The sequence below is a fragment of the Crotalus tigris genome, unplaced genomic scaffold (assembly GCF_016545835.1).
Source record: "Crotalus tigris isolate CLP2741 ecotype Arizona unplaced genomic scaffold, ASM1654583v1 scf7180000019633.284382, whole genome shotgun sequence".
Taxonomy (NCBI): Eukaryota; Metazoa; Chordata; class Lepidosauria; order Squamata; family Viperidae; genus Crotalus; species Crotalus tigris.
In genome coordinates this window covers 9,074-153,252 of record NW_024097630.1, presented here as the reverse complement: position 1 = coordinate 153,252, position 144,179 = coordinate 9,074, and the positions used below count along the sequence as shown (strand labels likewise).

Genomic DNA, 144,179 nt, shown 5'->3' with positions numbered 1-144,179 from the left:
TTAGTGATTTTTCATTAATTGTTCATTAATCCACATTACCACGGCTTATGGCCTTCCTTATAACAAACACACCAGCATCACACTGCTCGCTCTCTCGCTCTCTCTCTCTCTCTCTCTCTCTCTCTCTCCCTCTCTCCAAACTGGCTGGAGACACACCAAAGATGCTGATCTCTAACATGCATAAATTGTAATAGGTCTGCCAGCTGTTCTGCGCATCCAGAAGACGTGGGAGAAAAATGGCTCAGCAATCCTGGAAGCCTCGTAACCTTGCAAGAGCTGACATTTTCAAGACGTTTGTGAATCTGACCTTCTAGCTTTTCCTTCCTGCCGATAAGGACTTCCGTGTGACCAGCGTATCACAGAGGAAAGAATTCCGGGCTGGGAGGGTGAGGGTGATGGGAGTGAGAAACATTAGGAAGGGGGGAAAAAATTAGATGGCTGGTTGCTAATCTATGGGAAACTGAAGACAGAGAGAAAGGCCAGTCACGTACGGGAAGGGACCAGGGAGATTAGACATGGAATGTCCTCTCCACAGTGTAAATATTTACCCGGATTCTCTGGTTGCTGCAGATACATCTGGAATGCCACATCAAGGTTGTCCAAATGCTCCAGTTTGGCTAGGACAACAGAAGGCCCACAGTAAGGCTTCCAGAGGCCCAGGACAAGGAGAAAAGCAGACTTCTGCAGGCAGGATTGGTGAGACCCCACCTCAAATAATATATCTGATTCTGGTCACCGCCCTGTAAGGATTTAGACCAGGTAAAAGTAAAGGTTTCCCCTGTCCATCTTGTCTGATAAGGAAGGGAGGGAGGGAGGGAGGGAGAGAGGGAGGGAGGGAGGGAGGGAGGGAAGGAAAGGTGTATTGAAGGGAGGGAGGGGAAAGAAGGTGTGGATGAGGGAGGGGAAGGAAGGAAGGAAGGAAGGAAGGAAGGAAGGAGTGTGGATGAGAGGGAGAAAGGGAAGAAGGAAGGAAGATAGGTATATGGATGAGAGGGAGGGGAAGGAAGAAGTATGGATGAGAGGAAGAAAGGAAGGAATGTGTATGCATGAGAGGGAGGAGAAGGAAGGGAGGGAGGGAGGAGTATGGATGAGAGGGACAGGGGAAGGAAGGAAGGTGTATGGATGAGAGGGAGAGGAAGGAAGGAAGGGAGGAAAGAAAGAAAGAGGGAGAGAGAGAGAGAGAGAGAGAATGGGGAAAGAGGCAGGGAAAGAAAGAGAGTGAGAGAGAGAGAGAAAATGGGGGAAAGAGGCAGGGAAAGAGAGAGAGAGAATGGGGAAAGAGGCAGGGAAAGAGAGAGAGAGAGAAAATGGGGGAAAGAGGCAGGGAAAGAGGGAGAAGGAGAGAGAGAGAGAGAGAGAAAGAGAGAGAGAAAATGGGGGAAAGAGGCAGGGAAAGAGGGAGAGAGAGAGAGAGAGAGAAAATGGGGGAAAGAGGCAGGGAGAAGAGCAATAGAATGACTAAGAACCATGACCTACTGTATGAGGAGACTCTGAAAGAGTTGGGTAGTTTCACCTGGAGAATAGAAGATTGAGGAGGAACACAACCACACTTTTCGTACGTCTGAAGGGACATCCCAAAGAAGGCAGTGAAGACCTGCTTTCCATCATTTCAGCGCCTAAGGTTCAAGGTAATAGAACCAAGCTGCAGGAAAGCTGATTCTAATTCTTATTATAGCCTCTTAAGGAGGCTGAGGTAATATGGTACCAATTACAGGTAGTCCTTGAGTTATGACCGTAATTGAGCAATTACTCACGAAGGTCGTAAAGTGGATCACCAGGTGACCAGACCCGTTTTTATGATCTTGCTTGTGGCAGTTGGGTTAACCAAACGCAGCAGTTCATCCAGCTGCAGCAGTTGTTAAGCAAACCCGTTAACTATGGGTTGTTAACTATGGGCTGGTTTCTGCCAGCAATCAAATATTTTCTGGCAAAAATTTCATCAATTGCAGGCACATGATCAGGGTGTGCCAGTTGCCCGGTGCCCAAAATGCAATCACATGGTAGCAGAAGTGTGTGTGTGTGTGTGTGTGTGTGTGAGAGAGAGAGAGAGAGAGAGAGAGAGAGAGAGAGAGAGAGAGAGAGAGAGAGAGAGAGAGAATGTCAGAACTCTTGAGACCAAGTTATAAGTCCCTTTTAGGGGGTTCCATCGTAGCTTCAAACCGTTTGTGAATGACCAGTTCAGTATACACAGAATTGTGTTTCTCAACCTTGACAACAACAACAATAATAATAAAGTTGGAAGGGATCTTGGAGGTCATCTAATCCAATCCCTTGCTCAGGCAGGAAACCCTATACCATTTCGGACAAATGGCTGTCCAGTCTCTTCTTAAAAACTTCCAGTGTTGGAGCATTCACCGCTTCTGGAGGCAGGTTGTTCCACTGGTTAATTGTTCTCACTGTCAGGGAGTTTCCCCTTAGTTCTAGGTTGCTTCTCTCCTTGATTAGTTTCCATCCGTTGCTTCTTGTCCTGCCTTCAGGCGCTTTGGAGAATAGCTTGACTCCCTCTTCTTTGGGGCAACCCTTGAGATATTGGAAGACTGCTATCATGTCACCCCTAGCCCTTCTCTTCATTAAACTAGATATACCCAATTCCAGCAACCATTCCTTGTATGTTTTAGCCTCCAGTCCTCTAATCATCTTTGTTGCTCTTCTCTGGACTCTTTCTAGACCAGTGGTGGCAAACCTATGGCACAGGTGCCAAAGGCGGCACTCGGAGCCCTCTCTGTGGGCACACGCACCATCTCCCCAGCCCTGCCTCCTCCCACGGCCCCCTCCTCACCACCAGCCACCCCTGAGGAGAGTCACCCCTGGGCGCAGCCCACGCGAAGCAGTGCAGCCAAGGACATGGTAGCCAGGCAGCAGGGACAAGACTCTGCCCTTGCGCCCTGTTGTGTGCAGATGATGCTGCGGGGCATGGGCGGAGGGCGTGGCTGCCATGGCGCTGCTGGGCTGCCTGGGTGATCTGTGGCGGGCTGTGGAGGTGGTGGGTGGCCCAGTGGGCAGGCCGGAGCGGGGACGGGGGTGGGTGGCGGTTTTGGGGCACTTGGTCTCTAAAAGGTTCACCATCACTGTTCTAGAGTCTCAACATCTTTTTTACATCATGGTGACCCAAACTGGATACAGTATTAATATGTGGGAACTTTAACTCCCAGAATTCCCCCAGCCAGCATGCTGGCTGGGGGAATTCTGGGAGTTGAAGTCCACACGGCTTAAAGTTGAGGCGGTTGAAGAAGCAGACCTAGAGAAAGGTGGGTTATCCGTCGTTTTCTATGTTCAAGCAACGGGGATTGGTAATGGGTCCTCTCCAATTACTTATTCCCAATAATATCTAGATATTTTCTATATAGAAGAGATTTCGGTGCTCTCGGCAACTTAAAACCCAGATTTCTATCCTTTCCTAAGTTAAAAGCATGGAAAAGTACACTAATAATTAGATTTGGTGAAGCTGGAATTTCCCCCTCAACAATAATGAAACGGAACCCAGATGAAAACAAGCTTCCATTACGACTTTGGCTACAGAGAGAGGCAAATGTTTTACGATCCCAAAAAGCCAAATAATGAATGACTGCTGTTTCCATAATGTATTATATTCTCACTAATCGGTAATATCTCAGGGGTTGCCACAAAGAAGAGGGAGTCAAGCTATTCTCCAAAGTGCCTGAAGGCAGGACAAGAAGCAACGGATGGAAACTAATCAAGGAGAGAAGCAACCTAGAACTTTCCTGACAGTTAGAACAATTAACCAGTGGAACAACCTGCCTCCAGAAGCAGTGAATGCTCCAACACTGGAAGTTTTTAAGAAGAGACTGGACAGCCATTTGTCTGAAATGGTATAGGGTTTCCTGCTTGAGCAGGGGGTTGAACTAGATGACCTCCAAGGTCCCGTCCAACATCATCATCATCATTATTATTGGTTCTAAGTCACTTTTTTCAGTGCCGTTGCAACTTTGAATGGTCACTAAACAAACTGTCGTAAGTCGAAGACTACCTGTACATGACCCCGGGACGCTGCAACCATCATAAATATGAGTCCGTTGCCAAGCATCCGAATTTTGGTTGCATGACCATGGGGATGCCGCAACCATTGTTAAGTGTGAAAAATGGTCACTTTTTTCGTTGCCGTTGTAAGTTTGAACGGTCACTATACGAACTGTTGTAAGTCGAGGACTTCTAGAAACACACGCACACATTCGTTTGGCTTACTATTTATCTACATTCTGCATTAGAAGCATGCCACTGAGCCGCAGAACACTTTGCTGTGAGTAAGGCATTCCTTTTAGCGTTTATCTCAAAGTGCTTGTCAGGCGAATCGCCTCATCAGCTGACAGACTTGCAGTGTTTCTCAACCTTGACAATTTTAAGGCATGTGGACTTCAACTCCCAGAATTCCACAGCCAGCAATGCTGGCTGTGGAATTCTGGGAGTTGAAGTCCACATGCCTTAAAATTGTCAAGGTTGAGAAACACTGTGATAGAGGGACGCAAACAGGGCCTCGGCCTTCAAGCGTCTCAGTCCTCGCCCAGAGAATTCAGTCCAGAATCCAGTCTCAGCAGGATTCATCCACAGCCGACCTCAAAACCGTTTCTTTACTAGTTAGGGAGGAGTCCTCAGGAAATTGCCTAGGCCGGTGTTTTCCTCAGCTTTCGCAGCTTGAAAATATGGGGGCTTCTTCAGCCCCCAGAATGACCACTGTGGGCTGTATTGCTTTCTGGCTGCAAACTGAGGAGATGGATTCTATCTTTTTTTCTTTTTTAGGGAGAGGTTGCCTCAGCCAGCCGATGCTGGCATTTTACCTTCACAAGAATCCTGGGAAGCAAATGAAACAGAAGGCCTGTTTGCAATGGGGCATGATGCCATGCTTAGGGTAAACCACAGTTCTGGGATGTTTGGCACAGGGAGCAGCGGTTTGCCGATCCCTCTGTTGCAACTGATCAGCCCACATTTATTTCTCTCTCTCTCTCTTTCTTTCTTTCTTTCTTTCTTTCTTTCTTTCTTTCTTTCTTTCTTTCTTTTTCTTTCTTTCTTTCTTTCTTTCCTTCCTTCTTCCCTCCCTCCCATACATTTTCCTCTCCTTTCCTTTCCTCGTTTCCTTGCCTCTCATTTCCTCTCATTTCCTTTCCTCTCCTTTACTTTCTTTCCCTTATCTCATTATCCTTCTTGCCTTCCTGCCTTCCTCATTTCATTATCCTTCCCGCCTTCCCTCTCTCCTCGGCCCGTCTTTTCAAACCAAAGGCACCATTTCAACACATTTCCCCCCCAGGAATGTTCTCTTTTTCCTTCGCTTCTGTTCCATCACTGAATTGTCTGTCACACCTGCCGCAAACTTAAACCTCTAGGTAGAAAACATCCCTTGGCTCCATTCGCTGAGAAAAGTATATGTTTATTAGAGGTCAAGTGTCTTGCAGTAATGCGTAGCCAGAACTGAGACTTGCCCACCAAAATGCATAGGTTATACACTTTACCCTCCTTTCCCGTCTTTCATTTCCCACCCTAAGGTGACCAATTAAAACCCTGCAAGCTGTTTTTCTAACGGCCAGCCAGGTGTGCTCTGGTATGCTTCTCCCTCCTTCTTCCAGCTAGGCAACCTTGAAGCAGCTTCTCAAGAAGACACAGCAACTACTTTCGCTTTCCCAAGCATATCTCCCTTCATCCCACTTCTCCCTAGTACAGGGGTGTCAAATTCAATTTCACTGAGGGCCACATCAGCATTGCGGTTCCCTTGGGGGGGCCGGTTGAGTGTGGCCAGAGTGGGCACAGCCTACTGGGTGTGCGTGGAAGGAGTGGGTGTGGCCTACTGGGTGGGCGTGGCCAGTTCTACATCATTCGTGTCAAGGGGGCCTGTGGGGGCAGGAGTGGGACAGATCTGAGGGTCTCTGGCAGAAGGGGGTGGGACCGGGGCAAGTGCCAAGATGGCCACCACAAAATTGTACACTGGCTACAAGCCGGCCTGGACCAGGGCAAGGCAGCAGGGGCCGTTCCCTGTTTCCAGGATGGCTTCGCGGGCCACATGAAACCACTTCACAGGCCGCATCCAGCCCCTGGGCCTTGTGTTTGACATGTCTGCCCTAGTAGTTCATGGCAGACTCTCACCGCATATCAGCGAAGCACAAGCAAGCATGAGATGGCAGCTGACATTGTCCTTCTGAAATCGTATATGTAAGACTGGGGTGGGGCAGTGGTGGGATTCAGCTGGTTCGCACCACTTTGGCAGAACCAGTAGCTATTTTTTTTGTTGCTCAGGCCCAGAATGGACTTCCGGAAGCGGCATCCACACAGAGAACCGGTTGTTCACATATTTGAATCCCATCCTGCCAACAAAAGTGCATATAGTATAGTCACGGCCATGGTTTTCCCAGTTGCAATGTATGACTGTGAAAGTTGGACCATAAGAAAGGCTGAGCACCAAAGAATGGAGGCCTTTGAACTCTGGTGCTGGAGAAGACTCCTGAGAGTCCCCTGGACTGCAAGGCGATCAAACCAGTCAGTCCTAGAGGAGATCAACCCTGACTGCTCTTTAGAAGGCCAGATCCTGAAGTTGAAACTCAAATACTTTGGCCACCTAATGAGAAGGAAGGACTCACTGGAGAAGAGCCTGATGCTGGGAAAGATGGAGGGCAAGAGAAGAATGGGACGACAGAGAATGAAGTGGCTGGATGGAGTCACTGAAGCAGTAGGAGTGAACTTCAAGGGACTCCAGAAGATGGTAGAGGACAGGAAGGCCTGGAGGAACGTTGTCCATGGGGTCACAATGGGTCTTCAACCTTCACAACTAACAACAACAACACTGGGGTGGAGGGATATCTGTATATTATTTATAGCAGTGTTTCTCAACCTTGATCACTTTGAGCTGTGTGGACTTCAACTCCCAGCACAGCTAGCTGGGGAATTCTGGGAATTGAAGTCCACACAGCTTAAAGTGACCAAGGTTGAGAAACACTGATCTTTAGTAATGTTGGTTTGCTCTGCTATGTCTAATTGGGCTTCAAACCAGTTGTTTGCTCATGTGTACAGAGCACAAAGTCATATGATAGAAATCCTGTAAGAGAAATGAAATTTAAAAAAATCACTCTTTGATTATCCATTTTTTAATCTAAATTTATATCTATTTCCTTTTTTTCCTTTGAAAGCTTATTTTACTTCTATGGAGGGCTCCAAAATGTTTGCAATATTTATCTGGGTAATTTCTGGAGCTGTTGCCTATTTAAAGATATATTGCCTGATTAACCACTGCTTTTGAGTTATTGTTTTAATAAAATCTGCTTATGTTTGCAAAGAAAGCAGAAGGGTGAAGAAGCTCCAAGGAAGAAAAACGTATTTGGTTCCTTGTTTCATTTTACTCTGTCGTCTTTCCTCTTTTGAGTTTTAAAATGGCCTGAAAAGCGAAGCCTTTTTCGGCAACCAGTTAATTAGAGGGCACTTTTAAAAAATTGATTTTAAAATGGAAACTTAATGAGAAAAAGATTAAGGCTGGCCACAGAGACCTTTTTTGGGTTTTTCTAAGGCGAAATGGAGAGGTTGGTGGGAAAGATCTTCCTTCTTAATGCAGGTGGAAGAGCTGGGCAGGCGTGTGATGGGGAGCTGTGAGATTTGCAAATTCGTAATAGTTGTTATATTGACTGACAGACGGGCTAAGAATAAACCATTCAAATATTTCCTTGTGATACGGCTTATCTGCAGGCGAGGGACTCAAAAAAGATGGCAATTGCAACTGTATGATCAAAACCCCTTCCCTGTTTTTAGGTGTTTCTCAACCTCAGCAACTTTTAAGTTGTAGATGGGAGGGAGGGAGGGAGGGAGGGAGGGAGGGAGGAAGGAAGGAAGGAAGGAAGGAAAACAAAGGGAAAGGGGGAAGGAAGGAAGGAAGGAAGGAAGGAAGGAAGGAAGGAAGGAAGGAAGGAAGGAAGGAAAAAGGAGAGGGAGAGGGAGGAAGGAAGGAAGAAAAACAAAGGGAGAGAGGAAGGAAGGAAAACAAAGAGAGGGGAAGGAAGGAAGGAAAAAAGAGAGGGAGAGAGGGAGGAAGGAAGGAAGAAAAACAAAAAGGAAGAGGGGAAGGAAGGAAAACAAAGAGGGGAAGGAAGGAAGACAAAGAGGGAGAGGAAGGAAGGAAGGAAGGAAGGAAGGCAAAGCGGGAGGGAGGGAGGAAGGAAGACAAAAAGGGAGAGGGAGGGAGGAAGGAAGAAGGAAGGAAGGAAGGCAAAGAGGGAGGAAGGAAGGAAGGAAAACAAAGAGGGAGAGGGGAAGGAAGGAAGGAAGGAAGGAAGGAAGGAAGGAAGGAAGGGAGGGAGGGAGGAAGGAAGGCAAAGCGGGAGGGAGGAAGGAAGGAAGACAAAAAGGGAGAGGGAGGGAGGAAGAAGGAAGGAAGGAAGGAAGGAAGGAAAACAAAGAGGGAGAGGGAAAGGAAGGAAGGAAGGAAGGAAGGAAGGAAGGAAGGAAGGAAGGAAGGAAGGAAGGAAGGAAGGAAGGAAGGAAGGCAAAGCCCAACTTCTTTCCTTCCCTGTTATCCATTTCTTGGGCTCTTCAGTTTAACTCTTCAGTGTTCTGTTCTGGGAAATGGGTATTTTGTTATGTTCCAGAGATTCAAAGGCACGGCTTTGGTATTTATGGTAGAGCACAGAACCTAGTCTTGTTTCCCAGTTTTCTTGAAAAAGAGGTTTGTACAACACCCTACCCCCCCCCCTTGGCCTCTTTCCTAAAGATCAGAAGTTCTTCAACTCTTAGAAAGGGTCCATGGCTCTGATGTTTTGAGGCTTCCCAGTTTATCTACAAGGTCAGCCTGGACATCAAAAAGACAGATTTCTCTATCAAGGCTCCAATATTTGGCCTCGGGTTTAAAGGAATTTTGTCTAGCACCCTTCCTGTCTCTATTCTACATTGCACACTGCTACGCTCAAATATTGCATTAAGCCACAGTTAAAACAAGCCAAACTGTGGCTTGAAAACTCGGGGGGGGGGGAAATCCTGTTATATGTGAACCTAGGGCCATGTCCCATTTGGAATATTTTAATTCTAATTTAGTTTTAACTCGTTTCAGTGAGTTGGACAGGTGTTTTTTTTTTAAAACTGGGCTTATTCTATTTTATGTGCAGCATGTTTTATTAATGCGACATGTTTAAAGTCGCATGAATTATTACTTTTAGCTCATCCTACAGTCAGACTGGATCTGGCATTTTTGTCCGCCTATCAAGTCCTTCCCAAGAACCTGGGACAGGCAGATTTTCCTTGCTTGATTGGGTTAAAGATATTGTCCCGGGATGGATTAGTATGCTGGCTAATGAAACCACCTCTTCCTTTTGCAAATCCTGGCCCAATCTTTCATCCTGGGTGAAACTTTTGGATAATTAATATTTTCCTTATAATCTTTCTGGGGAACTTCGCCCCCTTGTGGAAGATATAGACATTTGATTACCTGACATTTACAGGTAAGTCCGTCCCTTACAACTATTCATTTAATGACCAAAGTTGCAACAGTGCTGAAAAAAGTGATTTATGACCGTTTTTCACACTTAACGACTGTTGCAGCCTCCCCGTGGTCACCTGGTCAAAATTCAGACATTTGGCGACTGACTCATATTTATGACGGTTGCAGGGTCCCGGGGTTATGTCATCACATTTCGCAACCCTCTCCCAGTGGAGAAGCCAGATTCACTTAACAACCATGTGTGGGAAGTTAGCCCCCCAGAGAAGGAAATATTAAAAGGGCAGAAAATTATATTTCCTCCAAGAATCTTAAAGAGACAGAAAAGCATGCCCAGTTTTCCTTGATAGCCCCAGGTCTCCCTCCCCCAAGTAGAAGCCAGTTCTGTACAAATGCAGATGTAAATTATCAGGAAAGTTGGAGCTAGAAGCTTAGGAAGACAAAGACACCTAAAATCTGCATACCCCACCCAAACTCTAAGAAGCATTAGTCCCAGCGCCAGGGAAGCAGGATATGACCTTTGGTCATAATAGAACTAACCCATCACCATCAGAATACCAGGAAAGCACACTCAGACTCAGGTCAAAGTTCATGCCACAGGAACAGGAAGCAACTCCAAACAAAAGGCTCCAGAGGGTATAAAAACCCAAATCCCACATGTGCTCAGCCCTTTTTTCTCTCCTCTTTCCTGCCAGAACCATCTTTCTATCTGGCTCTTCAATAAACTGCAACCTTCTTTCTAAAGCAGTCGCCATGTTGTTTATCCCCGGCTTGGACTGGACCATGATGAAGACTTTTCTTTCAACACATGCAACTAACTTAACAACTGTGGCAATTTGCTTAACAACTGTGGAAAGAAAGGTCGTAAAATGGGGCAAAATTCACAACAACTTTCGCTTTGCCACAGAAATTTTGGGCTCAATTGTCATAAGTTGAGGACTGCCTGTATTACACTCATGGACCAGCATAAAAAGTTGTGTGGGTATCCATTGTTTATAAATCTTTGCAAATTAAAAAGGCAGCGCCTAGGTCAGAGGTAGGCAACCTTGGCTCTTTTATGACTCGTGGACTTCAACTCTCAGAATTTCTGAGCCAGCCATGCTGAGGGAAAAGGGAAAGGTTTCCAAGTTGAGCCATGCTGGCTCAGGAATTCTGGGAGTCATGGAAGTCCATGAGTCATAAAAGAGCCAAGGTTGCCTACCCCTGGCCTAGGTGAATCTGAAAGATTTTGCCATGGAAAGGAGACCACCAGGAAACCGTGTGGATGAAACCTCTGGAAGAGGGTCACAGCAAACTCTGTTGCCCTCTGCCACCAAAACTAAAGGATATATCTGTATTGCCAACAAATGCCACCCAATACCTCTATTTTATGACGTGTCAGAAGCTTACTCTGCTCTCTCCTCGCAGTTCCAATGTTGGCAAAGCAAGGGGAAAGAAAGCATATTTTTTGCTCAAGGTTGCATAAGGACGAAGGAGATAAAGGCTCTATTTACTCTCCAACAGCTGATAGCATGATAAATCTTTTAATAAGTAATTATCGCTGCCTATACTTCCCATATATTGTACCCCTTGGACCAGCCCCATCAGCAGTCTGCACACGCATGCAAAGAAATCATTGTGTGTCCAGGAGGGGCTTAGTCAAATAAAGTTGCAAATCAAGCTGGATTAAAAAAAAAAATCTCCTGTGATATTGTTGGGATGGCTTGTATGAGGAAAAAAACTTAAATACTTCACTGTAATTAACTCTTAAGAAAATCTTAACAGGTAAAAAGTGTTTTTGAACATTGTGGGGAAAATAGATTTAAATAACAACTTTAAAAACAGGACGATAAGGGGATTAAGATGATTAATTAGAAAAAAAGCTTCACATTGATGTGGTGGTTATTTGTAGAAATACTAGAAAAATGTTTATATTCAATGGTTTATCTATTAAAATACTAAGAAATGTGCTAATTTAAAGTTGCTAAATGAGAATATTATCAGAAGAAGAGAAAATCAAGGAAAGCGACTATGTGGATTACGGAATTATAGAAACTAATTATATATATATATGTTTTCTGAGGTTTTTGCGGGTGTTTGTATGTAGGTCTTTGGTTATTCGGGTTTTCTCCCACGTAAAATTGGAAGTGTCTTGGTGACGTTTAGACGAAGTCCCATTCGTCATCTTCAGGCTGGTGTTTTCGGCTTCGTGCTTCACGAAGCCGAAAACACCAGCCTGAAGATGACGAATGGGACTTCGTCTAAACGTCACCAAGACACTTCCAATTTTACGTGGGAGAAAACCCGAATAACCAAAGACCTACATACATACATATTTAAAAAAATATATCTGCTGGTTCATTCCAACGGTTCTGTTTTGAAATAAAAAGCGCGAAAAAGGCAAGACAGAGATCAGATCGTGGAACTCCAGCTTTTCAATACAGGTAATCCTTGACTTACAGCCATTTGTTTAGTGACTGTTAGAAGTTACAACAGGACTGAAAAAAACGACTTATGACCGTTTTTCAGACTTACGACTGCTGCGCCGGCCTCACGATCACGTGATCAAAATTCTGACGCTTGGCAACCAGTTCTATTTATGATGGTTGCAGTGTCCCAAAGTCATCTGATCCCCTTTTGCGACAAGCAAAGTCAACGGAGGAAGCAGATTCGCTTAACGACGATGTTACTAGCTTAACAAAGGCAGTGATTCACTTAACAACTGTGGCAAGAAAGGTTGCAAAATGGCGCAAAAACTCAAATAACAACAGTTCAACGTAGAAACAAAAACATTGGACTCAAAATTGTGGCGGTAATTCAAGGATTACCTGTACATATAATTGGGGCAAAACTCACTTAGCAAGAGAAATTTGGGCTATTAAGGTCGTATGTCAAGAACTACCTTTCAGCTCTACTCCTTGTTTGATTCAATCCAAGCTCTTCCATCAAAGAGTCCATATTTTCCAAAATGTCTGAAAGCAGGACAAGAAGCAATGGATGGAAATGAATCAAGGAGAGAAGCAACCTAGAACTAAGGAGAAACTTCCTGACAGTGAGAACAATTAACCAGTGGAACAACCTGCCTCCAGAAGCGGTGAATGCTCCAACACTGGAAGTTTTTAAGAAGAGACTGGGTAGCCATTTGTCCGAAATGGTATATAGGGTTTCCTGCCTGAGCAGGGGGTTGGACTAGATGACCTCCAAGGTCCCTTCCAACTTTACTACTACTACTACTACTACTATTATTATTATTATTATTATTATTATTATTATTATTATTATTATACTCATTAAGAACCCTAAAAAGCTGGGTTAGGCTCAGAAGCAGAAACTGGGCCACAATAGGTGGGAGACTGGCAGCCCTGCTTGCTGAAAGTCTCTGGTCCAATTATGTCCTTGGCATCAAAAAAAGAGGTGAATCAGGCCGTTTCATCAAAATGCAAGGCAGGATTTGCTTGCCTCTGCAACCAGGCAACAGGCAAACACACCTCCTTAAGCACAAAAAGTCTTTTTGGGTCAACTTTCCTCCTTCTCGCCTCCACAGAACTCCATTAAATACACCGTACTAAAAGCACACGGGATATTCAGCATTTTGACGCTCACTCTAGAAGTTCTTGCAAAGAGAAAACCGGCACCAGGGGGGGTAGCGCCGGCTCCCCTGAGCTTGTCTAAGGATGCACGTCATCCTCGACTTGTAACAATTCATTTAGTGATTGTTCAAAGTCGTTATTCGAGAGGCTCCCTTAGATCACTCCAATAGAATAGAATAGAATAGAATAGAATAGAATAGAATAGAATAGAATAGAATAGAATAGAATAGAATAGAATAGAAAATATGGAATGGAATGGAATAGAATAGAATAGAACAGGAATAGAACAAGAATAGAACAGAACAGAATAGAAAATATGGAATGGAATGAAATGGAATGGAATGGAATAGGGAATGGAATGGAATGGAATAGAACAGAATCAGAACAGAATAGAATCAGAACAGGAATAGAACAAGAATAGAACAGAACAAGAATAGAACAGAACAGAACAGAAGAGAACAGAACAGAACAGAACAGAATAGAATAGAATAGAACAGAATAGAAAATATGGAATGGAATGGAATGGAATGGAATGGAATAGAATAGAATAGAATAGAATAGGGAATGGAATGGAACAGAACAGGAATAGAACAGAACAGAAAATATGGAATGGAATGGAATGGAATGGAATGGAATAGAATAGAATAGAATAGAATAGAATAGAATAGAATAGAATAGAATAGAATAGAATAGAATAGGGAATGGAATGGAATAGAATAGAATAGAATCAGAACAGGAATAGAACAAGAATAGAACAGAACAAGAATAGAATAGAACAGAACAGAATAGAAAATATGGAATGGAATGGAATGGAATGGAATAGGGAATGGAATGGAATGGAATGGAACAGAACAGGAATAGAACAGAACAGAATAGAAAATATGAAATGGAATGGAATGGAACGGAACGGAATAGAATAAAATAGAATAGAATAGGGAATGGAATGGAATGGAACAGAACAGGAATAGAACAGAACAGAACAGAATAGAAAATATGGAATGGAATGGAATAAAATAGAATAGAATAGATAACCTTTATTATCATTTTTTCCTGTGGGCACAATGGCACACATTAAAAATGAAATTTAGCTGCTTGCTCTCAAAGTGTACACATACATAACACACATTTAAACATACTATATACAACATATGTGTAGACCTACATTCTTACATATAAGTAACATATAAATATTAATCACTGTCCATCTTGAATACGTAAGGGAAGGAGGAAGTTTTAGAGTTCACAAGGTTAATACTGTATACATACGTTTTCTCCTACCCTTTCTCTGCTTAATAACATAGCTCTGTGTGTATGTACGTGTGTGTGTGTATGTTGGTTGCAAACTTGGCTGTTCTGCTCTCTTAACCCTGCACCCAGCTCGAGGGGGGCAGCAGACCAGCGCCCCCGTATGCATTCCGCAAAGTTGTGCCACGTGAAGCTTTCTGCAGCAGCTAAATTGCAATGCCAGAGCCTAAAAAAAAAATTAAAGATTTGTCTAGAGAACAGCGCTTGACTCTCCTGAGCCAATTGGGCATTTTCCAGGGTCAAAATGGAACAGATTGCATCATGAAAGGAGGGGCAGAGAAGGCGGAGACCCTAGGGGGGGGGGGAGTTTGCATCTGGAATCCGAACAATTTGCCTATCGTACCCCCTTCTTTAAATGGCTCCAATCCTGTTGAGCTATTCTAAGAACTGAATGGTGCAGCAATTTCCAACCGGAGATTTCCATGCGCTGCAAAAACCTGCAAAGCTGCATAAATTAGTCCGCATCCTTGGGACTGGGGATGAAAACAGGGAAGCTAGATCTCCGTGAAAAGGGGAAAAAAGCTGAAAAAGAGACTTTTCTTTCCTGGCTGCTTCAAGCAGCAAGCAATGGGGAGAGACTGTAGGGAGATTGAGAAGGGAGGAAAAAAAGGAAGTTGACATAAATCAGGGCAACCTTGGCTCTTTTATGACTCGTGGACTTCAACTCCCAGAATTCCTGAGCCAGCCATGCTGAGGGGAAAGGGAGAGGTTTCCAAGCTGAGCCATGCTGGCTCAGGAATTCTGGGAGTTGAAGTCCATCAGTCATGAAGAGGCTATAGTTCCCCCATTCTGGCTCAGGAATTATGGGAGTTGAAGTCCACCAGTCATGAAGGGGCTATAGTTCCCCCATGCTGGCTCAGGAATTCTGGGAGTTGAAGTCCACAAGTCATGAAGGGGCCAAAGTTTCCTCATGCTGGCTCAGGAATTCTGGGAGTTGAAGTCCATGAGTCATGAAGGGGCCATAGTTCCCCCATGCTGGCTGAGGAATTCTGGGAACTAAAGACCATAAGTCATGAAGGGGCCAAAGTTTCCCTCGTGCTGGCTCAGGAATTCTGGGAGTTGAAGTCCGCGAGTCATAAAAGAGCCAAGGTTGCCTACCCCTGACATAAACAGTCAAGAGATAGAAATCAAATCAGCTAATACTTTATCGCATAATTGGAAACCCAGAGAAGGCGATGAGAACCTTGGGAAGCAATGTTTCGTATCATTTCTAAAGTCTCAACCTTGATAAACTCATTATAACAGCCAGTTTGGTGGATTAGTCAAGATGCTGGCCTAGAAACTAGGTGGCTGGCAGTTCTAGTTCCTCCTTAGACATCAAAGCGGTCCGCGTGACTTTAGGCCAATCACCAGGTGACAATGAGTTCTAGTCCTGCTTTAGGGATAAAAGTCATCTGAGTGACTCACCGGGAGATGGTGAGTTCTAATCCCACTTTAGGCATAAAACCAGCCAGGTGACCTTGGGCCAAATACTAGGAGACCAAACACCAGGAGACTGAGAGTTCTAGTCGCACCTTTGTCAATAAAACCAGCCAGGTGACCTTGGGCCAAGCACCAGGAGACTGAGTTCTAATCCTGCCTTAGCCATGAAAGCCAGCTGGGTGACTTTGGGCCAGTCACTCACTCTCAGCCCAAGTCAGCTCACAGAGTTGTTACTGTAGGGAAAATAGAAGGAAAAAGGTAGCAAAAGGAGATAACATGACCCCGGGACACCACAACCATCATAAATAGGAACTAGTTGCCAAGCATCCAAATTTTGATCAGATGACTATGGGGATGCCACAACTATTCTTAGCATGAAAAACATTTATAACTCACTTTTTTTTCAGTGTTGTTGTAACTTCCAACAGTCACTAAGTGAACATTTGTAAGTCAAAGACTACCTATAGGGACTATCCTCCTTTCCCCGACTAATACAAGATAGATAGATAGTTGATAGATAGATAGATAGATAGATATAAAGAGATAACCTTTATTGCCATTTTTACTGTGGACACAATGGCGCATTAAAAATGAAATTTAGTTGCTTCCTCTCAAAGTGTACGCATACATAACACACATTTAAACATACTATATACAACATATGTGTAGACCTACATTCTTACATATAAGTAACATACAAATATTAATCACTGTCCATCTTGAATACATAATGGAAGGAGGAAGTTTTAGAGTTCACAATACTGTATACATACGTTTTCTCCTACCCTTTCTCTGCTTAATAACGTAGCTCTGTGTGTATATACGTGTGTGTGTATGTTGGTTGCAAACTTGGCTGTTCTGCTCTCTTAACCCTGCACCCAGCTCGAGGGGGGCAGCACATTAAAAATGAAATTTAGTTGCTTCCTCTCAAAGTGTACGCATACATAACACACATTTAAACACACTATATACAATATATGTATAGACCTACACCCTTACATATAAGTAACATATAAACATTAATCACTGTCCATCTTGAATATATAATGGAAGGAGGAAGCTTTAGAGTTCACAAGGTTAATGCTGTATGGAATGAAACTATGGCTTCATCCCAAACGTTCTGCTTCGGATACTACAAAGCCCCCTCCTCCCAGAAGATAACAAGGAAAACAGGTCGTGAAGAGGATGTATAGCATCCCAGACAATCTTACAGACCCTGCTCAAGGAACGCCGTGTACTGGATGGGAGGGAGGGAACTGCCAATAATCTTTTCTACCGTCCTCACCACTCTCTGCACCGCCTTCCTGTCCGAAGCAGTGAAGCTTCCAAACCAGACTGTGAGAGTTAGGAATAGGTGAGTCAGTTAACAGTTAATTTCATAAATGGCAACTCGACCCACACATTAGAAATTTGAGAAGAAACATTTCACATCATTCAAGGTGCCTTAATGAACTCGCTATAAATTCAGGCTGGACCATTCTTTTTACTGTCCTCACCCTTCTGTATTTACCCCCAGATTAGGCATTCAAGATAGCTGCCTAAAATCTCTGGGGTTCTTGCTTCCTTGATTTTGCCTAGCTGAGCGGAGCTTCTACAGCCAGTTCTCTAGTTAGGACCATTATGGAATTAGCCCACCAGGTCCTAACTTGGATTCCCTTATGTGGCTGACAAAATTTTACAGGCTTTTTGGCAGCGGTCACCAAGCAAAAAGCGACCACTGCAGCCATTAAGCAAATGCTGTGGTTGTTAACTGAATCAATAGCTTGCTATGGGTGCACGTTTTACTGAAAACTGGGAGTAAATGCTGGTTTTCCAGCAAAGCCAGGATTATATTAGCCTTTTTGGCTGCCACCGCACACTGATCTCAAAACCCCAGCAAAGGAAAAGGCAGAGAGAAAAAAAAAATCAAGAGTGTAATTCAAGGTTTCCCACTGGGTTACACTGCCTGAAGACCCATTGATGTACAGGTGGACCTTAACTTACCAACATTTGTTTAGCAACCGTTTGAAGTTAAAATGGTACTGAAAAAAGTGACTGACAGCCAGCCTTTGCAGTTAATGATCATCGTAGTATCCCTAGGGTCATCGGATCAAAATTTGGGTGCTTTGCACCCAGCAGGTTTCTCCAAAAATAAGACTCAACCTGAAAATAAGCCCCAGTTAAGATCGTCAGCCAGACACACGCGTATAGTACCGTATTTTCCCGAATATAAGATCTAACTGGAAAATAAGCCCTAATGCGTCTTTTGGAGCAAAAAATAATATAAGACCCGGTCTATTTTTGGAGAAATGAGGTATTTACAACAGTTGCAGGGTCCCAGCCAGTTTCTCACAACCAAAGTCAAGGGGGGGGGGGAGAAGCTAAATTCACATTTCTGTTTAGCCGATGTCTTGCAGCAGCTGCTAAGTTTTCAGTCTGTGTAAACTATCATCACCACCATCATGGAATGCTCTACACACAGTTTCTTAAACCACAAGTCCAGCTTCTGAAGCTAAACCAACCACGTAATTGCAGGAATTCCTGCTGATTTCTGCTGGAACAGACATGACCTATAGCTTAATTTTTCCGCAATGCCACTGACATAAACAAACTTCAAACCCAGCTATACATTCTGTAGAATAACAGAATAATAGACTTGGAAGAGACCTTGGAGATCTTCTAGTCCACCCTCCTACACAAGCAGGAGACTACTGTACCAGGGGTCTTCAAACCTGGCCCTTTTATGACTTGTGGACTTCAACTCCCAGAATTCCTCAGCCAGGCACGCTGGCTGAGGAATTCTGGGAGTTGAAGTCCACAAGTCATAAAAGGGCCATAGTTCCCCCATGCTGGCTGAGGAATTCTGGGAGATGAAGTCCACAAGTCATGAAGGGGCCATAGTTCCCCCATGCTGGCTGAGGAATTCTAGGAGTTGAAGTCCACAAGTCATAAAAGGGCCATAGTTCCCCCATGCTGGCTGAGGAATTCTGGGAGTTGAAGTCCACAAGTCATAAAAGGGCCATAGTTCCCCCATGCTGGCTGAGGAATTCTGGGAGTTGAAGTCCACAAGTCATGAAGGGGCCATAGTTCCCCCATGCTGGCTGAGGAATTCTGGGAGTTGAAGTCCGCAAGTCATGAAGGGGCAATAGTTCCCCTATCCTGGCTCAGGAATTCTGGGAATTGAAGTTCGCAAGTCATGAAGGGGCCAAAGTTCCCCCATGCTGGCTCAGGAATTCTGGGAGTTGAAGTCCACAAGTCATAAAAGGGCCATAGTTCCCCCATGCTGGCTGAGGAATTCTAGGAGTTGAAGTCCACAAGTCATGAAGGGGCCAAGTTTAAGACCCCTGACCTAAATAAATAAATGAAGCCCTCGACTTTAGGAGCCAAGATTGGAACCAGAATTTTCTGTCACTAAGCAAAGGGGGTTGCTGAGTGAGTTGTGCCCAATTTTACAACCTTTCATGCCACCGTTTGTTAAGCGAATCACTGCAGTTATTAAGTGAATCCTGTGGTCATTAAGCAAATCCAGCTTCCCGCTCCCCTCCCCCTCCGGTTGACTTTGCTTGTTGGAAGCTGACTAAGAAGTTTGCACATGAGTCTAGGATGCTACACTTGTCGTAATTACATCCTGGTTGCTAAGTTATTGTTGTTGTTGTTGTTGTTGATGATGATGATGATGATAATAATAATAATAATAATAGCAGCAGCAGCTGGAAGGGACCTTGAGGTCTTCTAGTCCAGCCCCTGCTCAAACAGGAGAACCTATACCATCTCAGACAAGTGATTGTCTAGTCTCTTCTTTAAAGCTTCTAGTGATTGAGCGCCCATGATTTCTGGAGCTGTAACTCGAGGACAATCTGTAAAGCAGTTATCTGACAGTTCAATCTCATCTTATCTACTTGAAATAAAACCCACTGGATTTAGTGGGATATAATCAAAATAAGTTAAAGAAAATGGGTAACTTGCTTTGTCAATAATATAATACAATATTATCCTGAAGGTCTAAGAAAGAGGGTGAAGTTACTAAAGGAAACCAGCCCACAAGACTGCAGAAACAGAAATAACATTACACAAGTATACGAACAACATCTGTTCCATTTGGATTTGACAATTGGACCCACCCTTTTTCCTAAAGTCTTCGCATAGTTTTCTCCTATTCACATTTTCAAAACTTGTCAAGGAAGTCTCATATTATCCACTTTGGAAGCAACATTGGCCAGTTTTTCTCCTTTTTAGCCAAGAGGGAGAATTTAAAAAAATAAAATAAAATCAGAGCACAAAGAGGAAAAAAAAAAATCTAGGGAAGACTAAGGACGGAGTCTTTAATTGTTCTTCTTTAAAGAAAATAAGAGGAAGGAAAGGAAAAGAGATCAGATCTCATATCAACAAAAGGCACTTTTTAATACATAAGAACGGCACGTAGAAGATCAAAAGTGATATCAAACTGTATGTAACACCAAATTAGCCTGGGGGGGTGGGTGGGCTGCTGTGGCAGTGTTTACAAATTTTCAGGACCTCAAAGAAAAGGGGATGTCATTGTTCACTCAGCTCTTGTGTCACGCAATCTCTCTTTCTCTCTCACACACACACACACACAAGAGAAGTTTGCCAAGGGACAAAACAATGTCAGTTACACAAGGGAAGAATGCAAATAAATCTCTGCGGTCATAACAAGAAACAGCAGCTGGAAGGGATCTGGCTTTGAGCACATGGATTCAATTCCAGCTATCCCCACACAGCAAAGGAACACGGCTCAGGAACCGATGCCAAACAATTCCACAAACTGCAGATTACACAACACCCTGATGTCCAGTGCATTTCTGCTCCCGAGGTAAAGCTGCTAAATCTAACCTAAACTCTGAATAAACATGATTTAACAGAATAACAGATTTGGAAGGGACCTTGGAGGTCATCTATTCCAACCCCCTGCTCAGGCAGGAAACCCTATACCATTTCAGAGAAATGGCTGTCCAGTCTCTTCTTGAAAACTTCCATTGTTGGAGCATTCACCGCTTCTGGAGGCAGGTTGTTCCACTGGTTAACTGTTCTGACAGGAAGTTTCTCCTTAGTTCTAGGTGGCTTCTCTCCTTGAATAGTTTCCATCCGTCGCTTCTTGTCCATTTGTTTATTCAAATGCAGGTAGTCGTCATTTATGACAATTGATCCCATAATTTCGGTTGCTAAGTGAGACAGTTGTTAAGTGAGTTTTGCCTCGTGTTATGACTTTTCTTGCCTCAGTTGCGAAGTGAATCACTGCAGTGGTTAAATTAGGAAATTGTTAAGTGAATCAGGCTTCCCCGCTGACTTTTGATTGTCAGGTCACAAGAGGAGAATCACATGATACGGGACACTGCAACTGTCATAAATATGAAACCAGTTGCCAAGCATCCAAATTTTGATCACGTGACCATGGGGATGCTGCAACGGCCATCATTGTGAAAAATGGTCGTAAGTCACTTTTTTCGGTGAGGTTGCAACTTTGAATGCTCACTAAATGAATTGTTGTAAGTCGAGGACTACTTGCAACAAGAAGTAAGGGATGGAAACTGATCAAGGAGAGGAGCAACCTGGAACTAAGGAGAAACTTCCTGACAGTGAGAACAATTAACCAGTGGAACAACCTGCCTCCAGAAGTTGTGAATGCTCCAACACAGGCAGTTTTTAAGAAGAGACTGGACAGCTGTTTGTCCGAAATGGTATAGGGTTTCCTGCCTGAGCAGGAGGCTGGACTAGATGACCTCCAAGGTACCTTCCAACTTTATTATCATCATCATCATCATTATTATTATTATTATTATTATTATTATTATTATTATTATTATTTATTAGGCCCACCCCTAAAAATCAAGCTAGAGCTTATTTTTGGGATAGGTCTTATTTTTAGGAAAACATGGTAATCAAGGAGAGAAGCAACCTAGAACTAAGGAGAAACTTCCTGACAGTGAGAACAATTAACCAGTGGAACAACCTGCCTCCAGAAGAGGTGAATGCTCCAACACTGGAAGTTTTTAAGAAGAGACTGGACAGCCATTTGTCTGAAATGGTACAGGGTTTCCTGCCTGACAGGGGGTTGGACTAGAAGACCTCCAAAGTCCCTTCCAACCTTGTTGTGGTGGTGTTTTTTTCCAGTTCATACCCCTTGATACAAGGAGTTCACATCAAGTATGTTTAATTTACCAAAGGGTGTGAGGTGGAACCATCAAAGACAGCTCCAGAGAATGAGAAGACTCTTTTCACAAAACCTTTGAACGGACAAAACTGTATTTCAAACTCTGCAGATCTGTCGCGAATCAGATTTTGAGACAGATGAATTCAGGCATTTTTTTAAATAAAACATGAATTTGTTTATCAACATTAGGACCAGGGGTGACATGATAGCAGTGTTCCAATATCTCAGGGGCTGCCCCAAAGAAGAGGGAGTCAAGCTATTCTACAAAGCGCCTGAAGGCAGGACAAGAAGCAATGGATGGAAACTCATCAAGAAGCAACCTAGAACTAAGGAGAAACTTCTTGACAGTTAGAACAATCAACCAGTGGAACAACCTGCCTCCAGAAGCGGTGAATGCTCCAACACTGGAGGTTTCTAAGAAAAGATTGGACAACCATTTGTCTGAAATGGTATAATAGGGTCTCCTGCTTGAACAGGGGGTTGGACTAGTCATTAGAAGACCTCCAAGGTTGACAGCATTTTTAGCACCCCATGAATACAGGTAGAGAGAGAAAAGAGAGTCAACCGATTCTCCAAAGCTCTTGATGGCAGGACAAGAAGCAATGGATGGGAACTAATCAAGGAGAGAAGCAACCTAGAACTAAGGAGAAATTTCATGACAGGGAGAACAACTGATCAGTGGAACAACCTGCCTCCAGAAGTTGTGGGTGCTTCAACACTGGAGGTTTTAAAGAAGAAATTAAGACAGCCATTTGTCCAGAATGGTATAGGGCAGGGGTCCCTAACCCCCAGGCCGTGGACTGGTACCATGCCAATAACCGGTCTGCAGAAACAAACAAAGCCCCATCCATGGGATGCAGACAGCACACAAAACCATGCACTCTCTGGTCCTCAGAAAAACCTTGCTCCACAAAACCGGTCCCTGGTACCCAAAAGGTTGGGGACTTCTGTTATAGCAGCGGTTCTCAACCTGTGGGTCGCGACCTCATTTGGGGTCGAACGACCATTTCACGGGGGTTGCCAAACAACGCCATCCGCCATTTTCTTTTCCCCTTTTCCTTAGCTGTGCTACTCCCTTTTATTCTATTGGCTTTTGAAAGCCAATAGAATAGACTCTCTTGAATAGAGTCTAATTCTAGTGGCTTTCAAAAGCCAATAGGAATTGTCCAGGCTGTCTCTGCCCTGCTGAGCCCGCCAAAAGTCCCATTCTGCAAACGGTGCTGCACCCGTTGAGTAGTCCTCGACTTACGACCGGTTGAGTAGTCCTCGACTTAGGACCGGTTGGGGGTCGCGGCATTAAAAAGATGTGTTACAGAGTCTCCTGACTGTTGGACTAGATGACCTCTCCAAGGGTCCCTTCCAACTCTGTTGTTAATAACTCTGTTATTCTGTATTCTTGCAGAAAGAGCTTTCATTTGAGCCAGGAATTGACTTGACGTTGGGTCGAATTGATATGGGGCAGAAGGCAGATGAATAAAAGCTCGCCTCCTCATTCTTGCTGAGTCATTGCCCCCACCCTTCGAAGGAGCTATGGGGAGAAAGACCTCACAGCCTCCTGGGCGTTGATCCTAAAGAGACAAGTGTGAAAAGCTTCACTGATTCCCAATGAAAGCGATTCCAACTTTGGCTTCTCACCAGGACGGACTTAACTGGAGGATGAAAAGCAGCAGTGTTAGCCCAAAGAATGAAAGGAACTTCGTCCGCCCAACAAACTTTATATTTCCCCCCTCGCCTTCTCTCTCTCTCTGTTAGAGTATAAAAACAACATGGGATTTTGTTTCAAGAGGCAAAAGTTTGGCAAAAGTTTCTTCCCCGAGGATCAGACATTTTCAAAGTCAGCAGGAGGAGAACAAATCAGAACTACAGAGGCCCATCTAACTTGGAATGCCGGTCTATGCCGGGGCTCCTCAACCTCAGAGACTTTAAGATGTTGGACTTCAAGTCCCAGAATTCCTCAGCCAACCAGGGAATTCTGGGAGTTGAAGTCCACATATCTTAAAAGTTGCCAGGGTTGGGAAATACTGGCCTATCTCCCTCCCCCCCCCCCCGGTCATCTTGCTCGGTATGATCTTCCATCTTGCTTGGTCATGGTCTATAGAAGTGGTCCTTGACTTATGACCACAATAGGAACCAGAATTTCCATTGCTAAGCAAGGCGGCTGTTAAGTGAGCGTCGCCTGACTTTACTCTCTTCTTTGCCACCGTTCTTAACTGAATCGGTGCGGTTCAGTGAATTGTGTGGGTTGTTAAGTGAAACTATCTTCACACACACATACACACACACACACACACACACACACACACACAGAGAGAGAGAGAGAGAGAGAGAGAGAGGAGGGGGAGAGGATGCTGCAACTATCTTAAATACATACTGGCTGCCAAGCCCCAAATTTTGATCACATGACCATGGGGATGATGTGAGAGTCGTAAATATAAGGACCAGTTGTTGTTGTTGTTAGTTGCGAAGTCGTGTCCGACCCATTGTGACCCCATGGACAAGGTTCCTCCAGGCCTTCCTGTCCTCTACCATCTTCTGGAGTCCATTTAAGCTCACGCCTGCTGCTTCAGTGACTCCATCCAGCCACCTCATTCTCTGTCGTCCCCTTGTTCTATTGCCCTCCATCTTTCCCAGCATCAGGCTCTTCTCCAGTGAGTCCTTCCTTCTCATTAGGTGGCCCAAGTATTTGAGTTTCAACTTCAGGATCTGGCCTTCTAAAGAGCAGTCGGGGTTGATCTCCTCTAGGACTGACCAGTTTGAACGCCTTGCAGTCCAAGGGACTCGCAGGAGTCTTCTCCAGCACCGGAGTTCAAAGGCCTCCATTCTTTGGCGCTCAGCCTTTCTTAACTTTCACAGCCATACATGTCACTTTTTTCAGTGCCTTTGTAACGATGAATGGCCACTAAACAAATTGTTGTAAGGTGAGGACTACCTGCACTGCCAGGAGTTCAGCCTTTTCAGCCTTACCTGAAGAAGTCTAAGATCTGCTAGTGTTATCATCAAGTAGCTCAGTCTATGGGCTATTATATTACTAACTAGATGTTTGAATATGGTGGAGAATAGATAATTGCTAGAAATAGAAGTATTATCATAATTAGAAAGGTAAGATTTGTAATTGGAATATCAGATTTTGGTATGAGAAGGAAAACAGGAAAATGCTAAGAAGTTTGAATAAGGGAAGCTTTTGGTTACCGAAATATAACTTACTTTGATATTATAAACAATAAAGAACATTTGCATACTGGATCCAGTTTTGGTCACGACGATGTAAAGAAGATGTTGAGAGTCTACAAAGAGTGCAGAGAAGAGCAACAAAGATGATCAGGGGACTGGAGGCTAAAACATATAAGGAACGGTTGCTGCAATTGGGTATGTCTAGTTTAATGAAGAGAAGGAGGGGGGGGGACATGATAGCAGCCTTCTAATATCTCAGGGGCTGCCTCAAAGAAGAGGAAGTCAAGCTATTCTCCAAAGCACCTGAAGGCTGGACAAGAAGCAACGGATGGAAATTAATCAGAGAGAGAAGCAACCTAGAACTAAGGAGAAACTTCCTTATAGTGAGAACAATTAATCAGTGGAACAGCCTGCCTCCAGAAGCAGTAAATGCTCCAACACTGGAAGTTTTTAAGAAGAGACTGGACAGCCATTTGTCTGAAATGGTATAGGGCAGGGGTAGGCAACCTTGGCTCTTTTATGACTCGTGGACTTCAACTCCAAGAATTCCTCAGCCAGCATAGGAATTCTGGGAGTTGAAGTCCACGAGTCATAAAAGAGCCAAGGTTGCCTACCCCTGGTATAGGGTTTCCTGCCTAAGCAGGGGGTTGGACTAAATGACCTCCAAGGTCCCTTCCAACTTTATTATTATCTTTTATTCATTAGATATGAACCTAAGTCAACTGAACATTCAAATTGGTGGTGCTAATGGTTGACACAGGTTGCTACCAGCATTCTATTATTATTATTGTTGTTGTTGTTACTGTTATTATTAACACTGATGGGAAATTAACATTTTTTAACAAAGCAAAAACCGAATACTGATTGAACATAGGGCTATTAAGTGCAAATGCAATTAAGAGATGTTTTGGTTAGAAAAGTTATCTAAAAGTGACATTATTGATATTATAAGAAAAATGTAACAAAGATGTTTATTCAATTGTATATTTATTAATAACAATAAGAATTGTATTTGCCTAGTGTGGGAAAATAGGTATTACCGGAAGAAGAGAAGAAACATGTGATGGTGCAATATTGGATCTAGACTGAAGAAGTTAATACAGACCACTGAATTACTAATGGACCCAGACAACACATTGTCTATCAAGTATTTGACTGTAAAACTAGAAAATTAATAAAATATTTATTTTTAAAAAAGGAGCTCAGCCTATAGAGATCAATGGGGTCAATTTGGAATAGAACAGGGGGGTCAAATCAGCACCCTAAAACTAATTCAGTTTTAATCAGAATAGAGCTGGAAGGGATCTTGGAGGTCATCTAGTCCAACCCCCTGCTCAAGCAGGTGACCCCATACCATTTCAGACAAGTGGCTGTCCAATCTCTTCTTGAAAGCCTCCAGTGATGAAGCACCCACAACTTCTGAAGGCAAAGCTGTTCCACTGGTTAATTTGTCCTCACTGTTAGGAAGTTCCAGGTTGCTTCTCTCCTTGATTAGTTTCCATCTCTTGTTTCTTGTCTTGCCTTCTGGCGCTTTGGGTTCATTTAGTGACAAAAGTTACAAATCCACTGAAAAAAGTGACTTATGACTGTTTTTCACACAGCATCCTCAGGGTCACATGATCAAAATTCAGACCCTTGGTAACTGACTCCTGTTTATGACGGTACTTAGCACTTAGACTTATAGACCGCTTCACAGTGCTCTACAGCAGTGGTTCTTAACCTTTTTGAACGAATCGCCCCCTTGAGCAAATGAGCAAGTTGTCATCGCCCCCTCCCCTAACATAACCTCTCAATCATAGGAAATAATTCAATTTATGCAAACACTTTTTTTGTTTTCTTTAAAATTGTCATCAGGACATATCAATGCAAATAATTTATTTCCAGTCTTTTCCCCATATCTCCCATATTCTGGCCAATGGCGTGCCACTGTATGGATAGAGCAGTGGTTCTCAACCTGTGGGTCGGGACCCCATTTGGGGTCGAACGACCATTTCATGGGGGGTCGCCAAACCACGCTGTCCACCATTTTGTTCCCTTTTCCCTAGCTGTCCTACTCCCTCTTATTGGTGGCCACACCCACTTGGGGATCACCACAACATGGGGAACTGTATTATGGGGTCACGGCATTAGAAAGGTTGAGAACCACTGGGATAGAGGCTGCTGCTGAAGATAAGCAATGCATATTCACATATGTACGGTGTTATTGAAGCTAGCTGGAGGAACATTTGAAAACACAATTCAATCCACTAATAGCGAGCGATCTGATGTTTTTGTTCGACAGATATACAGCGATTCACTGTACGAAAAAGTCTTAAAAGTGTCCCCAAAACATCTTGCTCCATCGCCCCCATATCGCCCCCTTTTCGTTCCTTCGCCCCCGCGTCGCCCCTTTTCATTCCATTGCCCCCCTGAAAAATGAAATCGCCCCCTGGGGGGCAATATCGCCCAGGTTAAGAACCACTGCTCTACAGCCCTCCCTAAGCGGTTTACAGAGTCAGCATATTTATCTCCCAACAATCTGGGTCCTCGTTTTACCGACCACGGAAATATAGAAGGCTGAGTCAACCTTGAGCCAGTCAGGATTGAACTGCTGGCTGTGGGCAGAGTCAGCCTGCAATATTAACCATCTCCTATTTATGATTGGATGCTGATTTTACTCGAGTATCAGCTAATAGGGCCAGGTTGGATGTTACTCACCCCTTGGACTGGCAGAAGAGAAACATTTTTCAGACTGTCTTTGCTCAAACCAGCTGTTTCCCAGATGCATGGACCAACTCCCATTATTCTCCAGGCACCACAGCAAGAGCTGAGAATTCTGGGAACTGAACTGGAACTGCATATTTGGAGGCCCCCTTGGGACAGAAAGCTGTCTCAGACCAATACGGCTTGCAGGATGAGTAACATTTTAAGTTCTTCATTACATTCACAGCCTTTGACAGAGCATTGTCAATAGGCTTGGAAAGAAGCCACTTAGCACCCACCAGCACTGGATAAAGATAAGATAACCTTTATTGTCATTTTTTTTTTACTGTGGGCACAACGGCACACATCAAAAATGAAATTTAGTTTCCCACTCTCAAAGTGAAACACATACATGACGCACTGCTGTGCCAATGCTGAACACTCAGTCCGAGATTTGGGATGAGCCAAAAATGCAAAGCAAATTTCCTAACCCCTGTAAAATGCAGAGTTCCAAGTGGTAAGATAATTTCTCTCTTGTGAGATTTAACTGCCATCTCATTCCTCAGGAGAGAAACAGGAAAACAGAAAAAGAGAATTCTACTAAACCAGGGGTCTTCAAACTTGGCCCCTTCATGACTTGTGGACTTCAACTCCCAGAATTCCTCAGCCAGCATGGGGGAAACTATGGCCCCTTCATGACTTGTGGACTTCAACTCCCAGAATTCCTCAGCTAGCATGGGGGAACTATGGCCCCTTCATGACTTGAGGACTTCAATTCCCAGAATTCCTCAGCCAGCATGGGGGAACTATGGCCCCTTCATGACTTAAGGACTTCAACTCCCAGAATTCCTCAGCCAGCATGGGGGAAACTATGGCCCCTTCATGACTAGAGGACTTCAACTCCCAGAATTCCTGAGCCAGCATGGGGGAAACTATGGCCCCTTCATGACTTGTAGATTTTAACTTCCAGAATCCTGGGAGTTGAAGTCCACAAGTCATAAAAGGGCCAAGTTTGAAGACCCCTGTACTAAACCAATGTTTCTCAACTTGGGCAACTTTTAAGATGTGTGGACTTCAACTCCCAGATTCCCCCAGCCAGCTGCAGTCCATACAGCCTGAGGTTGCCAAGGTTGAGAAACACCGGTCTAAACCAGACCCATTTTATAACCTGGAAAACCTGCCCCTTAAACTATCCCTTCCTTAAAATTCAACCCTATCCTAAAGGGCAGTTTTATGCTGTCTGATGTCAGGATTTCTGAGCACCCCAAACACATCAAGCTCTCACTGTGGAGACACACGGCAATGGTTCGAAGTTGCAGGGAATTCAAAGCAATTCCTTGCAACTAAACAAAGAGTGGTCACAGCTGCCAGCTTTGGAAAAAAAACCTCCAGACTTTTTCTAAAAGAGTGAAAAGATCCACTGAGAATTTTCTCTTTTGAGCAGCCAAGATTATTCTGTTCTTTGCTCCGTTAAATGTTTGCTCTTCTCTCCTCAGCAAAGCCTGACTTTCAAAGTCACCCTTTCAGAACTAGTGGCCAATTCCTTGTTGAACTGCATTGGGTGTCCTTTCAGCAAAAGATGGGACCCACCCACTGTTACCAGCATATATCTCCTTCAATTCCCATTTATTACTCGACTAGGATGAATTGGAAACCCACCAAAGTTTGGAGGGTCAAAGAAAAATATTTGCAGGAATGAAGAAAGGAGAAAAAAAAAAAGCAATTTTCTCCCCGTTCTTCAGACATCTGCAAAGCTCCCGCAGAAGCAGGAATCTTTTAACTCCCTGCAATTTTTCCCTTAGGTTGCAACCTTTTGGAAATGCTCAAATAGAAAGAAAGGTACGTTCCAAGTCGATCTTACATTCAGCAAAGCCAAATCCCATGTTATTTACAGGGGTCTCTTTACGGCTAAGTCTTCCTACAATTGTAGCCTCCTTGACACCCAACTGCGAGGTCGGGTTGAGCAAAGATCAAAGGCAAAGGCACACTTCAAGCAAGCAAGCAAGCAAGCTAAAGGCTGACGTTTAACAGCCACTGAACTCATTGGGGTTTACTCCAGAATAAACAAACTCAACAACATGGAACTGCTAGGGAAGCTGGCTTTTTTTAAAAAAAATAAAATAAAATCTTACACACCTGTCACCTTTGGAAAAAAAGCTAGCAGGGGAAACCACAATCTTCTCATTTAGGAAGCCTTTTTCAACATCAAAGCAGCAAACAATGAAAGGATGGATGAGAAGGACCAGGAGCCGGTTTTATAAGGTGTCATAAATTCACACCCATTTCCCACAAACAAGTCATCCAACGTGTCCTTTTCTCCCACCCTCCCTCCCCTACCCGGCAACCCGCAATGGATGCAGCCACCCGTTCCTCCAGCAGCCCCAGAGGCTCCCACGCCACCCCAACATCTGGAAGGGAAAAGAAAGCGGGAAGGAGCTGGAGGCTCCCACGCCACCCCAACATCTGGAAGGGAAAAGAAAGCGGGAAGGAGCTGTGAAGGAAACGACATCCGACCGCCCGATGCGCTTTCTGCAGCCAAATACACCTCGGTAGGGATTTTCTTCCCATGCATTTCCTTCCCAAGGAGAAAATGGGGGGAAGGAAGGAAAGAAGGGAGGGAGGGAAGGAAGAAAGGATAGTAGGAAGACGGAGGGAGAGAGGGAGGCAGGATAGTAGGAAGACGGAGGGAGGGAGATAGTAGGAAGACGGAAGGAAGGAAGGATAGTAGAAGGAAGGAAGGATAATAGGAAGAAGGAAGGAAGGAAGGAAGGAAGGAAGGATAATAGGAAGAAGGAAGGAAGGATAGTAGGAAGACGGAAGGAAGGATAGTAGAAAGAAGGAAGGAAAGTAGGAAGAAGGAAGGATAGAAGGAAGAAAGGAAGGATAGTAGGAAGACGAAAGGAAGGATAGTAGAAGGAAGGAAGGAAGGATAATAGGAAGAAGGAAGGAAGGAAGGATAGTAGGAAGAAGGAAGGAAGGATAGTAGGAAGACGGAACAAGGAAGGATAGTAGAAGGAAGGAAGGATAGTAGGAAGAAGGAAGAAAGGAAGGATAGTAGGAAGACGGAAGGAAGGGTAGTAGAAGGAAGGAAGGAAGGAAGGATAGTAGAAGGAAGATCGAGCCTTGGATCAACTCTAGGACCGAGCAGCTGAGAAAGGAGCACTGCTCTCAAATCCAAAAAAAGGCGAAGGCCAAGCCTGAATATCCTTTACCAATTTTCCGGCTTTGGGGTGATGCTGCGTCTCCTTCCTCACCCCCCCCATCCCCAACCCCCCCAAAAAAACCAGAGGAGAAAAAGCGTCCCCAGTTTTGCCACTCCAGCCAAAGGGAGGCTTCGCAGCTCAAGACAGTCCAAGTTGATTTAAGAAAAGAAACAAACAAACAAAAAAAAAAAACAGAAAGTAGATCCAGGAAAGACCGAGCGGCCCCAATAAATATATCTATATATCTATCTATATAAAAAAAGCAAGCGAGGCGACTCACCTGGTTGGGGACTGCCGCTCCCTGCCCCCCCCTTTTTTTGCAAAAGAATAGAAACGGAGAAGCCAGGTTTGAAAGCGAGTCACTCGGACATAGGGGCCAAAAGCTTGCAAGCAGCTTCCTTAAGGATGCAAACTCTGGATTGGGGGTGGGGGGGGTTGGGTTTTATTTTTTTTCCTCTGCGCCCCCCCTCCTCTCTTTTTTTCCCCTCCCCACCAACCCACCCACTCCCGCCCCCTTTTTGCTTTTGGGAGTTACAGCCGGCTCTCCCTGCCCTGCGTGCTGCAAGCAGCAGGAGCCGGGAAGAAGGCGGCCCCGGGCCGGGGGACACGGCACAATGAATTGCAGGGCAGGGAAGGAACGCTCCGCCCTCTCGCCCGCGTTGCCATTACATCATCCTTCTGAAGATTCGAGGGGGGGGGAGAGAAACTGGCCCGCGGAGGGGGAGGGGAGGGAAAGCGGGGCTTCTCATTGGCTGCCTTGGAGAAGGGCGTTCTTCTGCCGCGTGGGTTTGTGGGAAGGCGAGTTCCCAGGCGGGATCCGCCAGCTAAGCCTCCTTAGCGTTCCCGAGCACGCCGAGAACTACAGCTCCTATCAAGCGCCGCGCCGCGCCGCGGAGCCTCAAAGAGGGAGAACCGACCACAGAGACGGCGACGGAAGGAGAGGCTTCTGCTCTGAAAAGCGAGCGGCCATATTAAGCCCGAGTCGTGGCGGCGGGCGGCGGTACGGTTAGTAAGCTTGGCGGTGGAAAGTCCCTGAAGAGCGGAGAAGAGGCCGTGGGGAGCCGCGCTTCGTAGGTCGGTGTAAGAAGGCAAAGGGGTGGGTGTGCTAACTGGCTCCCTCCGGGAGAATAAAGCGCGCCTGGCCTTCGGCGGCGGCGGGTCCGAGGGCCAAAACTCCTCAGTCGCGTTTCGTAATAGCGCCTCTCCGCCCCCCTCCCTTTTGCAAAAAGAGGCCCGCGCGGGTTGGGAAGGTCTGGCGAGTTGCCATGGCAGCCTGTGGCGGGACCCGGATGCGGCGCTTCCCTCCCCCTCCTTCTGAGGAGTTCGAGGCGCGGCGTCGGTCGCGAGATTTGCCGAAGCCTTCGCAGATCGAAAGGTTGCGCGTTCGATTCCCCGGCGCGCCCTCCTTCCTCCCTCGCGAGGCTTTCTCTCGAAGGAGGGAGCTGTGGATGATGGGCTCTGCAGCAGCGCTTCTCCGACGGTAAAGGGGGAGGGAGGTCTAGTGGAGTAAATATCCCCCTTTCGATTTCTGTGCCTACCTTGCGGGTGGCTTGTGATCAGAACTTGCTAAGAAAAACCTGAGGGAATCAAATAACAAGTTTTAAAAATACCTATTTATTATGGCCATTGATTATATAGCAGCCCGTCTTGCAGTTGCAATTCTGGGTGGGTAAGCCTAGGAGGCAGGTAGTCCTCGACTTACAACCGTTCGTTTAGTGACCATTCAGAGTTACAACTGCGTGCAAAAAAAGGGACTTATCCCTTTGTTCACACTTATGACCGTTGCAGCATTTCCCCCCCCCCCCCATGGTCACGTGTTCAAAATTTGGATGCTTGGCAACTGGCATGTACTTATGACAGTTGCAGTATCTCGGGATCATGTGATCCCCTTTTGTGACCTTCTGACAAGCCACGTTAAGGGGGAACTGGATTCACTTAGCGACCGGGTTTACCAACTTAACTGCAGTGATTCACTTCACAAATGGGGCAAGAAAAGTCGTAAAATGCGGCAAAACCTACTTAACCACTGTCTTACTTGACAGAAATGTTGGGCTCCGTTGTGGTCGTATGTTGAGGACCACCAGTAAAAAAAAAACAATAATAGCTATATTAATAGCACTTAGGAGCAATCTAAGCCAGGCCTATCATGGTCATAAGAGAAAAAAAAAATCATTCATGGGCTCCTATGGAAACATCCAGGTACTTTGTTTTGTATTTATTTTATGTATAATCCATTTATAAATAAATTGATCAATTTAGACCGCCACTTATCTCAACCAGACTTAAGAAATGCCAGCAAGGCCAAGACCCAAATTGTCCTCAATAACTGTTTAAATTAACTGTTATGAGAATGTCCCCCCCCAAAAAAAGCATTGCACTTAATAATAAAGTTGGAAGGGACCGTGGAGGTCAACTAATCCAACCCCCTGCTCAGGCCAAGCATGGAATAAATAAGAAAAGCCAGCAAGAGTAGTGAAAAAAGACTGCCAAGACAGCTCGGGATTTGGCAAGGATTAAAAGAAATAAAAATGGATTTTTAATTGTCTCTCCAAGACAACAGCGAGTGGGGAAATATCCAGAACTCATCGATGTTTCCTGGATTAAATTCTTATCAAACTTTGTAAAGTTTTTACCTGCATACAAGATTATAGTTTTATTATGGCACTTGGTGAGATATACAGGTAGTCCTCGACTTACGACTTGTTGCTTACTGACTGTTCAAAGTTACAATGGATCTCCTCAGAGGTACTTACAACCCGGTTCTGACAGTCAGACCTCTACCTGCGGTCCTGTGAACAGATGTTGGGCCTTTGGCGATCGGCCTGCATTTATGGCCATTTAAAAGTGGGATTTTTTGTGACCATATGATTGTGTATCAACCATCCCAGTTGGCCCATTCTGAACAGGAACTCATGGTCTGAAAGAGTTCACTAAGAGTAAGACTTTTCTGAAAGATCCCATCTAGGAGTCAGTTCTGAGGTTTTCCCGCAAAAACCGGCAAAGGCAAAATTCCCTTTTCTTCCCAGGGCCACCCCATCGCTCATCGTTCGCCAATTACAGCTAGTCCTCGACTTACGACCACAATGGAGCCCAAAATTTCTGTTGCCAAGTGAGACATTTGTTAAGTTGAGTTTTGCCCCATTTTACAGCCTTGCCACAGTAGTTAAGTGAATCACTGCAGTTAGTAAGCTAGTAACCCGGCTGCTACATGAATCTGCCTTCCCCCTGTTGACTTTGCTCGTCAGAAGTTCGCAAAAGGGGATCACATGACACATACACACGGGACACAGCAACGGTCATAAAAATGAACCAGTTGCCAAGCTTCTGAATTTTGATCGCTGATCACGGGGATGCTGCAAAGATCGTAACGTGTGAAAAACGGTCGTAAGTCACAAGTTTCAGGGCCGTTGTAACTTTGAACGGTCACTAAATGGACTGTACACACAGTGCATTCCTTAGCCCTCCCCCCTCCTTAAGAATTTACCCCCTCCCTTTTATGTTTGGCAAACTGCCAGCTGAAATCCGGGTGCAAGTAACGAACGACGCCTAGTCAGTTTGTGACACCGTGTTTCACACCATGATAGTTTTGCCAAAAACCAACATTTATTTCCAGCTGTCAACAAAATCAGCCCACCGTGGACCATTGGTTCACTCAGTGACCACAGTGTTTGCTTTATGACCGTCACACACACACAAAAAGATGGTAAAATGGGATTGGTGGGTGGGTTGACCCCTTTCGTGAGCCTCATGATTTATGAATGTGATGGGGCGGGATCCATTATGGTCATAAGTTGAGGACTAAGTGTACTTCGGCCCCAATTGCAGCTTTTGGTGATAGTTGTGCCACTCGATCGGGAGAGGGATCTAAGCAGGAGATCAAGCAGGAGAGGGATCCTGGAAGCTTGGGGCTTGACTGGGCGTTTGAAAAAAATATATGAAAAGGCTGTTAACAATCTTTTCCCTTATCCTGCACAAATGTCTTCGTAAAGCCTGGAAAGGAACTTATTCCAAGAAAGTTTACCAAATATTGAGAAACTGTTTAATACATTTAACAAATATCTAAAGCTTTACCTGGAAGTCCCAAATGACAAGGATTTATACGCAGACGGGGAAGTGGAAACTTCTCAAAACATCATAGCAGCATTCATTGCATTTTTATTCAGACTGTAAATCTTTTTGATTACCTGGAATATTTTTAACATATTTTTTTTAAAAAAATTGATGAAGTAAAAATTACATAATTTTAATCTTTTTTTTTTTTTTTTTTACATTTTTTCCCCTGTAGGTTGTTCACCATTCTGGAGATTATCAAAGGCTTTTTTTTTTTTTTTTTTTTTTTGGAGTAGTTAAGCTGGTCTGAAATCCTTCTACTAAACAAGATAGGTAACTCTCCGGCTTCTATGGAAAATTGCTCTTCTGCTTGATTGGTAAAAGAAAAAAGTTTTACTTGCCTAAAATTGTTAAGCATAAGCTTCAATTTTAATCACCTTGAACAGGGGTAGGCAACCTTGGCTCTTTTATGACTCGTGGACTTCAACTCCCAGAATTCCTGATCCAGCGTGGCTCAGCTTGCAAACTCTCCCTTTCCCCTCAACATGGCTGGCTCAGGCATTCTGGGAGTTGAAGTCCACGAGTCATAAAAGAGCCAAGGTTGCCTACCCTTGGTCTAGAATATGGTGACTGATTCTATCCCCTGTGGCTTTTCCTGATGTTTTGACTGAATCACAGGCAGTAACAATGCAGCTGTAGCTCACCAGTCATCTTCCTGTTTTGGGGCCAAGCTTTCTGAATACATTCACTCTGCCTCTTTGCGACACTGAATAATAATAATTATAATAAAGTTGGAAGAGATCTTGGAGGCCTTCTAGTCCAACCCCCTGCTCAGGCAGGAAACCCTATATACCATTTCAGACAAATGGCTGTCCAGTGTCTTCTTAAAAACTTCCAATGTTGGAGCATTCACCGCTTCTTGAGGCAGGTTGTTCCACTGGTTAATTGTTCTGTCAGGAAGTTTCTCCTTAGTTCTAGGTTGCTTCTCTCCTTTGTTAGTTTCCATCTGTTGCTTCTTGTCCTGCCTTCAGGTGCTTTGGAGAATAGCTTGACTCCCTCTTCTTTGTGACAGCCCCTGAGATATTAGAAGACTGCTATCATGTCCCCCCTCATCCTTCTCTTCATTAAACTAGACATACCCAATTCCAGCATGTCGAATTTAATGGGGCAAGATTCCTTTTACAGGGCGTCCTCAACTTACAAGCAGTCACTTGGCACCCATTCAAAGTTATGACCTTTTTGAAAAAGGGGAGTTACAACCCAGTTGCAAAGTTGCAATGGTTCCTCCCCTAGCCTGTGTAGCCACGTGATTTGATGCTTTGCAGCTCAGCCATGTTTAGGACATTTTATGACAGTTTTTGAAACTGAAAATGGACCTTTCTGGTTTTTAACAAAACCACTGCCATTGCAAACAATTGGTCCTCTCAATTGCCACAAGAGAGGTGTTAAAAATCAGGTTGGCTGTGCAACTGATCCGTTTTGCAATTGTAACGGGCAGGCTCCATTTCAGTCGTAACTTGACTGCCTGAATCTTCTCATTTTAAGGGCTGAGCCAATGAATGGATAAACACTTTTGCAATCTCATGCCTCTTTATCCTAAAACAATCTATTCCAAACAGAATCCTACCCAGGGCGATAAAATAAAACCCCAAATAATCTCAGAATTAAAGAACTGCTATATCTCAGAAAGCTCCTTTCTGGATAAAATAGCCTCCCCCCTCCCCCTGGAAAATTGACTGAATATTGGCACCTTTCCAAAACCTTTCTTAATCCGTTTTTTCAACGCTGTAACCCAATGCTGCACTGGCTTCAAATTCGGGAGTGGCAATTCTAGTGTATCCAGAAGAATGCCAGATTAGAAAAAGGCGCTTCACACCTTATGCAAGTATTTTAAAAATGGGATTGTTTTGTTTTTATTTTTTGTTTTTTGCTTCAAGCAAGGCCAAGATTGGAGAACTTGCTCTGGCTTGCTGGGTGAGGCAGAGTGATCCTTATATTATCTGTGAAATTCTTCCATAGGCACTTGAGATCTTTTTGTGTGTTCCGGTCAATTCGAGAAGGTAAAAGGTAGATTTATACTGAGAGACACAAGATGGGATGTGCTCCGTGTTTTATACCAGTGTTTTTCAACCTGAGCAAATTTTAAGATGCGTGGACTTCAACCCCCAGGATTCCCCAGCCACCATGGCTGGTTGGGGAATTCTGGAACTTGAAGTCCGCACATCTTAAAAAGATTTATCCCGTGCATATTTTTTTGATTAGCAGTAACACCTAGACTTACATACCACTTCATAGTGTTTTACAGCCCTCTCTAAGCAGTTTACAGAGACAGCATATTGGCCCCCAACAATCTGGGGGAAGGCTGAGTCAGCCTTGAGCCGGTCAGAATTGAACTGCTGGCAGTCGGCAGAATTATCCTGCAATGCTGCATTCTAACCACTGCGCCACCACGATTGCTTCCATTAGCCTTTTTACCCCAAAAGCAAGCTTGCAAAAGTAACCAGAATTGCTAGTCACAAACTATGTGGCTGATTTGAAGTATTGGGGCAGGAAAACGATGAATGGAATTTGGAACGTTTTAGAAGGGAAACTTTCACACATTTCTGCAGGAATAAGATGCGAGTATAAACACACCCTACTAAATGTTTAGATTTGCATTCTCTTTCAGGTGCTACGGGAGCAGCGGATATGAAATGTGATTTCCATAGCACCTTGTCTCCAGGACAGTGATGCTCCATAGTTTGTATGAGCCGGAATTAATCTGCCATTCCTGAATGATCAACCCAGAAGGGATGAAATTACACTACTCAACCTTGGATCCAGTAGATTTGAGACCACAATGTAAATTAGCATGATCAGAGGGAGTAAATCATATTTTGGGACCTCTTCTTTCTACAGATGCACGTGGGATATGTTTATTCCACATGCTCTTGTAAATAGTGTCGGGCTTTGTTGGCTCTTGACCAAAACAATTGATTTATTTAGGGCTTATTTATGACTGGACTATCATGTTCCTTTCTAGGTGAAAAGAACATTGTGTTTCTCTGCTAATTAAATCTTACTTTGGGCCTCTGCCATTCCCTTGCTAGGTGAGCATGGTAAGTATTTGAAAAAGCAAAGCGATAGTTGGATTTGCTTCTGTGAAGAAGGAGCTCAATCAGTTTGTTGTCTGCAGTGGTGGATAAAGCTGTGATTCCCTCACATAGCAGTAGCACTTAGACTTCATAGTGCTCTTATAACCCTCTCTAAGCAGTTTGCAGAGTCAGCTTATTGCCCCCAACAATCTGGGTCCTCATTTTACTGACCTTGGAAGGATGGAAGGCTGAGTTGACCTTGAGCCAGTGAGAATCAAACTGCTGGCAGTCGGCAGAATTAGCTTGCAATGCTGCATTCTAACCACTGTGTCACCAGGGGGCATTGTGTACATTACATCTTGAGCTTTATTTAGTGTTCCCCCGCATTTGCATAGCCACCATTTCATATCTACACTGCAAAGGGATTGATGGATGGACAAGATTGCATATGGGCCGATGTGCATACCCACCTGCCGATTCCCAACTGGGTGTTGTGTGGAGATGCAGGTCCTATGTGCTGATTGGTTGCTCTGACTTCCTGTCCTGTGTATTGCTGTTTGAGCGCTCCCCCTAGTGAGAATGTTACACATTTGCAGATGTATAAATGCAATACCTATACAGCCATCTCCAAACAACATGTACATACGTTCCCTGATGTGCAACGATGGAGAAATCTAAACCAGGCTTTAATGGGACACCAAACATCCACTGAGATAAGATAACCTTTGTTGTCACTTTTTTCTCTGAATACACAGGTCCACATTACAAATGAAATTCTGATGCCTGCTCTCAAAAGAAAATAACACCTACGTGCACACGTACATACATACATATATGCTGTATATATACACACAAACGTAAATCGCAGTCCAATTTGAACATTGTGTGTGTGTATGAAAGTGCCTTAGGGTGTGAATGCTGCTTGAGGCAAACCAGTACAAGGCACATCTGTAATGTGAGGTCGTTCCAAAATCCTCTTACCTGCCGATTTTTAAGATTGAAAATTGACTAAGAACTGGTCGTTATCGGGCATGTTCTATGTCACCAAACTGTATGCCAAGACACTGGATTTTTAGGGAGCTTCCTAAAAATTGCAGCATGTCTTGATCCGTGCAGCGTTGTCAGCTGCAACGTTTAATTTATTTGCATCCTGCCTTTATTGTTTTTACAAATAAGTCTGCGAGCATATCTAATACTCCTTCCTTCTATTTTGTCCACCACCACCCGGTGAGGTCAGTTGGGCTGAGAAAGAGGGACTGGCCAAAGGTTGGTAGATTTTGCTTCTCTGAAGTCTTGAGAAGTTCACAAGTGCCGATAATGTGGCCCCAGGATGCCAGTTACCAACTGCCCAAATTGCGGACATGTGGCCATGGGGATGGTGTCATAAATGCGAGGACCAGTCCTAGAACACTTTTTCTCCCACCACTGTCATATGAACTGGCCGCTAAACTAATGGTGATAAGTTGAAGACTGCACTCTTTATAAAAGTGTGTTTATGATGCAATATGGGACCGTTAGGTAAAAGCACATTTGCACTACACCATAGTGTGAATGGAAAGCTAATGTCAGGCTTGTAGGATCTGGTTCATCTCACTAGATGGGTGTGAGTCAGGTTCGAAGACCGTATGAACTTTGTCCAACGTCCCTGTGATTAAGGAGCTTGAACTGGAAGTTGCCTGCCCCCCATTTGTCAGATCATTTTCCTATCACTCAATCTGTTACCTGTGCCACAAATAATTAAGCACATCCTTCACCAAAGGCCATATCCTTTTAATGAGAGTATCTTTGGACCGCAACTACTAATAACAAACGGCAAAGGTGGCTAATGCCAGGAAAACACATTTAACCTTTGGATGGGAGACCACGAAGAAATCTGAGCTAGCTTGGGAAAACTAGGAATATCCATGAAGCCATTCAGTGTTAGACTTGAAGGCTTAACATGATCTTTTCTTTTGGAGTAATAATGCTGCTGAACCAATTAAAGTGTCAGCTTGGGAGATATATATGGTAAATAGCGTTCTGGGTGTGTTATAAAGAAACTGCAGATGTAAAAAGCTGAGACCAACATTTATTGGTGTTCCATGCCAATTGCTGGCTGACTTAAATTTCTGCACAGACCAGATTTCTCTGCTGGCCAGTGTTCTTTGCTATTTCTCCAAATGCAAGTGGAGGTAAGTCACGCTTTCATGTGAGTTTTATGATTTTTAAGATTATTCTGGAGGGCGAAAAAGGGCTGATGAAGGAACTAGTCCCTTCTGAATGGAAAGGGAAGAACTAACACTATATAATGCTAAGCCTCTTCTGCATTAAATCAGAATGTCATATTTTCATGTCTTATTCATGAATTCAGAATCTCTTATTCATACTTTTGAATAAGGGGCATTTATTTGTGCGGGAAGCTGCTGGAAAGAAAAAGAGAAAAACGCTCTCATTTTCATTTCTCCCAACAGGTTTGGAGGCAGCGGAAGTGCAAATCTCGGGTTTTTCAATCAAAATCACACCAGTAAAACACACCCATCCACCCACCCAAATAACTTTCAGTATGGTACACATGTGCCATACAAGACAAGCGGCAAGATAATGAGTATCTTTCAAAGCTTTCCCTGGTGCAAAAATGTGGAGCGTGGGACAATTGCTTTTCCCAATTGGAAAAGGGCAAGTCTGCTTTCTCTGTCCAGCGGGGGGGGGGGGGAGAAATGTCCTAAACATGATATCTGAAAGGCAACTGCACCAGGACAGTTGTGAAATCACAGGCCCGGTGAAGCAAACATAAGCCACCAACAATCCAGAGAACGTCAACCGAGCAGAGGCGGGGTAAACAGGGCTGGTGCGTTTCACCATTGACAGGGTTCATGTGGACAACGGCCCTAGATTATAGATTTCCATCTTGAGTTCCTGCACCTGGCAAGGTGAGCAAAGGAGCTGCAGATGTGGCCGTAAACATTACAGGCCTGGAGGGGTTTGCATGCTGTAACAATTCCTGTCCCCTTTCTTAAACATGCCCAAAAAGCCAAGGAAAGGCCTTCATCCAATGTTTTCAACTGAACTGAGGTTTTTGCAGGTTTCCAAATGCACAAGTACTGTGTACGAGTACAGTAGCTCTACCTGGTCATCCAGGAAGGCAAGAGGTGGGGAGAGTCAAACTGAGGGGACAGGGTCGTCCTTGGGTTGCTGCTAGCAACCCTGGTCTTGCAAATGGTGGCCTGCGTGCAGAGCAACTCCACGTTCAGTAAATATATAACCGTGTGAGACTAGATAACCAGGATTTATTTATTTTTTAGTTCACAGGTACTCTCCATCCTATTCAGCATTGGCAATTCATAACTCTAGGATTACCTTCTGTTAGCAGAGCCTAGGCATCACAGAGGCACATCGCATTAGCCAAACCTGAAAAACACAAGAGTTGGAAGGGACCTTGAAGGTGGTCTAGTCCAGCGGGCCCAGGGACCACTTCCATGGAAAGAGGCTTTTCAATGGACTGTAGTGGGTGTGGTTTCACGTGCTGCCTGTATCCCACAGATGGGGCTTTGCTTATTTGCACGGCCTGGTTGCTGGCATGTTGCGGACCCTGTTACTAGTCCCAACCCCCTGCTCAGGCAGGAAACCCTGTACCATTTCAGACAAATGGTTGTCCAATCTCTTGAAAACTTCCAGTGTTGGAACTCTCACAACTTCTGGAATCGCCTGCTGTGACTCAGCTCAATAATGGGCATTCAGGGGCTTTGATGGGGCAGCTAAACTGTCCCAGCAACTTACTTCAATGCTATTTTTTAAAAAATTAAAATTGTAGGCAATGTGGGTTGCATGCAACTATCCAAATCCTGCCTTTTGCTCCACACAAACCTGATGCTTTCAATTGTAGAAAAAAAAAATCAAGAGGAGCTCTTGAAACAGGCTTGTTCAAAAGGTGTTTTGTGAAGTCTTACAGTGTAGATGCTTTCCCGGCATTGGAAGGGAGTTGGCTTTGCTCTCTATACTACTGATTTGCCCTATCAGTGTTAGCGGGAGTGGTGGTGTTTGTAATTTTCTCTAAAAAGGGCAGGAGTGTAAGCTAAGCTGGGGGTTTACAGATAAGTCCATCTTGGTCGCCCCTGGAACAGAATTCAGCTTAAAGTGAACTTTACTTTTGAACCGTTTTGCTCAAAAGTATCAGCGTTGCATAGCTGACGTTTACTTAAACAGGGTTTTATATCCCTGCAATTCACAGTCCCAAGGACAAGCACAATTAGTGCTGTGCTGTTCAATCTCATATTGAAGCAAAGGAAAATGGCCAGGCTGAAACGTGGAGTGGTTTCTGATTAGGTGTGAATTCAGCCCTTGTCATTTTGCGTGATGATTGTGTTGTGCGGTTTCAGGCATGTGGTTTGAGTAACCCTATAAAAAAACTCAAGATGTTTTCAACAGAACTTTGTTAAGGTGCGAAGTTACCAGAGTCGCCTTGGGAACAGAAGCAGGAAGTGTAAGTGTACTAACATGGTTGCTTCATTTCCAGGATTTGAACCATTTAAAAAAGTGCTGTCCACTTATATTGGCATCCATATATGTGTGTGTGTGTGTGTGTGTATGTATATATGTATGTATGTAAACACCAGGATATAATAAACCAGCCTGTTTAATATAAACAAGCCTGTGGTTAAGAAGAGTCACTAAGCTTTTGTCCAGCCAAAAAACTGCCAGCGTCATCAGAGTTAGAATAGCAGGAGATTGGGAAGGCAGCTCATATAGTCGCCTGCCTCGGCGGCCGGCGCCTTGAGTGCGTCATCGGCCCGTTGATTGTGTTAATCCTTATCTCACCGAGTTGTTCCGCATCAGGCAAACTGTCTTTGACTCCACTGGTTGTTTTACGATCCTAAAGTGCTCTTTTTGAGCGTGTGCAAGCACTTGGAGGGCGGCTGTCAATCCGTCCCATTAAACAGGCTGGTTTATTATATCCTGGTCGTTTTTCTTTTATTTGTTAGCATAATGTCCAGGATTTGGCATTTTTAGTATTTTAAAAGACATATATATGTATGTGTTTGTGTGTGTGTGTGTGTGTGTGTGTATACATACATACATACATATATATATATATTTATTCTGAGGTTTTCGTGGGTGTTTGTATGTAGGTCTTTGGTTATTTGGGTTTTCTGTGTAAAATTGGAAGTGTCTTGGCGACGTTTCAACGAAGTCCCATTCGTCATCTTCAGGCTGGTGTTTTCAGCTTCATGCTGACACTTCCAATTTTACGCGGGAGAAAACCCGAATAACCAAAGACAGATATATATATATATATATATACATACACACACACACACACACATATACATATATATATACACACACACACATACATACATGCATACATACATTTTTGCATTTTGTATTAATAGAGCTTTTTGCCTCCTTCCTTGCAGCTACTTCCAAGATATTTTCCAAATGGAAAGCAATCATTTGTTCTGCCAAATATTCAAAGGCACGCTTGCCTTCCCCCTTGCTCTTGTTTTACAACAATCTTAACAACTAAGGGACTTTCCCCCTTGTGTCTTTCTCATTAGGTCTGTCCTAAAGGGCAGGTTACAGATCAGAGCTGATCATGGTTCAGATTGAATTCCTATCTGACTCATTCGCTGGTGGCTTGACTCATAAATAGAAGTAAACACATCAAGAGTTATTAGCCAACGTGACTCACTTTTCATTCCGTAAACAATCAGTTTAAAATCCAGACCTGCACAGCTCAGGAGACTTTTCTATCTCTGAGAAAGAGGTCCCTCCCTCTTGAAATGAAGCTTCTTAGCAAAACTTCCATATAATCCCTGTTGGCAAGACTAAAATAATTCTTAAAATTGGACTGCAGAAGAAAAAAAAGGTATTGTCTGTTTATACAAGCTTGGGTGATTTGCATGAGATCTGATAAAGCTAGTAGCATGCTACAACAGTAGCAGAAGTCGATTAACTGGTTCACCTTTGTGGTGTCACACAGTTCTCCTTTTTTGCAACAAACTCAACAACCTCTGGAAGTTGGACTAATGCAGACCTGGAAGGTTGCAAAATTTAAATTAATCAAACAGCCTCAAAATTACATGGGGGAGGGGCGGTAAAGACGAGGGTTTTTTTGTAAGAGAAACAGCTTTGGCGTTCAAAATCCTGGTTGCAATTTTCCAACAAGAGATTGGAAATGCTTAGGCAGGGCTTTAAAATGATTTAGAAAACGCGTAGTTGGTGTTCTTTCTTGGAGCAAAAACCCAAAGTGCACTCAAAGGAGTCCTTTGTGCCTTTTTGTCTCTCCCAATAGTTTAAATCCTAGGATTGTCAATTTGACTGGGAAGCGTACATGGGCAAAACAGTTTCTGCCCCGTTGCTGGAAAACCCCACATGGATGCATCCATCAAATCTCTCTTGAGAGTCAAACTAGACCTGAAGTGAGACTTTTTAACCTTTGACACCCTGGTGACAAATTAAAAAATGAGAATGTTGCTTTTTTTTGGCTGAATCCAGAAAGGTTTAACTTCACACTTGTGGAAGAAACCACAAGAAAAGAATTGGCTCATTGTTTAGAAGTGGTTGTTGTTGTTAGTTGAGAAGTCGTGTCTGACCCATCATGACCCCATGGACAACGTTCTTCCAGGTCTTCCTGTCCTCTACCATCTTCTGGAGTCCATTTAAGCTCACACCTACTGCTTCAGTGACTCCATCCAGCCACCTCCTTCTCTGTCGTCCCCTTCTTCTCTTGCCCTCCATCTTTTCCAGCATTAGGCTCTTCTCCAGGGAGTCCTTCCAACAAAAACATAAGGCTCTCCTTTGCAGGTTGTTCCTGGTGGCCTCAAAAGATGGTTTCTTTTAAAGCAGTGGTTCTCAACCTGTGGGTCGGGAGGTTGCAGCTTCCGAGGGAAGGTGCTGTTTGTCTCGTGAAGCTCATTATATGGTTGTCTGCAACTTCCAGGGTGGGGCTGGCTGTTTAGGATTAATTTGGGCACATGTTGCTTTCCTGCCTCAGTGAGTCACACCGACTGTCTAACTCACTCAAGCACAGTTTGTGGAGTACAGTTTCCTGAGTTGCTGTGACACCTTGAAAAAAGATAACTAGAAATAGTCCTTAACAACAGTTCATTTGATGACCATTTGAAGTTGGAAAAAAAAGTGACCTAGATTGCTTTTCACACAAACATTGCAGCATCCCCTTGGTTACATGATCAAAATTCAGACTCTTGGGCAAACCGACTCAGATTGGTGAAAGTTCAGTGTCCCGGGGTCACGTGACTTTCTGCGACCTTCTGATAAGCAAAGTTGATGGGGAAGCCTAATAATAATAATAAACTTGGAAGGGACCTTGGAGGTCATCAAGTCCAATCCTCTGCTCAGGCAGGTAACCCTATACCATTTCGGGCAAATTAAGATTCACTTAACCATGTTACATAACTACGGCAGGAAAGGTAAAATGGGGCAAAACTCACTTAACTGCCTTGTTTGGCATCAGAAATTTAGGGCTTGATTGTGGTCGTACATTGAGGACTGCCTGTATGCATGTTTTCCCAATACCCTGAACTTAAACGTGGGTGGCTAGTTTGTGGCTTCAAATCCATCCATGACTTTCGGCATCCATCAGTGGTTACAACAGTAGACGGGTAGTCCTCAACTTATAATCTTAACGGAGCCTCACACTTAACAACCATCGCTGCATCCTTGCAATCACATGATCAAAATATGGGCACTTGAAAATTGGCATGAATTTAAGAGGCTTGCAGTGCCCCAAGATCATGTGATCACTGTTTGCAATCTTCCTAGCCAGTTTCTGATAAGCAAAGTCATGATTCACTTAAGAGCTGCAGTCATTCAATTAACAAGTGTTGCAAAAAAAAAAAAAAGTGGCAAAATTACATGTGACTCATTTAATAACTCTCTCCCAAGAGCTTATTGTGGTGTGCGGGGTTCTTCCACCTCCTGCACAACAACTTTGTGGAGTAGGCTGTGCTAGCTTACATTATTAAACAGTACAGTTAGGTGGCACCTCTCATTCTTAGCTCAATACATGGAATGGATAGGATTGTGTGCAAGCTGCAATGTTACATCTCTTCTATTAATGTCAGTCCATTTCATGGATTACACAGAGAATAATCCAAGTTTGTCTGTGTTGGGCTTCAAATACTGGGTTAATCCATAGCGAAACTTGTTTGGTTGCAGTAAGCTAGGTCAATCCCAGGTACCGTGATTTGTAGATCATAGTTTATGGCTTAATGGCAAACTAAGCCAGCTGTGGTTGATTCAGCAACTTGAGTTTAAGTAAATTATAAGCTATATGTCATGGTTCAGACAGACAGAGACAAAGCAGAACTCGGAGGCTTGCAAGTTCGTCAAAGAACATGTTTATTGATACAAAATATTGGCATGTCAAAAGTGAAACCAACTCTGAATAGACACGTGACAATCCCCAATACAAAGTTAAGAAATCCCCCCCCCCCAAAGCTATGGAAGCTACTACGTTCCCAAATACATCTTCTTGGGGGGCTTTCCACAAAACGCCCAGCCTGCAGTCCCGGGAGCAGCCGATGACCTTGGTTCCCATGGGAGAAAGTCTGTTTTGTTTGGTGAAGCACCTCCCCCCCCCCTGCTCCATGCTATGTGTCAACCAAAAATGAGTGGGGGAAATGGCTGCAGCCGTGCTCATTTTCAAAACTGACAGTATGAAGCAAGTCTAGCTGGTTGGGTTTTCACACATTGCCCTAAAACCATAATGAATTCACTTTATTTTGGCCTCGTATATGAACACCAATTTGCAGATTGGCTGTCCAATGTGTTTATTTTATTGATTTTTAACATACACCTTAATACTTGGTAAACATCATGTTGTCTGGGTTAGTATTTAAAAAATAATAACAATTAATTTCTATAATTCTATAGTCCATATAATAACTTTACTTGATTTCCTCTTCTTCCAATAATATCTCTTTAGCCAACCTTAAATTAATACAGTTCTTATTTAAATAAATGACAATTAAATATAAACATTTTTCTCATGTTCTGCAAATAACCACATCAGTATAAAGCTTTTTTTCATTGATCATCTTGATTGCCTCATCATAAATCCTGTTTACATTCTTATTTAAATTTGTTTTCCCCATAGTATTCAAAGCATTCTTATTGGTTAAGATTTTCTCAAAATTAGTTACACTTAAATATTTAAATCTTTTTTCTCATATAAGCCATCACATTTTTACATTTCTCATATCTTAAAAGAAAATAAGAGCAAAAAAGGGGGGAGACAAAACAGAGAAAACATATTTCTCATGTTAAATCTCTGGTTTTCCATGATAGCCAAAAATCAGGGTTTTCCTTTCTCGGAAGACGGTTTTAGAGTCACAGTTGAGTTAGCATTTGTAATTCAGAAATATCAATTTTTTTAGAGTTTATAATTCTCACTTTATAGAAAGCCCAAAATGTTTCCTCCTCTCTTTTTTTTGTCATAGCTGTTCCTTGTTATTAAGACAAGATCAAATTTATCTTTTCCTGGGCCTTGCCAGCCTCTGTAGTAAGCAGCTGTTGTAATATTTTCATCCACCACTAGATGTCAGCACCAGTTCTTTCAGTAATAAACACTTATTTACTTCTGTTTTGATGATATAAAAGGAAAATCTTAACAGATTCCACCGATTTCAAATTTATCCAAATTCAGTCTTATATTCTTTTTATTTCAATATATTTCTATTCCCCCTGAAAAGTTTAATTCATCGCTTCCGTCTGCAGAAGGGTGGGGCAAAAGTCTGCCTCCTTCTCACTTTTGGAGGCTTTTTGCTTCTTGGCGTTTCCCCCCCACCACCACCTCAGGAAATCAGTGTCCAAATAGAAGAGAGAAAATTGCTGTTCTTACCCAGTTCCAAATACGTTGTTTACAGTCAGCTTGAAGTAATACTTTTGGACTTTGGTTGCTTGTAGCTTGGGCTAGATTCGGAAGTTGAGCTAGTCCAGGGGTAGGCAACCTTGGCTCTTTTATGACTCGTGCACTTCAACTCCCAGAATTCCTGAGCTAGCCATGCTGGCTCAAGAATTCTGGGAGTTGAAGTCCACGAGTCATAAAAGAGCCAAGGCTGCCTACCCCTGAGCTAGCCTCTTCTGCTGGTTTCTGGAGGGCTTTTCCCAAACCGATCGGATTGACCGGCATCTCTCTGTAATTGGCAAGACTTCCCCCCTTCGGTGTTGCTTTTACGGGGCAACTTCAGGCCCATTTAGGGTCCTCTGATAGGCAGAATTCAGCTGTAGGGAGAGGAGCCCCACAATCCCTCGGCTGCTGCACTAGTGCGCAAAACCGGAAGTCCTGTCCAATGTATTTAATCCATGTCTGAAACCTGCAACTGTGTCTAAGATAGGAAGAAATCTATTGTATCCAAAAGGAAAAGTAGTAAATGTGAATGGAAAAACTAGAGGGGGGGGGATTCGTTTGTTCATTTTGGGGAAGGTGTTCCTTTTTGCTCCTCTGCAGATCACTGAAAAATGTATGAATATGAGAAGCAAACTTTTATTATACGTTTCTTGGCTTAAAGAAAGCACCAAACTAAAGGGAAGAAGCTTAAATGATGGAGTGTTTTGCATGGACATAGGTTAGTTGAAGGTTAGTTGTTCAATGTGATTTCAAGTAAACCATTTGAGAGGATAAACTGAACATTGAATAAATGGTTTAACATCAAGCCTGGGGTAAGATAAGATGGGGTGATGCTCCCTTAGTGGTTGAATATATTTATAGATAAATGCATAAGAACTCTTATGCTAATTGGCGATGTGAAAGTAGCAGATATATGCTTGCTGCAAACATGAATGTTTTACTTTTAAGTTTGCGGAGAGGGCTGTGCTGAAAATCTGAACGGCTTTTCACCAAGGTTACATCATATGACATTGTGAGAAGGACAAGACTAACCTTCTGATTTTTAAAAATATTTATAGGTTTATTACTCTACTACTAAGATGTGCATCTCCTGCAAAAAAAAAAAAAAAAAAAGCTCACAGGTGAGTGTGCATTTTGTTGTAAAAATGAACATTTGTCAAAAGAAGCAAAAATGGTGGTATATGAAACTCTGCCTGCCCTTAAGACAGTGGTTCTCAACCTTCCTAATGCCACGACCCTTTAATACAGTTCTTCATGTTGTAGTGACCCCCAACCCTAAGGGCTCTCCAAGCACACCGACGTCGCCCATCACCCGCCGCGCCGGGGGCTCAGCGCGCCTTGCCTGTCCTCGCCTCACCTCCGAAGGTCGCCAGCCTGCCCTGCTCTAGCTGGCCAGGGGGGGGGGCAGGAAGGCTGCTCTGCCCAGCCTGGTTGGAGAAGCGTCCAGGTGGGGAGAGGGAGAGAGAGAGCCAAGAGGGCTTCAGTGCTGGCAGAGCTTAGTTCAGCCTCCTCTGTGGAAGGGCCACAAAACAGCGCCACCTCCCTTAGGAGATGCTCGACAGAAACGAATCCGGCGCTGCAACGGCCCGCAGCTCAAAGCCGTGCGGAGACGGATAGAGGAGCGGTGTCTCGGCTCTTAAGACCATCGGAAATATGTGTTTTCTGATGGTCTTAGGCGACCCCTGTGAAAGGGTCATTCAGCCCCTGAAGGGGTCGCGACCCACAGGTTGAAAACCACTGCCTTAAGAGAACAGCTTGATAGAAATGTTTTGCAGCAGTGTATGTAAAGGTAATAATCACCTGCAACTTTTTTTTTCCTGGGGGAGATAACAGGTGCACCCAAAACTTCACAAGCAATATGCTTTTGGCATACAGGTAGTCCTCGACTTAACAACAGTTCGCTTAGTGACTGTTCAAAGTTACACCGGTGCTGAGAAGTGAGTTATGGCCGTTTTTCACACTTATGACTATTGCAACATCCCCAGGGTCATATGATCGAAATTCGGATGCTTGGCAACCGATTCATATCTATGACAGTTGCTGTGTCCCGAGGGTCACGTGATCCCTTTTTGAGACCTTGGTCCATGGGGGAACCAGATTCACGTAACCCACCATGTTGCTAACTAAACAACTGCAGTGATTTGTGGCAAGAAAAGTTGTTCAAATGGGACAAAACTCACTGAGCAACTTTCTCACTTAGCAACAAAAATTTTGGGCTCCATTGTGGTCATACACCAAGAACTACCTGTAACTAATAGCGTTATTTTTTCCAGCGTTCCTCCAGGTCTTTCTCAAAGAAACAAATCCTGAGCTTTGAGGTGAGAACACTCAAATGCCCCTGTGCCTGCTTTAATGAGCTCCACAGGGAATTGGAGAAATAAAGCAGGGTTCCCAGCAGTTGATGATGGCATAGAAATAAAGTGCAATTAAGAGTAATATTTGGCTGGTGGCTTCAGTTAGGGAATATTGGAGATATGAAACAAACGGCTTTGCGGTGTTTCTAAAGAGGGAGAGAATCAAGATCACGTGAAGTGTTAACACTTGGAATATTGCATCCAGTTTTGGTCGCCACGATGTAAAAAAGATGTTGAGATTCTGGAAAGAGTGCAGAGAAGAGCAACAAAGATGATTAGGAGACTGGAGGCTAACACATACGAAGAAATGTTGCAGGAATTGGGTATCTCTAGTTCAGTGGTTCTCAACCTGTGGGTTGGGACCCCATTTGGGGTCGAATGACCATTTCACGGGGGTCGCCAAACCACGCTGTCCGCCATTTTTTCCCCTTTTCCTTAGCTGTGCTACTCCCTTTTATTCTATTGGCTTTTGAAAGCCAATAGAATAGACTCTCTTGAATAGAGTCTAATTCTATTGGCTTTCAAAGCCAATAGGAATTGTCCAGGCTGTCTCTGCCCTGCTGAGCCCGCCAAAAGTCCCATTCTGCAAACGGTGCTGCAAGTTGTCTGCAGCAAAGGCAAGCTGTCTGGAAGCTTCCACCCCTTCCTGCTGAGCAACTACTAAAAATGTAAGTAAAAGAGGGCCAGGGGTGGGAGGCATGCACGACGCTCCCGGGCAGGGAAAGTCATTGATTTACAACCGGTTGGGTAGTCCTCGACTTACAACCGGTTGGGGGTCGTGGCATTAAAAAGGTTGAGAACCACTGCTCTTGTTTAATGAAGACAAGGACGAGGGGGGAGATGATAGTAGTGTTCCAATATCTCAGGGGTTGCCACAAAGAAGAGGGAGTCAAGCTATTGTCCAAGGCGCCTGAAGGATGGAAACTAAGCAAGGAGAGAAGCAACCTAGAACTAAGGAGAAATTTCCTGACTGTTAGAACAGTTAATTAGTGGAACAACTTGCTTCCAGAAGCAGTGAATGCTCCAACACTGGAAGTTTTCAAGAACAGATTGGACAATCATTTGTCTGAAATGGTATAGGGTTTCCTGCCTGAGCAGGGGGTTGGACTAGAAGACCTCCATGGTCCCTTCCAACTCTGTTATTCTATTCTGTTAAATGCAAGATTATATCAAGCCAGCTTGCTGTCCTGCTCTTCTCACCCCGAGCATCCTGAAAAATGCATGGTTGCCTGAGGCATTCTGGAAGTTGAAGTCCACAAGTCTTAAAGTTGCCAAGTTTGGAGACCCCCTAATATAAATAATTGTAATAGGCCCAGTGTTCATTTATTAACAGATTTCCTATTAGCATAAGGACAGTGGGACCCAAAAATCCAACATGGACTTGGGAAAGAACTTGGAGGCAGGATTAAATGGGTGTGGAGTGCTTAGATTTTTCTCATGCCATTCTGTTTTTTTCTCCTGCAAATGTTCCACTTGGTACTTTTATATGAAAAGTTTGTTTTTTCTTCCAGGTTTTAGAAGCTTCGGGCAATGTACTTTCCCAAGTATTAGGAGACCGCCCACCACACACACACACATACAGTCGCTCATAAATTTTATCTATTTTTATTTATTAAATTTATACGCCACTCACCTTGCTTTCCAACGACTTCGGGGCGCCTTACAACGGTACAGAAACGCAACGTAAAATGATGAGAACGTTAAAAACCTTCAGCGTCAAAACACGAAAATGAACGAAGAACTCGATAAAAGGGACCAATGTGAAAACAAGGGAGATGGGATCTTCTCCTAATCCAAAGCTCTTGAAACTTTGGCAACTTTAAAACTTGGGGACTTCAACTCCCAGAATTCCAAGCATGGCTGGCTGAGGAATTCTGGGAGCTGAAGTCCACAAATCTGAAAAGTTACCAGGTTTGGAGAGCCCTTTCCCAATCTACTAACCACTTCCATGATGGGACGCCTCCATCGGGGCCAGTTGGTAAAGCCAGGTTTTCAGGCCTTTCCTGAAAGCCGAGAAGGTGGGGACAGATCTCACCTTGAGGGACACAAAGTTCCAGAGACCAGGAGCCATGGCAGAAGTCTCATGGAGCCCACCAGCCAAAATTCCATAACTGACATCATCCACGGCATGCCCTTTCTGCCAGAGCGAGTTTAAAGCAGGAAACCACCACTGGACTTTATTCTGCCCCAAAAGATAGGAGGCAGTGAATGACAAAAGCAGAAAGGTGAACCTTTTAAAGCAGTGGTTCTCAACCTGTGGGTCGGGACCCCACTTGGGGTCGAACGACCATTTCACGGAGGTCGCCAAACAACGCAGTCCGCCATTTTTTTCCCCCTTTTCCTTAGCTGTGCTACTCCCTTTTATTCTATTGGCTTTTGAAAGCCAACAGAATAGACTCTCTTGAATAGAGTCTAATTCTATTGGCTTTCAAAAGCCCATAGGAATTGTCCAGGCTGTCTCTGCCCTGCTGAGCCTGCCAAAAGGCCCATTCTGCAAACGGTGCTGCACCAGTTGAGTAGTCCTCGGCTTACGACCGGGTGGGGGGGGTCGTGGCATTAAAAAGATTGAGAACCACTGTTTTAAAGCGAAACGTTCCTACTTCTGCCTTCTTGCTGTGGCAATGCAGATCAAAGGCTTGCCAGAATGCCCTTGACTGCACATCAAAACAGCTGGGATGTGTGTGTGTGTGTGTGTGTGTGTGTGTGTGTAGGAAAAGAGTCTCCGGAAGCTTGGAAACTTCAGCACTTTTAATATTTTGCTGGCTATTAGATGAAAAGGGAGGAATTATGTCAGCAGAAGAGATTGCCTCTCAGCCGTGAGTAAAGTGGATGAGACAGAATTTGCAAAGAATGTCTAAATCCTGGCTGACAGGCAAAACCTGTTTGGAAAAATTATAGGTTGAGCCAAGGGAGGTGATGTGCTTGCTGTCAGCAGGAGGATATGAGCCATTAGAAGGCAGGTGGTTGGACAAGTCAACCAGAGATCCAGATGTTCACCTTGGAAAGGATGCTCTCGATAGGTAGTTTCTTATCCCTGTTCCCTATTTGCTTATTCTTCTTGTTCCCGAGGTTCAAATCTACAGCAGGGGTCTTCAAACTTGACGCTTTTATGACTTGTGGACTTCAACTCCCAGAATTCCTCAGCCAGGCAGGTGTGCCTGGCTGAGGAATTCTGGGAGTCGAAATCCACAAGTCATGAAAGGGCCAAGTTTGAAGACCCCTGATCTACAGGATTCTCAGAATGAGCTGTCTACAGAATTTGAGAACCAGAACCCAGTTTTATTTATTTATATTCCGCCCTTATTGTTTTTATAAGTAATTCAAGGGGGCCAAACACCTAATATTCCTTCCTCCTCCTATTTTCCTCACAACAAGAACCCTGTGAGATGGGCTGGCTGAGAGTGAGTGACTGGCCCAAAGTCAACAGCCAGCTTTCATGGTTAAGGCGGGGCTAGAACTCACTATCTCCTGGTGACTGGTTCAAAGTCACTTACGCAGCTTTTATACCTAAGGCACAACTAGAACTCACCATCTCTAGATCATTGGCCCAAGTCACCCAGCCAGTTTTTATGCCCACGGTGGAACTAGAATTCACAGTCTCCTAGAGATGGGTCCAAAATCACCTACCTGGCTTTTATGCTAAGACACAACTAGAACTCATCATCTTTAGATCATTGTCCCAAAGTCATCCAGCCAGCTTTCATGCCCAAGATGGAACTGGAACTCACAGTCTCCTAGAGATTGGCCCAAAATCACTTACCTGGCTTTTATGCTTAAGACACCACTAAAACTGACCATCTCTAGGTCAATGGCACAAAGTCACCCAGCCAGTTTTCATGGCCAAGGTGGAACTGGAACTCACAGCCTCCCAGATATTGGCCCAAAATCATCCAGCCAGTTTTCAAACCTAAGGCAGCAATAGAACTCGCAGTCTCCTGGTGTCCAGCCTGCTGCCTTAAAACAGTAGATCAAAACAGATTTCAGCAGCTACGCAGACTCTGTCCCAGAATGAGTCGCAGCAAAGTGACTCCGGGGAGAAGCAATCTTGATTCTCACCTCTTTGACATCGCAGACTGGATCAAGGGTGAGTAACCTTTTTCTTCCTGAGGGCTGCAATCAACCTGTCAATAGCTACAGGTATTTCTTGCCTTATCTGTCGATCACTGACGCTTCCGTAAGTCACAGCTTTCCGCCTACTTCAGCAAATGGGGCAGACGGGCATCAAGCCTCAGTTCCGAGCCCTTCTGGCCATCAATTTTGGAACGTGGCACCAAAAAATGTGTACTGGAAGAATACCGGTAGTCCTTGACTTTCAACCGTTCGTTTAGTGAAGTTGAAACACGACTGAAAACAAATAACTTTTTAAATTTGCATCTCACCTTTAGTATTTTTTCAGATAACCCAACACACCGTATTCCTCCTATTTTTCCCCAGAGCAATAACCCCATGAGATGGTTGGGCTGAGAGAAAGGGACTGGCCCAAAGCCACCCAGGTCGACAGTCTGCTTCCCCCCCCCCCCACTGTCATGTGATCGTACTTCAGGCCAGTGGTGGGATTCAGCTGGTTCGCACCACTTTGGCAGAACCGGTAACCAATTTTTTGTTGCCCAGGCTCAGAATGGACTTCTGGAAGTGGCATCCACATAGAGAACTGGTGGTTCACATATTTGAATCCCACCACTGCTTCAGGTGCTCAGCAATATGGGTTGCATTTACAGCTGTCCAGTGGGTATGTGCACGATCATGTGACTGGGTTTTATGACACTTTTGCCAAAAATCAGAAGTTGTTTCCCGTTTTCAGCAAAACTGTGCAATAGGAAACAGTGGATTTGCTTAAGACTGGCAGATAACTATCTTAATATTGAGTCAGTCATATGACTGAGCTGAATTAGAACTGTCACCACATACGACCATAATGGGCAGACTCCATCATATATTCAGGACTACTAGTAGTGGTTAGGATGCTGGCCTAAAAATGAGGACAGTCGTCATGGTTCCGACAGATGAAACTCTTCAAAGAACTTCGAGGCATTGTTTACCTTAAAGAATCTTTTATTCGAGTACCATAATATCAGCACTGCATAATTGAAGCCAAAAACTGAATTCCCCTCCCCTGGGCACATAGTATCAAAGCACAATTCCCCCCTTTAATTAACTGTCATAAATAACATTCCCTAATTAGCTTGAAGCCTGGGCTTCCTCTCCAGTTCTCCAGCCCAATTCTTTATCGGCTCTTGGCTCAATAACCTTGATTCTCACGCTAGGTTTAGTGTTGTTATGTCTAGCTAGAGCCAGTGGTTCTCAACTTGTGGGTCGGAACCCCATTTGGGGTCGAATGACCATTTCACGGGGGTCGCCAAACAAGGCTGTCCGCCATTTTTCCCCCTTTTCTTTGGCCACGCCCCTGGCACCCGGTGATGTATAAGTGGTTGGGGGTCACCACAACATGGGGAACTGTATTATGGGGTCGTGGCATTAGAAAGGTTGAGAACCACTGAGCTAGACTCTCATTCACATTCCCCCCCCAGCATCATCTAACTCTAAAAGCGAAAGGGAAAAAGATGGCTGCATTTCCATCTGTTGTCAATGCAGAACGTCTGTGAGTTCTAGTCCCGCCCTATGAAATGAAAGCCGGTTGGGTGACTTTGAGCCAATCACCAGGAGACTGTCAGTTCTAGTCCTGCCTTAGGCATGAAACTTTGGGCCAATCACCTTCGCAGTCAACCTCACCTCACAGGGTTGTTGTGGCAAAATAGGAGGAAGGATAAGGTGACCAACCGTCCTCCTTTAGGGAGGACAGTCCTTTTGTAAGTTCTGTCCTCTCTCAAAAAGTGTTCTCCTACATTTCCTCCTTTTCGATATTTGAAGACTAATCTGCAGGCCTTTTTTTCCCTCATAGAACGCTCAGAACGGCATTCTGGCATCTTTTTCTGATGTTTTTGAAGTTTTTTTTTTCAACTTTTGCATGAGCTGTGCTACTCTCGCTATTGGCTTTCGAAAGCGAATAGGAATTGCTGCTGAGCGTGCCAAAACACCCGGCCAGCAAACTTTACACATGTAAGTTGTCTGCAGCGAAGGTGAATTGGCAGGAACTTTGCACCCCTCCCTGCTGCCCAACTACACCATCTCCTAGTTAGTCCCGAAGATACCTGGAGGAGATTAACTTCTATTTAGAGATGGAAAAATCAAAAAAGAGGAAATGCCATTTCAACAATAAATTGAATAAGGAATTTCCATTCATCACATCAAAGAAGGATAACATTGTTTTCTGCAATATTTGCAGCGGATAATTTTGTATTGCAGTTGGGGGCAGAGCAGCTATTACAAAACACTTGACCACCAAGAAACATAAGCAATCATCAGATGCATCTGCTTCCAGTTGTAAAGTAATAGGTTTACAGTATTCTGAAGATGAAAAACAATTAGCTGCAATGGAGGGAACATCTGCATTCCATACCATACCATAATTCACAATCAAAGTTTTTGTAGTATGGATTGTACAACTAAATTATTGAAAAAGTTTCACGATGCTAAATTTTCATGCGCCAGGACAAAATGCAAGGCTATTATTAAATCAGTATTTAAAAATTACTGTGACAAAATACTTACAGAAGACTTGGAAACTGCAGCATTTGTAACGGTTTTATCTGATGCATCCAATCATAATGAAACTAAATTGTATCCAATACTAGTAAGATATTTTAATGTTACCAAGGGCATTTAAGTAAAAAATTTAAATTTAGAATCCATTGAGGGCGAAATTGCTGAAATTTTGTCAAACCATCTATACAGAGTAATAAATGAAAACAATTTGAAATCCAAAGTTGTTGCACTAACAGCTGATAATACAAACACAAATTTTGGTGGGCAAAGATGCAAAGGGGTGAATAATGTGTATGTAAAATTACAAGATTTACTCCAAAAGAAAATACTAGGAATAGGTTGTAACGCACATATTTTGTCAAATGCAATCAACACAGCGTCATGTGCCATGCCAATTGATGTAGAAGTAATAATTACAATTTATTTGTATTTTAGTCATTTTACCATTCGTGTGGCTACTTTAAAACAATTTTGTGAAGAAGCGAATGTTCAATACAAAAAACTTTTAGGATATTCAAAAGTTATATCGCTTGCTCTAATACCTGCTATAGAGCGTGTTCTGCAATTATTTGAGCCTCTCCGTTCATATTTTTTATGAATATAACAAATGTCCCAAAATCCTGGAATCGTTTTTCAATAATGAAATATTAATGTATTTTGTACATAATCAAGCATCTATTTTTCACAAAACGATTCAAAAGATTGAAGGTGAACACATTTCAGCTACAGAAGTTAGTCTTATTTTGAATGACTTTATCCTTCAATATAAAACTTGATTTGAAGAAAAATTGCAGCAGTTTCAGGCTTGGCTACTGTGGTGGTTAAGCTGGATGCAAGGCTTGAGGAAGTGGAAAACAAAGTTGATTCCTTTGATGATAAAATTCAAGATGTGGAAAGGAAGGTGGAGTCCTCACAAGAAGATATTTTGATGTTTCAGTACAGACAGATGGAGTATGCCCTGAGGATTAGAGGCCTCAAGGAAGATATGAATCAAGATTTGGTGGAGGTGGTCCTTACTGATCTGGCAGTGGCCTTGGATATGGATAAAGGAGAATTACATAGAGAAGTGGAAAAAATTTATAGACTTAACTCCTGGATTGCTAAGCAGAAGAATTTGCCTAGAGATGTGGTGATTTATTTTACAAAGAAGTCCCTGCGGAATGAGATTATACAAGCCTTTTACAACAAAAGATTTCAGATTGCTGCCCAAGATGTTATCATTCTAAAGGAAATCCCATCCAAAATTTTAAGAAGCAGGAAAGACTTCGCTTTTTTAACCAATGAGCTCAAAGCTAGATTGATGCCATTTAGATGGGAAATTCCGATGGGTATTGTTTTGAGCCATGCGGGGACACGCTACAGATTGAATACAGTTGACAAAGCTAGAGAGTTTTATACTTCGGTCCTGGGTGCAGGCTCAACTCCATCTGGTCAGAAATCTCCGAGTGGCAAGGAAGTCGAGCAGCAATCTGAGGCATTAGGTTTGGTTTCCGCTGGGATGATACAAGCTGAAAGGCAACGCCAGATGGAGGTTAAAGAGCAGAGGATGACTCGTGCAGCTTATAAGCGTAAAGAGAAGGAGCAACGTAAAAAAGAGCCTAAAGAGAATTCTTCTGGAAGTGCATCATCGCCGGTGGGAGGAGCAAGACCCAAGAGTTATGCAACACATGCAGCTCTTTCAGATCTTGATGGTGTCTTCTCCAGGCTGCGTGCCAAGGGAGATGGCAAAGTTTTTGACCTGGAATGTTAATGGATTGAATTCCCCTCAGAAACGGAAAAAAATCTTTTATTATTTGAAGCAACATACCAATGATGTTATTTGCTTACAGGAAACTCATATTTTACTTAAAGATCAGAAATATTTAGTCAATGCTCGTTTGGGATCTCATTTTATATCTTCTGCTCCTGGGAAGAAAGGGGGAGTTGTTATATATGTTAAACAAAACCTACCAGCTTGTCTGGTAGAATCAGATCCCCAGGGGAGATATGTGATGATTGAACTTGGTATATATGGTAAGAAAGTACTTATAGTGGGACTTTATGCTCCAAATCAACAACAGGAACAATTTTATAAGCAGTTACATCAAAAAATAACATTGCTTGATTATAGATCAGTGGTATTAATGGGTGATTGGAATGGTGTCTTAGATATACAAAGGGACAAGAAAGGTTCCTCTCCTTTTCTTAAACAAGCAAGGTTACCTAAAGCTTTTTTTGATATGAAGGAAGACTGGGAATTAAGGGATTATTGGCGGGAATGTAATCAAGAGGAGAGAGATTTCACTTTTTTTTCTGATAGACACCAATCTTTTTCAAGAATTGACTTTTTTTTGATTACTACGGATTTGTATAATAAAGTAAAGAATGTAAAGATTTTTCCTAGATCACTGACGGATCATAGCCCAGTTTGGATGGAGCTGATTCAAGAGAAAGAGGAAAGGAGATCCTGGAGAGTTAATGAAAATTTGTTCAGACAAGAGAAGAATGTTCAAAAGTTAAAGGAGTGTTTAAAGGACTATTTTGCTTTGAACATGTATAAGGGGACTTCAATGTCAATGGTATGGGATGCAGGTAAAGCATTTATGCGTGGTGTTTTGATAAAAATGAATAATTGTCATAAGCGGAAGCAGATTCAGAAACGTAGAGAACTTGAAGATGAAATTAAATCAAAAGAAAGGGCCTTGATTCTAAATCCTTCTGATGAAAGTATTAAAGAATCTGTAAAGTTACTAAGGTCACAATTTAATATGTTGATAGCAGATCAAGCGGCAACCAATTTATTGTTTATGAAACAAAATACATTTTGTAATGCTAATAAGCCTGGGAGATGGTTGGCTTATCAATTAAGAAAGAAACAGAGACAGAGAATAATAGAGAAAATAAATTACAAGGGTAAATTAGTTTCTCAGAAGGAATTGATTAAAAAATCTTTTTTGGATTATTATCAAAAGTTATACAAATCTACTAATGTGCAACTGCTAGATATAAATAAATATCTAGCTGAGGCAAGTTTTCCTAAACTGACTGAGGATCAGAAACATGAAATTAATGGCTTAATTACTAAGGAGGAAATTGCCTCAGCAATTCAACAATTGAAACTAGGGAAAGCACCGGGTACGGATGGGTTAACAGCTGTTTATTATAAAGCTTTAATGGAGGAGATGATCCAACCATTAAATGATCTTTTTAATGATATCTTACAGGGTTTAGAGATTCCTCCTTCATGGCGTAGTGCTTTTATATCATTGATTCCAAAGGAGGATCAAGATCTTACTTTACCAAAAAATTATAGGCCTATATCTCTTTTAAATGTGGATTATAAGATATTTGTAAAAATCTTGGTAAATAGGCTTATGAGGGTGGCGCATCATCTTGTGCATAAAGATCAATCAGGGTTTATAACAGGAAGGTATATGAAAAATAATGTTAGACAAATTATTAATCTATTAGAATATTTAGACAAGAACAACCAAGTTCCTGCAGGGCTCATATTTTTAGATGCTGAAAAAGCATTTGATCAATTGAATTGGCATTTTATGCTAAGAGTAATGGAAGAAATGAATTTTGGCGAAAAGATATTACAAGCTCTTACGGTAATATATCAAAAACAAATGGCACAACTTATTGTTAATGGAGGTTTGTCGGAGGTTTTTACAATAGAGAAAGGTACTAGACAGGGGTGTCCTTTATCGCCATTGTTGTTTGTTTTAACACTGGAAATATTATTGATCAAAATTCGAGAGTCTCAGGAAATTAAAGGAATAGAAGTTAACAAAAAAGAATATAAGTTGAGAGCTTTTGCGGATGACTTGGTTGTTACTTTGTCGCAACCTGATTATTCTGCAGTAAACTTATTACAGTTGATTCATCATTATGGTTTGGTTTCGGGTTTCAAGATTAATGTAAATAAGACTAAAATCTTACCTAAAAATATGTCTAGTCAGGAGAAGCAGATTCTGGCTAACTTGACGGGTTTTGAGATTGTTAATAAGGTAAAATATTTGGGGGTGATGTTGTCTGTTTCTAATGTAAAATTATTTAAAAATAATTATGAAAGGTTGTGGGTCAGGGTACAGAAGGACTTGAAGAATTGGGAGAAGTTGCAATTATCCCTCATGGGAAGAATTGCAGTGATAAAAATGAATATTCTACCCAAGTTTCTTTTTTTGTTTCAAATGTTACCGATTTTGAAAAATGAGATTAATTTAAGTGAGTGGCAGAAGGGTCTTAATAAATTTATTTGGGCAGGGAAAAAGCCAAGGGTTAAGTTTAAAATTATGCAAGACTTCCGTGAGAGGGGTGGACTTAAGGTACCAAATTTGAAATTATATTACGATGCGGTGGTCTTAACATTAATCAGTGATTGGGTAAATTTGACAAATCCTGAGATACTTCATTTAGAGGGATGGGATTTACTTTATGGGTGGCATGCCTATTTAATATTTAATAAAAAAATGGACTGGGTCTTTAAATCTCATATTTTAAGAATTTCTTTACTTAGGATTTGGAGAAAATATTATAAAAGTGATTTTAAAGTTCCATTATGGGCTATACCTTGGCATGCGATAGAAGGAATAAAAAGAGGAGTAAAAATGGACATGGTGTCTTATAGTCAGTTACTTAGATGGGATGGGCAAAACTGGCAGTTAAGATTACGGGAAGATTTAGCGCAAGAAAATATTATTTATTCTTGGTTTCAATATAGGCAACTAGTAGATAAATGGAAGGTGGATTGTAAATTGGGTTTTCTTAGAGAAGATGGAAATCTTATTAAGCAAGTCAAGGATCAAAGACAAACCCATATCAAGAGAATTTATGGGGTATTAGTTGAAATGGACTCAGAAACGGAATTAATTAAAGATTGTATGATTAGATGGGCGCAGAATTTTGGTGTCCCAGTCTCATTGGACATTTGGGAAACCATTTGGGTGAGAAATGTCAAATTTACACAAGCACAGAACCTTAGGGAGAATTTTTATAAAATGTTTTATAGATGGCACCTTGATCCACAAAAAATGTCTCTTATGTACCCTGACGTGCAACCCAAATGTTGGAGATGTGGTTATAAGGATGCTTCCTATTATCATATTTGGTGGTCATGCAGAGAGATAAAAGCATTTTGGATCAAAATATGGTGGAATATCCAGAGAATTTTTAGAAGGAGGGTAAAATTTACTCCGCAATTATTTTTGTTAGGCATTGTTACAGATTGTGATACAAAGGAGGTTGTATTGATGTTAAATTTGATTACAGCCGCTAGGCTGTTAGTAGGACAATATTGGAAGAAGGAATCTTTGCCTACATTGCAGGAATGGTTTCTTAAAGTAGCTTATCTGGCGGAAATGGCAAAGATTTCGGCTTTCTTAAAGCAACAAACACAAGAGAAGTTCCTTGCTGTTTGGGACAAATGGATAAAATTTATACAATTTAGATTGGGTATACAAAAATATCACATAGCTTTTTTATAAGTTTTATTTTTATATATATATATAGATATTTTTATATATATATATATATATATAAATATAAATTTTTAATTTTTTAATTTAATTTTTTATTTTTATTTCTTAATTTTTAATTAAGCCTATATTCTGCTCTGGGAAGCTCAGGGGGGGGAAGGGAGGGTTTTTGTGAGGGGTGGGGGATGGGGTTTTTTTTTTCTTTTTTTATATATATGTAATGTTTAGTTTCTTTTTTGTATATGTTGTTTTTTGTTTTGTATTGTTTTTGTCTTTTTGTAAAATTTATAAAACTTTCAATAAAAAAAAAAAAGAAAAAAAAATAAATATAAAAAAAAATATAAAACTTGATCTGAAGAAAAATTTCTTTCTTTAGTTATAAAAAGAAAATTGTCAGACTTAGAGGAATCAAATCCGGACATAACGGAAAAGTTTATCAAAGAAGTGCAGAATTTTTACCAAACATGCTTTTAATATATCGAAGAATCGTCTGAAACAAATATCACAGGAAATAACAGTTTTCAATGGTGTGTTTTGACTTCATCGCAAGTATACTGGCAGATATTGAATCTTGTGTTGAGTTTTTATCTAAAGAAATGCCAGACATTAAAATAGACGACAATTGTCTCTTTGAAGAAATTAGAAGACTGAATGTATTTTTAAATTCTGAAAAATTAACACAATGGGAAAATAAACACGTTGAAATTGATGAAAGATGGATGGAAATATTCAGCCATTTCAAAAATGAACATATTCCACATGAAAATTTATTTATTCTTGTTCAATTTACGTTGTGCTGCCCTAGAACTAATGCAGCAGTTGAAAGGGTTTTTTCAATTGCTAATGATTTTTTGAAAAGTGAGAAATCAAGATTGAATGTTGATATCTAGCTGCAGCACTTGTCGTAAAATTCAGTATGAAGGATATTTCTTGTTCAGATACTTCCAATATATTGTTAGAAGATGATACATTGACAAAAATATTCATTCAATGGAAAAGTACTTATTTAAATAATAATTAATAAGCATGTAAGCATAATTACAATATAAAATGTTATTGTTACAAATATTTTTTATTATGCATTTATCATATTATAGTGCATTCTGTATTATTGTTGCAATGAATAAAATGTTTCTTTTATTTACAATATTTTTTCTTCAATTTATTTGTGTCCTCCTTTTCATTGTAAAAAAGTTGGTCACCTTAAGGAAGGAGTGTTATGTATATTCACCACTTTGAGTTACTTATAAAGTAATAAAGGTGGGGTAAAAATGAATAATAATTTTGTAACATTATTATTACTTGAATAAATAGTGTTCGACATGTCTTCAAACTAAAGCAGTCTCTAAATTTTGCAAAGAAAATGAATACATAAAAGAAATGGTCACCGGTTTGAAACGATAACTGCGAAACGCAAACATTTCAGAATACATGGCATTTAACCTTTTTTGTGTGTACAACTGGAGGAACAACTTACATTGGCAATTAGAAAGAGCTCCAAATGGATCTGTCTTTTAAAAAATGGTCTTTAGTGGAGCATTTAACTCTATGCGCATTGTGCACACACGAACAAAGAAAAGCTATCATTACAGCTCTGTGTCTGGAGAGTTGAAAAGCAGCAACTTCTGAACTCATTTAAGAAAAAAACATTGTGACAAAAAGCAAAACTCAGCAATTTCTGGTTTTCTCCATTTCCTCCGTTGTTTTTACTGTCCAAGCAAGAATCGCCATCAAGGGAAAAAGTCTCAGCTGAAATTAAGTATATATTTCAATGCTGTTGCACCACACCCACAAATTTCTGCCTTCTGTCCGCAGGCATCCTTGCAGATGTAAAAGCCAATGCTTTACTCTCTGTTTCAACTGATGGGTGAACTGCTTTGAACATACCAGTTGCCTGGAAGGTAATATCAGGACAAAAACAAATGAGTAAATATATAAAAAAGATTCTCATCCTAAAAAGCATTGCAATCTCTCAAACGTAATTGCCAGAAAGACCTACTCAGCTGTTAAACCTGGACTTGACAACATGGGCTATCATGTTTGTGTTCATTGTGAAGAGACGGAGAGTTTATTTAATGACAGACGTAACTTCTTTCTGCTTTTATCCTAAATCACAGAAATGGATAACTTGAGAAGGAGTTGATTATTTACAGCTAGGCCAATTCTGAAATCTGGGTGAAGTCAGGAAAACGGGAGTTATTATTAAGGAAGTTTGTTAACAGTCTCAAATCTTTGCCTCAAAGAAAGGCAAAGCAGTCACAGCTAAGGTAAATGTCACATCGAATTAAAGGACGGGCATAAAGAATTCACTGAAAAGCTGCACAGGGTGATCAAGAATGCCAAAGATATTTGAAGTACAGAAAGATGCAGAGTCAGATCAGGGAGCGTCTTCATTAAAATTATGCTTTTCAATTTGTGTCCCAAAGAACTCAGAAGTAATTAGCTACTTCAGGGTTTGAGAAAATACCTGAGGAGGGAACATGCAAATCCATGATGGCAGTGCTTTATAATCAAATGAGCAGAGTGCACGGGTGGGCATACTAGCCCTTCCTCTAAAGTCTTGAATGTATGAAAGGAAGGCAAGGAACAGAAGGGAAGGGAGAGGAGGAGTGTGTGATGGGACACACAAGGAATTTGTCTCAGGTGAGAATAGAATTAATAGAATGGAATGGAATGGAACGGAACAGAACAGAACAGAATAGTCCTTATTGGCGGAGTGTGATTGGACACACAATAAATTTGTTTCCGGTGCATAAGCTCTCAGTGTACATACAGACAACAAAATTATATAAGATACTAATAAAAGAAGGTAATAGGAAATGTTAGAAGTAAAGTCTTCGTCCTGGTTCATCCAAGCCGGGAATAAATAAGCAAACATGGCGATTGCTTTGGGAAGAAGGTTACAGTTTATTGCAGAAAGATGGTTCTTCAGGAAAGAGCAGAGGAGAGAAGGGCTGAGCACATGGTGTAGTAGGTTTTTATACCACCTCTAGACTTTTGCTTGGAATAGTTTCCTGTTCCTGTGGCATGAACCTGTGGGGGAAATTTAAAAATAAAAATATATATGCTTTTAGTATTATCATTTAATCATATTTTATATTTTATAATTATCATTGTATAATCAATTGCCTGAGTAGATGCTTCAAGTATATGGGAAAAATACAAGTTTCAGGTGGAAGAAGGGGGGAGAACAGGAGTTACCATGGGGCCCAGTGTGAGTCACCATCTAGGAATTGTTTTTAAGTACCTTTTGGTGCCTGGTACCCCTACTGGATTTAACAGGTGTAGAAAATGGGAGACATCTCTCCTCTAGAATTGATATAGGATAGTAGGGGAGGGATCTTATTAGTATAATGTATTCTGTTTAGGCGCTTCTGATAGATTGTAACCTCCAAAGCCTAAGCCAATGGGGCCATGGGGGAGGGAATGGGGCGTCGCGATAGGATGTATTATAATAATATGTGATTTTGGAATTTGGGGTGTGGTTCAGTGCTTGGCTACATTGCATTGCCTTCCTGAATCCACCACGCTTTGCAAACCGTTATTTTTTTAGACTTGGATGTGAAGTCTAATAAACTTCCTTTCTATTTGTAACTCAGAGTGGATTTCAATTTGTGACTATTTTTGTGTCTAACAAACCTTGAGGCTGTTTCTGAGTGTTTGTCTAGGCCTTGATTTGTTGTTGTTGCTGTTAATTGCGAAGTCGTGTCCGACCCATCGCAACCCCATGGACAACGTTCCTCCAGGTCTTCCTGTCCTCTACCATCTTCTGGAGTCCATTTAAGTTCACACCTACTGCTTCAGTGACTCCATCCAGCCATCTCATTCTCTGTCGTCCCATTCTTCTATTGCCCTCAATCTTTCCCAGCATTAGGCCCTTCTCCAGTGAGTCCTTCCTTCTCATTAGGTGGCCAAAGTATTTGAGTTTCAACTTCAGGATCTGGCCTTCTAAAGCGCAGTCGGGGTTGATCTCTTCTAGGACTGACCGGTTTGAACGCCTTGCAGTCCAAGGGACTCGCAGGAGTCTTCTCCAGCACCATAGTTCAAAGGCCTCAATTCTTTGGCGCTCAGCCTTTCTTATGGTCCAACTTTCACAGCCATACATTGCAACTGGGAAAACCATGGCCTGGACTATACGCACTTTTGTTGGCAGGGTGATGTCTCTGCTTTTTAGTATGCTGTCTAGATTTGCCATAGCTTTCCTCCCCAGGAGCAAGCGTCTTTTAATTTCTTGGCTGCAGTCCCCATCTGAGGTGATCTTGGAGCCCAGAAAAATAAAATCTGTCACTACCTCCATTTCTTCCCCATCTATTTGCCAGGAATTGAGAGGGCCGGATGCCATGATTTTGGTTTTCTTAATGTTGAGTTTCAAGCCAACTTTTGCACTCTCCTTCTTCACCCGCATCAAGAGGCTCTTTAGTTCCTCTTCACTTTCTGCCATTAGAGTGGTATCATCTGCATATCTTAGGTTGTTGATATTTCTCCCGGCAATCTTAATTCCAACTTTTGATTCATCTAGCCCTGCCTTTCTCATGATGTGCTCTGCATATAAGTTAAATAGGCAGGGTGACAGTATACAGCCTTGCCGGACTCCTTTTCCAATTTTGAACCAATCAGTGGTTCCGTGTCCGGTTCTCACTGTTGCTTCTTGACCCGCGTATAGGTTTCTCAAGAGACAAATAAGATGGTCTGGTATTCCCATCTCTTTAAGAACTTGCCACAATTTGTTGTGATCCACACAAAGGCTTTAGCATAGTCAATGAAGCAGAAGTAGATATCTGTGGTTTAATCCTATTATCATATCCTGCTTCCCAGGTGTTGGGGCTAATGGCTCCTAGAGTTTGGGTGGGGTATGCAGATCTTCTCTTTTGTCTTCTTGATTGCTCTGGCTCCAACTTTCTGATGGTTTTACATCAGCATTTGTATGGGGCTAAAGTCTTGCTTGGGGCAGAGAGATAGATTTGGGGCCAGTTTGGGTTTTAAAAATTCCTTTTGAGGAAAAATATATTTTTCTGCCTTTTTAATATTTCCTTCTCTGGGCTAACTTCCCTCAGAAAGATGAGAAGGATAGTAGTAATACAGCAGCCCTACAAATGGGTAAAAATCCTTAGGCAGAAGACAGTGCTATGGGATTTAGGTGTTTAGCACAGTGATGGTATGAGGAAAAAAAGACACACTGTCCTCATGTCTAATTGTTTTGGCATGTAATGCCCTATAGCGGCATCCTTAGGGAAGGAGTTGAAACAGTTTATAATCAGGATGTGAGGAGTCTAAATAATTTCTCAGTCCTCTTTCTGGCTGTGCAGTATACAGGTCCTCAATGGAAGGCAGGCTAGTTGCAATTGTTTTTTCTGCAGTCCTAACTATCTGTTGAACTTTATGAATGGATTTATGTGCTGCATCAGCCCAAGGAGAACCAAGTTTAATTACCAAGTTGTAAGTTGTTGGAGTCCAGCTGTTGGCAGTGTGGGAAGTCAGCCTCCCAAAGAAGGAAATATTAAAAGGGCAGAAAAATAGATTTTCTCAAAGGATCTTAAAGAGGCAGAAAAGCATGCCCAGTTTTCTTAATAGCCCCAAGTCTCCCTTCCCCCAACAAGAAACCAGCTCTGTAGAAATGCAGATGTAAATAATCCAGGAAGTTTAGAGCCCCCCAGCTAGAAGCTTAGGAAGACAAAGACACCTAAAATCTACATACCCACCCAAACTCTTTAGACAAGACATAATAGGATTAACCCACAGATGCCAAAGGGCAAACTCAAACTCAGGTTAAAGTTCATGCCACAGGAACAACTCCAAACAAAAGGCTCCGGAGGTTATAAAAACCCACTCCCTACATGTGCTCTCTCTCTTTTCTTCCAGAGCCATCTTTCTGTTTGGCTTTCCTCTTCAATAAACTGCAACCTTCTTTCTAAAGCAGTCGCCATTTGGTTTATTCCCTGCTTGGACTTAACCATGATGAAGACTTTTCCTTCAACAGCAGTATACAACCATTTGTTTAATGACCATTCAAAGATACCCCAATAATATGAATCACATGTACTTTTAGACAAAGCAAAGAGCATTTTATTAAGGCAGGTGGTGGTGAAGTCTTTATATAAGGTATAGAAACAAAAGTTACATACCTTTGATATATATGATGCGTGAGAAAGCAACAAACAATAAAAGTTGTGAGAAAAAATATCTTGAAAAATACCATCTCCTCTTTTCTTGTCCAGGTTTGTTTCTTTTAACTCTTACAAAACACAAAGACTTTAGAATGCAGCCCTGTTATTTGGTTAATGGTTCTCGAAAAGGCTAGTTTTTGCACATCAAAGGAAATGGTTTCAGCCTCAAAGGAAAAACATGGTTTCCTAAAGTTCAGAAGGAGGCCTGGATGCCATGCTAAAATGCGAATATCACCTTTATTGAAATGCTAATAATGAAGTTTAAAATCCGATAATGTAGGTTAGATGGAGGTGTTGAAATAGCAGTTTTGAAGGAGGCTGTTGCAAATGACTTTCCTTATCAATACTAAAACAACATGGAAATTCACTAAGCCACTATGTCTTATGCATCTGAAAAGAATCTCATTCTTTTCAGATGCATAGAACATTGTGGCTTAGAAAAGCAATTTTTCCTTCCAGGAAAGAAAAACTTGGGTGTAAAAATGAGCTTGCTCTTATAGTTTTGAGTGCAATGCAGAGGTTCAAGGGAGTTTCCCATCAATGTTAGCCAACTTGACTCAACCCTTTTTCAAAAGGCAACTGGACTTTTGTTTTTCCTTGAAAACATTTCGCTTCTTCAGTTCTGACCGAAGAAGCTTCTTGTATGAGAAGCGAAATGCCTTCAAGGAAAAACGAAGTCCACTTGCTTTCTGAAAAACTTTGCAAGTTAGAAAATCAAAACAATAGCAAAAGAATCATGCCATCCACCCCCTTGGTTTGCACTATTTAATTCTTAATTTTAACTGTTTTTAACTTTTTAAAACCATTTTTAAGCCACCCCGGGTTCTCCAACAATAAGATGTGTGGCATAGACATTTAATAAATAAATTTCTATTTTAAACCTTGGGCTGAAAGAAATTCATATTATTTAGACCTCAGCTAAATAGTCACGTGGACCATTTCCAAAGGAATTTCTTGTGGGCTTCTGGAAGGTTATTAGAGCTTGTTTTGACTTAATTTTAAATAGGTATCTAGCAGCAAATAATCCTAGAGGTTTCATTATATAGATGCCACAACGAGAGGGGAGAAGTTATCCCTGGGGGAAAAAGCTTTTTTTCTGTATTTTCAAGAGATTTCTCAGAGTGCTAGGATGTAGGCTCTTAGAGCAGAGTATCCATGCCATAAATCAGTGGCATAATTACTTTTTTCTTTCAATTAAGCTGTCAGCAAGGAGCTGAAAGACTCGTCAGTTCTGGAAAACCTATTTTAGGCCTATTTGCAGTATAGAAATTGAAATATCTGCCGCTGGACAACACAATTACTTTTAAAGGAAGCCACTCCCCAGTTGCTCTCTAATGGAGACAGTCCAAATCAAAGGGATTTTATATGTGCATTTTTTTTTTTGCAAGCTGCACCAGCAACATCTCAACAGATGCCAGCCTTTTGCAGTACAGCAGGGCATGATGGATTATAATTAGTATTATTGGCGATTTTACTACCCCTTGGCTATCGATGGTGTGGAAAAGAACGTATGTAAGGCCGCCTAAGTGGCTGGCCGTGTGACTTTTAGGTAGGCCTCAAAAGGCCAGTATTCCCATAGCAACAGTTGAGCCAACGAACGGGCCAATGGGAAACGAGGCCTCGCGGACAGTCTTGAACACTTTAAAAGACGTTGCGAAGGGAAGAAGCGGGGGGGAGGAGTCAACCGCCACCCCCGCTCACGTCACGCGACAACAAGGAGTCCGGGTTATATTCGGAAGAGCCAACCCAAAGCTGAAGAAATAAAGAAAGGCGGGTTCTATAGGCGAGCCCGCCAATCGCCGCGAGGAGCGGTGCCGTTCAATAAATCCCCCCTCCCCCAGCGGAGATCGCCTCCCTCCCTCCCCCGATGGCAAGTGGGACCCAGGGAAAGGAACGTCTGGACGGCCCTATCAGAGCGCGGCGGAGGTACCCTCCCTCCCGCGCGAGCCAATGGCGACGCGGCCAGCGAACAAAAGGCGCTTCCCCAAGCGCCGCCCTTTCCCTCCTGTTCGGAACCATTTCAGATGACGCAGCGGCTGCAGCCGGAGGACTGAAGGCGTTCGCGAGCCGCAGGAGCCGTCGTCGTCGCCGCCGCCGCCATTTTGTGCGTGCGTTTGTGAGGGCGAAAAAAAGAAAGGCGGTTGATCGAGGCAACGGCGGCGGAGGAGGCGGCGGCGGTGGCCGACTACCACCACCTGAGGAGAAAACAAGCAGCGGCGAAGCGGAGGATGAACTAGAAGAAGCCGGGTGGGATCAGCAGCGGCGGCGGCCACCACCACCACCACAGCGGCGGCGAAGGAGAAAAGGCTTTTTGTCTAGCCTGGCCTCCTCGGCGGTGGATCGGTCGTGTCCGCGGCCTGTCAGGCCTGAGGGGGAGAGAATGTCGGGCGGCGGCGCGACGACGTCCGAGGGGGCCGCCAGCGGTGCCAACACCGCTGGCGGCAACAACGAGGACGCCTGCCGCGACTACCAATCCTCGCTGGAAGACCTGACGTTCAACAGCAAGCCGCACATCAACATGCTGACCATCCTGGCTGAGGAGAACGTGCCCTTCGCCAAGGACATCGTCTCGCTGATCGAGGCGCAAATCGCCAAGGTTTTTATATACTCTACGCCGAATACGCTCTCTCTATAAACCCCCCTCCCTCCCCGAACCCAGCCTGCTCCTTCCCATCTCTTAGGGCCAGCCTTTCTCCTCCTTCCCCTCCCCCAACCCGCGTGTTTATTTTTGAGCTATAGGATTAGTGGGGGGGGAAACAGCAGGGGCCCCGCCTACGTATCTGTTGTGTGAATGCGGGATTCAGAGAAGGTCACGTGTCAAGGGGGGAAAAGAAATAGGCCGGAAGGGGGGGGAGGGACAGACGGGGGGGGAGAATTGAGGCCTAGGATAGAGCCAGTTAGGTACAGGTAGTCCTCGACTTACAGCACTTTGTTCAGTGACCGTTCAGAGGTTGAACTGAAAAAAAGCAACTTCTGACCATGTTTTCACACTTAACGACCGTTGCAGCATCCCCATGGTCACGTGGCCGGAATCCAGAGGTTTGGGAACAGTGTCCCAGCTTGATGTGATTACTTTCTTGCAACATTCTGACCAGCCAAGTAGGTGGGGAAGCCAGATTCACTTAACCGGGTTACTAACTTACCAACTGCAGTGATCTACTTAACAACTGTGGCAAGAAAAGTCCAAGAATGGGGCAACACTCACTTAAACAAAAAGCAACAGTGTTGGGCTCAATTGTGGTCATAAGTCAAGGACTACCTGTATTTTGGAAGGAGAGGACACCGAGTTAAGGTTGGCTCAGCCTTCCGTCCTGAGGTCGGTAAAAGAGGACCCGGATTGTTGGGGGCAGTATTCTTGGGAGAGGGCTCTAAAGCACAATGAAGCTGTATGTAAGTCTCTAAGTGCTATTGCTATTAAGCAGAGGAAGAGTAGAAAAGAGGAAGCTAGCTCTAAGGAGGTGAAAGGGGAAATTGATAGTTTTGTTAGGAATGTCAAATGGGGGAGGCACACACAACCCAGGCAGGCAGCCTCTGAATCTTCTTCCTTGGATTTCTCTGTGGTTCAAAATTGCCCTCAATGCAGGTAAAACCTTTTCCCAGCCATGTCTGGGAAAGAAATGCTGTATCAAAGTAGGTCAAGTTATTGAGAAAGAGTGAAGCCCAAGTCATAAAAAAGCATATTTTTCAGGCAGCTGGGGCCATGAGGACAGACATGGATGCAGGGGGGGGGGTCTGGAGTGTCAAGGGTAAGAGAGGGGCAGGCAATTTGTGAAAGTTGTTCCAGGTGCTCTGGGGACAGCTGGGGGAAAGAATCTACAACTGCCATCCACCCTAGCACACGGCAGCCCCCAGCAGTGTCAGAAACAGATAAACCAGTCCTAACTGCTTCCTTTCAGATAATTTTAAGGGATCCAATTTAGATAAAAGAGGTAAAGACAATGGATTTTTTAAAAAGTTATTCTGTTGAAAGCAGGAAGGTAGGAACCATGTTTGAGAGAACGGTGTAGTGGGAGATAGTTTTCAGATTTAAAAAGAATGGAGAATGGTAGCATGAGCAAAGGTTAAGGTGGAAAATGAGACTAGGCCATAGTTGGCAGGAAAAGAAACACCACTTAAAATTAATTTAAGGTTTGATTGGGGAATTACTCTTTTCTATGAAATAATTCCAAGGAAGAGATACTCTACCCAGTTCAGGAAAGGGACGGATTCTTCGAATTTTGTGAAGGATTTTTAAACCTGCATAAATTGGATATACAACATGGCCGCCTGGCAGGAACTATGCAGCAGTTACCGTGCTTGAAACATACAGTTTTTAAGTCTCCTAGCTTACATATGGCTAATTAGCTTGGTAAATATTCTTAAAAGGATAAAATCATTTCCGGGACCACTAGCCTTATTTTGTAAAGGGAGTTTGGTTAAGAGGAGTGGAATTTCCTCATTATTTTCTGTAGAATAAATTTATATAGTTGAAGGAGGATCTTTATGCTCCTGGAATGTTTTTAATAATAGATGCATGATAGGCTAGGGATGTATGTCTGCATGTGTATGCATGATCCATTCCTTGTTAGAGCAGCACGTTCATTAAGGCATGGAAATAAAATGTTCAGCCCTGCCTGCAGGAACCACAGCAGCCTGTCTAATCCCAATATGGCGCTGAGAAGCATATGATGCAAAAGAAAGTCTAAGGTTGTATCAGCTCAGAAATTTTCTGATAAAAGTCACCCTAGCTTTTGGTGCAGTATTTTTTTCCCCTGTAGTATTTTGGTCATTTAGGTAGCAGAAGGGTAGCACATCTCCATTATAATTGAACATTTCTGTTCTCTTGCTGTTTCTTCTTCCTCACCCATTTTCCTCAGCTTCTGCCAGTACGTTGGGTTTTTATTTTGCTAATTTAATCTGGGATATTAAGTTATAATAAAATGGAAACACAGGATAAAGGGCAATTGTTTACAGTGCAAATCAGTTAGATTCAGCTCTCTAGAAACCTTCCCTATTTACTTTTAATGTTTTCTGTCTCTCCAGAAGTTCATAATACATAAATTCCAGTTCTGTTATTTGGCTTTGGGGTAATGGGGATGGTTACATAGATATCCCCCTGAGTGTATTTAAAAATACGTAAAATATGTATTTCTAATTGGATTTACATAGCTGTCTTTAGTGACCAGGATGAAACGAGAGATTTGAGTTCTCTGAAAACCACTTTTGAAAGAAAATATTGTCTGGAGACAATTTCTACTTAGTGTAATGCAGAGTGGTTTGCCTACCTTTTTAATAAATGATTTTGAAATGTGTGACTGGTATTAAAAATGTAAATAAAATATATAAAATATGTATTTGTCTTTTTATTTACCGGGTGCAGTGCAGAATCTGTTACTAAAGTGTTAACTACTCTGTGGTGTGGTTTACAGGAAAACAAAGTCTGAGGGAAGTTCAATTTTTAGGGAAATACTAAGAAAAACACAGACCCACACATATTCAACACTCAACACCTGATGTTTGAAGGAGTGCACCAAGCATTCTGTTGAGAACTCTGGACATGGTTTTTCTATAAATAAGTCTTTTAAAATTTTATCTCTACTTTCTTGGTGATTTTGAGTTGTCTTTCTCACCTTCCACGACTTCTTGAAAATCTGACTTGGGGTTTGCCTCAGCTTGGGTGGATCTCCAGTATTTCACATTTCTGTTCATGAACTAACCATTGCAATTGTAAATCCTGGTTCTCCGAACGTGGCATTCCACTCATTTAAAGCTGGGATTGCTTTCCAACATCTAAAAACAGATTCTAGGACAACTTTGCCTCATTTCATAATTTCACACGTAGTTTTCCCAGCTTTGTGAATATAATAGGACATTTTCTAATCCTTGAAATATTTTTATGGCTTAAAAGGGAAGTTCACACATACTTTTTGGGAATAAGATTGTAAAGGCTGGCTATATTTTTGACAGCTGTCCTTTACAGTCTTAAGAGCTGCTGCAGATGGGATTTAAGAGCAGGGCACTGAAATGTTCTGGAGGCTGAATACTTTGCAAGCCCTGTTATAACAAGCTAAATTCAATCCTAACAGTTTGCAGATTGCACCTAGTAAATTATTTTCAAGTCTAACTATTAGGGAATTGATAATTGACCAGTGCTGATATTCATGACTTACCTGTTTGGGCAAGCCTTTATCTACGTTTAAATTTTCCTTAAATGCTGTCCATAAAAGCCGTGTGTGGTTAAAGAGTCCTTCCTTCTTCAGCAGATTTCAAACAATTGTTTGATGTAAGGGTTTGAATAATTTGTTTTGAGGGAAAAAAAACCCCTACACATTTAAAAGTGAAGAAGATAAAATGTGGTTTAGATTTTTCAAGATTTGAAAACTGCTTGTGTGTTTGCATTTTCTATAAATATCTTAACAATTTGAACTGTGTTAAAGTGAAAGACGCTAATTACAAGAAAAACTTGCTACAAGGACAGCCAAACATATTTGAGCAGTGGATTTTGGCAATAAGTGCAGACACTGTTAGCTGCTTAATGTGAAACGGCCTATAACATTTTGAGAATGGATGGGTGCTAAATGGGAATTGAACTATTCCTGTGTAAAAAATCAATGTGTGAGAGAGAAACAATTACCCTCAACAAGTTTATACATGCTGATGCTTTTTGGAAGTTTGTGGCCCTTCCTTAATGTGGATGAGACTAAACATTTTGAACAGAAACCGGGAAGGCTTCCACTTTCGTTGGAAATTCATTTTCAACAACAGTTCTTATCACATGAACTCGGGGCGTGCCTTACGAGCAGAGGGAAAAAAATCCATCTTGACTCCTTGGCCATTGAGGAGTGACCAGACATTGAAGATTGTCTTCTGTGCCAGTCTTTGGCTCCAGTTATTTATAAGTGTCTGTTCAACAACGTGACTCCATTGTGGATTTATATTTTTTTTGGTTCCAGCTATATGACTTGCATATAATTTTGAGAGTGTCTATTTGGCGTTTCTTCAACTGTCTAGAGTTGGTATTACTTGCATTTGGATGACAGCAAGTGAAGCATGGCTCACCAACAACACTGGTATTCAACTTTCTGTCCACTGAGAATTCTCCCCTTCATTTTATGAGATCTAGTTAATTGATCCATGTCCCATTTTATAGAGATCCCAACAGAAACTACTGTGTGTTCCCTCAAAAGTATAGTCATAGAATGTGAGGTGGCTCATTAAAAACCCCAGTAGTTAATTTTGCATCATGGGCCAAAACTTTCTGCCACTCACAATCACCTTAAAAGAAAACCCAATGTACCGAATAATAGCTGCACTGGTATCTATTGATTCTTTTAATAGCTAGGTCTAAAATTAGTAAATTGTATTTTTTGATTGAATTTGTTACCTACCAGAAATATGGTGGTTTGGGGTTGGTAATTCCTTCATTTAAAAAGATCATTTTTTTTTGTTACAACTAAATGTCTCAGTTTTCTTCTTATTACTCCAGGCTCCTTCTAATGAGAAACTTCCTGTTATGTACCTAATGGACTCCATTGTCAAGAATGTTGGACGAGAATATCTTGCTGCATTTACTAAAAACCTAGTTTCAACATTTGTTAATGTGTTTGAAAAGGTATATATATACATATATATATATATAATGTGTTTCCCTAAAGCTTTAAAAATTGCTGTTGTATAAATAAAGACATGGCACATTGTCTTATTTTTTCCAGTTTTAAGGGTGGAACATAAACGGTGTATCCTCCGTAAGAAAAATTGCATTAGAGAACAAGCTAGATGCAATCACATTGTCATGTGTTAATGCTTTCTGTGAGTCACTCAGTAGAAAGGACAGTAAAATGCAGCTCATTAGATTATTTTTATGTGTGTTTTTAGCTTTACAGAAGAATGAGTAACACAGTGTAGGTAGGCATCTTGTTTGTGTTAACTATACAATCATTTAGGGTTTTATTTCATGGGGAAAAATAAACATTGAACCTACTTACTAAGATCCATAAAGTCTTATTTTGATCAACCTTTCTCTCCAATCTCCAGCCATTTCAATTTTTCATACTTGCCCTAATTTGTAACAACTGTTCACAGACAGTATCTTCAGCATTAGTTTGCTTGATAAATTTTAAAGATACCTACCAAAGGCAGAATTTTCCTTTACAAATGTACATTGCTGTGAATGTTAAAGGAAATTGAAATACCTTTTTCCATTTCAGTAGGGTTTGGTTGAAAGAGGCTAAAACATTTGAGTTAGTCAAACATTAAATCAGTTTAATTTTAAATCAGCTTACTTTTGCCTTGCCGATTTTCTAAACAACAGTAATCACATTTCTGTGTGACCGTATAAAAAATTAGGCAATGGAAAAGATTTCATGTTTTGACTGCTTTTCAGAGTTGGATTTTTTTTTTTTTTTTTTTTTGCATATTGACATACAAAAAAGTTTTGCACTTAACCTCTTCAACCTGGTGCCCTTCAAATGTGTTGAACAACAATTTCCTTCATGCAAACTCAGCAGCGGACATGCTGTCTCTGGATAATGGGAACTCAACACCTGGAAAAAAAAACCTAAGGAATTGATGGATGTGCCTCTGTTTGATTTTTATTATATTGCCGGAATATTCTTTAATAATAAAAATAAGATTTTATCAATTAATGCTGAGAACTTGCTTGTGAAATATGTCCAGTTCTAGTTGATAATGGATACATTTTAAAAATAGGATATAACTGCTATACCTCTATAAGTCATATGTGAAAGATGAAAGAGACACTTAACTGCTCAAATCTTTGTTTTACTGTTTGCAAATTAGTGTATCAGCAAAGTGCAGTTTCAGTTGTGTCCACTTGAGTTCTTCACTGTTTTCACTGGAACTTGCATACACAAATGAATAGATGTAACTCTAGAACACTTATGTGATCTTGAATTTTAGAAAGATGGATAACATGTTATATGGACTTAACAAGCCGTAGAATTGTTCTATTGTTCTTAGGTGGATGAAAATACTAGGAAAAGTTTATTTAAATTGCGTTCCACGTGGGATGAAATTTTCCCTCTGAAGATTCTCTATGCTCTTGATGTTCGGGTGAATTCAGTTGACCCTGCTTGGCCTGTTAAGCCGTTACCCCCTAATGTGAATACTTCTAGCATCCACGTGAATCCTAAGTTTTTAAGTAAATCGGTAAGTTTCTAAAACTAATGTTCAGTGTTTTTCACTTTTGCACACCATAAATTGATATTGAACAATTAAAGCAAAAAACTATCACAGTGCCCTTTTATATTGTATGATACGCCCGAAACACATTTTGATTTATTTGTACAAATAAACGAAATTACATAACTATGAATAATGGCCAGTTTTCCTTCTTCACAAGTAAGAATCATGTATTTTACCATTTTCTCGGTAGCCTGAGGAACCTGCTGTACCTAGCTCTACAGTCTGTTCTCTTCCTGTGTCCTGTTCTGCTGTGTCCTCTACTCCAATTGTTCCTGAAATACAAAAGAACTTAACGCAAGAGCAGCTGATAAGACAACAGCTGCTGGCAAAACAAAAACAGTTGTTAGAACTTCAACAGAAGAAATTAGAACTTGAACTAGAACAGACAAAAGCACAGCTGGTGAGTAAGATGACTGGCGCCTCTGATGTTTCAGGAGTGGATTTTTTTCTGGTTCCTGATAAAGTCAGTTTAGCTCTGTGGTCCTTGCAGCCTGTTCTTTTTCTTTGAACTAGTAGAACTTCCAGTAAAATGTATTTTTTTTCCTATTGGTTAATCATTGCTACACTGTAGATGATAACAATGTCTTTCCAACAGGTGGACAAAGATCAGAATGTATAACTATTAGAACTCGTAGATAAAATGTCTGTATACTGGGAAAGCAACATGTTCTTGTACACATCATACTTGATATGTAAAATGCCACTGAACTATTGCAGCATCTTCCACGATCAGGGAAGCCCAGGGCTTTAGATGGAATCACTGCTGTTCAATTTGTCAATGGAAATAGTAGATTTGAAATGCAGGTTGAACATAACAAGAGACTGACTATGAGGAATGTAAATTGTATTAGAAAAGAAACACACAAGGCAGAATCTTGGCATATTTCTCTTACTAAATAATAATAATAATAAATGTCTAACATGATTTATACTGTGCTGTTGATAGGTCTTAGGTTTGAGATTTTGACTAATTTTCATATTGTATCATGCTACATTTACTCTAAATTTTGCAGAGCTTATAATTGGAAGAAAGTAATACGAATACAGTGGTACCTCGGTACTCATCGTTAATTGGTTCCAGGAGGCACAATGAGTACCAAAAATGATGAGTACCAAACAGATTTTCCCCATACGGAATAATCTAGTGTGTCACACTGGTAGCTGACATCAACAAGTACTAGCTTGTGCATGGAGTACCGAACAGAATACCAGGACAAAATTTTTGCATCAAAATGGTTTGGGTACCAAATTAGATGAGTTTCAAAGCAGCTGAGTACCAAGATACTACTGTACTGGTTTCAGATTTGTGGTCTTTTTATTACCATTACTGAAATACTAGCTATAAGAATGTACTTCATGTCATTTACCACAACTAGATATTGAAAACATTTTAACAGCTATGAAAAGAAAATTGACCCAAAACGTAATTTGCTTATGGGATCTGTGGAATATATTATACTGGAATTGGTTGATACATGAAAGTAATTTCTTTATGCAGCTTAAATTGTTTTACAGGTACTCCTCACTTAATGATCACCATTATGACAGGCAACTCCATTACTGGGCAGTATGGTCATTAAGTGAGACATCATGTGACCACAACTTGCAATTTCACTGCCGGCTTCTCCATTGACTCTGCTCGTCAGAAGCCGGCAGTGGAATATGCAAATGGGGATTGTGTGACTGTAGATCACTCTGATGGCCGTAGACACCTGCCAGTTGCAGAACACCTAAATCTTGATCATGTGGCCATGGGGATATTCCAACAATCATAAATGCAAGGACCCTTTTTCAGCACTAACATAACTTTGAAGTGTTAAATAGGGTAGTCATTAAGGAAAGACGTATATTGAACAGCTGTGAGAAATAAAATGGTGCTTGTGTCTGATAACATTTCCCCCCTTCTTCCTTATTTCAGGCTGTGTCCCTTAGTGTTCAGCAAAGTGGATCTAACCTGGGCCAAGCACCTTTAAAACAACATGTGCCGCAGCCACCTCACATGCCAGTTAAAGCTCCCCATCCAGCCTGTCTGCCACCTGAGAAAAACCATTTGTCTCCACTCCATGATGCCAAAATAGCCAATAGAGATCCTCGTCTCAATAGAATGAGTCAGCACTCTTCTCATTCGAAAGATCAGAGTCATAGGAAAGACTTCCTGATGAATGCAGTCAGTCAGCCTGACCCGAAGACTAGCAAACCTCCACAAAGTGAAAAGCAAAATACCACAAAGCCAGAAAAACTAAAACAGAACGAGAAGCTGCAGAAGAAAGAGTTCGATCAGGTGGATGCAAAATTGAAATCCCCCTCTCCTTTGCAAAATAAGCTGCTTCACCCTAAAGAAACCAGGAATCAAGAATGCGAGAATTCCAGAGTGTCGGAAATCAACAAAAGAGATCCCAGATTAAAAAAACATCTTCTAGAGAAGCCAGAGGGCAAAGATGATGACATCAAAGAAAAAAGAAGATGCGTGGAGAGAAAAGACAAAGAGGAACATAGATCAATTGGTGGTAGAAACAAAGTAATTAATGGCATTGTACAAAAACAAGATCCCAGTACAGAAGAGTCAGAAAAACAGAGTGGAAAACCAGGAAGGTCAAGTACTAGGAAAAGGTCACGTTCTCCTAGATCTCGATCGCCATCTGCACATTCTCCAAAACGAAGAGAAAGAAGGTCACCTAAAAGAAGGCTTAGGAGTCTCTCTCCATCTGGATCTAAGATTGGGAAACCACGACAATCTGGGCCCAAACAGTCGCATCTAGAGGATTTTGGGTCAGGAGCCCGGGATGACCGAAGCTCTAACAAGAGGAACATTAAGCAGGAACTGAGGGATTCAAGGAGGCCGAAGAAAATCCACGAAGACCGACTGCAAGAAGGAATGAATCAACATTCTTCCAAGTCAAATTCCGAGCCCAAAGAAAATGTGGAGAATTGGCCAAGTTCCAAATCAAGCAAAAGGTGGAAATCTGGCTGGGAGGAAAATAAAAAGTAGGTTGATGTTTAATGAGCCGTAATTGATTATCACTAAGTGCAAATCTAAAATTACTGCTGAAATACATTTTCTTTATAAAACAAAGTAAGATAACTTTTAGTTGCTATGGATAGAGGCACTATGTAAAATAACATGTCGTTTTCTATTGCTTTCAGCCCTCAACTTACTGAAGAGCATCAAGGACTTGGTAAATCCCCTCATCAGAGGCACAGGGATACTTGGTCAACTAGTAAAGGAGTTCCTTCACCTCGCACCCCAAAACAGCAACATCGATTAAGTGTAGATGCTAATTTGCAGATACCCAAAGAACTGACCTTGGCAAACAAGAGAGAGATCCTTAAGAAGGTAATACATGAACTTGTTCTTGCAGTTTACTTTTTTCTTAAAAGCATGGAGGATTAACTCTTTTTTTTTCTTTTGACTCACAGGCAAATGAACGTCTCTCATCTGGTGAAATAACACAGGACGATTTCCTTGTCCTGTGTCATAAGATTCGCCAGCTTTTCCAGTATCAGGAAGGAAAACATAGAAGTGAGTGGGATAACACAACGGGCGAAAAGGGGATTTCCAAAAAGAAGCCCTTATTATCTGAATCGGATTTAATATATCATGAACACAAAGCTAAGCTAAAACGAACGCAAGTTCAACATTCATTTCCGAGACTCAATATAATGGATCCTGAAGAAATATTAGACTATCAGTTACCCGATGGATTTCTTTCTGCAATGGAGTGTGACCAAACAAAAACCAAATGCGGTGCTCAGTTTGGCGAAAGATCAAGACGACATTCTCCCATTGGCGGTAGCAGACCATACTCTGATAATTCTTCACACGATGTCAGGAGAAGACATGATGAGCCAAGTGTCTCGAAAGGTATAAAAATGTTTACATTAGCAAAGCAGAATCAATACTGTACATCAGTGATGGTGAACCTTTTAGAGACCGAGTGCCCAAACTGCAACCCAAAACCCACTTATGCATTGTTCGGTGACGGGTGGGTGTGGCCCATTGGGTGGGCGTGGTTGAACTAAAAAGTTCAATCAATCAATTCCACCTTTGCAAGATCTTGTTGAAAAGTTGAAATTGACTGATTGATTGAACTTTTTTTTTTTTTGTACATGGCGAAGGCCTAAAACGAAAAGGTTTTATAAAACCCAGCTGAAGGCCTAGGACTGGGGTGACGGTGCGTGTGCCCACAGAGAGGGCTCTGAGTGCCGCCTCTGGCACCCGTGCCATAGGTTTGCCACCACTGCTGTACATGATTGGGCTACGCAACAGAAATGTTTGAATTTTTTTTCATAGAGATGTGGTTTATGTAATGGGTTTAGTGAATAAACTTTGTTATTTTAATCTATTTTTCTTAAAGGTCTTCGGGAAGAGCAAAGGATCAATGACATTTTCAAGCGGGCCAGATACGAAGATACGGAGAAACAATTCACTGACCTTCCAGGATCACGATTTGGGGTCTCTGATGGGAAGCAAAGATTTAGTTCGTTGATTGAAGACAGAGCTCATTTTGAAGATTCTCCTAGACATCCTGGCATAAGGGCAAGTGAAGGGCCAGCTAATCCAGCTCCTCGAATTGAAGCACAGCCTAATTTAAGGTTTGAAGGATCTCTAGGTCAGCCAGCTTCTCAGTTTGAAGGGCCTCAAGGACAAGCTGGAGGAAAAGGTTCTCACATGTTTGATGGGCCACCGGCACAGGTTGCAGCTGGTCCCTTAAGGTTTGATGGACCGTCAGGACAAGTTAGTACGGGAAGTGCTATACGGTTTGAGGCTCCAATAGGACAACCAGCGGGAAGTTTACGATTTGAGGGGCCTTCAGGCCAATCTGTGGGGGGAATGAGATTTGAAGGGACCCATGGTCAACCCTCAGGAGGAATGAGGTTTGAGGGACCTCACGGTCATGCAACGGCTGGTATTAGATTCGAGAGTCCTCATGGCCAGTCTTCTGCTGGAATGAGGTTTGAAGGCATGCATGATCAGCCTTCAAATAACATAAGATTTGATGGCCAGCCTTCAGGTGGATTGAGGTTTGAAGGGCCTCATGGCCAACCTTCAAATGCCATAAGATTTGAAGGACCTCATGACCGGCCAGTGGGACCTCATGGTCCACCAGGAAGTGGAATGAGATTTGAGGGACCACACGGGCAGCCTGTAGGGCCTCATGGCCAACAAGGAACTGGTTTAAGATTAGAAGCCCCACATATGCAACCAGTGGGATCCCTGGGACAACCCGGAAGTAATATGCCATTTGATGCGCCACACGGACAGCCCATTGGTCCACACGTGCAGCCTACAAGTGGTCTGAGATTTGAGGGCCCTCATGGTCAACCTGTAGGGCCACATGGGCAACCCCTTGGCTCTAGGTTTGAGGGCCCCCACAATCAGCCTCTGGGCCCACATGGGCAGCTGGGAATTTCTCCCAGGTTTGAGCCACCTTCAGTTCAGACTGGAAGTGGACTTAGATTTGAAGGGCCTATTAACCAGACAAGGTTTGATGGCTGTCCGTCAAGATTTGATGGTCAACCTGGCCAGCCATCAATTTTACAAAGACTGGATGGATTACACGTACAGCCCGGTTCAAGGTTTGAAATGGGTCCTGCTCAGCAAACACCGCCTCGATTCGATAGTCCAGTTGGTCAGCAGGTCCAGCCTCGTTTTGATACAATACTTCAGCGATTTGACGATCCTCCACATCCGGCAACGCGATATGACCTCCTCCTGGGTCACCAGGGTCCAAGAATTGAAAATGTAGCTAACCTTCCTGGCTCACGATTAGAGACGGCACCGTACGGACAAACCGGCCCTTATAATGACGCTCCCAATCAGCCACCTTATAATGGGGCATCCCAAGGAATGCAGTTCCAGAGGCCTGACCAAATATTCGATAACCCCCAAGGACCAAACTTCAATGGCCCGCCCGTTTCTGCGGCACAACACTTTCCTAATGCAATTAACAGGACCCCGGGACCTTTTTATGATGACAAGAATCTTCAGGGTCCTCAGTACAGAAATTTTAACAATCTGACTGTTGGAAACGTTCAGCCACCACAGCAGGTAAGAGTCTTAACGATGCTTTTGTTACACTGTCAAAAAAACCTCGTCTGTTTGTATCTTCGGTTGCAGCAAATTATTTTTTCTTAAGATCGATTTGTTTTGTGCATATGCCTTTGACTAGCAACTGCCTGAACAAATCCCTGCGGTTTTCTTGGCAAGATTTTGGAAGTGGCTTGCCTTTGCCTCCTTCCTAAGGCTGAGAGGGGGTGACCAGCCCAAAGTGACCCAGCCAGCTTTGTGCCCAAGTTGGGACTTTGTTGTTGTTAATTGCGAAGTCGTGTCCGACCCATCACGACCCCATGGACAACGTTCCTCCAGGTCTTCCTGTCCTCTACCATTTTCTGGAGTCCCTTTAAGCTCACGCCTACTGCTTCAGTGACTCCATCCAGCCACCTCATTCTCTGTCGTCCCCTTCTTCTATTGCCCTCAATCTTTCCCAGCGTTAGGCCCTTCTCCAGTGAGTCCTTCCTTCTCATTAGGTGGCCAAAGTATTTGAGTTTCAACTTCAAGTTGGGACTAGAACTCACAATTTCCTGGTATCTAGCCTTATGCCCTGCACCAAACTGGTCATGGATTAAGAAATACTTAACATCAACAAACTCTTAAAATACTATAATTAAGTGAATCATAAATTTTCACTGACGTTGATTGATGCCATGAAAAGTACTGAATCTTGAATATTAATTTCTGACACAATGTCAGAACGTCTGAAATGATTTCGTCAGAAATATATATATTTGTATTCCTAAGCAGTTTCTTTGCAATGGTTAATTTCCACACCTGCAAAATTACACCACTAAAACCAGCATAATCCCCTGAATTCATACTATAGATAATTTCATTGGCTAAGTAAAGATTATAAATAATGACCTTATCAGTTGAAGAAAATAAGTTTGTCAGTCTTCAATTGGAAAAAAAACAAAGCAAAATTTCCACATTGGTGGCTAGCTAGTATAACAGGATTTTAAGACTGATGTTTAACATTGGATATTTATAACGTCGTGGACAGTATGCTGACATTATAAACCACTCAGAGTGCTGTAAAGCAGTATATAAGTCTAAGTGCTGTTGCTATTATTGCTAATTTCATTTCATTAAATGGTCTTACATTCTGTACATGACTGAAATAAAGATTGATTTGTTTTTGTCCTTAAGAGGAAAAAGCATTTGGATTGTGTTTTTTTTACAGGTATCTGTTCTGCCAGTATCTTCTGGCCAGCCTTTCAATCAAGGACAGCCACTACTGCCGGTTCATGCACAAAACCCTGGAGGTTTTGTTCAAAATCAGCCAGGTTAGCATTTACTTTTTTGGGGGGGGGGGTGTTGTTTTAATGAAATTTTGCATCATTCGAAACTTGGGAATATTTTGTCTATATTAAATCTGAAAGATGTGTTCAGCAGTAAAGCTTGGTATAACTGTTTGAAATTTTAATTTAATTCAATTTGGTATCATAGGGTCATTAAGGTAAAATTGGTATGTAAGTTCTGCTTATAGATGAGATGTTTATCTACAGATACTTTCCACTGTAAGATAGGACGAATATGAAATTCAGAGTTCAAATTATAATCTGTTAACTGCATGCTAGAAAATGATCTGTAGCCATTTGGGTTGCGGAATTTTGATTGTTCAACATAAAGTAATATCTTCCCCCCTTTCCCATACATTCAACAGTGACTGAGAACATATCAGTTGCAACTTGCTCTAGTTTTCTGGATTGTGATCTGTGATAGTAACAGGAATTTTAACCATTCCTGAAATTTTTGAAGATAGCAGGAATAAATAGAAAATGTTTGTAAGTAGATGGCATATAAAACAGCTGGATATTAGTTGTTCAAAGTTTAGTTGGATTGCAAAATTTGTGTATAAGAGCTGACATAGTGAAATGAATAGAATTAAAAATAGCTGCATAAGATCTGATTTGAATTTTCTAAAACCTCTAATGCAGGCATGTCAAACTGCCAGCCTGCGGGCCGTATGCCTCACACCAAAACCGTGCCCACCCCAGTGCCAGCAATGGGGAAAAAAATCCAGATACGTCATGCGACGTCACGTAACGTTGTGGGTTTGACATGCCTGTTCTAATGTTTACCAAGCAGAACCAAGTCTTTTTTTAAAAAAATAATGCCTGCTATAAAATGATTTGTTAAAATTATAGCTTATTTCTCCCACACTCTTGAGAATATAACTAATAAATTTGATTTTAGTACAAACTTTACATTTTAAAATAGTTTTCAGAGATTTTTATTGTCTGACCAGAATCACGTTTGTTTATAATTCTCATAAACAAAAATATACATTCATATTTCTAGGGATTAAATATTAGGTCTGAATTTATTAAATCTATTATGGTGGAGATTTATTTAAAAACTAAGGACATCAGAAGAGGAATTTGAGTAAAAATGGCATTCAGAAAACTACATTTTAAACCATATAAATATATGTTTATAAAAATCACAGTGGACACATACAAAGCTTCATCTACCAGGGATATAATCTTATCTATTTTAATAATAATAGACATACCCATGACTATGAAGCTTTTTATGTGCCCATTGTAATTTTTTTATTTTTAATTTCTAGAATTGTGTTTTGTAATACAATTTTAGTTTTAAAAGTTCAAGTTTCAAAGAATGAAACCATATGTACTGATGAACTTCTTTTTGGAAGAATAAATCCTAAGCATTTTTGAGCACATGAAACAAGCATTTCCTTGTCATGGTCTTCTGTAACATTTGTTAGATTCTCAAATGTTTTTAATCTCCATTTATACAAGGTTATTGTATAAATTAAAATGGGAAGGTGGTTAAAATGGTCCTCAAGTTCTTTTAAGAGGAGCCAGTGTTGAAGATGGAGAAATGGATGATGATTTGTTTGTTTAACTTTTGACAATAACTACTTAAGATACTTGAAATCTAAATTGAATTTCTAGAGTAATATATTATACATTTTCACTCATTTCTAGGGAATATCCCACTTTCCTACCCGGATAATCATCTCGGACAACTTGATGTGAATGAGTTATTTTCAAAACTGCTCTCTACAGGAATCCTTAAATCTTTGCAGCCCGATTCATCTTCATCACGTAAGTATCCTTTTGTCATTAGTGTAGAGTTTCCTTTGTATCCTAACAAATATCTTGTCTGCCTATCTCTCTCTCTCTCTCTCTCTCTCTCTCTCTCTCTCTCTCTCTCTCTCTCTCTCTCTATCTCTCTATCTATCTCTCTCTCTCTATCTATCTATCTATCTATCTATCAATCATCTATCTTATCTATCTCAAGCACTATCCATCTCATTCTTGGTATTTTGAACATATTGTACCAATGAATGTCTATGGCCACCAGTCCAATATAAAGCATTAGAAATAATTTGGTTTTCTTTTTTCTGGGCAGAAATTGACCAGTTGAAAATGGATCTGTAAAAACTTAGTTTTTAAGCCTATCAGTTGGAAATAGTGTGTATATGTATGAATGCACAAATGTGTCTACTGTGCTTCCAACTGATACATATTTATATGTATATATTAAAAAAATTAAACCAGGAGATAAGTTAGATTTATTGAAAGAAACTGATTACAATCACTACCCCTGAACACTGTATCTGAGATCAATGTTGATCTTATAGATAAAATTACTTTAATTTTTTTTAACACTGCTACAATTGAGGAAGCAAAGGTTATATCCCAGTATTTAAAAATACATCTCATTTATTTAGAAGTCAGTGAAGTTTCAACTCAGCCACCTCCAGAGGAAGAAGAGGAAGATCAAGATCAGAATGAGGATATTCCAGACCTAACTAATTTTGTGATAGAAGAACTAAAACAGTATGTGCATTTAATGGGACAAAGAGGGGATTATATCCAATTGTGTAGTTTAAATAATTCTAAATGAATTGTAAAAAAACAAAAAACAGGTGACTCCTAAGGGTAAAAAATTGTGGTAGTTGTGTATAAATTCAATATTTATTTTAAATACTGTAACATTTATTCAATTAAGCATTAATCATTCTAGATTAAGAGATTCCAAGGTTTGCAGTGGATTTCTTTAACGTGTCTTTATATAATCATTGAACTCAAAAAAGTGATAAATCCAGAGAAAATTTATGTTCTTGCCAATGAACAAGTCCCTTTTAACATCTTTTATACAAGAACTAAGGTAGAGAAATTTATCTAGCTATTCTATTTTTGGAAAATTACACCTAAATATGCACATGCAAAAATATACATAAACTGAAATTCCCAAATAACCCAGCTCTTAACATTATAAGCACTTTTTATACATTTATCTTCAAAGCAGATATCATACATAGTTTTTTAACCTCTTGTTTGGTACTGAGCCATTCATTAATGCTCCATTTATTGTGATACATGGTTTTATTTCCATCATATATCATTCTTAATGTGTTTATTGCTGCATATTTGGGAAATACATACCATAATTAAAAGCTTTTGAATTTTGTTTACATCAATAAACATACAATAAAATTTTCATATAATTCTGATCGATGTGCAGAAGATTAAAAGTCTGATTTGCACAATTCATTGGCATCTCTGGTATGTTTTCAATTAGAATTGTGCCAATCCCTTATGCAGGCACACTTGGCAAAATAATCCCTCTGTAGTTTTAACCATCTTCTTGATGGTTGAAAATAAAATTGACCTGCATTCCCATCTATAATATGTATTTGGACTTCCCAATTTTCCATTTCAGGTAGTGGTCACGAATCAGATAACTAAGTTTTCTAACTTTTTCTTTAAAAAAGAATATAACTAAATTTCCAAAAGTAAAATGCTGAAATAAAAAAAAAAAGTATAACAAAAGAACAAAGGTGGGGGAGGGGAACACCAGGGAAAGTTTGAATTTGAAAAAGTGACATAAAAAACAAACCGAAAAATAAACAAACAAATAAATAAAATAAGGTTGCTTCCAACCCTCGTCAGGACTGATACAATTACATAATAAAAAACATTCTTGTTTTAGTCTAACAAAAGAACGAAGATATCAAAAACTAAAATATCAAGATGTACGTACCAAACAATCAAATAACAACAACACCAATATGTAATATCATAATTTCTTAATTTGAATAAAACATACAACCTATGAGTGTATCATGTTATAAATTCCCAAAATATAGCTAATATTGCTAGATATTTCTATATTAGAAAATCTATAATGGAAGTTCCTCTATGCGAAGTTTTCCAACTTGACATTTCTGTCTTGTTTTCAGACGTTACGATAGCGTTATAAACAGGCTCTACACTGGCATTCAGTGTTACTCTTGTGGAATGAGGTTCACAACTTCACAGACAGATGTGTATGCAGACCATCTGGACTGGCATTATCGCCAAAACCGTACAGAAAAGGATGTTAGCAGGAAAGTCACTCACAGAAGATGGTACTACAGCTTAACAGTAAGCAGCTATTTACATTATTTGGCACAGAGAATATTTATTCAATCTTTTTGGTTCATCTTTTCCAGAGGACTGAGATCATAACGGTATCATCAAAATACAGTATAACACAAGGAATCTTCTAGCCTCTTAAAGCAGTAATTGGGGGATCACAGACCATTTCATCAGCTAACACAAACTGGTCCCAAGAGAGAGAGAGAGAGGGAAGGAAGGAAGGAAGAAAAGGGGATAATAATACAGATAGTCCTCAACTTAACGACCACAATTGAACCCAAAATTTCTGTCGCTAAATGAGACATTTGCTAAGTGAATTTTGCCCCATTTTATGACCTTTCTTGCTGCAGTTCTTAAGTGAGTCACTGCAGTTGTTAAGTTAGTAACATGGTTATTAAGTGAATCTGGCTTCCCCATTGACTTGACTTGTTAGAAGATCGCAAAAGGGGATCATATGACCCTGGGACACTGCAACCGTCATTGTACGAGTCAGTTGTCAAGTGTCTGAATTTTGATCATGTGACCCTGGGGAAAAATGGTCATAACTCACTTTTTTCAGTTCCGTTGTAACTTTGGTCACTAAAGTGAACTGCTGTAAGTCAAGGACTTCATGCAAAAACCTTAAAATTACTTGAGAATGACTTTTAGGCAGCAACAAAAAATCATTGATATGAGATAGACTTTCCTCCATGATAAGTTGATAAATGCACATAACTGTCCTTGTTTAATTCATGAGGAATACTGTTAAATCTGACAAATTCTAATTTGCTGTTTTTCAGGGAGATGTGATGTTTGTTTATTTCTTTAGTTTATAGGCTACCCATCTCATTCTACAAAGCAACTAACTCTTTGTAATTCCTTTGTTTGAAGATGGGCATTTCTATTGATGCATTATTTTTAAAAGAATAACAAGGTTCTGCTGGGTTTTCTCCAATAGATAGTATGGTGGGAACTTTGGAAACCAAGAAGAGACACTAGAATAAATTATGTAATTCTTCGAATTTGTCTTGAATATTCTAACTGCTAAGTTTTCTCGGGGGGGGGGGGAGAATATTTGCTACTCGCCTTTTAATAGTATTACATACAGTTTAATGGCTTCTTGGATCACTAAGATCATTTGCTGCTATTGTTTTAACAGGTCTTTGAATAGTAATCCAGCTTGTAGGCTTAACATACTTTGTTCTCTTACTGATTCACATGAACCACAACATTCTCTTTGTAATCGCTGCCATAAAAGTGCTCTCTGCTGGTGACATCTGGTCACAGCTGCTGTCTCTGAAAATAAGGCCCCAGAGAGCCTGGCCACTGCGTTTGGAAGAAAAGAATATGCAGTTGCAGCAGTTACAATTCTAAACTGAGAAATTGAAAGCTGAGGTTTTAGTGGCATTCGGTAGTCAAAGCATTTTTTTTTCCCCTGCATGCCTGGTCTAAGCATTTTCCTATGTGCTACGGACCTTGGTCTTACGTTTGTTTACAGATATTTGGTGATAGAGCTTTCTTGCATGTAGCACCTATTAGGGGAGAGCTGAGTGGCTTGAAATCAGTTGCCTCTTGCCCCTTTTCAGAAGGATTCAAGGAAGGATGAAAAACAAGTCCCCACTGTGGTTTTTCAGAAGGCAACTGGACTGTGCTAACAACCAGATGACTGCAAGGAGTATAAATCCTTCCATTCTCCACCATTCAGTCAGAATTGAAAAAGCTTCTTGGATGAGAAGCAAAACGTCTTCAAGAAAAAACAAAGTCCAGTTGCCTTTTGAAAAACCAGAGTTGGGACAACCTTGATCTGGGATAACCGAGAATCTCCGTCAACGATCAAAAACAAGATTAAAACTTTATATCAGTACGGCTGGTCCTCACTTACCGACTGCAGTTGGTCGCCTTGCAGTGAGATGGGCAGCAAACAAATTTAATAATAATAATTTTTTAAAAAATAGGGCTGTTAACTCCATTGATAAGTCAGTAATGTGATCATTAAATGAAACATCCCATGGCTGTGCCAGCTTACAAAATGGAAGTTTTTAAGAAGAGACTGGATAGCCATTTGTCTGAAATGGTATAGGGTTTCCTGCCTGAGCAGGGGGTTGGACTAGATGACCTCCAAGGTCCCTTCCAACTTTATTGTTGTTGTTGTTGTGTCATGAAGCAAATCACTCATGGTCGTTAAGCATGATGATTCATGACCACAACTGGCAAGTTTCTTACAGCTTCCTAGCTTGTTGGAAACTGTTGAACATGTGAGATGCTGTGGATGTTGCAAATGCATTCTGGCTGCTAAGGGCCCGAAACACAATCATATAGCTTTGAGGACAATTCAAAACTGTTTTTCAGTGTCGCCATAACTTTGAATGGTCACTGAAGAGCAGACGGTAAACAAGGATTACCTATACATCGCTGGCCACAATGTGTTCCACAGACTTGATCCTGTTGCTGAAATATGTGCTGGTCACTGGGGAAAAGAGACAAAGATGCATTCAAGAGAGAAATAAAGTCATGCTACCATTTAGAAATTGGGAAAGCAGGCTAAACATTTTTCAATGTTTTTCTTTAGGATTGGATAGAGTTTGAAGAAATAGCCGATTTAGAAGAACGTGCAAAGAGTCAGTTCTTTGAAAAAGTACACGAAGAAGTTGTGTTAAAAACTCAAGAAGCTGCTAAGGAGAAGGAGTTTCAGAGTGTCCCTGCAGGCCCAGCTGGAGTAGACGAGGTAGGCATTGCTCTGCAACTGGCTTCACATAACTTGACGTTTTTAAGTTGGCGTAATTGTGCAGCAATCCTTGGTTTGGCACTTAACATTTTACTGGCGCTTGGAATATATAAAAATAGAGCCATGTGGGTTTTACATTTGTACAGTTTTTTTAAAAAGGCCAACTATGAAAAATCACGTGCCTAGATGTTTACAATATTTACAATAAGAAAGCTTTAAAAGAACATACGGGGGTTTTCCCCCCCAAAAATTCTTCTTAAAATAATTTCGTTCACTGCTTACTTTTGGACTTCACATTCTAGCCCTGGATGATAGCAGTAATTTAAAGTCATGATCAGCATTTGGAGATGATAGTGGGTTTTAAAATAATTTCCCAAGTCATATCCATCTATCTATCTATTAAAGCTCTGTTTGTAACCTTCAGTTGGACGAAATGGTTTATATGGCATCCATTTCTGAAACAGCGTACCTCAAATGGGCTAATTTACTGAATACCAGGATGCATTACTCTTGTGGGAATGAAATTTGGGGAAGTTGTGGCTGCTTCGGCACCATTGTGCTGCTACTGCTGTTAGTTCAGTGCTGCCACAGTCAGCTATAGTCATTATTGGCATGTCCAACATTCCCTGACACAGTCAGTTGTAATCATCCTTGTGGGAAACTGAAGCAAAGTCTGCTTCTGGGAAGCTAGCAGGGAGCATTGCCAATGGAGAAGCTAGCAGAGGAGGTTACAGGCTGCTTGAATAAGTCTTCCCCATTCAAGCAACCAGTCCCTCTGTCTTTGTTTGTTTGTGTTTGTCCCCGTTCAACCTTCTTGACCCATGTGCCGTCCCTGACCTGTGTGGAGCATCTTGCAAATGGTTCCTGACCCACACAGCCCTTCTTGTCTACCTCCATCACACTTCCCGTGCCACATCTCTGCACATCCTTCCTGACCCATGCTGCACCTCTCATGAACCCCTGCATACTGTTCCCAATCTGTGCCACAGCCTCACGTGTCCTTCAGACCCACATAGCACCACCCATATACTCCTCTTCCCAACCCACACCGCACTTGTGTGCCTGACCCACACTGCACTTCCAGGGAGCCAAAGGCTTGTGCAAGAGGCACCACATAGATCAGAAATATGCAAGAGGTGCTGTGCATTTGTGATATGTGGAGGTATGTGGGCCAGGAGAGTCTAGGACAACTCATTGTGGTTGTCTTGTTGTGGCCATCGTAGCGGACAATTCCACGCAAGATAACTCGATGCAATAAATGTTATCCGCCAGTTTCTTTGACATTGTTTTCATTTACAAAAATGGAAATGTTGAAGAAAGAGTAGCAGATAACATTTATTGTGTTGAGTTATCCCGCATGACATTTATAGTGTTGAGTTATCCCGCATGGAGTTGTCCATGGCGAATTGTCCCATGGTAGGTTGGCTGTTGCAAATGGTCCCATTCTGGGCTGGGAAGGGGGGTGCACAAGTGTGGGTGTTGTGATAAAAGTCAAAAAGGGGGTATGGGGCTGCATGAGTTACATAAGGAAATACCTTTGAAACAATGACTCAACAGATTATGGGTTGTCTAGTTACAGAAGTAATAATGCCAGCCTGCAAAATTTCTGCCTTTGTCATGGGCCAGGTACACTTAGGGGGAAAATGAAATTGTTCTGCTGCTCATCTGAAAATACAAATGACATTTTGTAAGTATAACTATATTTAATTTGCTTTTAGAGCTGTGAAATCTGCCAGGAGCAGTTTGAGCAATATTGGGATGAGGAAGAGGAGGAATGGCATTTAAAAAATGCAATTCGTGTAGAGGAAAAGGTAACGTTGCATTTCTTTGTGTACGCACTATGCTTAAAAATATCTGTTTTGGCTTGATATGCTATCGTTATTTCTATAAATTTTAGGAATTGGTATCTCTGAAAAGTCCCTTCTAATCATGCGCATGCTGACTTCCATCTGTCTACTTCTGTGAGATTTGCCACAGGTCCAAAAAAGATTGAATCAAATATAGTGAAATATCAGCAAAGGAAGAATGACAGCTTTAACTTCCTATTTTTATAGAAATAGTTCAAAGAGAGAGATGTCCCCCTGCAGAAAGAGAATTTGTTTTGCAACTATACCTCATAGTTCCCTACGTCTGGTTAGATCCCACAGGCTGGGCCTCCTTCAGGCCCCGTCGGCCAAGCAGTGCCATTTGGCGGGGCCGCGGAGGAGGGCCTTCTCTGTGATGGCGCCCACGCTTTGGAACCAGCTCCCCCTGGAGATTAGGACCGCTCCCACCCTGTTGGTCTTCCGTAAGCTACTTTAAGACCTGGCTTTTCCGGCAGGCCTGGGGTTTATAAAACCTGACGCCTGGATGACTGTCTTTGTACTGTTTGTTTGTTATGTTTTATGTGTTTTTTATTGTTAGCCACCCAGAGTCCTTCGGGAGTGGGGCGGCTTATAAATTTTAAAAATAAATAAATAAATAAATGTACTTTGCATGGCTTTTTGTATATTTGTAAACTAAGATCAGCTTGCTTTCCTTTTGTAGATCTACCATCCATCGTGTTACGAAGATTATCAAAAGGTAAACAAAAACTTGCTTTGATCTTCTGTGTTGTGGCTGCAAAAGCTGGTATTTGAATCACTAATCCTTACTGGGCTTATTTGACTATAGCAGTAAGAGGTAGCAATATCTTCTAAGTCAGACTAAATATTTTCTTGCTGTTGATGATTACATCTAGGGCTGGTTGACATTAGAGAATATCCGAATAATATCTGGATTTTACGTGTGCTGAATTAACCATAAAGACTGTTGGTTGACCGTAGGCACACTCTAGTGTGAAAATCCTAGGTACAAAAAACTCTGAACCACCTTTTGAAGATGATTTTAGAGCGATTCTTAAAAACCAGAAAAATTTAAGAATGATTTTTATTTTAAGTGGCTTTTAAATCCTTGCCATCTTGTGAACCAGTGTTGACTGGAGTGTTCCCCCTCCATCCCACATGTGACGGTGTTAATTTTGATTTGTAGACTTCATCGTTTGATTCCACCCCATCTCCAAGCAAAACTCCTGTGGAGAACCCACTAAATATTATGTTAAATATTGTCAAACAAGAAGGACAGGACTCCTGTAACAGCCCCAAAGTCAAAGACGAACTGGAAGAGAAAGCTAATAATTGCACTGAGGGGAATACACCTGAATCTGCTGAAATTAAAACAGAGCCTGAAAAGGTTGAATCGGTTTAAACTGTGGTTTTTTGTTTTTTTTTTAATTACAGAGAAATGCTTATTGTGTCCTACTGACTCTCGAATGCAAATAATTTTTATATGAATAAAATGTTTGCCTGGGGCAGGGCCCCAGCTACTGACTTGGTTAATAAATACATTTTTGTATTTGAATTTCTTATTGCCTACACCGTGTCAGGTGTCTATCGTGTGGAAGTTCTGTAGATGGTGTACAAATTTAACAGGAATAGATTGTATATGTAAGAAAAAAATTGTACATTTTTTTTTCATTTGTGGAAATGTAAATTATAAATAAAAGATATTTTTGCTATCTACGGAGTGTAATGTTTATGCACACCATCCAATTAAACAACAACACCACACTTAATCTTGGGGGTGTTTTAAAGGCAACAGAACTCAGACTTCTATATAAGGCTTGTGCTTAACTAGGATTCTTTCAGACATAACAAGGAAGATTCTTTTGCTGTAAAATTTGATAGGGAGAAAATTACTGTCTGAAGGAAGTTCTTTTGCAAATCTTGAATTGCTTTTCTTAAGCATTCACATTAGTCGTTTAAAAAGAAAAGTAGGTTTACATAACAAATTTAACCTAGTTCCCTTTGGATACTTACCTACACCTTACATCAGATCTAGATTTTTCATAATTTCAACTACTCAGTACACAAAAAGCTTAAAAGTCTTTTTTTTTTTCCTTCCATTTTAGAGGAACAAATGTAAGATTGCTCGTTTGCAACATGGTTAACTTTTTTGTTGGTTTATTGAATCTAAATAGAAGAGATTACCAAGAAATGTTAATATTTATTTCGTGTAATAAATTAGAGTGAAGAATATACCTGTTTTGAGTCTTTATTTCATGGGCGGGTTTGTGGACATCTCGCTACCTAGCACACGAATAACAACTTGGGCCTTGAAGTTAAATGAATTGGATGGAAGTGCACTTGTTTGTCTGCTGTTTGTTGAATGTTCATAGAATCGGCTGGAAGGGACCTCAAAAGATTAGTCCCACCCCCCCACCCAAGGCAGGTGGGGTCAGACCTGCCACAACTTCAACCCCTAAATAAAACTACCTTTTTCAGCCGATGGTACAAAAGACCCGTTTCTAGGCGTTTTTAAGGTTCAATTCAGGACCTTACGGCTGACCAATCTTTTCTTGAAGACCTCCAGTGATGGAGCACCCACAACTTCACGAGGCAAGGTGTCCCATTGATGAGCATTCTAATTTTCAGGAAATTCTTCCTAATTTCCAGGCTGGATCTCCCTCTGAGGAGCTTCCACCCATTGCTTCTTGACCTGCGCTCGGATGCTATGGAGAATAAGTTGACCCTCTCTTCTCCGGGACAGTCCCTCAAGTATTGGAAGGCCGTATCATGTCACCCCCTAACCCAGGGGTAGGCAACCTTGGCTCTTTTATGACTCGTGGACTTCAACTCCTGGGGCCTAACCCTTCTCATATCTAGTTTTCTAAAGCCTAATATTTCCAATCTGCAAGGCTATTTTAGGGAAAATCTAAAACAGTGCTTCTCAACGTTTGTGTGACGGCGCCCCCTGTCACACAAACGTGCTGCGCCGCACGCATGCGCCGCGCGGCACCGCCCCCATGCGCGGCACCACCCCCCGAGGGGGAAAAATGGCGGATCGCCTTGTTTGGTGACCCCCGAGAAATGGTTGATCGACCCCAAATGGGGTCGCGACCCATAGGTTGAGAACCACTGATCTAAAAAAATTCTCATGAATCAAAGAACGGTCAAGAGATTTGAATTGGAACTAAAATAACAGTTGTGAAAGTGAATTTTGCCCCATTTTACGGTCTTGCCACAGTGATTAAGTGAAACACTGCCATTCATAAGTTGTTAAGTGAATCCAGCTTCCCCACTGACTGCTTGTCAGGTCGCAAAATGGGATACGTGAGCCCCTGAGACACCGCAACCATCAGGAATATGCTGGCTGTGGAATTCTGGGAGTTGAAGTCCACATGCCTTAAAATTGTCAAGGTTGAGAAACACTGGTCTAGATTTTGATCATGTGACACACACGCACACACACCCCGCCCCGGGATGCTGCGACGGCTGTTAAGAGTGAAAAACTCGTAAGTCACTTTTTCAGTGCTGTTGTAACTTCGAACAGTCTTAACTAAATGAACGGTCGTAAGTCGAGGATCATCTGTAAACTCGGTAAATAAAAATACAAAAGATTCTTTTTTCATCGTGAGCACTTTGAATTGTGTTCAGCAGGCAAACTCCAACCAGGGAAGTTTCATTATCATGGACGTCCTTAATCCTGTTGGATCAGTTCAGATCAGACCAGATTTTCATCAAGGGCTGCCCGATGCGTGAAAAAGTGCATCGCTATAATCCAATTTTAAGATTACAAACTTGTGGGTACTTTCAGAATTGGATATTTAACAAAGGCGGTGAAGTCTCCTTTCGGTCATAGTAATGAAAAAATACTCACCAGGATAAGAGAGGTTTTGCCTGAATAAAGCTTGCATTTATTCATTTTGCTCGCAAATCAAGTTCACATTACAGTGGTCCACTTCTCACAACACATTAAGCTAAATCGCTCTTGCCTTGCTTGACCTTCAGTGTGTTTTGCAAATTGACTCCTGCCATGACTCGTCCAGAATCATCACTGTGATTTAAACCAAGTTTCCATGAACGCAGGTGATATTATTTGAAAGGAAAAAGAAAAAAAAAAGGCAAGTGCCTGGTAGCTTTACTCAAGATTGATGTCCAAATTGCTTTATTCAAGATTGAGGTCTTCTGTGCCCAGAGGTTCCAGTCCACCTGCCAGGAGAGAATATGGCCGACAGAGCATCACAGGAAGTGTACATAGTTTCCATAGCAACCTCCTAACAGCCAAACAAGCACATAAGAAGAAACAAGCAGAGAGAAAAAGAGAAGAACTGTGACATTTGGGAGAACCCTGGATTATGCCTGCTGCTCTCGTCCCCCAACATGGTGAGATATGCTTTACCTCCTCTTTCTCCCCTCCTTCCTTCCTTCCTTCCTTCCTTCCTTCCTTCCTTCCTTCCTTCCTTCCTTCCTTCCTTCCTTCCTTCCTCCCTCCCTCCCTCCCTCCCTCTTTCTTTCTCTTTCTTTTTTTTCTTTCTTTTTTCATAGACATCAGCATTTTTAATATGTGCCAGTATATACACAGGAAAAGTGACAATAAAGGTTCTCTTCTCTTCTCTTCTCTTCTCTTCTCTTCTCTTCTCTTCTCTTCTCTTCTCTTCTCTTCTCTTCTCTCTCTTCTCTTCTCTTCTCTTCATAATAATAATAATAATAATAATAGTAGTAGTAGTAGTAGTAAAGTTGGAAGGGACCTTGGAGGTCATCTAGTCCAACCCCCTGCTCAAGCAGGAAACCCTACACCATTTCGGACAAATGGCTGTCCAGTTTCTTCTTAAAAACTTCCAGTGTTGGGGCATTTACTGCTTCTGGAGGCAGGCTCTTCTCTTCTCTTCTCTTCTCTTCTCTCTTCTCTTCTCTTTTCTTCTCTCCCCTCCTGTTCCAATATTTGAGGGGCTGCCACAAAGAAGAGGGGGTCAACCTATTCTCCAAAGCACCAGAAGGCAAGACAAGAAGCAATGAGTGGAAACTAATAAAGGAGAGAACCAACCTGGAATTAAGGAGAAACTTCCTAACAGTGAGGACAAATAACCAGTGGAACAGCTGGCCTTCAGAAGTTGTGGGTGCTTCATTACTTGAGGCTTTTAGGAAGAGGTTGGAAAGCCACTTGGATCAGAATAGAGCTGGAAGGGACCTTGGAGGTCATCTAGTCCAACCCCCTGCTCAAGCAGGAGCCCCTATACCATTTCAGACAAGTGATTGTCCAGTCTCTTCTTAAAAGCCTCCAGGGATGAAGCACCCACAGCTTCTGAAGGCCAGCTGTTCCACTGGTTAATTGTCCTCACTGTTAGGAAGTTTCTCCTTAATTCCAGGTTTGAATGAGTTTTCCTTCTGTTCTCTCATCTAAGTCATTTATGAAGATATTGAAGAGCACTGGACCTAACGCAGAACCTTGTGGTACCCCACTGGTTACTTCCCTGCATGTAGATGGAGGGAAATGTCTGAAATTATATAGGGCTGTGGTGGCGAACCTATGGCATGCGTGCCACAGGTGGCATGCAGAGCCCTCTCTGTGGGCATGCGCCCCGTCGCCCCAGTCCTAGGCCTTCAGCTGGGTTTTCTAAAACCTTTTCACTTTAGGCCTCTGCAGCTGTGTGCAAAAAAAAAAAAAAAAAAGGTTCAATCAATCAATGTCAACTTTTCGCGGGGGGGGGGGGTGAGATCTCGCAAAGTTGGAATTGATTGATTGAACTTTTTAGTCCCACCCAGTCTGCCATTACCACCGAAGCCACGCCCACCCAATGGGCCACACCCACCCAATGGGCCACGCCCACCCGGCACCCGATGATATATAAGTGAGTTTTGGGTTTCAGTTTGGGCACCCAGTCTCTAAAAGGTTCGCCATCACTGGTATAGGTTCTCCTGCTTGAGCAGGGGGTCAGACTAGAAGACCTCCAAGGTCCCTTCCAACTCTGTTATTCTGTTACTCTGAGTCGGTGTCCCATTGCTCTTCTGCAGACAGGCCCAAAAAACCAAAGTGCAGAACCATTCATGAGGCTGTCAAAACTGGGAACATCAAACAACTGGATGAAATGGTGACCTTTGGTATCAGCATTAATGAGGTGGATCCAGTCTATAAGTTTACACCTCTGCACTGGGCAGCCCATTCTGGAAGTTTGGAGGTAAGACACCATCCAGCGTGGCACTATATTCTTTCAAACTGAAAAGAATGGATGAATGAGCGAAGGAGTGAGTGAATGCTTATATAAAGAAATGAATACAGGTTGCCCTTGACTTGCAATCACAGTTGATTCCAAAATTTCTGCTGCTAAATAGTTGTTCAGTGAGGTTTGCTCCATTTTATGACCTTTTTTGCTGCCGTCGCTAAGCGAATCACTCCAGTTGTTCAGTGAATGGTGTGACCATTAAGTGAACCTGGCTGTCCCCCCATTAACTTGGCTTGTTGGAAACCAGCTAGGAAGGCTACAAATCATAGTCACATGACCTCGATACTGTCATAAATATATTTCTAGTTGTCAAGGGCCCAAATTTTGCTGACTTTGTAAACCACTTAGAGAGAGCTGTAAAGCACAATGAAGTGGTATATAAGTCTAAGTGTTATTGCTATTGCTATATGCCAGTGGTTCTCAACCTGTGGTCCTCAGACTGATGGAGGGAGGGCACGATATTGTCACAGGGGGTCCATGAAAGCTTGAAAAAATGCTATTATTTAAATCTTGAGTTAGGTCTTGGGGATCCGTGGCCATGGTCTATGGCAGGGGTTCTCAACCTTGGCAACTTTAAGACTTGTGGACTTCAACTCCCAGAATTCCTCAGCCAGCAAAGCTGGTGGTGGTTCAGGAATTCGTGGTGGTTCAGGAATTCTGGGAGTTGAAGTCCACTAGTCTTAAAGTTGCCAAGGTTGAGAACCCCTGGTCTATGGCCACAAAAGTAATTAAAAGGTCCATAGTGAAGAAAAGGTTGAGAACCACTGCCATATTACGCACCCTCTAAGACTTGTGGACTTCAACTCCCAGAATTCCTGAACCACCACGACCATCCTTGACCTAGAAGAAAGTTTAAACTAGATTAGCTTTTTTGCAACTCAGCCATGAGGTCTTTAACTGACCTGGTTGATTATGTAGTATAAAAACAGCTGATGTCGCCAAGCAATGAAATGGGAAATAGTGACTGTAATTGTGGGAAGAATCTATAGAAAGAAAAAGAAATATTTTGGGAAATATTAAAAAGGCAGAATATATTTCCCCAAAGGATTTTTAAAGGCAGAAACCAACCAACCTCCAAGCTTCTCTGCCCCAAACAGAAACCAGGTCTGCAGAAATGCAGATGTAATGATTTTGTCAGAAAGATTGGCGTCAGGAAGCTGGGATTAGAAAGACAAAGATCCCTAGAATCAACAATACCCTCACACCCAAAAAATCTAACAGACATCAGCCCCAGCCCCAGGGAAGCAGGATATGACCTTTGGGACATAATAGGATTAACCCACCACCATCAGAATACCAGAAAGGCACACTCAGACTCAGGTCAAAGTTCATGCCACAGGAACAACTCCAAACAAAAGCCCAGGAAGGTATAAAAACCCACCACTCCCTGTGATCAGTTTTTTTCTAGAGGCATCTTTCTGTCTGGCTCTCCTCTTCAATAAACTACAACCTTCTTTCTAAAGCAGTCACCGTGTTGTTTATTCCCGGCTTGGACTGGACCCTGATGAAGATTTTTCCTTCAACATAATAGAAATCTAAAGTGTATGTACTTATTTACTAGTGTCTTCACTGGCTTCTCTGGCATGGAGCCGATCAGACTTCAGTGACTGTAAGAGGATGGACAGCAGCTCATCTGGCTGCAATTAGAGGCCAAGATGCCTGCATGCAGGTGAGTGTCTCCATGTAATCCAGTTTAAGGATTAAACTGGTTTAATTAAAATCACGACTTATTTGGACATATTTGTTCCAAGTTAATTTCTAGGACAGGCCCTGTACATTTCTCAGCTGTCAGTTACAATTTTTTTTTGTGTGGCTCGAGCAGCGTTTCTCAATCTTAGTAGCTGTAACATGCGTGGACTTCAACTCCCAGAATTCCCCAGCCAGCCTGCTATCTGGTGAATTATGGGAACTGAAGTCCACACATCTTAAAGCCACCAATTTTGAGAAACACTGGATTAGCGAGCCATACTAAGTAAACCAGGTTCTTGGGAGGAAGTTAATGGTCAAAGATGTGAAGATTATGTTATATCTCCAAATTTGCAGCTTGTCTGTATATGAAGAATATATATTACCTGGTGATATTGTAGTTTTAGAACAGTGGTTCTCAACCTGTGGGTCTGGACCCCATTTGGGGTCGAACGACCATTTCACGGGGGTCGCCAAACAACGCAGTCCGCCATTTTTCCCCCCTTTTCCTTAGCTGTGCTACTCCCTTTTATTCTATTGGCTTTTGAAAGCCAATAGAATAGACTCTCTTGAATAGAGTCTAATTCTATTGGCTTTCAAAAGCCAATAGGAATTGTCCAGGCTGTCTCTGCCCTGCTGAGCCCGCCAAAAGTCCCATTCTGCAAACGGTGCTGCACCAGTTGAGTAGTCCTCGGCTTACGACCGGTTGAGTAGTCCTCGACTTACGACCGGTTGGGGGGTCGCGGCATTAAAAAGGTTGAGAACCACTGTTTTAGAAGGATGATCCTGTACCAGATTTTAAACTTTAAACTTTGCTTCAGTGAAATGTATCACTTCTTATCCTTATCCTTTATACCAGGGTCTTCAAACTTGGCCTTTTATGATTTGTGGACTTCAACTTCCAGAATTTCTCAGCCAGGCATGCTGGCTGAAGAATTCTGGGAGTTGAAGTCCACAAGCCATAAAAGGACCAAGTTTGAAGACGTCGGCTTTATACTGATGGAGACTGAAATCACTGAGGCCACTTGGAGGTTTATCTGTGTCCTCAAGGTCACCTGAGTAGTGCAAATGGGTGTGGAGCCTTCTTAGAACTAGTGAAAGGACTGTGTGTGGAGCTGTGCTTTCTGCAGGATGTTTCTGCATCTCCACAACACAGTCCATTCATCACTTCTAAGAAGGCTCCACACCCATTTGCAGTACTCAGGTGACCCTGAGGACACAAACAACTCTTCAAGTGGCCTCAACGACTCTCTAAAAGAAGACAAATGATCAGCTGTCTGCAAGCAGTATAAATCCTTCAACTCCCCACCATCCAATCAGAGCGGAAGAAGCTTCTTGGATGAGAAGTGAAATGTCTTCAAAGAAAAACAAGAAAGTCCAGTTGCCTCTTTAAAAAGCATCTATATATATGTGTGTGTGTATGTATGTATGTAATATGTATGTATTTTCTCAGGCCCTTCAACTCAATGCTGTGAATCTAGGCATTCCAGATGACTTTGGGTGTACTCCAGCACATCTTGCAGCGACCCATGGACACTCATTCACTTTACAAACCATACTCCGGAGTGGGGTGGTAAGAAATGTCTTTTTTTTTTGGTGTTACTCCTGGTAGGAATAGGCATAATTCACTTACAACCTACCTCCAGAAGCTGTGAATGCTCCAACACTGGACGTTTTTAAGAAGAGACTGGACAACCATTTGTTTGACATGGTATAGGGTTTCCTGCCTGAGCAGGGAGTTGGACTAGATGACCTCCAAGGTACCTTCCAATTTATTATTATTATTATTATTATTATTATTATTATTATTATTATTATTATTATTATTATTATTATGGATCATCGCACAGTCAGCCAGATGTTCAGACTGGATTTGGCATTTTGTCTACCTATCGAGTCCTTACCCAGGACCTGGGATAGGCAGATGTGGATGTTTGATGGTATTACAGATATCGTCGCAGGATAGAAGCAGTTCCTAGTAAGGCCGCTTTTTAATAATTTGTTAATGCCAATGGTGTTCAAGCACCACTTGAACACCATTGGCATTGACAAATTATTATTATTATTATTATTATTATTATTATTATTATTATTATTATTATTATTATTTTGCTCTGAGTCCTTCATAACAATTATGTCTTCATAATTCTTCATAATTCTTCAACAGGGATGGCTTTTTAAAGTCACAAGCACGCAATGGAATCCTGCCCTTTATATGCTGATTGCTTGATTGTGATCTTGACTTTTGATTGTCTTCCTGTGGAGACAATCTCTACTTTTTATATACGGAGGTCAAGCTAAAAAGAAATTCCATCTATTTTGTATTTTTATTTACCGAGTTTACAGATGATCCTCGACTTACGACCGTTCATTTAGTTAAGACTGTTCGAAGTTACAACAGCACTGAAAAAGTGACTTACGAGTTTTTCACTCTTAACAGCCGTCGCAGCATCCCGGGGCGGGGTGTGTGTGCGTGTGTGTCACATGATCAAAATCTAGACCAGTGTTTCTCAACCTTGACAATTTTAAGGCATGTGGACTTCAACTCCCAGAATTTCAAAAGCCAATAGAATAAAAGGGAGTAGCACAGCTAAGGAAAAGGGGGGAAAAAATGGCGGACTGCGTTGTTTGGCGACCCCCATGAAATGGTCGTTTGACCCCAAATGGGGTCCCGACCCACAGGTTGAGAACCACTGCTTTATTGTAAGGCTATTTTAATAATCTTGAAAACCTGAAGATACAAATCTCCCACTGTCTCTTTTACTGCCTGATAACTTGGTTTCTATGTTTCTTTGCCCATTATTCAGTTGTGGGCTCCCCTTCTCTTTATTTAATCGTTCCCTAGGCAGTATCTCCTCCCCTCCTCATCTACCAAGGTTATTCTCACATACCATTACCCGAGCTATGAAGTTACTCATTTGAAAGATCAGTGGAAAGGATATTAAGCACGACGGTAAATAGTTTTACTGATTAACAGTAATTTAATTTTCATCGCAGATATTTTTCACTTGTGGTTTTCCTGTGGTTATGTTGTCACCCAGACCCAGTACAGCCGCCATTTCCTGAACAAAATTTGAAGCCCTTATTTACTGTGGAATTCAAACTTGAATCGATGCTAATTTGAATCCATAGAAAAGTCACCAATGGCCACTTAGAAGCTAAGCGAGAAAGGAGTAAGATAATATTGCTAGATGTAGGAGAAGATGTTGGGGAACTGCACAGCCAGTGTTCAAATGAAGTTAGAGACTTGTAGTTATATATATAAATATATTTTTATATCAAGTAAGATAGTCAAGCACATCACTACATCATGAGGTAACACGTCAGGCAAATCACAGAACAGCATACAGAGCACACAGAAGAAAAAGGCGGGAAAAAGGGAAACTCTCCTTTTACACCCAGCAACCAATCATAACGTAGATTGCCTCATGCACTCTCCAACCAATCAACTACAACTGGGTGCTCTGGCCCATTAGACACTTTACTGTTCCAGCTATTAAATTAAATATCTTAACAGAAGAGCAGGCAGAACTGGGGGGGGGGGCAGAGTTAAGCGAGTCATTAGCCTACAGTCATTACATTGTCACAAATACAGTTGGTCCTTGACTTACGACCTCAGTTGAGCCCCACATTTCTGTTGCTACGCGAGACATTTGTGAAGTGAATTTTGCCCCATTTTATGCCCTTTTTTGCCACAATTGTTAAGTCAATCACTGCAGTTGTTAAGTTAATAACGCAGCTATTAACTGAATCTGGCTTCCCCGTTGACTTTGTTTGTCAGATGATCGCAAAAGGGGATCACGTGAGCCCTGGGATGCTGCAACCATCATAAATACGAGCCAGTTTCCAAACATCTGAATTTTGATCACGTGACCATGGGAATGCTGCAACTGCCATGAGTGTGAAAAAGTCACTTTTTCAGTGCCTTGTAACTTCAAGTCACTAAACGAATTGTTGTAAGTCGAGGACTATCTGTAGCCTAAGTCCAATCCCTCTTGAATTTATCTGCTGATAAATTTGAATTTGACCCTGATGTGGTGTCAGTTTAGCACTGAACTTTAGTTGACTAGTTTTTTGTGTATAGCCTTGAGCAATAAATCTTCTGAACCGCAACTTAGCATATGGTCCTGATTCTTTGTGCCTCAAGGCAAGGAGGAAGAAACAGCTAAACCATATGCTCCAAGGAACACAAGCCTTTTTTAAAGCTCCCGTGTTTACTCTCTCGCCTACCGCACACGACTTCCTCTGAAATGTTGCCTTCCTTCCATCTTAAAAACCAGGATGTCAACGCTTCTGATAAGAAGGACTGGAAACCTATACATAACGCTGCTTTCTACGGCCGGTTGGGCTGCCTCCAGTTTGTGGTCAGATGGGGAGCGACTTTAGACGAGGCAGATAAAGATGGAAATCTTCCAGGTACGGTATTTATTTATTTATTTATTTATTTATTTTATGAGACTTATATACCGCTTTAAGTGCAAGCACTCTCTAAGCGGTGTACACCAGTAAGCAATGTATGTATGTATGTATGTATGTATATATATATATATATATATATGCGATTAAAAAGGTTAAAAATATGAACCCTGGGAATATTCATAATGAAAATATAAAATGAGCACCAGGGTAATAAAAACTATAAAAGTTTTTAATAAATTAAAACTATAAAAGTTTTAAAAAGCGTCAAGCTTTCGCCGTCACCTGCCGGCATCCTCAGGGCTGGCGCGCCAGAGAATGAGAAGGTCTTTTATAGGCGTGTCGAGGTCTGCGCCCGGCTCCTCGATCTTGTTATCGGGCCTAATTGGTTCAGCCGTGTGCAATTAACCTGTGCTTCTTTTCTCTTTTTGGTTGCGTTTTTATCCTCATCCGTCTCCAATTCTCCCAACTCTGGATTAGCTAGATGGCAATTGCAGTTATTCCGGTTGCCTTTATATTCTAACCTCCCCTTAGGCTCAGGTGGTAGTGCACATTCCACATTCTTTTTTCCACCATATCTTGTCCAGTTGTTACTTTTAGGATCGTATTCATTTCCGGTCTCAATACTTTCACTTTTAATGTGTCCGTCATCCTGTTGATCTCGTAAGTTGCTACGGGTCCGGTGCAGCGTGGGGGGGTGTTCCGCAAGGTGGAGGGATCGTCTCTTATTAGTTGTCATGCCCAGCTGTCCTGCGCGTGTCCTACTCCAGGTGCCCGGTCCAGGGGGTGTGTGCGCAGCAATCAAGCCGCGTCCCTCCTGGTTACAGCGCTCTTCCTCAGTTCTCCCCTTTTTTACATTATTAAGAGCATTCGCTTGTATTCCATGGGAGTCCTCAGGACCATCAGGTAGGGGGTGTGACGGCTCGATCTTCCGTACCCTGCCGCTCTCCGATCTTCCCTCCTCCTCTATAACGGTGTGCGATCGTCTCTTATTAGTTGTCATGCCCAGCTGTCCTGCGCGTGTCCTACTCCGGGTGCCCGGTCCAGGGTGTGTGTGCGCAGCAATCAAGCCGCGTCCCCCCTGGTTGCAGCGCTCTTCCTCAGTTCTCCCCTTTTTTACATTATTAAGAGTATTCACTTGTATTCCATGGGAGTTGTTTTGGACAAAGAGGCATATGTAAGAAAGGCATTGGATTTACTCCAAGACGGTGCTGCTTATAGAGTGGTTAGTAAAGATCCCTCCACCACGTTGAGAAACCGTACTAACAAGCTCCTAGATGACCTAAAACGTAAGGGGAGGATGGGGGAAGAAGCGCTAAGAAAGATCCGCCCTGGTGACTCAGCACTCGCCAGATTTTATGGCTTACCTAAGATACATAAGCCCAATGTCCCCCTCCGCCCCATTGTAGCATTTAGGGGTACCCCCATCTCTGAACTTGCCAAGTGGCTGAGCGTACGCATTGGCCACTTGGCAAGTAACAGCGACACCACCGTAAGATCGGCAGAAGAATTCCTCAACAGAATTAAAACCCTGAAGGTAGAAGAGGATGAGCTCATGGTCTCCTTTGATGTAATTTCTCTATTCACTTCCATCCCGCAAGAACTTGCGGTTGCGGTCCTAAGAGACCGGCTTAATCAAGGAGACCATGGGCAGCATCAGGACTCCCTTCAAACGGAGGACCTGATAAAACTGATGGAAATATGCCTTAACACCTATTTCACCTTTCAGGGTGTTATATATGAGCAAATCAAAGGAACACCTATGGGGTCGCCGATCTCCAGTGTGGTTGCAGAGATGGTACTCCAACAGTTAGAACACATAGCGATGGCCCAGTATCGACCAAAATTTTGGGCCCGCTATGTGGACGATACATTTGTGGTCATTAAGAAACGACACAAAACTGACTTTATGAGCGTCCTGAATTCAGTATACCCAGACATCCAATTCACCATGGAGGAGGAAGATCAGGGCAATTTGGCATTTTTGGATGTACTTGTGCAGCGCCAGGTGGATGGATGTCTAGCTACCAGGGTATACCGAAAACCAACATGCACTGACAGGATTCTCCACTTTGGGAGTAATCACCCGATGGCCCATAAAGCCAGTTGTGTCAGGACGCCATTCAAACGAGTGGAGACACATTGCAGCACCGTCAGAGCTAAAAAGGAAGAGAGAAACCACCTCTTCCAAATATGTAGACGTAACGGCTACCCGGTTAAATTTATTAATCAGTTCAGGAAACCACCTGGACTCCGGGGTAACCCCGTATCCCAAGAATCCATGCCTCAAGCCACCACACGCATTGCACTCCCCTATATCCACAATGTATCAGAAGCCACAGCTAGGATCCTGGCACCATATAAAAGACAGGTGGCCCATAGACCCAACCAAACACTGCGGGCGGCAATAATGCGCCCTAAGGACCCGCTCCCCAGCATCGAAAGATCGGCAGCCGTCTATAGGATTGACTGTATGGACTGCCAATGCAATTATATTGGGGAGACTGCTAAACTCATTAAGACCAGGGTCCATGAGCACGAACTGGCAGTGAGAAGGAGAGATTGCCACTCCCAAATATGGGCCCACACGGTGGATCTGGGCCACAGGTTTAATTTTAGTGGCGTCAGTGTATTGGCAAATGATAGTACCAAAGGGGGCCGCCTTCTTAGAGAGGCATGGCTCTCGGACAGCAAATCCATTAATAGGCATATTGACCTATGTCCGTCCTATTTGGCCTTAAGATCATGGAGTGCCAATAACCAGCGGCAACACCCCCGATGGCCCAATAACACCTTGGGCAGCACCCGAACCATCCAACAAACCATGTGCAATTTGGAGGAAGGAAAGCAATCGCGAGAGACTTCGACCACCCCCGTGAGACTACTGCAATCCCAGAGGATTAGGGGGGTGATAAGAACCAGGATCCGGCCCCCTGGCAGCAAAGAGGAGACGAGAGAAGATACGGCAGGCGGAAGTGCGGATGAATCGCCAAACGCAACGGTCCGCCCATACATCAAAAGAAACATCACGGCTGATCCGGAAAGGAGGAGAAGAACCCCTCATGCAGCCGGAGCGACTAGCTCTAATAAGGATAAACCACGGGGGGTGGTTGACAAAGAACCCTCGCACACCGTTATAGAGGAGGAGGGAAGATCGGAGAGCGGCAGGGTACGGAAGATCGAGCCGTCACACTCCATACCTGATGGTCCTGAAGACTCCCATGGAATACAAGTGAATACTCTTAATAATGTAAAAAAGGGGAGAACTGAGGAAGAGCGCTGCAACCAGGGGGGACGCGGCTTGATTGCTGCGCACACACACCCTGGACCGGGCACCCGGAGTAGGACACGCGCAGGACAGCTGGGCATGACAACTAATAAGAGACGATCGCACACCGTTATAGAGGAGGAGGGAAGATCGGAGAGCGGCAGGGTACGGAAGATCGAGCCGTCACACCCCCTACCTGATGGTCCTGAGGACTCCCATGGAATACAAGCGAATGCTCTTAATAATGTAAAAAAGGGGAGAACTGAGGAAGAGCGCTGTAACCAGGAGGGACGCGGCTTGATTGCTGCGCACACACCCCCTGGACCGGGCACCCGGAGTAGGACACGCGCAGGACAGCTGGGCATGACAACTAATAAGAGACGATCCCTCCACCTTGCGGAACACCCCCCCACGCTGCACCGGACCCGTAGCAACTTACGAGATCAACAGGATGACGGACACATTAAAAGTGAAAGTATTGAGACCGGAAATGAATACGATCCTAAAAGTAACAACTGGACAAGATATGGTGGAAAAAAGAATGTGGAATGTGCACTACCACCTGAGCCTAAGGGGAGGTTAGAATATAAAGGCAACCGAAATAACTGCAATTGCCATCTAGCTAATCCAGAGTTGGGAGAATTGGAGACGGATGAGGATAAAAACGCAACCAAAAAGAGAAAAGAAGCACAGGTTAATTGCACACGGCTGAACCAATTAGGCCCGATAACAAGATCGAGGAGCCGGGCGCAGACCTCGACACGCCTATAAAAGACCTTCTCATTCTCTGGCGCGCCAGCCCTGAGGATGCCGGCAGGTGACGGCGAAAGCTTGGCGCTTTTTAAAACTTTTATAGTTTTAATTTATTAAAAACTTTTATAGTTTTTATTACCCTGGTGCTCATTTTATATTTTCATTATATATATATATATATATATATATATTATATAATAGATATATATATATATATATATATATATACATACATACATACATACATACATACATACATACACATCCTACCCCGGAAGGATGGAAGGCTGAGTCAACCTTGAGCCGGTGAGACTTGAACCGCTGACCTGCTGAACACAGTCAGCTAAAGTGGCCTGCAGTACTGCACTCTAACTGCTGCGCCACCTCGGCTTGGTAGCACTGTCATCCCAGTGAACCAGAGGACAGAGGAAATGGGTGAGGTCACTATTTCAGACAGCGAAGTGTATTGGTGGCCTGTTTTTATATTTGGACTCTTCCCCAAACATGCTTTCCTGTCTAGAGATTGGGTAATAAGTGTTGGGTGGATGAGTTTCAGGGTCACTACAGCAATGGGGAGAAAGCATGAAACGACTCACATGGTTTTGACTATTTTGCAAAAAAAAAAAAATGAAAAATTCTTTAGTTTTGGTAAGATTGGGTGCAATGTACTTGTGGAAATTCTTGTCCCCATTGTGATCAGAAGTTGAGGACTACCTGTATCCCAATCAACATAGCATATTTTTTTTAAAAATGAGGAGAAAAAAAATCTTCACAAGCATAATTAAACTGTCTGATTATTTATTTGATGATGATGATGATGATGATGTTACCCATCCAGTTGTGTCCGACTCTTGGCAATTCTATGGGCCAGGTCTCTCCACATCTTCCAATGTTGCACTACTCCAATGAGTTGTTCTGTGCTCTGGCTGGTGTCAGCTTTGAGGGTGTCCAGCCACCATGTTCTTTGGTGTCCTGGTTTCCTTTTTACCACTTACTCTTCCCAACATAATTGCTTTCTCCAGTAAAGTCCCCTGCATGACATGGCCAAAATAAATGAGGCGCAGTTTTGTAATTTTGCCTTCCAGTGACATGTCTCGTGTTATGCGTTCCAATACTTGTTTGTTGGTCACCTGTGCTGTCCAAGAAACATGTAGGACCCTTTCTGGTGCCATAGCTCAAACAAGTCTTACTATCATCTATCTGTCTGTCTGTCTGTCTGTCCTGACAGTGAGAACAATTAATCAGTGGAACAGCTTGCCTCCAGAAGCAGTAAATGCTCCAACACTGGAAGTTTTTAAGAAGAGACTGGACAGCCATTTGTCCGAAATGGTGTAGGGTTTCCTGCCCGAGCAGGGGGTTGGACTAGATGACCTCCAAGGTCCCTTCCAACTTTACTACTATTACTAATCCATCCAACTTCTCTCTCGTCTATCATCTATCTATCATCTATCTTTCCATCATCTATCATCTACCCACCCACCCACCCACCCATATCTATCTATCTATCTGTCTGTCTGTCTGTCTGTCTGTCTATCTATCTATCATCTATTAGCTGTGCATTTTTCCACAGGGTAATTATAGGCAGCTAGAATCAATTTTATTCCTGTCTTGCTTTTTTTTAAACTTTCACAACCCTAGGTAGCTATGGGGAACACATTATTTATTTATTTATGAGACTTATATACCGCTTTAAGTGCAAGCACTCTCTAAGCGGTGTACACCAGTAAGCAATGTATATATATATTTACATTGCCCCCAACAATCTGGGTCCTCATTTTACCTACCCCGGAAGGATGGAAGGCAGAATCAACCTTGAGCCGGTGAGATTTGAACCGCTGACCTGCTGAACACAGTCAGCTAAAGTGGCCTGCAGTACTGCACTCTAACTGCTGCACCACCTCGGCTCATAATTAGAACAGACTATTTCTTAACCGCCCATCTCCCTTGGACACACACACACACACAGTACCTTCTGATATTCTGCAGGGATTTCTACAACTGTGAGCCAGTATTACTCCCAACAGGTTGCATTGTTCACCTAACATATCTAAAAGGAGTCAGTTTGGGGAAAGATTTGCCTAGTTTAGCTCAAATGTTGGATTACCTTTTCTTGTTGTGTCACAGTTCACCTGGCGGCCATGGAAGGCCACCTGCACTGCTTTAAATATTTGGTGAGCAAAATGCCCACGTTGGTCCATGCCTTGAAAGCCCGGAATGACCATGGAGAGACCCCACGAGATTTGGCCGAGAGATTCCACAAGGAAAACATCCTGGCATACATTGACAGTCTAGAGGAGAAGGAAGATACTTTGGACAAGGAAGAAAGTAGGTGATGATGAGCATCTTGGAAGGGAGAGACATTGTGAGGGCAGCTTTTTGTTCTTCTCAAATGCAGTTGTCACGTTTACTGGAACCTGCACTACACAGGATTTATTTATTTATTTATTTATGAGACTTATATACCGCTTTAAGTGCAAGCACTCTCTAAGTGGTGTACACCAGTAAGCAATGTATATATATATTTACATTGCCCCCAACAATCTGGGTCCTCATTTTAGCTACCCCGGAAGGATGGAAGGCTGAGTCAACCTTGAGCCGGTGAGATTTGAACCACTGACCTGCTGAACACAGTCAGCTAAAGTGGCCTGCAGTACTGCACCCTAACTGCTGCGCCACCTCGGATGCATATTTTGTTTAATTAAAGAAAAGAGTGCAAAGAAATAAGGCTTAGTAAGACCCCCTCTGCAATACTCCATCCAGACCCTCTCTGTAATACTACATCACCCCATTATAAAGAAAGATGTTGAGATCTTGGAAAGAGTGCAGAGAAGAGCAACTAAGATGATTAAGGGCCTGGAGACTAAAACATATAAAGAACGGTTGCAGGATTTGGGTATGACTAGTCTAGGGAAAAGAAGGACTGGGGGCGACATGATAGCAGCATTCCTGTATTTGAGGGGCTGCCACAAAGAGGAGGGGGTCCATCTATTTTCTAAAGCACCTGAAGGCAGGACAGGAAGCAGTGGATGGACACTAATCAAAGAGACAAGCAACCTGGAACTAAGGAAACATTTCCTGACCGTGAGATTGATTAATCAGTGGAACGGCTTGCCTCCAGAAGTGGTGGGAGCTTCATCACTGGAAGCTTTTAAGAAGAGACTGGACAGCCACTTGTCTGAAATGGTATGGGGTCTTCTCTTTGAGCAGAAGGTTGGACTTGAAGACCAACCAAGGTCCTTTCCAACTCTATTGCTCTATATTCTATTCTGAAGAGCAACAAACATTTAGAAGGGATCTAGAGCAGGGGTGTCAAACTCAATTTCATTGAGGGCCGCATCAGCATTGCGGTTGCCCTCAGGGGGCCGGGTGGGTGTGGCCAGGCTGGATGGGGCCTACTGGCTGGGCGTGGCTGCAGTGGGTGTGGCCTACTGGATGGGTGTGGCCAGTTCTACATTGTTCGCATCAAGGGTGTCTGTGGGGGCCTGGGCAGGAGTGGGACAGATCTGAGGGTCTCTGGCAGAAGGGGGTGGGACCAGGGCAAGCGCCAAGGCATGGTCCACTGGAGGAGTCTCACTGTTCCTCTCAGACCATGTGGGGGGGGGCTGGATGGTGGTGCGGGCTGCCCGGAGCCCTGGGCAGCAGAGGTCAAACGCCCAGCCTGGCCCTCGAGCATCCACGGCACCAAGCCCAGCCCCACTTCCCCGAGGGAGCGCCCAGCTGCACTTACCTCCTCCTCAAGGCTGCTGCTGCTGTGCTTGCTCTCCTTACCCAGGTTGCTCATGATGGCTACGAGGGCAAAGTCAGAGGGAGGCCCATTCCCTCTCCATGGGAGGAGACCCGGCTTTGTATCCAAAGCTTCCTTAGGCAATAGGATGGGAGACCCCAGGATAGGCCAGGAGGAGGGGGCAAGGGGATGTGAAAGGGCAGCAGGGCAGGACTAAGGCAGGACTTCCCTCAGACCCTCTCCTTCCTTCCTTCCTTCCTTCCTTCCTTCCTTCCTTCCTTCCTTCCTTCCTTCCTTCCTTCCTTCCTTCTTTCTAAGTACAAAGTGGTGGGAAAATATTTGAGATGAAAGAGGAAGAAAAACAGGCAAGAAACGGCTGCTGGGGAGGTGTCACCCTTCGTGAGGAATGAAGAAATGCATCATGCCTGGAAGTGGCCAGTGCAATGGTGCATTTCTTCATTCCTCACAAAGGGTGACACCTCCCCAGCATGCACCCAGGGGGCGGGTCCGATGTGGCAGGGGCTGGTTCCTCGCTGTTTCCAGACGGCCTTGTGGAGTTAAGACTGAATGCGTTTCAGCATAGATGGCCGCCAAAATTGTACATTGGCTTCTGGCCAGCCTGGGCCAGGGCCAAGGCAACGGGGGCCATTCCCTCACTGTTTCCAGGATGGCTTCAAGGGCCACATGAAACCGCTTCGTGGGCCACATCCGGTCCCCGGGCCTTGTGTTTGCCATGTCTGATCTAGAGGCTAATCGTAGGATGAATGACAAAGGGACCTAGATGTGTAGCCTAACAAAGAGAAAGCTCAGGGGAGTCTTGATAGCCATCTTCCATACTTGAAGGACTCAATTTATTCTCCAAAGCTCCTGAGGGCAGGACAAGAAGCAATGGGTGGGAGCTCCTCAGAGAGAGATCCAATCTGGAAATAAGGAGGAATTCTCTGTCGTCCCCTTCTTCTATTGCCCTCAGTCTTTCCCAGCATTAGGCTCCAAGGAGTCCTTCCTTCTCTTTAGGTGGCCAAAGTACTTGAGTTTGAACTTTAGGATCTGACCTTCTAAAGAGCAGTCGCGGTTGATCTCTTCTAGGACTGATCGGTTTGATCGCCTTGCAGTCCAGGGGACTCACGAGGTGAAGACTCGCAGGAGTCTTCTCCAACACCATAGTTCAAAGGCCTCAATTCTTTGGCACTCAGCCTTTCTTATGGTCTCTTATTTGGTCTCCAAGTGCTTAAAAATCTTAGGTGGACCATTATGTATCTCGCTGGAGATGATTCAAATTCATGAACTTCTTTTCTCTCTCTTTGCAAAGATTTAAGCTTTCCAGGGCACGATGCTGCTTTCAGAGGAGACCTGGACACCTTAAGAATGCTACTCGAAAATAAAATCATCAATGTTAACGAACGGGATAACCGAGGATCAACCCTCCTCCACAAAGGTCAGGAGAAGCTCAAGATGGACAGTGATTAATATTTATATGTATTTATATGTAAGGGGTAAGCAACCTTGGCTCTTTTATGACTCGTGGACTTCAACTCCCAGAATTCCTGAGCCAGCAGAGGGGAAACTGTGGCCTCTTCATGACTCGTGGACTTCAACTCCCAGAATTCCTGAGCCAGCAGAGGGGAAACTATGGCCCCTTCATGACTCGTGGACTTCAACTCCCAGAATTCCTGAGCCAGCAGAGGGGAAACTATGGCCTCTTCATGACTCGTGGACTTCAACTCCCAGAATTCCTGAGCCAGCAGAGGGGAAACTATGGCCCCTTCATGACTCGTGGAATTCAACTCCCAGAATTCCTGAGCCAGCATAGTTCAGCATGGAAACCTCTCCCTTTCCCCTCAGCATGGCTGCCTCAGGAATTCTGGGAGTTGAAGTCCACGAGTCATAAAAGAGCCAAGGTTGCCTACCCCTGGTATATACATATGTTGTATGTAGCATGCTTATATGTGGGTTATGTATGTGTACACTTTTGAGAGCAGGCAACAGAATTTCATTTTTAATGTGTGCCAGTGTACCCATGGTAAAAAAAAAATGACAATAAAGGTTATCTTATCTATTTAATCTTAAGTGAATCACACTGCATTTTAGGATTTTTTTTGTCGTGGTTTGTTAAGCAAACCTGGCTTCCCTAATTGACTATGCTAGTTGAGAGCTGGCTGCGAATTTTACAAATGATGATCACATGACTTCAGGACAGTGCAACCATCGCAAATACATTGCCAAGCATCCATATTTTGATCGAGTGACCCACAGGGATGCCGCAATGTTGTGTGTGAGGACCGGTCATGAATAACTTTTTTTAGTGCCGCTGTAACTTGGAAGAGTCATTAAACGGATGGTCATGAGGCAAGGACTAACTGTACAATTAAATTAACTCAGTACTATATTAGGCATAAGTTTAGCCTTTCAATATTAACCCCCTGATTAAACCAGAAGATGGATTTAGTTTTAGAAGATGAAGCCAATAATGCCTGCGTTGATGCTTTTTTTTGTCTCTCGCTAGCCGCCGGAAAAGGCCATTTACATATCCTAGAGTGGCTGATTAACAGGGAAGCCGACTGCAATATTGCCAACGATGCTGGGGAAACACCCAAAGATGTTGCAAAGAGGTAATTCGTCACTCTTCCATCCACAAGGGATGAGCTAATGTAGACTGTTTTCCGGCATCTTCAGCCAACAGTCCGCACTTAAATGGGCTATCAGCACAAGGAATCATGAATCAACAAAAGCTACGTTACCTGAGGCTTGTTTTTTTTTTTAAAAAAGCAGTGGCTGCTGCTTCTCACCCACCCCCTGTCGTCTCCCATGTCCCAGATGTATTTGTAGTGAAGGTGAAGTCCACAATGTGTGTGCGTGCAGGTGCTGCTTTGTTCCTGCAGTGTAAGGGGCCTCAGCGAATGCAATCCATTAGGTGGTATTTTTTAAAAAATTACTTATTTACTTATTTATTTATTTACTTACCTACTTACTTACTTACTTATTTACCTACTTACCTACTTACTTACTTACTTACTTACCTACTTACTTACTTACTTATTTACCTACTTATATACTTACTTACTTACCTACTTACTTACTTTCTTATTTACCTACTTATTTAGCTACTTACTTACTTACCTACTTACTTACCTACCTACTTACATACTTACTTACTTACCTACCTACTTACCTACTTACTTACTTATTTACCTACTTACTTACCTACTTATTTACTTATTTACCTACTTACTTATCTACTTACTTACTTACCTACTTACTTACTTATTTACCTACTTACTTACTTAGCTACTTACTTATTTACCTACTTACTTACTTACCTACTTACTTACTTACCTACTTATTTACTTATTTACCTACTTACTTACCTACTTACTTACTTACCTACTTACTTACTAAGGCAGCAAGCATATTCAATAATTCTTCCTTGGAACATCTCTGTGAAATCTACATGTTCTCCCACCCAAATATTATCCACGGTCTGATCCTGCTTAACTTCCACCCCAGATAAGGTTAGCCTGATGGTTCATAAAGTTTACCTAGAGTCAAATCTAATGCCAGTTACTATGTTTGCATCATTTAAAGAGGCCATTTTAACAGGGCTTTCAAGAGCCCCCAAGAGCAGAAATTAGAATTGGTACGGGGAATTCAGTGCTTTTTAATTTTCCAGTAATTAAACTGGTGTGTGGAGTGTGCAGGTTTGCCCAGCTGGCTGTTGTGGCGTATCTGAAAAACAAGATGGGGAATGACTCAGATTTGGAAATTGACGTAAAAGATGAAACGTTTTTTGAACATCACGGTGTGGAAGGGAGTACAGATAACAAGGGAGATCTGAAGGAAGACAAACAAGAGAAAACTGACACTCGTGGTGAGTCCAGGACTTTCTGGGTAGAGATTTTTTTTACATTTTTCAAGAAGTCAACTCTAGTGCAGGGGTCCCCAACCCCTGGTCTGCAGCCCAGTACCGGGCCACAGCCCGTTTGGAATCAGGCAGCGGCTGTGGTGGGCAAGCCCGCATGAAGCTGCATTTGTGAAAGCAGCTCACATATGCAGATCACCCCCCTCCTACCCTGTCACTGCCGCCTCCGTCAGTCTTCCAAGCCAGAAAGTTTGGGGAACGCTGCTCTGGAAAATATAATAAAATTCCAGCTTACAGGTAGTCCTCAACTTACGATCACAAATGAGCCCAAAACTGTGACAGTCAGAAATGAGGAAGCTTTTTGGGTGAGAAGCAAAGCGCCTTCAAAGAAAAGAAATGGAAAAAAAATGTAAGTCGAAAAAGTTTCTTTGGGACATCCGTGACCTGGATATTACTGAGAAACTCGATAGACGACTGCAAAAAATTGGGTAGGTCCTGTGGGTGACCTGCTTTAAGACTGTCGTGATTTACAGCCATAATGGGTGGGCTTCTGTTGTAAGACAAGGACTCGAGTATTGTGAAAGCAAACAAAAGAAAAAGGATACGAAAAACAAAACTCTCTAAGACTTAACATGTTACACTGATTAAAGTTCATCTGTTGGTAAAAATCACTTCAGTACAGGTAGTCCTCGACTTACAACAGTTCGTTTAGTGACTGTTCAAAGTTACAACGGCATTGAAAAAAGGGACTTATGACCATTTTTTACCCTTACGACTTTTGCAGCATCCCCATGGTGACATGATTTACATTCAGATGCTTGACAACTGACATTTATGACGGTTGCAGTGATACCCTTTTGCAACCTTGAGCAGGGGGCTGGACTAGAAGACCTTCCAGGTCCCTTCCAGCTCTATTCTATTCTATTCTATTCTATTCTATTCTATTCTATTCTATTCTATTCTAGTCTAGTCTATTCTAGTCTAGTCTAGTCTAGTCTAGTCTAGTCTAGTCTATATTCTATATTCCATTCTATATTCTATTCTATTCCATTCCATATTTTCTGTGCTGTGCTGCTCTGCTCTGCTCTGCTCTATTCTATTCTATTCTATTCTATTCTATTCTATTCTATTCTATTCTATTCTATTCTATTCTATTCTATTCTATTCTATTCCATTCCATTATTCTATTCTACTCTACTCTACTCTATTCTATATTCTATATTCCATTCCATATTCTATTCTATTCTGTTCTGTTCTACTCTACTCTACTTACTCTACTCTACTCCACTCCACTCCACTCCACTCCATTCTCTACTCCACTCCATTCTATTCTATTCTATTCATTCTATTCTATTTATTCTATTCTATTCTATTCTATTCTATTCTATTCTATTCTATTCCATATTTTCTATTCTATTCTATTCTATTCTATTCTATTCTATTCTATTCTATTCTATTCTATTATTATTCCATATTCTATTCTATTCTATTCCATTCCATTCTTCTATTCCATTCCTATTCTATTCTATTCTATTCTATTCTATTCTATTCTATTCTATTCTATTCTATTCTATTCTATTCTATTCTATTCCATTCCATTCCATTCCATTCTCTCTTCTACTCTACTCTACTCTATTCTATATTCTATATTCCATTCCATATTCTATTCTATTCTGTTCTGTTCTACTCTACTCTACTTACTCTACTCTACTCCACTCCACTCCACTCCACTCCACTCCATTCCATTCCATTCCATTCCATTCCATTCCATTCCATTCTATTCTATTCTATTCTATTCTATTCTATTCTATTCTTAACCTTCCGACAAGCAAAGCCAATGGGGAAGCCAGATTCATTTAACAGTCATATTACTCATTTAAGAACTGCGGTGATCCACTTAACAAATCCACTTAGCAAATTTCTCACTTAGCAACATAGACTTTGGGCTCCATTGCGGTTGTAAGTTGAGGACTGCCTGTACGATGTCCTAAAAAAAAACTATGGTTCAGTTTGAACCTCTTGCTCATCTGAATCAGCCTTTGTGAGGCTTCGTGGAAGGCAGGGGTTCTCATTCCTTTTCTGAGACTTTTGCTTAAATCAGTAGTAGTCAACCTTGGTTCTTTTATGACGTGTGGACTTCAACTCCCAGAATTCCTGAGCCAGCTAAGCTGGCTCAGGAATTCTGGGAGTTGAAGTCCACGAGTCATAAAAGAGCCAAGGTTGACTACCCCTGGCTTAAATGGTTTGGGATTGTTACTCCTTGCTTCTTTTGGCCTCTCCTTTGAAGCATGTTCATAAAAATGCTCTGAGATTAAAAACAAAAACCAAAAACCAACCCCCTCTCTTGCAGAAAGAGCCTACCGAAAAGTGGAAGAGTTGCAAGGTCTCCTAGAAATGGCCCTCAGCAACTTCAAGCAGCTTGGAGGTATCACTCCCCAGGAAAGGCAGACCAAACTGGAAGAGAAAAGGCTCAAAAGGTAAGTTTTTTGTTTTACAAGCAGCTGTGGAGTTCACAAGTGTTGCATCCACAATGCCTGCATCATTGAGAGCCAGTTTGGTGTCGCGGTGTAAGGTGCTGGCCTAGGAACCAGTAAATGGTGAGTGAAAGCTGGCTGGGTGACTTTGGCCAGTTGCCAGGAGACTGTGAGTTCTAGTCCTGCCCTAGCCATGAAAATTGGCTGGGTGATTTTGGTCCAGTCACCAGGAGACGGTGAGTTCTAATCCTGCCCTAGCCATGAAAGCAGACTGGGTGACTTTGGTCCAGTCGCCAGGAGACGGTGAGTTCTAATCCTGCCCTGGCCATGAAAGCTGACTGGGTGAATTTGGTCCAGTTCACCAGGAGACGGTGAGTTCTAGTCCTGCCCTGGCCATGAAAGCTAACTGGGTGACTTTGGTCCAGTCGCCAGGAGACGGTGAGTTCTAATCCTGCCCTAGCCATGAAAGCTGACTGGGTGACTTTGGTCCAGTTCACCAGGAGGTGGTGAGTTCTAGTCCTGCCCTAGCCATGAAAGCTAACTGGGTGACTTTGGTCCAGTCGCCAGGAGACGGTGAGTTCTAGTCCTGCCCTAGCCATGAAAGCTAACTGGGTGACTTTGGTCCAGTCGCCAGGAGACGGTGAGTTCTAGTCCTGCCCTGGCCATGAAAGCTGACTGGGTGAATTTGGTCCAGTTCACCAGGAGGTGGTGAGTTCTAGTCCTGTTGGCTGGGTGACTTTGGTCCAGTCACTCTCTCACAGTCCAGCCCACCTCCAAGGGTTCTTGTGAGGAAAATAGGAGGAAGAAAGCACATTAGGTATGTTTTCTACTGTGAGTTACTTATGAAGCAATAAAAGCTGGATAAAATCTAATAAAGACTCTGAAAAGAAGCCTGTAGTACTAAGCGAAGTCGTGGCATCGCTCACTGCCCTCTTAAGCAAGTATAAGAAGGGACTGAGAGTTAAGAAATTGCAAAACGTTTTGCTGGCAGAAGAAGGAATTGATCTTGAGAACTTCAGCATTGTCCACGGCCACAAAGACACAGTGGAATTTTGGGAGCAAAAGATGCCTAAATTAAAGTTGAACTACCAGACAGGCTTAATAGTGTTGTTAAATTTGACTCAGGTAATGCCTCCCCTGGGTAGACCCATCACTCCTGGTGATGGTTATTGGCACTGTTTTTTTTCTTAAAAAAAAAAAAAAACAGGTGCCGGAACTCACACATGTCATACAACCCGCCTTGCCTACCCTACAAGGTTCCATCCAAAAAAGGTGCCGGAACTCCATTCTGGACGTTCTATGAGAAAAAAAGCCCTGGTTATTGGCATCCATAATGTGTGTGTGGGGGGGTGAGTCTTGCATGTACAACGCATCTAGAGTATTTGCATTTGAATTGGGCTTCAAAAAGAAAAAAGCTTGGCCTAGAAAAAGCCCTGGACTACAGTCTAAGCTGTAATCATCCTTCAGGTATGGAAAGTGGCCAGTCATTTTCTCTGAATCTAAGCTAACTCACAGTGTTGTCAGGAAGCAAATAGGTAATATTGTATGGATCAACTTGAGTTCTTAAAAATAAGAGCCAGGTATAAATTAGTACCGCTTTATAAAACCCTGGTAAGACCACACCTGGAATACTGCAACCAATTTTGGTCACCATATTACAAAAAAGATGTTGAGAGTTTGGAAAAAATTTCAGAGTAGAGCAATTAAGATGATCAAAGGCCTGGAGACTAAAACATACGAAGAACGGCTGCAGTACTTGGGTTTGGCTAGTCTAAAAAAAAGAAGAAACAGGGGTGACATGGTAGCGGTGTTCCAGTATTTGAGGGTCTGCCACAAAGAAGAGGGGGTCAAACTATTCTCCAAAGCACCAGAGGGAAGGACGAGAAACAATGGTTGGAAACTGATCAAAGAGAGAAGCACCCTGGAATTAAGGAGAAACTTTCTAACAGTGAGGACAATTAACCAGTGGAACAGCTTGCCTTCAGAAGTTGTGGGCGCTCCATCACTGGAGGTTTTTAAGAAGAGGCTAGGCAGTCACTTGTCTGAGATGGTATAAGTTCTCCTGCTTGAGCAGGGGGCTGGACTAGAAGACCTCCAAGGTCCCTTCCAGTTCTATTCTATTCTATTCTATTCTATTCTATTCTATTCTATTCTATTCTATTCTATTCTATTCTATTCTATTCTATTCTATATCTCAACTCCCTTGAATTTCAAAACGAATTAGAGTTAGTAGTTGCAACCACCCCCATGGCTGGTAGTCTACACTCTGCAAAAGCTGGTAAGATAAACATTCACCAGGTTTTAAAGTGTGGCCAGACTTTTTTTATAGTTTTCAATAATAGGGTGAACACTCTTCCTTCATAACTTACTAATGTCCTTGTTAAGAATTGTTGCTCTGCTGCCCTCTGCCATTGACTACAACAGAGGACAATCACACACCCCATTAAACCGAGTTAAACATGAAAGATTCTGTTAATGTAGCCCATACCAATAAAGTAGAGTTCCACGCAAATCTGTAAAGTCTGTTCATTTCATTTTGCAGGATTTCTTTTTCTTTTTTTGCCATGTATATGTATATATTTGAACTAGATTGTGATGTTTCTCTGTGTCATATAGGTGTGTGTGTATGTGGGTATATGCATAATGTTTGAGGGGTTTTTTTTTGAGACCATCTTCTGATGCTCGTTTTTCTGGCTTTCAAAAAGGACCATCTCTGAGCTGAAAGAGCAGCTGGAATATGAGCAGATGCGACGGGAGAAGTTGGAAGCACAGCTGGATGAGGCCCGAGCAGAAATAGGAAAATTCAAAGAACTACAAGAAAACAACGCGATGCCTCCAACCCATACGCTCTCTGTGGTGAGTACCATTTTTCTCTTAGGTAAATTGTGATTCTCGGCCTCCTTGACGATTGGATATGCAGCGCATTCAGAAAGCGTTTAGACCCCCCTTCATTTTTGTCAATTTTGTTATGCTGCTGCCTGATTCTACAGTTGTTGAAATTCACTGTCTTTTTCTCAGAGTTGACATTTCCCAAGATGACCCAAGAGATGAAACCAGGACTGGTTTCAAATGAAGTGGCATAATTTTGTCTTACATTGATAGGGGAGATTAAACAAAAAGAACCTTAAGATATCACTGGTTTTTTCATAACTGATAAAGGTGGACTTCTTACTCTGAAATTGTGACTTACACTGATGTCCCCTTTCTCTGTGGTTCTTCATCTAGTGTAGGACAAGAAGGGGCAGAACTGGGGGGGCAGAGTTAAAAGAGGTATCAGCCTAGAATCTCTACATAGCCACCAATGAACTAAGTTCAACATCCTTCGAGTGCCATTGACCCTTATCTAATTCTAACCAGGTGCTAATAAAAGTTGAGAAGACTTCCGTACTTAGGCTTTGGACAATAAATTGGTTTAATTGGACCTTCATGTGTGGACCAGATCTTTCCCATCTGATATTTGATCAGGTGGTCTCTTAGACATGGCACAATGGGAATTAAATTCTCTCATTCATTCAGCAGTTGGATGATGAATAATTACAATTTAGTGAACCACAACATCAGATGAACAAATACTAAAGAAGGCAATAACTTGCTTGTCTTGAAAGAGGAACTATTCTGTGTTTAAGAATGAATGTTTACGCTTAATTGCCAACTCCTTTCTTTTTTACTTTCAATATATGTTTAAACTCCTTTTCTCTCACTTTATTCTGACCAGCTTTCCTTCCGAGTTCCTTTAGCTTTCTTAACCGATGGAGATTTGAACAGTTAAAATTTTACCTGCGTTTTAACAGATCTATCCTAGAATCGCAGCTCTGCTGTATGGGAAATTAATCCGATAGCTGGGAGCCATTGCATATAGTAATAGTAGTAAAGTTGGAAGGGACCTTGGAGGTCATCTAGTCCAACCCCGTGCTCAGGCAGGAAACCCTACACCATTTCGGACAAATGGCTGCCAGTCTTTTCTTAAAAACTTCCAGTGTTGGAGCATCCACAGCTTCTGGAGGCAGGTTGTTCCACTGGTTAATTGTTCTCACTGTCAGGAAGTTTCTCCTTAGTTCTAGGTTGCTTCTCTCCTTGATTAGTTTCCACCCGTTGCTTCTTGTCCTGCCTTCAGGTGTTTTGAAGAATAGCTTGACTCCCTCTTCTTTGTGGCAGCCCCTGAGATATTGGGACACTGCTATCATGTCCCCCCTCGTCCTTCTCTTCATTAAACTAGACATACCCAATTCTAGCAACCGTTCCTTATATGTTTTAGCCTCCAGTCCCCTAATCATCTTTGTTGCTCTTCTCTGCACTCTGTACTCTGTAGCTGATGTTCCTCATCACCTTCCTTAGATATTGATGAATTCCTTCCGAACATTTGGTATCTGTAGTCCCAACGCACCTAGTGTGGAATAACTACCTTTTAGGGGTTTTGGGCCAGTCAGTTCCAGTTTTCTATCTCTTTAAAAATAATAATTTTTTTTGTGGAAAAGGAGTGTTAGTTAATCTGTTGGGAAGCTTTTCTAGTTGATGCTGTTGCATATATCCAGTTAGCTGATTTGGGGGGCTCTTGGTAAGTTTGATTTGGACCTGGTTAGTACTTACTGCTGGTTAAAAACCATCAGGGAATTCCAGGATGTAAGAACTTTGCCTGGGAACTGGAGGAAAACATTTCTGAACAAGGCAATAGCATAACACTCCCCTACTATTGCCAGGAAAACTATGTGGAGATACTCATGAGGTTGAAGAAATCTTGAGGCCATCTTTACTTTTAATACTGAATATAAAGGAGACCTCTGCTTTCAAGTTATTTTTCATTCTTGGAAAATGAATTCTCGTTTCCTGGCAACATTCTTCAGGCATGGCCTCGCCATTGCCTCCTTTCTAGGGCGGAGAGTGAACGACTGGCCCAAAGCCACCAAGCTGGCTTCGTGCCTAAGGTAGGATTAAAACTCACCATCTCCCCTTTTCCAGCCTGGTGCCTCAAGCACTAGGCCAATCTGGCTCTCTAATATTAAACGTAAAGAACATAAATAGACAAGTCAATTGGCTACTGCTTCCCTAGAAGTTAGAAGGCCAAATCTCTGTTGGCGTAACTCCTTTTAAAAGGTCCCTTTCAATTTCATTTCCTGCCAAAAGCCAAGAACAGGGGTAGGCAACCTTGACCCTTTTATGACTCGTGGACTTCAACTCCCAGAATTCCTGAGCCAGCCACCCTGAGGGGAAAGAGTTTCCAAGCTGAGCCATGCTGGCTCAGGAATTCTGGGAGTTGAAGTCCACGAGTCATGAAGGGGCCAAAGTTTCCTCATGCTGGCTCAGGAATTCTGGGAGTTGAAGTCCACAAGTCATGAAGGGGCCATAGTTCCCCCATGCTGGCTTAGGAATTCTGGGAATTGAAGTCCAAAAGTCATGAAGGGGCCATAGTTCCCCCATGCTGGCTCAGGAATTTTGGGAGTTGAAGTCCACGAGTCATGAAGGGACCAAGGTTTCCCCCCTGCTGGCTCAGAAATTCTGGGAGTTGTCACCAGTCATGAAGAGGCCACAGTTCCCCCATGCTGGCTCAAGAATTCTGGGAGTTGAAGTCCGCAAGTCATGAAGAGGCCACAGTTCCCCCATGCTGGCTCAGGAATTCTGGGAGTTGAAGTCCACAAGTCATAAAAGAGCCAAGGTTGCCTACCTCTGACCTAGAATGAGGTTAATTTCCAATGTCTCTTACAGGAATCATTGGCTTTTCCTAAAGAAGTATCTGACCCAGACAAAGCATCCTCCGATTTGCCTAAAGTGAGTTTTGACACCAAGAAAGAGAAGAAATTGAAGAAAAGGCCTCTCTTTAGCCCTGGAGGTGTGATTATAAAAAGATTCTAAGAAAAACAAGTAGTAAACATTTTACTCAAAGGAAAATTACATTCAGTTGGCTTCCCAGACAATCCTCAGCATGAAAGGTGAACTAACAATGCCAAATTCTTAACTAGTCAAAGCACGTCTGTTTTTTTGGCATCATAAATATATTGTCTTACCAGAATCTGAATGGAAAAAGTTTATTACGTATCACCTGTCTGTGTGCACAGGTCCACCTGTCGAAAATCAAGTGACATCTAAGCTTGCGTGGGTGTTGATTTAAGGAGGCATTTTTTTATGGCCCCATAGCCTGTGTCAACTTCCTCCTTCAAATTCCAGATTAATCCAAGCTCTTGAACATCATTTTTGTGCAACCTTTTAAATGTGAAATTTTCACAGCCCTCAGAATGAAATTCTTGTAGTTTGGAGGCAATCGTGCTTTTTAACCCGTTTTGAGCTTTCCAAATTTGGAAAGGCTGCCTCTGAACCAGGATGCCATTACAGGTAAGGGTTTTTAAAATGCACTGCTAATTATTGTACCCTGGCTTGTCATTAAATATTAACCTTTTTTTTAAAAAAAGAAAACTTCCAATGCTTATGTTGCCCCTTAGCCAAGGCTCAGTGAAATTTCTGCTGTACAGTGGAGACGCTAATAAACTCAACAATTTAATATGAGTGATGCATCTGTCTTATTGTACATCAGCAAGTCCAAGAACTCTGGCAGAGATGGTTGAAAATACAAGATTTGTTTGCTTCTACATGAAAACTTCTTCTAAAAAGGGGGGAAATTGGGAAAAATGGGCTTACAAGAATTCAAAGGAATTGCTGAAGGCCATCCTGGTGATATGAGACAGGTTGGTTCGCAAAGTGTAGGAAGGGACTGGACAATCAAGCAACTCTGGAATAATTGTAGCCATGTGGTCAGCAAATGTTTAATATTAAAACAGAGACATTCACTTCCAAGAACTTTGGTTTGTAAAATTCAGCAACAAGAATGATTTCTGAAGAAATTCACTTTCCTTGTGCTTTGGGGCCACTGTCCCAACCCACCTCCCTTCAACGTGTGAGAGTAAAAATACAATTATTTCTCCAACATCTGGAAAGCACAATAGGAGGCCAGACTATTTTATAGAACTACAAAACACAATACTGCATTAAAAAAACAAACAAACAATAACAATCTGTCTGATGCACGTATTTGAGGGGAATAAAGCAGCTGGCGATGCATACTTAAATCTTCCCTTCGCAAAGGAAAACATCTGGCAGCTTTAAGCACCCTGTATTTTGTGGATAACGCAAGATAAAAAGCAGAAAATATAGCTCTGGAAAGGAAGGTTTAAAGTTTCCTGGGAATTAATGTGGTATTTTAAAGGATATCTTCAGTAATAATAATAATAGTAAATCCTTCCTTTCTCTCGCTCACATCAGAGCTTCTGAAACTGTCTTTTCAACGTGATATCTCGATATTCTGGATGAATTGGGAAAGGCTAAAAAAAAAAAAAATCTAGAGCAGGTTAGATCAGAGACAAGATGTAGAAAACGTGATATCCTTATTAAGGCTCCAGATTCAACTCACCCTTTTGAACTAGCCTGGTGATGGGTAAGTTGCCCTCTGCATGGAATTGAAAATCAGCCCTTGTCAATAGTTGTACATCAGGGGTCCCCAAATCCGAGGCTGCGGCACAGGTACTTGTTAATGGCGCCCCAAAAACTGGCCTGCACAAGACCCATCTGTGCATGTGGGGATGCAGGCAGCGTGCAAAACCACACCCCCTTCTGGTCCACGGAAAAATCTCTCCACGGAACCGGTCCCTGGTGCCCAAAAGGTTGGGGGCCACTGTTGTATGTGGACACACCATTTTAGGTAAACACTCATTGGTTTAACTAATCCAATTCTATCACACAAAGCCAACCACTATGTGGCTTATGTACTGTTGGGAGAAAGCAGAGGCGTCAAAAATATAAATATTAGATTTTTCTTTTGACACCCCCCTTCCCCCTACAATGGAGCCATAACTTTGGAGCTTTTCTGCATTTGGCGGGGTGGGGATGGGGTTGTTAACCACCTACATGCTCGTCTTCCAGGCCTGGCTTGTCATTTTTGGAGTGTGTCGATGGCTACCAGGGACATTTAGCACTGTTGTGGAACCAGCAAAAGTTCTGAATATCAGACAACCAGCAACTGCAGTCTATAAACCCCAGATTTATGATTTCGTGTCTTGGGTAAATCCAGCTAATCAAGACTCATTCAATAAGTTAGGGCTAACAAGCCCGAGTGTCACATCAGTTTTTAAGCGAGTTGTGTTATGCTGGTAAGTGTTTTGACTTCCCCAAAACAGCCAATTGGTTAAAGCAGGGGTAGGCAACCTTGGCTCTTTTATGACTTGTGGACTTCAACTCCCAGAATTCCTGAGCCAGCCATGCTGAGGGGAAAGGGAGAGTTTCCAAGCTGAGCCATGCTGGCTCAGGAATTCTGGGAGAAGTCCACGCGTCATAAAAGAGCCAAGGTTGTCTACCCCAGGGTTAAGGTGAATCTAAACAACTCTTGATAAGAGAAGAAGAGTAATCTAGCAAGAGCATCACAGATTAACAAATGCACCCAATAGTTAAAACTTCTACCGGATTACCACAAAAGAGAATTCAAAGACTGCGGCATTTTGAAATTGCTCTGGCTTTCCTTCTGCCTTACAAACGGGGCTAAGCTAAATTTTAAAAGGCACCTTGGCTTTTTTTTTTTTGCTTAACTGAAAAAGGCCAAGATTTAGCAATAAAGCACCTCTTGACTCTCAAAAGGTCCCAGCGTTAGTTTCAGTCAACAATTGTAGGCTATCCTAGATCAGTGTTTCTCAACCTTTAAGATGAGTGGACTTCAACGCCCAGAATTCCCCTAGCCAGCCTTGTTAAAATTGCTCTAAGGTTGAGAAACACTGTCCTAGATCTTTCAGCCTTTTCTGAAACTATTATATATTTATTTATTTTTTTATGTCACCTATATCCCCTAGAAGGGATCCCGGGCGGCTTATAGATCCTCCAGCCTCCATGCCTCTCAGTTCCTGGAATTCCCAGCAAAAGTCAAGGCGATTAAGAGAATTCTGGGAGTTGAAGTCCATACGTTTGGTTGAAGAATGCCGGGGCAGAATTGCTACTATGCAATGCTGAGAATACCAACATAGAAAGGGCCTAGATTTCCAGTCTAGAATGGAATATAAGTAGCATTGTGTGTTCCGTGGGGGAAAAGAAAATTGCAATACATTCAGTCGTCTTAGACATTAAGGATAAACTAGTGTTTAAACATTCTCTGCTGGTTGGTTATCTCGTCCCAGGTGGGACGTGATCTCTAGTGCTGTTATGTATGAGGGCAACAGAACACCTGATGAGAAGAAATTTCTCCACCAGAAGCTCTAAACTCGGAGACACATTTGTGCAGAGAAAACAGTGGTTCTGCTGTTGGGACGTTCCAGATATGTTAGGGGTGCAGCTGTGTAAATTCTCAGCCAATCTGAATTCTCAAAGCTACAGTCCCAACTCAGCTGCAGTGGAGAGCAAGGAAATTCAACCCGAAGGACGAAGGCCAAGAAGATCAGGCTGGAGAAGAGAAAAACCAGCTGCAGTACATGACACGACAGCTGATTGCAGCTTTACCTCCCTTGTCTAGATCTTCAAGCGCCACAGATCTCTTGGGCTCCAGTAGATCACTCTTCAATTGGGCGCAAACTGTTTTGAGCGGTTTTGTCCAGAGCAATGGAGGATGAAAAAGATCACTGGCTGATGAAGGAAGGCTGAAAGGATCAGCCAGAAGAGGTTATCTCAGATATGTTGTAGGTGTCCAATTAGGAGTGTTTTTGCTCTGTCCTTTTTCTCTTCCTCCCATTGGAGGGCTTCTTATTTCCAAAACCGATAAAATCCCAAAGCAATAGCAAGGCAAGTGAAAACAGAGGCTGAAATTAAAAGGGGGAAAAAAAACGGTGAATGTTTTTGGGTTAAAAAGTTTCATGGAATTTGCCTTTGCCATTTGATACTAAAGAGCATCTCTGGAGGTCTTCAAACAGAGGTTGGATGGTCATCTTAGAGCTGTTTAGAGGACCCAGCATTAAAATGTACAAATTGGAAAGGATCATATGGGTCTACTAGTCCAAAGCCTTGCTCAGGGCAAGTATCCACTACTAAACCACTCCCAACAAATGTTCAACCAACTGCACTTGAAGAGCTCCACCACTGTCTGCAGAGGACCACAGAGATAACTTTGGAGAAGTTACACAGAGGAGGAGGAGGAGGAGGAAGAAGGAGGAGAAGAAGAAGAAGAAGAAGAAGAAGAAGAAGAAGAAGAAGAAGAAGAAGAAGAAGAAGAAGAAGAAGAAGAAGAAGAAGAAGAAAGAAGAAAGAAGAAAGAGGAGGAGGGGAAGAAGAAGAAGAAGAGGAAGAGAAGAAGAAAGAAGAAAGAGGAGGAGGAGGAGGAGGAGGAGGAGGAGGAGGAGGAGAAGAAGAAGAAGAAGAAGAAGAAGAAGAAGAAGAAGAAGAAGAAGAAGAAGAAGAAGAAGAAGAAGAAGAAGAAGAAGAAGAAGAAGAAGAAGAAGAATAAGAAGAAGAAGAAGAATAAGAAGAAGAAGAAGAAGAAGAAGAAGAAGAAGAAGAAGAAGAAGAAGAAGAAGAAGAAGAAGAAAGATTTGCTTCTCATCCAAGAAGCTTCTTCAGTTCTGACTGGCCAGAACTAAATCCTTCCATCCCCTCACCATCCAGTCAGAACTGAGGAAGCTTCTTGAATGAGAAGTGAAATGTCTTCTTCTTCCTCAAGGAGAAAACACTCCAGCTGCCTTTTGAAAAAGCACCTGAGAATCTCCACGGTATAGTATGGAATGGTGAAACCCTTCAGCAGCCAGAGCAAATGACGCCAGTTTGTTTCAGTTGCTAAGCATCCCACTTTGGAGGCTGGCCTTTAACGCACCAGGCACATACCTGCTAAGTAACGGATGGTTTCCAGCTTATTCGACTCCATGAGTGTTTTGAGAGCTGCAATTTCAGCATCAATCTTATTGTTGACTTCTGTAAGGGAACTGTTGGTGCTTGAATCCTAGAAGGACACACGGCATCATTTGGCACCCAAAAATGAGCAGCGCAGTTGGCAGAGACAGGAAATTTTCTCCCTGTGGCTTAGGGTGGCATCAACATCCTTTGTAACAGAATAACAGAGTTGGAAGGGACCTGGGAGGTCTTGTAGTCCAACCCTCTCAAGCAGGAAACCCTATACCAGGGATAGGCACCTTAGCTCTTTTATGACTCGTGGACTTCAACTCCCAGAATTCCTGAGCCAGCTATGCTGGCTGAGGAATTCTGGGAGTTGAAGTCCACAAGTCATGAAGGGGCCAAGGTTTCCCCCATGCTGGCTGAGGAATTCTGGGAGTTAAAGTCCACAAGTCATGAAGGTGCCAAAGTTTTCCCCATGGCTGGCTCAGGAATTATGGGAGTTGAAGTCCACGAGTCATAAAAGAGACAAGGTTGCCTACCCCTGCCCTATACCAGTGATGGCGAACCTTTTAGAGACCGAGTGCCCCAAAACCGCCCTCACCCCCACCCCTCCCCTGCTCCACCCCCGCTCTACCCTGTCCTGCCCCCCAGCCCACCCCTGCTCCATCCCCACCCCGCCCACCCGCAGGGCCACTCACCGCCTCCACGGCCTGCCGCAGATCGCCCAGGCGGCCCAGCAGCGCCATGGTGGCCACGCCCTCCGCCCGCGCCCCACAGCATTAACTGTGCGTGATGGCAGCGTCTTGTCCCTGCTGCCCGGCTGCCATGCTCTTTGGCTATGCTACTCCATGCAGACTGCACTCGGGAGCGACTCTCCTCCAGGGGGGGGCTGCTGTTAGGGGGAGGGGCCGTGGGGGGAGGCGGGGCTGGGGCAACGGTGCACATGCCCACAGAGAGGGCTCTGAATGCCACCTCTGGCACATGTGTCATAGGTTCGCCACCACTGCCCTATACCATTTCAGACAAATGGTTGTCCAATGAGCCGAGGTGGCGCAGCAGTTAGAGTGCAGTACTGCAGGCCACTTTAGCTGACTGTGTTCAGCAGGTCAGCGGTTCAAATCTCACCGGCTCTTCCATCCTTCCGGGGTAGGTAAAATGAGGACCCAGATTGTTGGGGGCAATGTAAATATATATATATACATTGCTTACTGGTGTACACCGCTTAGAGAGTGCTTGCACTTAAAGCGGTATATAAGTCTCATAAATAAAATAAATAAAAATAAATAAATCTCTTCTTAAAAATCTCCAGTGTTGGAGCACCCACAACCTCTGGAGGCAGGTTGTTCCACTGGTTAATTGTTCTTGCTCTTAAGAAATTTCTCCTTAGTTCTAGATTGGTTCTCTCTTTAATCAGTTTCCATCCGTTGCTTCCTGTTCTGTTTTCAGATGTTTTGGAAAATAGATTGACAACCTCCCCTCTTTTTTGTGGCAGTCCCTGATCAGGAATCAACTAACCAAGAATTAGCTAACTTTGGATACTAGGAAAAAGTTATTTCTGTTCTGTCAGGTTATTTAAAATGTACACATTGCCTTCTGTCACGTTGCTACCTACTACAAATGTACAGGCAGTCCTTGACTTACAACTAAAATTGGGAACAGAATTTCCATTGCTAAGCAAAGTGATTGCTAAGTGAGTTATGTTGCAATTTTACCACTTCTTTTCCTACGGTTTTAAAGGAATCACTGCAGTTGTTAAAGTGAATCCAGGGGAAAAAAATACAACACTCTTTATTAGTGAAAGTCAGCAGATAGAAATACCTAACTAAGTTTGGGTGTTCTCAGAAAAACTAAGCAAGATCAGACCAGGCTAATATTGGGATGAGATACCACAAGGAAATCCCAAGATTGCCTGCTAGATTAGACTACCCTAGTTTAGAAAGTTGAAAACACACCCTAGAAGATAGCTAGTAACAAACCATTTCCATGTTTTTGGCCAAAAAACCTGGTTGGGTCCTTGGATTGACCGGAAGCCAATCTTGATTGGAGGGGGATTTAACTTTCCACTAATGTAAAATATGTATCTCTTGTTATTCATCCAAAAAAGTGAGCTTGAGAATATAAACAACAGAAACCCAAATATAAACCACTAGTTTACAGAAACCAGATGGCTGGGGAATTCTGGGAGTTGAAAGTCCACAGATCCTTCAAGTTGCCAAGATTGAGAAAAACTGCTTTAGATTGTGGATTTTTTATTCCCCAGAATTCCAATCCTGTCACGGCAACTGAAGAGAATTCTAGGAATTGGAGTCAGAGAACTGGAAGGCTGACAGGGAAGGAGAAGCAGGTCTGTGAGAATCAAATGGAGATGCTAAATAGAAGGGGACAAATGGAGATTTTTGTCCTGCAACCCCTGTTTCCTGCAAACCAACAGATGTATTTCAAATCAAATAAAGAGTATTTAGAATTTGGAATAAAAGTGGTTCAAACTCATACCTTTTTATGAAATTCTGTTGAGGCTTCCATCAGCTTTCTTTCCTGATCTGTGAACTGGAGAATTAGAAAAAGGAAGAAAAACATTTTTTTAAAAAAGCAGGAATACAGAATCAGATCAAAAAGTACAGTTCGTTCTTGACTTGCAAGCATTCATTTAGTGCAGGGGTCTTCAAACTTGGCCCTTTTATGACTTGTGGACTTCAACTCCCAGAATTCCTCAGCCAGTATGGGGGAACTAAGGGCCCTTCATGACTTGTGGACTTCAACTCCCAGAATTCCTCAGCCAGCATGGGGGAACTATGGCCCCTTCATGACTTGTGGACTTCAACTCCCAAAATTCCTCAGCCAGCATGTCTAGCTAAGGAATTCTGGGAGTTGAAGTCCACAAGTCATGAAGGGGCCAAGTTTGAAGACCCCTGATTTAGTGACTGTTCACAGTTACAATGACATGGTTACAATGACAAGCAGTCAGTGGGAGAAGCCGGATTTGCTTAATGTCCACATGATTCACTTAATGACCACATGATTCACTTAACAACTGTGGCAAAAAAAAGATAGTAAAATGGAGACAAATTGTCACTTGACAATTGCCTTGTTTAGTAACAGAAATGTGGAGTTCCATCGTGGTTGCAAGTCAATGGTAAGAAAAAAAAATACCAACATGGAACTACTCACCATATCGGTCACTCTGCTTCTCTCCAAATTGATGTCGAGCTTGTTTTCTGCTTTGATTTGATTAATTTCATTCTTTAAAAAGGGAGAGAAAAACACGCCCCTCTCAATTTTAGGAAGCAAAAACAGAATATTCTTTTCCTGAATTTTCAAGCCTGCCTGAAAATTCTATTTCTCTTTGGAGATCTTGCTATTTGAAACCCAGGGCCGAATCTAGGCAAAAGAAGGACTAGGGGTGACGTGACAGCAATATTCCAGTGTTTAAGGGGCTGCCACAAAGAAGAGGGAGTCAAGCTATTCTCCAAAGCATCTGAAGGCAGGACAAGAAACAATGGATTGAAACTAATCCAGGAGAGAAGCAACCTGGAATTAAGGAGAAACTTCCTAACAGTGAGGACAATCAACCAGTGGAACAGCTCGCCTTCAGATGTTGTGGGTGTTCCATCACTGGAGGTTTTTAAGAAGAGACTGGACAGCCATTTGTCTGGAATGGTATAGGGCAGGGGTAGGCAACCTTGGCTCTTTTATGACTAGTGGACGTCAACTCCCAGAATTCCTGAGCCAGCCATGCTAGCCCAGGAATTCTGGGAGTTGAAGTCCATGAGTCATAAAAGAGCCAAGGTTGCCTACCCCTGGTATAGGGGTTCCTGCTTGAGCAGGGGGTTGGACTAGAAGACCTCCAAGGTCCTATTCTGATTGAAATTTGATTTCAGTACCTTGTGTAAGATCCTCATTTCCCCTTTCCTGCTGTTGCACAGTTGTGACTAGCATCTTTATTTAAAGTTATTATTTACTCTTCAGTTACAGCACCTGGCAGAATGCCACAGGGCTGGGTGGGGGCCTTGCTCAAGGTTTCCCAAAGGCACAGGTGGTTTAGGTGGGGCTCCAGCTGTGTAGCAAAACCAAGAGGACCAGATTTTCTTGAATGAAAAGATTGTCTACAACTATTTTTTAAAAGTAGGTATAGCTCCATCCTAAAACCTAAGAGTTGGGCTGAGTCCGTTCTACTTACCATTAGTTGCTGTTTAACTTGATCCAATTCAATTTTCATTTTCTAAGGAAGAGAGGGAGAAAGCAGAGGAACAGCGGATGGTATAAAGGAAGTGTAACAGCACAATATATGTTAAATTTCACAGCCGCCTTCACACGTTTGAGCAATGATGCAGCTGCTTTAAAGGGCTGCAACCAGCCATTCCGTTCATGCCCCCACAAACTCTTGCTTGGGACTGAATTTGAAACACTGCCCGTAACATGTAAAATCTGAAAATGTCGGTTTTGCAGAATACCTTCACAAGCTAAACAAATAAGGCTCAGGGCATTTTGGGGGGGGGGGGAATAATACCTCGTTTTCTGCTCTCAAATTGGCAAACTCGCTCTTCTCAAGAATGACCATATCCTTGCGAATGGAATCCAGATGAAACATTATCTGCTGCAAAGTTATTTCCTAAAACATAAAATAAAAATACACTATATCGGGGTAGGCAACCTTGGCTCTTTTGTGACTCGTGGACTTCAACTCCCAGAATTCCTGAGCCAGCATGGCTCAGCTTGGAAACCTTTCCCTTTTCCCTCAGCATGGCTGCCTCAGGAATTCTGGGAGTTGAAGTCCACGAATCATGAAGGGGCCAAAGTTTTGCCCACGCTGGCTCAGGAATTCTGGGAGTTGAAGTCCACGAGTTATAAAAGAGCCAAGGTTGCCTACCCCTGCCCTATATAAACACACAAAATTTTCAAGGCATCTTAAATATTCCTTGTTTTCCGGCAGGATATTTAATTGATGAGACGGGAATATGTCAGAAGAACGTTCTGTGTAATGATAACATGTTTGATGGGAAATTTTGGAGAAGCAGTGGCAAACTTCATACACTGTATTTATACATTATACAAACACATATACATATATACACATTTTTATACATTATATACAAACATATACATGTATACACAGACTTTTTAAGGCACATATCTAATGTCAGGACAATTAGATCTCAAAATGTTTTGCGCACACTTCTAGGGGTTCCCGTAGGGGTGACATTTTTACAAGGCCATCTCACTGCCTTGTAAAAACGTCACAGTCACATGTTCTGTTTGGAGTGGAATGATCAAGGTTCAAGTTTCACAGGATGATTTAGGATCAATCACTTTCTCTTGGGGGTGCAGTGGCTAAAGACGTTGAGCTTATCAGCTGGAAAGCTGACAGCCTGGGTTTGAGATCTGAGCACTGTAAGACGGGGTGAGCTCCCGTTCCTTGTTCCAGCTCCTGTTCACCTGGTAGTTCGAAAGCATGCAAATGCGAGTAGATTAATAGGTATTCCTTCAGTGGGAAAGTAACTGTGTTCTGGGTGCCTTGGCATATAGTCATATTGGCTACATGACCACGGAAGCATCTTCGGACAACGCTGGCTCCCTCGGTCAAGAAATGGAGATGAGCAGCGCCCTCTAGAGTCAGACAGAGGACATCTTTTCCCCTTTACCTTACTTCCTCTTATTCACATCTGTACATTTTTATAGAGAAAGGTGATTCCTATATTATCGACCCTAAATTCTTGGTAAAAAAGCCAGAAAATCTAAAAGTTCAAAATATCCCTGCAAGAAACAACTGGCTTTCCAACTTGGGAGAACAAGGCTGTACTTAAGCTATGCATTGCCTAAATAATTATGAAGACGGTTGCGAAGATTATGTCAAGATTACAAGGTAGTCCTCAACTTACAATAATGTGTATAGCGGCCGTTTGAAAATACAACAGTTTTGAAAAGAGTGACTTGTAGCAGATCCTCACACAACTGTTGCAGCATCCCCACCATCCCAATGGCTGCATGTCAAGGTAATGATTTAGAAGCTAACCAGCTTGTATAATGTGAGATGAACGATGCAATGTTAGGAATGACTCAGCAGGAGTCTGTATCCCTTTAAGAGTTTGAGTATAAAAGGGAAGGCCTTGCTGGAGTCTTTCTCTCTTGTCCCTTTCCTGCTGAACTGCCGTGTGTTGGAGTTTGCTGTATCACCCCGTGTATGTATTTTGTTTCTAGTGTATATTTGTAGATGGTATAATATAAACCACCATTTAAATACAAACCACTGTGTACTGTACTGGGTTACCTCAGTGTAATAAGACTGTGCATGCTCAGAAGAGGGAGGAAGAGGGAAGTAAGAGAGGAAGTTAGAGGGGGGATACGGTTTGGGGGGAAATGGCTGAGCAATACCGAAAGTTGTGTGTATAAATTTATTTTAATTTTTATCTGAAGTATTTTGTAAGAGTGTAATGAAAAAGGGAAAATAAAAACTTTTTACAAAAAAAACAAAAAACTGTGCATGCTCTGACACTGCAGCATCCCAGTGTGTGTGTGATCTCACCATTTCCAACCTTCCCTGTTGGCTCCCACCAAGCAAAGTCAATGGGGGAATCCAGATCTGCTTAACAACCATGTCATTCATTCAACGGCCGCAGTGATTCGCTTAACAACCATAGTTAAAGTATCATAAAATCAAGTGCGGCTCATTTAACCCCCGCCTTGTTCAACAACAGAAAATCTGGTACCAATTGTGGTTGTAGGTTGAGGATACTACCTGTATTTAAGGCCCATAAAAAGTGAGAAATCCAAGGAATAACCCATCGGTTGGTTACCTGTTGGGCTTGTGTTACCATATCCTTGTAGACAGTGTCCAGGCTGACCGATGACAAACTCATTAATGCCGAGACAACCGTTTCAGCCTGTTCTTTTGCAAACCCTGTTGAGTATATAAAGTACACCGTAATCTACTCAATTCAGAGTTTGGGTTAACAAATTGAAAAGCAGAACTCCATTTTTTCCCCCTTATCCTTCTAATAATCCATAAGGTTTTATGCTACTTGTTCTCAACGCCAATACCTCAGGGACCTTATTAGGGCTTGGAAGCTAAGCAGGGTCGGGACTGGTTAAGATTTGGATGGGAAGCAGCCAAGGAATCTCAGGACGAGTTAGACAAGAAAGTTAAAGCAAGAAAATTGAGAAACATTTCAGAAGACAGCGATGGGAAACCAAGTCCATGATAATGACGAGAAAACTGCACAAAAAGTCCTCAACTTACAAACAGTTCATTTAGTGACCGCTCACAGTTAGAACGGCACTGAACAAGTGGCTTACGATCATTTTTCACACTTTTGACTGTTGTAGCATCCTCACGATCCCTTGCTGAAAATTCAGATTCTTGGCAACTGATTCATATTTGTGACGGTTGCAGTGTCCTGGGGCGTCACATGATCCCCTTTTGTGACCTTCTGACAAGCAAAGTTGACGGGGAAAGCCAGATTGACTTAACAACCATGTTACTAACTTAACTAATGCAGCGATTCACTTAACAACTGTGGCAAGAAAGGTCATAAAATGGGGCAAAATTCACTTAACAACTGTCTCGCTTAGCAACAGAAATTTTGGGCTCCAATGTGGTCGTATGCCGAGGATTATCTGTAAGGTAGTGATGTTCCTTCTTAAGCAATACAGGTAGTCCTTGACTTACAACCATTCATTTAGTGACTGTTCAAAGTTAAAAAAAAAAAGGGGGGGGGACTTTCAATGGTCCATACATTTCCTATCATCACACAATCCCCCAGAGTCACAGGATCAAAATTTGCGTGCTTTGCAACCGGTATTATCGTATTTATGACGCCTGCAGCGTCCTGGGCTCATGCAACTGCCACTTGAGACCGTCTCACCAAGCTTCCGACAAATAGTCAATGGGAGAAGTCAGATTCCCTTAGCAACTGTGTGATTCATTTAACAACTGCAGCAATTCACTTAACAACTGTGGCAAAAAAATTTTTTTTTTACCATGCCTCAATGACTGCCTTGCCTAGCAGTGGAAATTCTGTCCCTATTGTGGTTGTTAAGTTGAGGGTTATCTGTCAGAAGGATCTTGTGGAGGGCTGATGCCACCCAATGAAGGATCCCACCCATAAGTCAACACTCAGTGTTGAAAGATATTCAGAGATAGAATAATGGTGGTGGCCCAGTGGTTAGAATGCAGTATTGCAGGTTAAATTCTGCCCACAGTCTGGAGTTCGATCCTGACGGAACTCAAGGTTGACTCTGCCTTCCACCCTTCCGAGGTCAGTAAAATGAGGACCCAGATGGTTGGGGGCAAGAGGCTGACTCTGTGAACCACTTGGAGAGGACTGTAAAGCACTGTGAAGTGGTATATAAATGCTATTGGGAAGGGAGGGAGGGAGGGAGGGATGGTGTCGCAGTGGTTAGAATGCAGTACTGCAGGCTAACTCTGCCAACTGCCCGTAGTTTGATCCAGACCGGCTCAAAGTTAACTCCGCTTTCCATCCTTCCGAGGTTGGTAAAATGAGACCCAGATTGATGGGGGGAAATAGGCTGACGTTGAAAACTGCTTAGAGCAGTGTTTCTCAACCTTAACAATTTTAAGGCATGTGGACTTCAATTCCCAGAATTCCACAGCCAGCATTGCTGGCTGTGGAATTCTGGGAGTTGAAGCCCACATGCCTTAAAATTGTCAAGATTGAGAAACACTGGCTTAGAGAGTGCTATAAAGCACTGTGAAGTGGTATATAAGTCTCAGTGCTATTGCTACTACACGGAGGAAAGTTCTCTTAGACACTGTTCACTGGAGATGTTTGCTCACCATGGGCTTCTAGATCTCGCACAAGACGATGGGTATCGAAGGTGAGTTTCCGTTGCTCCAGCGGAGTTATTTCGACTCTTCTCATATCGTACGAGTGCGCTGAGGCCGAAGCAGCAAAACCTGAGAAGCATGGTATGGTTGAGTTGTCTGCTTATGTCAGGGGTAGGCAACCTTGGCTCTTTTATGTCTCGTGGACTTCAACTTCCAGAATTCCTGAGCCAGCCATGTTGGCTGAGGAATTCTGGGAGTTGAAGTCCACGAGTCATAAAAGAGCCAAGGTTGCCTACCCCTGGCTTATGTCAAATAACATTTGATCATCTTCTAAGGCAGTGTTTCTCCACCTCAGCAAACTTAAGATGTGTGGACTCCAACTCCTAGAATTCCCCAGCCAGCCTGCTAGTTGGAGAATTCTGGGAGTTGAAGTCCAGACATCTTAAAGTTGCTGAGGATGAGAAATACTACTCTAAGGTAAATGACGAAAAAAAAACCACATGCATTTTCCCTTGGAATCCTATTGCATTTACAGGACATCCTCACAGGTGAGCACATACCTTGGTTTTGCAATTGAAATCTCTGTATAACTCTCCCTAACTCTCCTCCCTATAGTTTGAAAAAAATATCCATTATTAAGGTTGCTTCGAAGATGTTTTCAAAAATGTATTGTAGAAAAGAGACATGTCTTGTCTTGGTGGAGCTTGGTGGAAATTAGGACCTGGCCTCCCTCCTTTTTGGTTGATTTTGGTTGGTCTCAAACGACTAAGCTGGGTTGGACCGATTAACGTTTGGATGGGAGACCACCAGAAAGTTCAAACTATCTATACTGAAGTCAGATAAAGTCTTCTTCTGAAAAAAAGCAGCGGCAGCAAATAATTTCTTGGAGAATTTCCGTGATGAATTCAGCATGATTCAAGGCAGTGTGTATGTGTGTGTGTGTGTGCATGTATATGTGTGTCCAACATGCATCTCAAGTCCCATAATTCCCAACTAGCCAACGCAGATGGAGTCTCTTATTCCTCATCCATCCATTACAGCACCTTCTCCCAACCCAGGATTCTACATCTGTGTTGGATTTCCACTGCCCATGATCCCCAGCCAGCAAACAGGTCAATTGGGTGTGTGTGTATGTATATGCAATATATATTTGTTGCATCTATCATCTGTCTGTCTGTCTGTCTGTCTGTCTGTCTGTCTATCTATCTATCTATCTATCTATCTATCTATCTACCTGTCTATCATCTATCTATCAATCAATCTATCATCTATCTATCTATCTATCTATCTATCTATCTATCTATCTATCTATCTATCTATCTATCTATCTATCTATCTATCTATCTTGAAGACGCAACAAAGCACAAACTAAATGCAAACTAATATATATCTGAACTGAGTTTTAAAAGTAGCTTTAACACAAGTTGGATTTTGTTTCAATAGATTGGATTAATATCAGATGTGATATTTCAGAATATTTCTCAGATATAATTCTCAGAAAGCAAGCCAAACAGTAACATAGTTTGGAAATAAAACCAAGAGAAATACACTGGCTTTCTCGGTTTATCAGATTGCAAAGCGAAGCATTCCTGGTTAATAGACTAAAAGTTCTCTCACCTCTGAATCGTGTAGAAAAGCCGTGGATGTCCCGCAACAACAACCTCAGGCCCCTGGAACTAATTTGCAGCATCTTCCCACCGGCCTCTGGCTGGAAAGACAGAATCTACACCAAAAGACACCAAAGCAAGTCTAAAAAAAGAGCGACTTCCGGTCTGGAACCCCGTGGCTCTCTGGGAAATGTAGTTTTTATGTGACCGGCGTTCTCTCTCTCTCTCTCTCTCTCTCTCTCTCTCTCTCTCTCTCCCCCCCCCCTCTGGCCTCAAAGCACGGTGGGAAATGTATGCCGAGCGGACTCGTACTCGTAGAAGGGAGGAAACCAGGCAATGTTAGCTGCAAAATCCCGACCACTAGATGGCAGCAAAGAGCCAATACATTCTAATTTTTCTCTCTTTCCCTCCCTCCCTCCCTCTCCCTCTTTCATTCTCATTCTCTTTCTTTCATTCTTTCTCTCTCTTTCATTCTCTTTCATTCTCTCTCTTTCTCTCCCTCCCTCCCTTTCCCTCTCCCTCTTTCATTCTCATTTTCTCTTTCTTTCATTCTCTCTCTATCTCTTTCATTCTCTCTCTCTCCCTCCCTCCCTCCCTCCCTCCCTCCTAAAATAGGGTTAGGGTTTGGAATGATGATGATGATGATGATGATGTCTTTGCTGTTCAGAAGGTTGCAAAAGGAGATCACATGACCCCGGGACACGGCAACCGTCATAAATATGAGTCAGTTGCCAAGCATCCGAATTTTGATCACATGACCATGGGGAGGCTGCAACGGTCGTAAGTGTGAACAACGGTCCTTCCTAAGTCACTGTTTTCAGTACTGTTGCAACTTCAAACGGTCACTAACTGAACTGTTGTAAATCGAGGACTATCTGTAGTGAATAAGTCTTACTTTAAACTATTTTTGAAGGAAAAAAGGTCACCTTGCCACTAGAGGGCAGTGGTCTATAGCAGAACCACCTTGCTGAAAGTCAATAGAAAACAAACATATCAGTTTTTCTTCTCTGTTGTTCTGCTTCTTTAGGAGAAACAAATTCTACATCAGGGGTGTCAAACTCAATTTCACTGAGGGCCGCATCAGTGTTGCGGTTGCCCTCAAGGGGCTGGGTGGGTGTGGCCAGGGTGGGTGCGGCCTACGGGGTGGGCGTGGATGGAGTGGGTGTGGCCTACTGGGTGGGTGTGGCCAGCTCCACATCGTTCATGTCAAGGGTGCCTGGGGGGGCCTGGGCAGGAGTGGGACAGATCTGAGGGTCTCTGGCAGAAGGGGGTGGGACCAGGGCAAGTGCCAAGGCATGGTCCACTGGAGGAGCCTCACTGTTCCTCTCAGGCCGTGCAGGGGTGGGGGGGCTTATGGAGCTAAGACTGAATGCGTTTCAGCATAGATGGCCACCATAAAATTGTACATTGGCTCCCAGCCAGCCTGGGCCAGGGCCAAAGCAGCGGGGCCGTTTCCTCACTGTTTCCAGGATGGCTTCGCGGGCCACATGAAACCACTTTGCGGGCCGCATCCGACCCCCGGGCCTTGTGTTTGAAATGTCTGTTCTACATTGTAGTATTAACCGTACAATTAACTGCCGCAATAAATAGAATAGGAGAGCTTAAGATGAGGCATAGACCATTTATTAATTCTGGAGAGTGGAGTATTTTAAATAATTTGAGACAATGCTCTACGAGGGGCTGTCACAGAGAGGAGGGGATCAACCTATTTTCCAAAGCCCCTGAAAGAATAACGGATGGAAACTGATCAAGGAGAGATTCAACTTGGAAACAAGGAGATATTTCCTGACAGAACAATCAACCAATGGAACAGATTTGCCTTCAGAAGTTGTGGAAGCTTCATCCCTGGAAGCTTTCAAGAAAAGACTGGACAGCCATCTGTCAGAAATGATATAGGATCTCCTGCTTGGGCAGGGGGTTGAGCTAGATGACTTAACAAGGTCCCTTCCAACTCTGTTATGTTATTATTATGCCCTCAGTTTCTGCGACACCTGTGGGGCAGACATAATATTGCTGTATTTACAACTCTTGTATTTACAACAGATGCAGCGTCCTGGGGTCATGTGATTGCCATTTGCAACTTTCCCAGCTGACTTCTGACTGGAAAAAATCAATGAAGAAATTGGATTCATTTAACGATTGCTTGATGTAGTTAACCACTGCAGTGACTGGCTTAACAAGCATAGCAAAAAAATTTCTAAAATTAACTCACTTAACAACCGGCTTGCTTTGCAACAGAAATTCAGGTGTCAGTTGTTGTCATAAGTCTATAGCGGCCCTAGGAAGCAGAATAACAGAATAACAGAGTTGGAAGGGACTTGGAGGTCTTCTAGTCCAACCCCCTGCTCAGGCAGGAAACCTTAAACCATTTCAGACAAATGGTTGTCCAGTCTCTTTCTAAAAATTTCCAATGTTGGATCATTCACAACTCCTGGAGGGAAGTTGTTCCCCTGATTAATTGTTCAGGACATTTCACCTTAGTTCAAGGTTGCTTCTCTCCTTGATTAATTTCCATCCGTTGTTTATTGCAATGTGTAACTTTGCATTCTTTCATTAAAATGACCAACAGCGGTTTTGTTTTCTGAAGATGGGAGGATCCTGTATGGACCAAATTTTTCCTGGAGATATCTAGCAAGAAAGTAACAGCTGCTGTCTTGGACTCTCTTCTCCAGCTGTTAAAACGCAGTTCCCAGTTTCTCAAAGCTGATGGACATGACACATTTTAATGCAAGCCACAACTTCTATGAAGCTGGTGCAGTGAAGAAACAGCTCAAGGACTGTGACTTTCACCTATTTTCTTTGCTCGAATGGATTAGAGGATAACCTAAAAGCTTCTTCCATGCTGTGGTCCTATTTATGAGCTTGGAAAGGCAGAATGTAGATTGTGTTGTGAGTTAGCACACGTGGCTTTCCAAACAGAACTACCAGTAGCCCTCAACGTAATGACCACAACTGACCCCAAAACTTCTGTTGCTAAATGAGACATTTGTTAAGTGAGTTT

At 42.4% G+C, this 144,179-nt stretch overlaps 4 protein-coding genes across 10 annotated transcripts in view; 2 read left to right on the top strand and 2 right to left on the bottom strand.

Annotated features, from left to right (window-relative positions):
- The window catches only part of RAB30 (RAB30, member RAS oncogene family), a 41,183-nt gene extending 9,823 nt beyond the window's left edge, over positions 1–31,360 (bottom strand). The window contains exon 1 of one of the 4 annotated variants that reach the window (XM_039363938.1): positions 31,196–31,360. The gene's annotated coding sequence lies outside the window, so the exon portion shown is untranslated. Of the gene's footprint in view, positions 1–156; positions 463–548; positions 697–29,848; positions 29,996–31,195 lie in introns of those variants that run through there. The other 3 variants (XM_039363941.1, XM_039363940.1, XM_039363939.1) reach the window with 3 other exon arrangements.
- A 39,105-nt stretch (positions 31,361–70,465) lies between these two features.
- On the top strand, positions 70,466–95,865 carry PCF11 (PCF11 cleavage and polyadenylation factor subunit). Its single transcript, XM_039363946.1, has 16 exons — positions 70,466–71,065; positions 75,935–76,060; positions 77,428–77,616; positions 77,843–78,052; positions 79,571–80,637; positions 80,797–80,986; positions 81,070–81,514; positions 82,008–83,701; positions 84,891–84,993; positions 86,665–86,784; positions 87,414–87,522; positions 88,929–89,112; positions 91,655–91,810; positions 93,529–93,621; positions 94,337–94,372; positions 94,820–95,865. Exons 1-16 carry the CDS (start codon positions 70,850–70,852, stop codon positions 95,033–95,035), a joined length of 5,154 nt encoding a protein of 1,717 aa, XP_039219880.1. The 5' UTR covers positions 70,466–70,849; the 3' UTR covers positions 95,036–95,865.
- Positions 95,866–97,516: 1,651 nt separating this feature from the next.
- ANKRD42 (ankyrin repeat domain 42) lies at positions 97,517–127,317 on the top strand. Of its 4 annotated transcripts, XM_039363932.1 has the most exons (12): positions 97,538–97,992; positions 99,622–99,785; positions 101,392–101,499; positions 102,970–103,089; positions 105,797–105,932; positions 112,078–112,278; positions 114,987–115,112; positions 116,181–116,286; positions 117,373–117,542; positions 119,884–120,010; positions 122,713–122,863; positions 125,708–127,317. In XM_039363932.1, the coding sequence occupies exons 1-12, from the start codon at positions 97,965–97,967 to the stop codon at positions 125,852–125,854; spliced, it is 1,584 nt and encodes a 527-aa protein (XP_039219866.1). In that variant the 5' UTR covers positions 97,538–97,964; the 3' UTR covers positions 125,855–127,317. The 4 variants fall into 4 exon arrangements, with proteins under 4 accessions (XP_039219870.1, XP_039219869.1, XP_039219866.1 ...); XM_039363935.1 differs by lacking the exon at positions 112,078–112,278 and having other exon boundaries at positions 97,533–97,992; XM_039363933.1 differs by lacking the exon at positions 99,622–99,785 and having other exon boundaries at positions 97,539–97,992.
- Positions 126,742–141,336, bottom strand: CCDC90B (coiled-coil domain containing 90B). Its single transcript, XM_039363937.1, has 9 exons — positions 141,189–141,336; positions 139,581–139,700; positions 137,581–137,684; positions 135,297–135,398; positions 134,967–135,008; positions 133,958–134,029; positions 133,283–133,336; positions 130,781–130,895; positions 126,742–129,765 (listed from the first exon to the last, which is right to left on the bottom strand). The coding sequence occupies exons 1-9, from the start codon at positions 141,259–141,261 to the stop codon at positions 129,710–129,712; spliced, it is 738 nt and encodes a 245-aa protein (XP_039219871.1). The 5' UTR covers positions 141,262–141,336; the 3' UTR covers positions 126,742–129,709.
- Positions 141,337–144,179: the final 2,843 nt, after the last annotated feature.

What these genes read in the sequence shown, in the direction of transcription:
- PCF11 (XM_039363946.1), top strand. Translation starts at nt 70,850, where the DNA reads ATGTCGGGCGGCGGCGCGACGACGTCCGAGGGGGCCGCCAGCGGTGCC. An exon ending in AGAGAGAGATCCTTAAGAAG is followed by an intron (nt 80,987 to 81,069) that starts GTAATACATGAA and finishes TTTGACTCACAG; the next exon opens with GCAAATGAACGTCTCTCATC. An exon ending in GTGATAGAAGAACTAAAACA is followed by an intron (nt 87,523 to 88,928) that starts GTATGTGCATTT and finishes TCTTGTTTTCAG; the next exon opens with ACGTTACGATAGCGTTATAA.
- ANKRD42 (XM_039363932.1), top strand. Translation starts at nt 97,965, where the DNA reads ATGCCTGCTGCTCTCGTCCCCCAACATG. An exon ending in CCCATTCTGGAAGTTTGGAG is followed by an intron (nt 99,786 to 101,391) that starts GTAAGACACCAT and finishes CTTATTTACTAG; the next exon opens with TGTCTTCACTGGCTTCTCTG. An exon ending in CCCAAAGATGTTGCAAAGAG is followed by an intron (nt 116,287 to 117,372) that starts GTAATTCGTCAC and finishes TGGAGTGTGCAG; the next exon opens with GTTTGCCCAGCTGGCTGTTG.
- CCDC90B (XM_039363937.1), bottom strand. Translation starts at nt 141,261, where the DNA reads ATGCTGCAAATTAGTTCCAGGGGCCTGAGGTTGTTGTTGCGGGACATC. An exon ending in CTTTTCTACACGATTCAGAG is followed by an intron (nt 139,701 to 141,188) that starts GTGAGAGAACTT and finishes CATGCTTCTCAG; the next exon opens with GTTTTGCTGCTTCGGCCTCA. An exon ending in AACCATCCGTTACTTAGCAG is followed by an intron (nt 129,766 to 130,780) that starts GTATGTGCCTGG and finishes TTTTAATTTCAG; the next exon opens with CCTCTGTTTTCACTTGCCTT.